Raw genomic sequence first — 107,235 nt, forward strand, 5'->3', positions numbered from 1 at the left:
CCCACTCTGTGCCCTGTATAAACCATGGTTTGTGAATGCTTCTATTAAAATCTCCTGATGATTGAGGGAACCCCTCATGAAACAGGCCTATAGAGATGAAGTAGTCTTGTGATTTTTTTTCCCACACATACATATATATATATATATATATATATATATATATATATATATATATATATATATATATATATATATATATATATATATATATATATCTGAAATACTTGACTTGGTGAATTCTAGCTGTAAATATACTCCTCCCTTCTTAACCACGCCCCCCGCACCGCCCCCCCCACCTCCCGAAATCGGAGGTCTCAAGGATGGCAAGTATGCTTACACCACATACACTTTTGGATCTAGTTCACACTCAATTTCCTTGGTTTGTATTATTATTGTTTTATTAATATACATAGTGACTATATATAATAACTACTTCGAGCTATACTGTCCCCTGGTGTCTGTTGCCGTCATCTCCCCTTTAGTAACCATAACAGGCGTTGAGTCTTTCAAATTCTTTCTGTACAAACGACAACCAAAACCCTTCTTCAAAGTCAGAATTATTAAAAATGATTACTGCGTATTACACTCCTCTCGCTTTGTCCCGCCTCCCAATTTGACTGGAGAGGTCCATACTTTTCTCATAGTCCCATCATTTGGAAATGTATGCAGGCTGACAACCTCGTTTAGTTGTGTTGCTAAAAACCTGCAACAATGCATCTGGCAGGCATATTTGATAATTACTACAATTTCTATGCCAAAATATTGTTACCCGGGATGAAGATGCTACCAAAACACAGTCTTTGAAGGCTTGCCCACATTTTGGAGCTACAATTGGGTGTTCCGTAATATGCTGACACTTGTTGGAAAACAAACCTAAAATCCCAAGTGTGTCTATTTTGGAGGATATTTTACCTTCATTTTAAGGTGCAGAACTATAAAATAAGTGCCAATATTGTTAACATTAGAAGGGCCCTTTAATGTCAATAAATGAAACAGATGAGGCTGAAAAACAGTGTATACAGTGCATACAAGGTGCACTGATAGGTCTGGGATATTCTACATTTTGCTATTACACCTAATAACCCAAAATAAGCATCTTACAAATACATAAAACATTCAGAATTAATTAGGATTCATGCAACCGTGACACCAGCAACACACAAATAAATAAATAGACTACATGAAATCGTCAAAATACAAGCATATGATAATGAAACGAGTGACGTTAACACAAATGCTCTTTCATAGCGGAGCGACAGCTGCCTTATTAGTTAGTACGTGTTGAAGCGTTCGCATCCTCCTTTTTGGAACCGTGAGTCTCATTCTTCAGCCATGTGATGAAGGAGACGGGGTGGGGCGGCTCGCAGGACGCCCTGTGCCACAAAAACCTTTGACTGTTTACACTTCTGGCAGATGGTTCAAGTGGATCGCTTGAAAGAGAAAAAAAAAGTGTCAAATCTCAATCAAGTACAGTGGTACCTCGGTTTTCGTTATGTATCTGTTCCTAACGGTACAAAACCCGAAAACATTTTTCCCATAAGAAATCATGTAAATCCTAAGCCAGACACTCAAAATATTAACACAAAACACATCTTAGAGGGAGTATATAGTTTTACATGATGTCATACATGACTTTATGTAAAGCCTGAATGAAATGGATAAATGAACATTTCCATCCATCCATCCATCTTCTTCCGCTTATCCGAGGTCGGGTCCCGGGGGCAGCAGCCTAAGCAGGGAAGCCCAGACTTTCCTCTCCCCAGCCACTTCGTCCAGCTCTTCCCGGGGGATCCCGAGGCGTTCCCAGGCCAGCCGGGAGACATAGTCTTCCCAACGTGTCCTGGGTCTTCCCCGTGGCCTCCTACCGCTCGGACGTGCCCTAAACACCTCCCTAGGGAGGCGTTCGGGTGGCATCCTGACCAGATGCCCGAACCACCTCATCTGGCTCCTCTCCATATGGAGGAGCAGCGGCTTTACTTTGAGCTCCGCCCGGATGGCAGAGCTTCTCACCCTATCTCTAAGGGAGAGCCCCGCCACCCGGCGGAGGAAACTCATTTCGGCCGCTTGTACCCGTGATCTTGTCCTTTCGGTCATAACCCAAAGCTCATGACCATAGGTGAGGATGGGAACGTAGATCGACCGATAAATTGAGAGCTTTGCCTTCCGGCTCAGCTCCTTCTTCACCACAACGGATCGATACAGCGTCCGCATTACTGAAGATGCCGCACCGATCCGCCTGTCGATCTCACGATCCACTCTTCCCCCACTCGAAATGAACAAATGAATATTTCACATCATGTTATTGAAGACTCTTGTTGGCGAAGGAAAGTGGAGGGCTATGCGGTCGCCACCTTTGTACTATACTTTTCTACTATCGATGTGATCTTTTAAACGGCTCTTTTAGGTGAATATTTTTTAAATTTTGTACACAAATTGCAGAGACTCAGCACGTCCAAGTCCTAGTCCATGGTTCTCGCCCGGAAAAGAGTGGAGTGCCAACTCCGGGATGGGTAGGAGACTCTGCCCCAAGTAGAGGAGTTCAAGTACCTCGGAGTCTTGTTCACAAGTGAGGGAAGAGTGGATGGTGAGATCGACAGGCGGATCGGTGCGGCGTCTTCAGTAATGCGGACGCTGTATCGATCCGTTGTGGTGAAGAAGGAGCTGAGCCGGAAGGCAAAGCTCTCAATTTACCGGTCGATCTACATTCCCATCCTCACCTATGGGCATGAGCTTTGGGTTATGACCGAAAGGACAAGATCACGGGTACAAGCGGCCGAAATGAGTTTCCTCCACCGGGTGGCGGGGCTCTCCCTTAGAGATAGGGTGAGAAGCTCTGTCATCCGGGTGGAGCTCAAAGTAAAGCCGCTGCTCCTCCACATGGAGAGGAGCCACATGAGATGGTTCGGGCATCTGGTCAGGATGCCACCCGAACGCCTCCCTAGGGAGGGGTTTCGGGCACGTCCGACCGGTAGGAGGCCACGGGGAAGACCCAGGACACGTTGGGAAGACTATGTCTCCCGGCTGACCTGGGAACACCTCGGGATCCCCCACGAAATGGCTGGGGAGAGGAAAGTCTGGGCTTCCCCACTTAAACTGCTGCCCCCGCGACCCCGACCTCGGACAAGCGGAAGAAGATGGATGGATGAATGGATGAAATACATCTCAGAGGACCTCACATGGACTGTCAACCACTCAGCACTGGTCAAAAGGCACAGCAGAGACTACACTTTCTTTATGTGCTGCTGAGGAACCAACTTAAGGAGAAACTGCAGGTATATTTGTTATGGGGCCACCATAGAGTCAGTGCTGATGGACAGCATAACTGTGGTATTCCGCCTGCTCTGCTGCAGACCTGAAAGCCAGAAAGAGGGTGACCAGGACAGCGGAGAAGATTATCGGCTGCCCCCTGCCCTCCCTAAAGGACATTGCTTGCGTTCGCTGCCTCGGCAGATCAAAAAAAAATCCCGGCAGACAATTCCCAATCTGGTCAGCACTTGTTCAACCTGCTGCCATCGGGGAAGAGATTTTGATCACGCCAGAGCAGGACAGAGTTAAAAACAGTTTTTACCTGTGGGCCATTAAGATATTGACTCTGTCCCAATAGCTTACACTGTCATACTGGTATTGATGTATTCATTTTAAACATGTTATTTATTGTCTATATTGTATTTCAACTTAAAGAGAGGAAGGTGTGTTCTAACTATCGTGGAATCACACTCCTCAGCCTTCCCGGTAAGGTCTATTCAGGTGTACTGGAGAGGAGGCTACGCCGGATAGTCGAACCTCGGATTCAGGAGGAACAGTGTGGTTTTCGTCCTGGTCGTGGAACTGTGGACCAGCTCTATACTCTCGGCAGGGTCCTTGAGGGTGCATGGGAGTTTGCCCAACCAGTCTACATGTGTTTTGTGGACTTGGAAAAGGCATTCGACCGTGTCCCTCGGGAAGTCCTGTGGGGAGTGCTCAGAGAGTATGGGGTATCGGACTGTCTGATTGTGGCAGTCCGCTCCCTGTATGATCAGTGCCAGAGCTTGGTCCGCATTGCCGGTAGTAAGTCGGACACGTTTCCAGTGAGGGTTGGACTCCGCCAAGGCTGCCCTTTGTCACCGATTCTGTTCATAACTTTTATGGACAGAATTTCTAGGCGCAGTCATGGCGTTGAGGGGATCTTGTTTGGTGGCTGCAGGATTAGGTCTCTGCTTTTTGCAGATGATGTGGTCCTGATGGCTTCATCTGTCCAGGATCTTCAGCTCTCACTGGATCGGTTCGCAGCTGAGTGTGAAGCGACTGGGATGAGAATCAGCACCTCCAAGTCCGAGTCCATGGTTCTCGCCCGGAAAAGGGTGGAGTGCCATCTCCGGGTTGGGGAGGAGATCTTGCCCCAAGTGGAGGAGTTCAAGTACCTCGGAGTCTTGTTCACGAGTGAGGGAAGAGTGGATCGTGAGATCGACAGGCGGATCGGTGCGGCGTCTTCAGTAATGCGGACGCTGTATCGATCCGTTGTGGTGAAGAAGGAGCTGAGCCGGAAGGCAAAGCTCTCAATTTACCGGTCGATCTACGTTCCCATCCTCACCTATGGTCATGAGCTTTGGGTTATGACCGAAAGGACAAGATCACGGGTACAAGCGGCCGAAATGAGTTTCCTCCGCCGGGTGGCGGGGCTCTCCCTTAGAGATAGGGTAAGAAGCTCTGCCATCCGGGAGGAGCTCAAAGTAAAGCCGCTGCTCCTCCACATCGAGAGGAGCCAGATGAGGTGGTTCGGGCATCTGGTCAGGATGCCACCCAAACGCCTCCCTAGGGAGGTGTTTAGGGCACGTCCGACCGGTAGGAGGCCGCGGGGAAGACCCAGGACACGTTGGGAAGACTATGTCTCCCGGCTGGCCTGGGAACGCCTCGGGGTCCCACAGGAAGAGCTGGACGAAGTGGCTGGGGAGAGGGAAGTCTGGGCTTCCCTGCTTAGGCTGCTGCCCCCGCGACCCGACCTCGGATAAGCGGAAGAAGATGGATGGATGGATGGATGGATGGATGTATTTCAACTGCATTTTTAATGACAATAAAGTGTTCAATTATATTCTGCTGTGGATTTGTCAAGTTCAGGTGTACACACACTAGGTAGGATGATACAATTTTGCGTTCACATTATTATCTTGTCCTAATGTGTATTCTAGTTTTATAAATATTTTGTTACACGCATTATTCTTGTTAATTATTACTATTATTATTATTATTATTACTTAATTTGATCTGTACTTTTGAGCCACAAAGTTTATTAGGTGAGGCAAAATGTTACACTGTGATCTCATTGTCAGTATATATTAGTGGCTTGTGTAAATTTGGAATCTTCTGGTCCAAATCTTACCTCACAACTCAAATAAATTACTTCCATAAAAAAAAAAATACAATAATGAGCCCGTCTTTTAAACGGCTCTTAGGAAGGAACACTTTCTTAAGATCTGGCTCCCTTCTAAGAGGGGCTGTTAGTACTTCAGAAAATCAATCTGGATTTGACAAAAATGGGATGTCGGACTTTGGGTTGGGGAGGAGATCTTGCCCCAAGTGGAGGAGTTCAAGTACCTCGGAGTCTTGTTCACGAGTGGGGGAAGAGTGGATCGTGAGATCGACAGGCGGATCGGTGCGGCGTCTTCAGTAATGCGGACGCTGTATCGATCCGTTGTGGTGAAGAAGGAGCTGAGCCGGAAGGCAAAGCTCTCGATTTACCGGTCGATCTACGGTCCCATCCTTACCTATGGTCATGAGCTTTGGGTCATGACCGAAAGGACAAGATCACGGGTACAAGCGGCCGAAATGAGTTTCCTCCGCCGAGTGGCGGGGCTCTCCCTTAGAGATAGGGTGAGAAGCTCTGTCATTCGGGGGGAGCTCAAAGTAAAGCCGCTGCTCCTCCACATCGAGAGGAGCCAGATGAGGTGGTTTGGGCATCTGGTCAGGATGCCACCCGAACGCCTCCCTAGGAAGGTGTTTCGGGCACGTCCGACCGGTAGGAGGCCACGGGGAAGACCCAGGACACGCTGGGAAGACTATCTCTCCCGGCTGGCCTGGGAACGCCTCGGGATCCCCCGGGAGGAGCTGGACGAAGTGGCTGGGGAGAGGGAAGTCTGGGCTTCCCTGCTTAAGCTGCTGCCCCCGCGACCCGACCTCGGATAAGCGGAAGAAGATGGATGGATGGATGGATGGATGGGATGTCGGACTGGCAGTGTGAACAAGGCATAAGAATGTCAATACTTGTGTTCAGGTTGAAATAGTTCCAGTAAGTCTTACCCTCCTGGAGCAAAGAGCGCCTGAGAATCCGCTTCGACACGCACACACGTTGGGTCGCACACAGCGGCCGCCGTGCAAGCACCTTTGTTGACAGTGAGCTGAGTGACGACACACAATAAAGATGGCGTTAGGCCAAGCAGTACAGTCGGGTTCGGTATCAGAGAAACTCAGTTTAGGACCTTTGACTATTGTGGAGAATGCATATATATGTTTAAGAGTTATTTCTTTATTCATAGTCATGTTTAAAACAGCTAGTGTTTTTCCATGTGTACTCTTTCTATTTTTTCATTTTATGTCCGCACGTAAACTGTGTGTGTTACCTTGAAGATTTGGAATGTAGGAGTTGGAGTAGTCCCTTATATCTTATCTGTAGTAGAACAATGAGCCTGTATTCCTTTCTGGAGAGGGTGGGGGCTGTTGTATTGGTCTAGGTCAGGGGTCGGCAACCCGCGGCTCCGGAGCCGCATGCGGCTCTTTGATCACTCTGATGCGGCTCAGCTGCATACTTGCCGACCCTCCCGATTTTCCCGGGAGACTTACGGATTTCGATGCCTCTCACAGAAAACTCCCGGGATTAATATTCTCCAATTTTCACCCTAAACAATAATAATAAGGGCGTGCCATGATGGTACAGCATGTAGCACCTTTTACAATCTGTATAAACAGCGTGCCAGCCCAGCCTTTTGTTGTATGCATCTTCTACTTGCACACGTAAATGACAGCAACGCATACTTGGTCAACAGCCACACAGGTTACACTGACGGTGGTCATATAAAACAACTTTAACACTCTTACTAATAATGCGCCACACTTTGAACCAAAACCAAACAAGAATGACAAACACATTTCGGGAGAACATCTGCACCTTAACACAACATAAACACAACAGAACAAATACCCAGAATCCCATGCAGCCCTGACTCTTCCGGGCTACATTATACACCCCTGCTACCACCAAACCCCGCCCCCAACCCAACCCTGCTCCCCCACACATCAACCTCCCCCCCTCCGTGCGTCGGTTGAGGTGGGCGGGGTTTGGTAGCGGGGGTGTATAATGTAGCCCGGAAGAGTTAGGGCTGCATGGGATTCTGGGTATTTGTTCTGTTGTGTTTATGTTGTGTTACGGTGCAGATGTTCTCCCGAAATATGTTTGTCATTCTTGTTTGGTGTGGGTTCACAGTGTGGCGCATTATTAGTAAGAGTGTTAAAGTTTTTTATACCGCCACCGTCAGTGTAACCTGTGTGGTTGTTGACCAAGTATGCCTTGCTGTCATTTACGTGAGCAAGCAGAAGCCCCATATAACGTGTAGTGATGGGATCGGCAGTTCTTTTGACTGTACTGAATCACTAGAATTAGTTCCTTAAATTGAATCGTTCAAACAATTCGTTCATCGAACGACACAACATTACATCACGGCACGTTCGAGAATATACTTGCCCTGAAATTCGTAGTCTGCCGGAAAATTTGGGAGAGTCGACAAGTATGACGCTGTCAAGCGCCATTTATATATAACCCGCGGGCCGCACTAACATTCAATTTTCATATTAAGGTGTGGGCTGCGTGTCTGAGACCCTTGGTTAATACATAGCACGAAGCAAAAAAACAAACTTTGTATGCAGTGTTATTTCATTTTAAATTTCAAAAGATTTTTGTGGCTCCCGTTGTTTTCTTTAATTTGTGAAACTGATCAAAATGGCTCTTTGACTGGTAAAGGTTGCCGACCCCTGGTCTAGGTGGTTCTCCTAAAGCTTTAGTAAAACTTGATAATATTCCAATTCTGTCTTGATGGTCCTTCTAACTCTGCATATATGTCATCTGAAAGAATTTGGGATTGACCAGTATCTTAGATTCCCTTGGAGGAAGAACTGGTCCGGCGGAACAGTACCAACCACAGTGATATGGTAAGTTACCTAAAGGGTAGAGCTATAGACATCTTATAAGTAGACGCAGCATGGAGCGCTACTGCCTACTGGCGCTGGCGAGACGCGGGGCCGCCATTTTGGAGTGGTGATCCGCTCCACTCAGTGCAATTCATTTGGCAGGAGCAATGAACTGTCAGCGCATTTAATTCATCTTACCTCACTGAATGCCACTGATTTTCACACGTTTTTTTTGTCATACGTGTAGTAGGGATGTCCCGATCCGATATTTGCAAAAAAATGCGTATCAGCAAGGCATGGGAAAATGCCGATCCAGATCCAGTTAAAAAAAAACTCCGCTCCGTGTTTTCCAACGCACTGATTTAAATAATACATTCCACTTTTCTGCTGCTCCCTATAATTTCCGTTCCGCATTTTCCAGCACACCTTCAACACATCCACAGGTCTGTGGATTCTCACGCAGTTGCTTTTAGCTGCTGGCATTACACGACAGGCTCTTCTCACTCTTCCCTGTGTCTCCCTCTCACAGACAGCAAGCGCACCTTCTTACACACGTCACATACTGTCACGTCATACGTCACATACTGTCACGTCATACGTCACATACTGTCACGTCATACGTCACATACTGTCACGTCATACGTCACATACGTATAAGCCCTCCCCGAGCAGAGAGGTAGCAGCATGGCTAACGTTAGCTGTGATGCTCGCGCAGCCGTGTGACCAACGCTCCCTCTAAGGTGCGCGCTTGTGCAATTGCGCACTGTTTAAACGTCCTCTGCGCATAGCAATTATATGCCACGCACAAAATCAAATAAAAAAATAAGCGCATAACAATTTTCGACACACCGACACGACAGAGAAAACAGTTTTCGTCATCATTGTTCAAATATTATAACGTCTGTCGAGACGCTTATCTCCGTTCGGTGCCACACGTCCACACCATCAAAATGCCGAGGCAAAAATTTCCACATCAACACCGTATGAAAAAATTAGTGATTTTTTTTAGTTGTGATTTCCTTCTCTGCATGAAAGTTTAAAAGTAGCATATATTAATGCAGTATGAAGAAGAATGTTTTAATGTAGACATGCAAGCCTTAAAAGAAAATGTTGAAAATCAAGACTACATTTCCTGCAAATGGGTGCATTTCTACCCTATATTTTAACTTTAGATTTATTCTCATATCAAACTCTTTTGGCTGTCTTTTTGACACTTACATCCGGCGCCCCCCTCCACACCCTGGATTATAAATAATGTAAATAATTCAATGTGATTATCTTGTGTGATGACTGTATTATGATGATAGTATATATCTGATAGTATATATCTGTATCATGAATCAATTTAAGTGGACCCCGACTTAAACACGTTGAAAAACTTATTGGGGTGTTATATGTACGGGGTGGAATATGTACTTCACTGTGCAACCTACTAATAAAAGTCTCAATCAATCAGTCAAAACACATAGAATCATCATACTGCTGTGATTATATGCATCAAGTGTTCATTCAAGGCTAAGGCAAAATATCGAGATATATATCGTGTATCGCAATATGGCCTTAAAATATCGCAATATTAAAAAAAGGCCATATCGCCCAGCCCTAGTTCAATGATGCCATTTCTGTTTGTCATGTATAATTTTGTCTATTTTGTGTTTATCCTTGAATAAACAGGTCAGTTTCTTGTTACCAACCATTGTGTATTATTCAAACTCCCCCTAATTCAGCTGGCTAGTTGTTATCAAGAGTACTAAAACCCTTTTCAACATGATTCTGACAACTAAGTAGGCTAAATAACTTTAAACTTTAATACATGCTCGGATAGGCCATTATCGGTCAGTATCGGTATCGGATCGGAAGTGCAAAAACAATATCGGTATCGGATCGGAAGTGCAAAAACCTGGATCGGGACATCCCTAACGTGTAGTTATGATAAAGGACACATGTTTTATTATTCATAGTTTGCTTAACAGTAATAGAATATTCTTATATGCTATAAGTGACCAGACGTCCGAGATCAAAACTGGGAATATAATCCCAGAGAAGTCAGCTATTTTTAAATTGAAGAAACAATACGATTAGGTTATATATACATGTGTATATCCTACATAAACAATGTATGAATACATTAGATATCTATAGATCTTAGGGACCTGTAGACTGTATCTCTGTTGCTGAGAGTTTATTCTGTCTTGACACTTTGTATTGATATTTTGTATTACATTCTTCCCTTAAATGATCATGTTTACAGTGATTGTTTTATATGTATTTTTTATGTATGTCGCTTTGGATAAAAGCGTCTGCCAAATACTTAAACATAAACATATATAAACAACTGAAAGTCTTTATATCAGCTAAAACCACCAATCTGTTTCACTGGATTCAGAATAAAACCCAATTCTGTCTTACAATCTTTATTTTCATCATTTATTTCAACTTTATGTTATTCAAGTAGGACATTTTTATATGTAATTCATTTCATTGACAAGCAATTCTATTATGGTCATACTCTTGTTTGCTAGCGGCTACGATTTCAGTACTATTGAAGATCTTTGCTCCTTCTCAACTCTGTGCTAATACTGAACAGATGCTTATTGGGATACGGTAAACATCTGTTCAGTATTTTAACATAAAAGTGTTTGATTGTGAGGCATTAAAAGCCACAAAATGCAACGGGTCCATCAGACCCACAAACGCTGGCTGAGTAACAACAATATGAACATTACGCAGGGGTTAACATAAAGCATGAGTGTCAAACTTTAACACTGTTAGAAATCCGCGCCACACTGTGAACCCACACCAAACAAGAATGACAAACACATTTCGGGAGAACATTTGCACTGTAACACAACATAAACACAACAAAACAAATACCCAGAATCCCATGCAGCCCTAACTCTTCCGGGCTGCAATATACACCCCCGCTACCACCAAACCCCGCCCCCCCCAACTTCGCCCACCTCAACCGACGCACTTGTGACTGGGCCGGTATGTTGTTAGAATGGTTGAAAAGCAGACTTGACGACAGCTCGTAGAGGACGTTAAAGGCAGTGCCTTTAAGGCTCGCCCCCAAGACTGTGGTACGGTTGGACTACGAGATATAACATACTTGCCAACCCTCCCGAATTTTCCGGGAGACTCCCGAAATTCAGCGCCTCACCCGAAAACCTCCCGGGACAAATATTCTCCCGAAAATCTCCCGATTTTCAGCCGGAGCTGGAGGCCACGCCCCCTACAGCTCCATGAGTCAGGACAGCCTTTTTTTCACGACGGGAGGACAACAGGGTGACAATAACTAAATCATCCAGACTAGAGATAAATTGTATTATTATGTTTATTTTACCTAAAAATAAACATTTTTATTAATTAAAAAAAAAAAAAAAATACATTTTTACTATATTTTGCTAAAAACATCAAAATTAATTGTATTTTTATTTTTTCTGACTCCTTATTACATCCAGCCATAGAATTATACCGGTACATTAAAATAAACATATTTGAAATAATATATTTTAAATTTTCATAATAATTCATTTAAAATGACCATATTTAATTATTAAAATAATTGCTTGTTTATCAACAACTTTAGCATTTTATTCATTACATTTTGAAGCGCTCAGAAGCCAAGTTTTGTTATATTCATGTTATATTTATGCAAGTTTGAAGTATCAATGATCTAAACACAGTTTTGTTTGCATATTTTCAGGATGTATATATATATATATATATATATATATATATATACATTATGTATGAAATACTTGACTTGGTGAATTCTAGCTGTCAATATACTCCTCCCCTCTTAACCACGTCCCTGACCACGCCCCCCCCCACCTCCCGAAATTGGAGGTCTCAAGGTTGGCAAGTATGAGATATAATGACTGATGAACACCTTCGTTCGATAATGAAGGTTGCCTCAGCTCAAAGCCTGAGGCATTAAAGAACTAGCATCCAAGAAAAGATGGCAGGTATCTGGCTTGGGCACATCAGATTAGATCAGTGTGTTGCAAACTGAGCAGTTTAAAGTCCTGAATGGTTGGTTTATTCATTGTTATTTTATTTTCTAATTTATTAGCCTGTGGAAAAAGTTAATGTTGATATTTACCTCAGAAGGCTGCAAATAGAAAAGAGGCATTCAATTTTTATTTAAATTGTATTTGATATGCCATTTGATATTTTTAGGGACCGCAATGTCCCTTTGGGACAGAGGACCCTATTGTAATTGTAAGGTTTTATTATTATTATTCCGCCGCCTCTTTGAGCTGTAATTTGACCCCTTTAACATGCTTCAAAACTCACCATATTTGACACACACACCAGGACTGGCAAAAAGTGCCATCTAATCAAAAAACTAAACCCCAAAATTCAAAATTGCGCTCTAGCACCCCCTAGGAAGAAACACAGACAAAACTGCTTGTAACTTCCGGTAGAAATGTCGTAGAGACATGAAACAAAAACCTCTATGTAGGTGTGCCTTAGAATTAGATTTCATACATTGACATCTTTTAGCAAAAAACAACAGGAAGTTGGCAATTCCCCCCTCAAAACAAAAATTTAGTAAAACTGTCCCTTTTGCCTCTTTGAGCTGTAATTTGACCCCCTTAACATGCTTCAAAACTCACCAAACTAGACACACACATCAGGACTGGCAAAAATTGCGATCTAATAAGAAACCCAACCCCAAAACTCAAAATTGCGCTCTAGCGCCCCCTAGGAAGAGAACACAGACACAAATGCTCCTAGGAAGAAAACTCAGACAAAACTGCCTGTAACTTCCAGTAGGAATGTCTTACATGAAACAAAAACCTCTGTGTAGATCTCACTTAGACCTGCATTTCATATATTGACAACCCCCAGCAAAAATCATCAGGAAGTTTGCAATTCCCCCTTCAAAACAAAAGTTTTGTAAAAAAACGGTCACCTTTTTTCAAACATTATCTCCTCTGAGCACGTTTGTCGTGTCCGCTTCAAACTAGCACAGGAGAGAGATTGAACCCTTCTGATTAAAAGTTGACCAAAGAGTTTTAATTACTGCTCCGGTTTGGATTTTATGTGCCGTCAAAGTCGGTCCCGTCCATCGCTGCTTGCAGCTTTAATTTAATTATTAGGGCCCGCATGGCCCATTGCATAAGGACTCCCACAGGGAGTCCTTATGCAATGGGACATAAGGACCTATTGAATTTGTAAGGTTTTATTCTTTCTTTATTATTATTCTTCCGCCGCCTCTTTGAGCACTAATTTGACCCATGCTTCAAAACTCACCATATTTTACCCACCCATCAGGACCTGCGAAAATTGTCTTTTAATAAAAAAACCAAACCCCAAAACTCAAAATTGCGCTCTAGCGCCCCCTAGGGAAAAAAACAACTAGACTGCCTATATCTCCCACTAGGAATATCGGAGAAACATGAAACAAAAACCTCTATGTAGGTCTGACTTAGACCTAGTTTTCATAATCGTATATCATCGGGCAGAAATCAACAGGAAGTTGGCAATTCCCCCTTCAAGACAAAAAAGTACTAAAAACAGTCACTTTTGCCTCTTTGAGCTGTAATTTGACCCTCTTAACACGCTTCAAAACTCACCAAACTGAACGCACACATCAGGACTGGCAAAAATTGTGATCTCATAAAAAAACTTAACCCCAAATTTAAAAATTGCGCTCTAGAGCAATTTTTGAATAAAACGGAGAAAAAACTGCTCCTCGGGAGAAAAAAAATGACAAAACTGCCTGTAACTCCCACTGGGAAGGTCGGAGAGACATGAAACAAAATCCTCTCCGTAGGTCTCACTTAGACCTACATTTCATAAATTAACAACCCCCAGCAAAAATCTACAAGAAGCTTGCTATTCCCCCTTCAACACAACATTTTTGTAAAAACCGGTCACCTTTCTTCAAACATTATCTCCTCTGAGCGTGTTTGTTGTTTCGGCTTCAAACTAACACAGGAGAGAGATTGATCCCTTTTGATTAAAAGTTATCGAAAGAGTTTTAATACCGGCTCCGGTTTTGATTTTATGACCCTTCAAAGAACCGCTGCGCTGATGCTGATGCACTGCTGTTTTTTTTAATATGGCTGCTTAAAAGCAGGAAGCACCAGCGTGCACACAATGCAGACAAGGTAGGTACACTAAACAAAAGTATTGGGACAATTCGGACTAAAAGTAGACAAAAGTATTGGGACACTTATGACTACCAATGGACAAAAGTATTGGGACACTTAGGATGAAAACTGGACAAAAGTATTGGGACACTTGGGACTACAACTTGACAAAAGTATTGGGACACTTATGACTACCACAGGACAAAAGTATTGGGACACTTAGGACTACAACTTGACAAAAGTATTGGGACACTTGCACTGAACAAATGTATTGGGACACTTAGGACGAACACTGGACAAATGTATTGGGACTCTTTGGACTAAAACTGGACAAAAGTATTGGGACACCTACACTGGACAAAAGTATTGGGACACTTAGGACTACAACTTGACAAAAGTTTTGGGACACTTAGGACTACCACAGGACAAAGGTATTGGGACAACTTCACTGGACTAAAGTATTGGGACACTTAGGACTACAACTTGACATAAGTATTGGGACACTTAGGACAACAACTGGACATAAGCATTGGGACACTTAGGAATAATACTGGACAAAAGTATTGGGACACCTACACTGGACAAAAGTATTGGGACACTTAGGACTACAACTTGACAAAAGTATTGGGACACTAAGAACTACAACTGGACAAAAGTATTGGGACACTTAGGACTACAACTTGACATAAGCATTGGGACACTTAGGAATAATACTGGACAAAAGTATTGGGACACCTACACTGGACAAAAGTATTGGGACACTTAGGACTACAACTTGACAAAAGTATTGGGACACTAAGAACTACAACTGGACAAAAGTATTGGGACACTTAGGACTACAACTTGACATAAGCATTGGGACACTTAGGAATAATACTGGACACAAGTATTGGGACACCTACACTGGACAAAAGTATTGGGACACTTAGGACTACAACTTGACAAAAGTATTGGGACACTAAGAACTACAACTGGACAAAAGTATTGGGACACTTAGGACTACAACTTGACATAAGCATTGGGACACTTAGGAATAATACTGGACAAAAGTATTGGGACACCTACACTGGACAAAAGTATTGGGACACTTAGGACTACAACTTGACAAAAGTATTGGGACACTAAGAACTACAACTGGACAAAAGTATTGGGACACTTAGGACTAGCACCTGCCAAATACGCGGGCCCGACCAACGCTGCTTGCAGCTTTAATTATTATTTGAAACTGGATTTTGCATGTCACTATAAAGTTATACAAGCCTTGCTTGTTCAATATTCAATGCAAAACTTGTTTGGGTCCCTATTAAAAGGTTAATTTGTTCAACCTTGGCCCGCGGCTTTGTTCAGTTTTACATTTTGGCCCACTCTGTATTTGAGTTTGACACCCCTGACATAAAGGGTCCCAATGTACTATATAACCTGTTCTAAACCCGCACCATGACAAACTGAACCAAACTGTATTTGGTGGAAACACGGGCTTGCACCACAACACCGGCACCGATATAATCGCAGGTTTCGGCCATTGTCTCGAGATCGATACTCACGAATGTGACACAGCGGTCCGTGCCAGCCTGGAGCACAGCGGCAGGCGTCGGGTCCGATGCACTCACCGCCGTTCAGACACGTATGCACGCAACTGGCTGCAAGGAAACCAAACATGCGGCCGAGTTCAGCCAAAGGTGAAGAAGTGGGAGTTGGCACACACACAAAAGGCTAACACATGCACGCACAGGCAGGCAGCACGTCTTACGTCGTTCGCATTGCTTTCCTCTCCAACCTGACGGACAGTCGCAAAAGTAGGGACCCACGCAGCGACCGCCGTTCATGCACATGGGCTCACACACGCCTGGACAAAAGGCAGGGCAAAAAAAAAAGCTGATGCACAGATATGGAGTTCTTCTACAATATTAGCACTTCAATAAAAGCACAGTTAGAAAGGGGTTGACCTTGATCGATTGCGTGTGCAAAATAGACATAATAAGTACAGATGTCCGATAATGGCTTTTTTCCGATATTGTCCAACTCTTAATTACCGATTCCGATATCAACCGATATATACAGTCGTGGAATTAACACATTATTATGCTTAATTTTGTTGTGATGCCCCGCTGGATGCATTAAACAATGTAACAAGGTTTTCCAAAAATAAATCAACTCAAGTTATGGAAAAAAGTGCCAACATGGCACTGCCATATTTATTATTGAAGTCACAAAGTGCATTATTTTTTTTAACATGCCTCAAAACAGCAGCTTGGAATTTGGGACATGCTCTCCCTGAGAGAGCATGAGGAGGTTGGGTTGGGGGGTAGCGGTGGGGTGTATATTGTAGCGTCCCGGAAGAGTTAGTGCTGCAAGGGGTTCTGGGTATTTGTTCTGTTGTGTTTATGTTGTGTTACGGTGCGGATGTTCTCCCGAAATGTGTTTGTCATTCTTGTTTGGTGTGGGTTCACAGTGTGGCGCATATTTGTAACAGTGTTAAAGTTGTTCATACGGCCACCCTCAGTGTGACCTGTATGGCTATTGACCATACTTGCCAACCCTCCCGAATTTTCCGGGAGACTCCCGAAATTCAGCGCCTCTCCCGAAAAACCTCCCGGGACAAATATTCTCCCGAAAATCTCCCGATTTTCAGCCGGAGCTGGAAGCCACGCCCCCTCCAGCTCCATGCGGACCTGAGTGAGGACAGCCTTTTTTCATGACGGGAGGACAACAGGGTGACAAGAACTAAATCATTTAGACTAGAGATAAATTGTATTATTATGTTTATCTTACCTAAAAATAAATATATTTATTAATTAAAAAAAACAAAAAACTAAATACATGTTTACTATATTTTGCTAAAAACATCTAAATTAATTGTATTTTTATTTGTATTTTTTCCTGACTCCTTATTACATCCAGCCATAGAATTATACATTAAAATAAACATATTTGAAATAATTGATTTTAAATGATCATAATAATTCATTTAAAATGACCATATTTAATTATTAAAATAATTGCTTGTTTATCAACAACTTTAGCATTTTTATTCATTACATTTTGAAACTCTCAGAAGCCAAATTATGTTATATTCCTTAAGATTTATTTATACAAGTTTGAAGTATCAATTATCTAAACACAGTTTTGTTTGCATATTTTCAGGCTGTAGAGATATATATATATATATATATATATATATATATATATATATATATATATATATATATATATATATATATATATATATATATATATATATATATATGTATGAAGTACTTGACTTGGTGAATTCTAGCTGTCAATATACTCCTCCCATCTTAACCACGCCCCCAACCACGCCCCGCCCCACCCCCGACCACGCCCCCAGCCCCCACCTCCCGAAATCGGAGGTCTCGAGGTTGGCAAGTATGCTATTGACCAAGTATGTTTGCATTCACTTGTGTGTGTGAAAAGCCGTAGATATTATGTGATTGGGTCGGCACGCTAAGGCAGTGCTTTTAAGGTTTATTGGCGCTCTGTACTTCTCCCTACATCCGTGTACACAGCGGCGCTTTAAAAAGTCATAAATGTTACTTTTTGAAACCGATACCGATAATTTCCGATATTACATTTTAAAGCATTTATCGGCCGATGATATCGGCAGTCCGGTATTATCAGACATCCGTATTTAAAATCGTTTTTAATCATATTTATTTTTATATTGGTTTTATATTTATTTATTTTTTGTTTTTATTCAGTCATTGGTGGAGCTAAGGATAGTATTTGAATATTGTTTTTAATATTGTTGTGCAGCACTTTTTCAAACATTTCTGTTGTTTTAAATGTGCTATACAAATAAAGTGGATTGGATCGGAGCTAGGATGTAAAACCACGTGAATTGATTAACGTGCAGGCCCGGCCCTAACCAATCTGGCGCCCTAGGCAAGATTTTAGGTGGCGCCCCCCCACATCGACAGTGAAGTGTATATACTCACAAGAAACCGAATAGCTTTGTCTTTGACCTTTTTTTTTACTTAAAGAAAGCAAATTAACAATCAGAATAGTTAACAAGATAAAAAAAATATGAATAAATAAATGAATGCAAAAAATAAAAAATGAATATATGAAATACAATATTTTTTACATACATATTGCTTAATTAACATTAATGATGTGCACTTTAACAACTAGGCTTACAACTATACCTAATATATAAAGGGGTGGAAAAGTGACTATTACCTGCAGGGCAAACATTAGCTAACCAGAAGGCAATAACAATGTAAACAAAAAACACCTGCTTAAAAGATCTAATACAAATGTCCCTGAGGAATGTAAGGTGGGAGTACTGTAATTAGCTAACGTTACATTATTATTTTCCATAACAATTTAGCCCCCTCCACAATATTAACCCGACGTTAAAACAGAACTAGCTACTTATTGATTAGCAATTGCCGAATCATGTAACATTAGCTTAATGCTAAAAAGCCAGGTTACTATCACATTCTGTAACAGACAAATAATTTCATGTAGGCTAACGTTACCTACCTGCTACCTCTGTCTTTTCTCGTTTCTCATCCTCTTCTTTTCTCTTTTTTCTTCCCTGGGCACCTGACAGTTTTGGCCGTTTTGACATCTTGTGTTGATTTTTTGATGTGGTGACGTCCAAAAAGAGTCATGATACGGGAAGGGAGGGGGCGCACCGTGCGGGGGGAGGGAGGGGGGGGGGGGGGTTGGTAATATTGTAACAAATAATATTTCTATTAAATAGGCTTTACTTTGCATTTTAATTAACGTGGGATTATTTTTTGTATTTAGAAATAATAGTACCAACTTTTTTTTTTTTTTCTCCAACATTTGTGGCACTGGCGTGGCGCCCCCTGATGGACAGCACCCTTAGCATTTGCCTATACGGCCTATGCCACGGGCCGGCCCTGTTAACGTGGACCCCGACTTAAACAAGTTGAAAAACTTATTGGGGTGTTACCATTTAGTGGTCAATTGTACGGAATATGTACTGTACTGTGCAAACTATTAATAAAAGTTTCAATCAATCAATCAACGTAGGAGGTGGCAAAAAAAAAAAACAGAACCAAGATCAACCCCAGATAGAGAAGAGGAAGCGACGTAGAGGAAGACTGACTTCGCTCACAGCGCCCCCCGGTGTATCCTGGCGGGCAGGTACAGACGTTATTCCTCATGCAGAGACCACCGTTCTTGCAGGCGGGCGTGCAGACGGCTGCGTGAAGAGAAGACAATTATGAATTGATTAACGTGGACCCCGACTTAAACAAGTTGAAAAACTTATTGGGGTGTTACCATTTAGTGGTCAATTGTACGGAATATGAATATGTACTGTACTGTGCTGTACTGTACTGTGCAATCTACTAATACAAGTTTCAATCAATCAATCAATCAATCAAACTGCGACATCACAAGTGGCCCACTGTTAAAAAAGGACTGCAAAGACAGCGTTCAGAGGTATCCAAAACTGCGTGTGAGGTCATGCTTAAACGCACAAAACTTTACGATTTGACACTTTGGCAACATCTATGCTCAAAAGACCTAACCTTGATCCTGACCTCATGGTAAACTACCGACCGGTGTCCCACCTTCCCTTTATTTCGAAAATCCTCGAAAAAATTGTCGCACAGCAGCTAAATGAACACTTAGTGTCTAACAATCTCTGTGAACCTTTTCAATCCGGTTTCAGGGCAAATCACTCTACGGAGACAGCCCTCGCAAAAATGACTAATGATCTACTGCTAACGATGGATTCTGATGCGTCATCTATGTTGCTGCTTCTTGATCTTAGCGCTGCTTTCGATACCGTCCATCATAATATTTTATTAGAGCGTATCAAAACACGTATTGGTATGTCAGACTTAGCTTTGTCGTGGTTTAACTCTTATCTTACTGACAGGATGCAGTGCGTCTCCCATAATAATGTGACATCGGACTATGTTAAGGTAACGTGCGGAGTTCCTCAGGGTTCGGTCCTTGGCCCTGCACTCTTTAGTATTTACATGCTGCCGCTAGGCGACATCATACGCAAATACGGTGTTAGCTTTCATTGTTATGCTGATGACAGCCAACTCTACATGCCCCTAAAGCTGACCAACACGCCGGATTGTAGTCAGCTGGAGGCGTGTCTTAATGAAATTAAACAATGGATGTCCGCTAACTTCTTGCAACTCTACGCCAAGAAAACGGAAATGCTGATTATCGGTCCTGCTAAACACCGACATTTATTTAATAATACCAAACAATTGACAACCAAACAATTACACAAGGCGAATCAGTAAAGAATCTGGGTATTATCTTCGACCCAACTCTCTCCTTTGAATCACACATTAAGAGTGTTACTAAAACGGCCTTCTTTCATCTCCGTAATATCGCTAAAATTCGCTCTATTTTATCCACTAGCGACGCTGAGATCATTATTCATGCGTTCGTTACGTCTCGTCTCGACTACTGTAACGTATTATTTTCGGGTCTCCCTATGTCTAGCATTAAAAGACTACAATTGGTACAAAATGCGACTGCTAGACTTTTGACAAGAACAAGAAAGTTTGATCATATTACGCCTATACTGTATATACCTTTATATACATATATACCTATATATATACCTATACTGGCTCACCTGCACTGGCTTCCTGTGCACTTAAGATGTGACTTTAAGGTTTTACTACTTACGTATAAAATACTACACGGTCTAGCTCCGTCCTATCTTGTCGATTGCATTGTACCATATGTCCCGGCAAGAAATCTGCGTTCAAAGAACTCCGGCTTATTAGTGATTCCCAGAACCCAAAAAAAGTCTGCGGGCTATAGAGCGTTTTCTATTGGGGCTCCAGTACTATGGAATGCCCTCCCGGTAACAGTTAGAGATGCTACCTCAGTAGAAGCATTTAAGTTCCATCTTAAAACTCATTTGTATACTCTAGCCTTTAAATAGCCCCCCTGTTAGACCAGTTGATCTGCCGTTTCTTTTCTTTTCTCCTCTGCTCCCCTCTTCCTTGTGGAGGGGGGGAGGGCGGGGGGCACAGGTCCGGTGGCCATGGATGAAGTGCTGGCTGTCCAGAGTCGGGACCCGGGGTGGACCGCTCGCCTGTGCATCGGCTGGGAACATCTCTGCGCTGCTGACCCGTCTCCGCTCGGGATGGTGTCCTGCTGGCCCCACTATGGACTGGACTCTTACTATTATGTTGGATCCACTATGGACTGGACTCTCACAATATTATGTCAGACCCACTCGACATCCATTGCTTTCGGTCTCCCCTAGAGGGGGGTGGTTACCCACATATGCGGTCCTCACCAAGGTTTCTCATAGTCATTCACATCGACGTCCCACTGGGGTGAGTTTTTCCTTGCCCTTATGTGGGCTTTGTACCGAGGATGTCGTTGTGGCTTGTGCAGCCCTTTGAGACACTTGTGATTTAGGGCTATATAAATAAACATTGATTGATTGTTTGACTATGAGTAATTTATGAGTCAGAAAAGGCGATAATCATCACATTTTTCATTTTGACGCTTGTACCGTTTTCACACCGGGCCCCAAAGAAACCAGGAGGACACTTGCAGGTGCCGGGCCGGACGCACGACCCTCCGTTCAGACAGACTGGAGAGCAAAGAGCTGTGGAGCGCAAAGACATCAGGGAGACAAGAACTAGAGGTCATTCACAGTAGGGCTTGAAGGTGAGACGTGGAAACGCATTGCATTGTGGGTATTTTTGCACTCTGTATGGCTTATTTCCATGACTGAATGCAAGACTCTGCAAGTTTGTTTTTTTGTCTTTAACAAGTTCAAAACATGGTGCAAATGTCATTAACTGCCACAATTGTGGTGACGATCGCTTAACCTCTTAAGGCCCAAGCTGTTTGTTTACATGCTTTTTTTTATTTCTCTTTGCTATTTGGGCTTATTGGACCCTAATTAGAATAAAAACTAAGAATCACCTTTTGATATGATGTACTTAGTCCATAAGTACACAAAAGTGTACATGTTTAGTGACATGCTAATTCATATTTTTACACTTTTTTTTTTTCCAAATTCCATTGTATGTTATACTCTTCTGACAGCACCAGGTGGCAGTATAAGTGTCCACATAAGTGGCCATAAGACCCCAATTCAGTAGTGTACACAATTTTGGAAATAAGAGCTAAAAGGTGCTGTCCACGCATGTGGCCACTAAGCCTTTAGAGGTTAAGGAAAAAAGGGACACCATCACCTGGTACATGTTGGTGTGTTTACAGTCATTTCAGAACGGTAAGTTTGGGGGACAAGAACTTCAGGGAGACAAGAACTAGAGGTCATTCACAGTAGGGCTTGAAGGTGTGATGTGGACACGCATTGCATTGTGGGTATTGCTGCACTCTCAATGGCTTATTTCCATGACTGAATGCAATATTCTGCAAGTTTGTTGTTGTTGTCTTTAACAAGTTCAAAACATGGTGCAAATGTCATTAACTGCCACAATTGTGGTGACGATCGCTTAACCTCTTAAGGCCCAAGCTGTTTGTTTACATGCTTTTTTTTATTTCTCTTTGCTATTTGGGCTTATTGGACCCTAATTAGAATATAAACTAGGAATCATATTTTTATATGACGTACTTAGTGCATAAGTACACAAAAGTGTACATGTTTAGTGACATGCTAATTCTTATTTTTACACTTTTTTTTTCAAATTCCATTGTATGTTATACTCTTCTGACACCACCAGATGGCAGTATAAGTGTCCACATAAGTGGCCATAAGACCCCAATTCTGTAGTGTACACAATTTTGGAAATAAGAGCTAAAAGGTGCTGTCCACGCATGTGGCCACTAAGCCTTTAGAGATTAAAGGCCTACTGAAACCCACTACTACCGACCACGCAGTCTGATAGTTTATATATCAATGATGAAATCTTAACATTGCTACACATGCCAATACGGCCGGGTTAGCTTACTAAAGACACCATCACCTGGTACATGTTGGTGTGTTTACGGCCATTTCAGAACGGTAAGTTTGGGAGACAAAAACTTCAGAGAGACAAGAACTAGAGGTCATTCACAGTAGGGCTTGAAGGTGTGACGTGGACACGCATTGCATTGTGGGTATTGCTGCACTCTGAATCATTTATTTCCATGACTGAATGCAAGACTCTGCCAGTTTTTTGTTGTTGTTGTCTTTAACAAGTTCAAAACATGGCGCAAATGTCATTAACTGCCACAATTGTGGTGACGATCGCTTAAGGAAAAAAGGGATTAGGTGCCATTTTTCTCATTTCCAGCATGAAAGCATCTTCTGAAGCTAATGAAGAGACTGCGAAATAGCCTGAATAGCAGCGGTGAGACGAGCAAACTTCACTTTTTTAACACCATCACCCGGTACATGTTGGTGTGTTTACGGCCATTTCAGACTTAAAGCATGTTTTTATTCATTTACACGCATAGCATTGAGTTGGCTGCTAGCATTAGCCAATATAGCAGCGGGCATACTTGCCAACCTCGAGACCTCCAATTTCGGGAGGCGGGGGGAGGGGGTGGGGTGGGCGTGGTCGGGGTGGGGCGGGGGCGTGGCTAAAAGGGGAGGAGTATATTTACAGCTAGAATTCACCAAGTCAAGTATTTCATACATATGTATATATATATATATATATATATATATATATATATATATATATATATATATATATATATATATATATATATATATATATACATATATATATATATATATATATATATATGTATATATGTATATGTATATATATATATATAAGAAATACTTGACGTTCAGTGAATTCTAGCTAGCTATATATATATATATATATATATATATATATATATATATATATATATATATATATATATATATATATATATATTTAATTATATATATATATAAAATAAATACTTGAATTTCAGTGTTCATTTATTTACACATATACACACACATAACACTCATCTACTCATTGTTGAGTTAAGGGTTGAATTGTCCATCCTTGTTCTATTCTCTGTCACTATTTTTCGAACCATGCTGAACACCCTCCCTGATGAGTGCTTTCATCAAATGCACTAGATGGCAGTATTGTCCTGTTTAAGAGTGTCACAACATTGCTGTTTACGGCAGACGAACTGCTTTACGGTATACAAAAACGTGACTGCTGTTGTTGTGTGTTGTTGCCGCGCTGGGAGGACGTTAATGAAACTGCCTAACAATAAACCCACATAAGAAACCAAGAACTCGCCCTCCATCATTCTACAGTTATAACGTGATTGGGCAGGTACGCTTTTTTATATTGTGGAGGACCTGAGTCCGCTTGAATTTCGGGAGATTTTCGGGAGAAAATTTGTCCCGGGAGGTTTTCGGGAGAGGCGCTGAATTTCGGGAGTCTCCCGGAAAATCCGGGAGGGTTGGCAAGTATGGCAGCGGGCGACAAACAATGTACATTATTTTGGAAAAAAAGCATGTTGTCTGTTTCATTTTAGTCACGGCGAATTACTGTTATTTTCGGAGCAATAGCGCAGAGATCAAATAAAATACCACAACAGAGACCCCCGGATTGTTGAACAACTTAAGCTGTACATCAAGCAAGAATGGGAAAGAATTCCACTTCAAAAATGTGTCTCCTCAGTTCCCAAAACTTTACTGAGTGTTGTTAAAAGGAAAGGCCATGTAACACAGTGGTAAAAAAAACTTTTTTTTGCAATGTGTTAATGCCATTAAATTCTAAGTTAATGATTATTTGCCAAAAAAAAAAGTAGTTTCTCAGTGTGAACATGAAATATCTTGCAGTCTATTCAACTGAATATAAGTTGAAAAAGATTTGCAAATCATTGTATTCTGTTTTTAGTTATAATTTACACAACGTGCCAACTTCAGCTGGTTTGGGGTTTTGTACATGTGGTGATCAGTCGCGGACAGACGAAGCCCCAGCAGTGCAGATTTAACAAGGTTTTTTTTGGCAGGAGCCTCCTGAAAAAATGCAATGCCCCCCCTCAAATGTTTTTCCGCGGCCGGGTCCCTCACTCCATCTTGGAGGACAATTCGCCTTAACAGACTTTGTATTCTGATTTTTTTTTTATGAAATATTACAGTATATTATCGTACTTTCCAAATATGTTTTTGGTCTAAATAAAAAGAAATACTTAAATATCTGCTTGACTTATGATTTTACAGCAATCTACCCGTCAAATTAATAAAAAATGACAATACATTTTATAGTGCATATTACTGTAAATTGAAAAAAACTACCTTTTTTTTGCATTAAAATTCTGTTGATTGAGCTGCCATATTTTTTACTGTAAAATCTTGTTTTATAAATGGAAAGACGATACATTTGTTTTTACGGTAGAAAAACTTGCAGCTAAGTTTCCAGAATAAAAAAGGAACTTGTACCGTTTTTCCATGAATAAAATAATGTTGTAAAAAACTATGTACCGTATTTTTCGGACTATAAGTCGCACCGGAGTAAAAGTCGCACCTGCCGAAAATGCATAATAAAGAAGGAAAAAAAAACATATATAAGTCGCAGTTTTTTTCATAGTTTGGCCGGTCTCCAGTGCGACTTATATATGTTTTTTTCCTTCTTTATTTTCGGCAGGTGCGACTTATACTCAGGTGCGACTTATACTCCGAAAAATACGGTAAATTTAATAGTAAAATTCTGGTAATTAAGCTGCCAGCTTTTTCCGTAAAACCCCCCTCCCCCCCAAAAAAAACAGTGGTACTATTTTTCCTTTTACCGTAAAATGTTGTAAAAAATAAAAATAAAAACACTGTATTTTACAGTAAAATTTTGTAAATGTTTTACTATAGAATCGACAGTCTACTTAAAACAATTTATATAATTAATAATGAAATCCAGAGGCAAATTCATACATTACCGTATTTTTTGCGTAGTGCGATTTATACTCTGGAACGACTTATGTGTGAAATTATTAACACATTACCGTAAAATATCAAATAATATTATTTAGAAGCGACACCGAGGAAGAAGATTTCATGGGATTTAGCGATTAGGAGTGACAGATTGTTTGGTAAACGTATAGCATGTTCTATATGTTATAGTTATTTGAATGACTCTTACCATAATATTAAATATTAAATATTAAATATTAAAGGCCTACTGAAATGCGATTTTCTTATTTAAACGGGGATAGCAGGTCCATTTTATGTGTCATACTTGATCATTTCGCGATATTGCCATATTTTTGCTGAAAGGATTTAGTAGAGAACATCGACGATAAAGTTCGCAACTTTTGGTCGCTGATAAAAAAGCCTTGCCTGTACCGGAAGTAGCAGACGAGTAGCGTGACGTCACAGGTTGTGGAGCTCCTCACATCCGCACATTGTTTACAATCATGGCCACCAGCAGCGAGAGCGATTCGGACCGAGAAAGCGACGATTTCCCCATTAATTTGAGCGAGGATGAAAGATTCGTGGATGAGGAAAGTGAGAGTGAAGGACTAGAGGGCAGTGGGAGCGATTCAGATAGGGAAGATGCTGTGAGAGGCGGGTGGGACCTGATATTCAGCTGGGAATGACTAAAACAGTAAATAAACACAAGACATATATATACTCTATTAGCCACAACACAACCAGGCTTATATCTAATATGCCACAAATTAATCCCGCATAACAAACACCTCCCCCCTCCCGTCCATATAACCCGCCAATACAACTCAAACACCTGCACAACACACTCAATCCCACAGCCCAAAGTACCGTTCACCTCCCCAAAGTTCATACAGCACATATATTTCCCCAAAGTCCCCAAAGTTACGTACGTGACATGCACATAGCAGGCACGCACGTACGGGCAAGCGATCAAATGTTTGGAAGCCGCAGCTGCATGCGTACTCACGGTACCGTGTCTGCGTATCCAACTCAAAGTCCTCCTGGTAAGAGTCTCTGTTGTCCCAGTTCTCCACAGGCCAATGGTAAAGCTTGACTGTCATCTTTCGGGAATGTAAACAATGACACACCGGCCGTGTTTGTGTTGCTGCAGCCGCCCGCAATACACCGCTTCCCACCTACAGCTTTCTTCTTTGCCGTCTCCATTGTTCATTGAACAAATTGCAAAAGATTCACCAACACAGATGTCCAGAATACTGTGGAATTTTGCGACGAAAACAGACGACTTAATAGCTGGTCACCATGCTGTCCCAAAATGTCCTCTACAATCCGCGACGTCACGCGCAGACTTCGTCATACCGAGACGTTTTCAGCAGGATATTTCTCGCAAAATTTAAAATGGCACTTTAGTAAGCTAACCCGGCCGTATTGGCATGTGTTGCAATGTTAAGATTTCATCAATGATGTATAAACTATCAGACTGCGTGGTCGGTAGTAGTGGCTTTCAGTAGGCCTTTAACATACCAGGCACCTTCTCAGTTGGTTATTTATGCCTCATATAACGTACACTTATTCAGCCTGTTGTTCACTTTGTCATGTCTGTGTGATCATGTTTTTGTTTTGGTCATGTTCGTTTTGGGTTTTGGACTTTTTGTGCACTTTTGTTTTGTCACCATAGCAACCATTAGTTTTCACCTGTCACGTCACTCACCTGTCACGTCACGCACCTGTTTCATGTTTTGAGTCACGCACCTGCTTTCACTAATCATGTCCATAGTATTTAAGTTCATTCTTTTCAGTTTGTCGTTCTGACGACCTCTCCACATTTATGCTTCTGTACACTCTTCATCCTCTAAGATCCTGCTTCATGTCCCTTGTCATAGTACGTTTTTGTTCCATGTTTATAGTCTTTTTGTTTTTCATAGTTTGTTCTCCGCCACTGTGCGTGCTTTTAATTTGTACTTTTTTGCTATAGTGTTTTGGTTTCATAGTTTATTCTCCGCCTCTGTGCGCGCTTTTTGTTTGATCCTTTTTTTTTGTATTTATAGTCTTTAAATAAAAAATGTACTTACATTCCCGTCTCGCCCGAGCCAACTTTCCGTTGCATCCCGGAAAAGCAAACACCCAAGACCAAGTCATGACACACTTTTCTTTTTTTATTTTAATTGCCTTTCAAATGTCTATTCTTGGTGTTGGCTTTTATCAAATACATTTCCCCCCAAAATGCGACTAATATATGTTTTTTTCCTTCTTTATTGTGCATTTTCGGCCGGTGCGACTTATATTCTGGAGCGACTTATACTCTGAAAAATACGGTATTCACTGTTACAAGCAGCCCTCTGATGGCATCCATACATAAACAGCCATGTGGCCCTCAATGAATACCAGTTTGACGTCCCTGGGCTAGTTTGTCGCTCTCTCTCACATTACCGCGGGTGTAATACAGACCTGTAAACAAAACTTAGGTCCAGCAAAATTGGCTACCCGGCACCCACAATGCATGGCAAAATCACGTGAGCCTTTTTGAGCCCCTACACACTAGAGATGCGCGGTTTGCGGGCACAACCGCGGAGTCCGCGGATTATCCGCGGATCGGGCGGATGAAATTTAAAAAAATTAGATTTTATCCGCGGGTCGGGTCGGGTCGGGTCGGGTCGGGTCGGGTCGGGCGGTGGAAATTAAAAAAAATTAGATTTTAAATAGATTCAGGCGGGTGGCAGTTAAACCAATTCGGAAATATATATACATAGTTACATGTTGTTACCCACATACGAAAAACGAGCAGGCACCTGCTGCATATGCCACAACAGAAGAAAAAAAGAAAAAAGAGATGGACACTTTTACGGAGCGGAGAAGGCCCCCGACGCCTCGCCGGGGTCCGGGACCGAGGCCCCTTCCCCCGAGAGAGCCCCACCGGGAGCCGTAGCTGAGGCGATCCGCGAGAAGGGCCCGACGCACGTCCAGGGTCACCACCGCGCCCACCGCACCGACACCCCGCCTCGTCCGCCTTCGCCGCGGCCGGCGTCACGCGCAGCAGGTAAGCAGCTTTCCTGCCCGCCACCCCCCTGGCCGGGGGCTCGTAACAGGGGTTACTCCGCGCGCTCCGCCCGCGCAGCTTACCTGCCCGCCACCCCTGTTGCCGGGGGCGCGTAACAGGGGTCACTCCGCGCGCAGTGCGCTCACGAAAGGGGTGGGGCTCACCCTGGTTGATATAGACAGCAGCTAGGACGGTGGCCATGGAAGTTGGAACCCGCTAAGGAGTGTGTAACAACCCACCTGCCGAATCAACTAGCCCTGAAAATGGATGGCGCTGGAGCGTCGGGCCCATATACCCGGCCGTCGCCGGCAGCGAGACGCGCTTGGAGGTGCGCTCAGCGCGGCTCCCATATGATTGCGCACTGGTGTGCGTCTGGGTCGTGACAGCGTGGCACGCGAATGTCTGTGCTACATTGCATCAGTCTCCTTTCTTTAACAGGCAAAAGCTTTATAACCTCACTAATGCCTTGCATCGTCTATATTAGATATATAACAACGGGCGGGTGCGGGCGGATGGCGGGCGGATGCGGTTCTGATCAAATGTTAGATCGGGTGGATTGCGGATGGTTGACGACTTTCTGATGCGGTTGCGGATGAAATAATTGCCTATCCGCGCATCTCTACTACACACACACACTCACCGTTTTCACAGGAGGGGCCACTCCAGCCCGGCTGACACTGGCATTCATCTGGTGACACACACCTGCCACCGTTGTGACAGTGGTGGCTGCACACCACTACAATCCACAAAACAAAAACACACGCGGTTAACATTGGGCAATAGATACATTAGCTTTCTCAGCATAGTTCAAAAGCATTGTAAAAACTGCGTCTTATTATTATCGTTATTGTCGTTATTATCGTCATTATTATGTCGTTATTATCGTTATTGTCACGGCATATCATAGCAATCCCCAGATAGTATGATAGAAGCATAGAGCAGTGTTTTTCAACCTTTTCTGAGCCAAGGCACATTTTTTTCATTGAAACAATTCTGAGGCACACCACCAGCAGAAAACATACAAAAATTAAACTCAGCAGCCGATATTGAGAGTAAAAAGTCCCTCACGCAATTGTTGGATATGAATTCAAAGCATAACCAAGCATGCATCGATATAACTCTTGTCTCAAAGTAGGTGTACTGTCACCACCTGTCACATCACACCCTGACTTATTTGGAGTTTTTTTTGCTATTTTCCTGTGTTGTAGTTCTTGTCTTGCGCTCCTATTTTGGTGGCTTTTCCTCCTTTGTTGGTATTTTCCTGTAGCAGTTTCATGTTTTCCTTGAGCGCTGGTAGAATAATTGTTTCTAAATTATCACAATAACTCTGTGTTACATTGAGGGTCTGGTGAGAAGACAAAGGCTGTCTTTGAAACCTACCAAGAGTAAGGCTCGTAAAACTCCACTGTGTAGGGGGGAAGCAAGATGAAGGTGTTTCTGTTTTCTTTCATGTTTGGTAATCAACAGAAAGATATTGTTCTAACCCAAGGACTTCAAAGCGGAGAGATGGCAGGATCTGCCCAATTTCCAGACAAACTCTTTTTGAACTATTTTATGGACCTCTTTTTGAAGTATTTTATGAACTCTTTTTGAACTATTTTACGAACTCTTTTTGAACTGACCTTTTCTGTGAATTGTTTACGATTTTTTCTGTGAACTTTTTGCGACCTTTGTCCTTTGGAAACAGCAGGTGGCCATGTGGTCGGGGAGGGTCCAAAATAAAAGAAGGAGGCGTGCAATCTTTTGGCAGAGCGTGCTGAGATACTCAAGGGTACAGTGTACAGATGACTCTCCTCAATACTGAGTCCAAATTGAATTCTGTCTCTGTTTAATTATTTGCCTCTTGTCTTGTTTAATAGATGTCATCAGTGTTTGAACCTGACAAGTGCTATTCCCCGCACCTGCTTTGTTTTCGCAATCAAGACTATTTAAGTTGTGCGGACGCCATCCTTCTTTGTGGGGACTTTGTTGATTGTCATGTCATGTACAGATGTACTTTGTGGACGACGTCTGCTCCATACGCTGTAAGTCTTTGCTGTCGTCCAGCATTCTGTTTTTGTTTACTTTGCAGCCAGTTCAGTTTTAGTTTCTTTCTGCATAGCCTTCCTTAAAAGGGAACATTATCACCAGACCTATGTAAGCGTCAATATATACCTTGACGTTGCAGAAAAAAGACCATATAGTTTTTTAACCGATTTCCGAACTCTAAATGGGTGAATTTTGGCGAATTAAACGCCTTTCTAATATTCGCTCTCGGAGCGATGACGTCACAACGTGGCGTCACATCGGGAAGCAATCCGGCATTTTCTCAAACACCGAGTCAAATCAGCTCTGTTATTTTCCGTTTTTTCGACTGTTTTCCGTACCTTGGAGACATCATGCCTCGTCGGTGTGTTGTCGGAGGGTGTAACAACACGAACAGGGACGGATTCAAGTTGCACCAGTGGCCCAAAGATGCGAAAGTGGCAAGAAATTGGACGTTTGTTCCGCACACTTTACCGACGAAAGCTATGCTACGACAGAGATGGCAAGAATGTGTGGATATCCTGCGACACTCAAAGCAGATGCATTTCCAACGATAAAGTCAAAGAAATCTGCCGCCAGACCCCAATTGAATCTGCCGGTGTGTGAGCAATTCAGGGACAAAGGTCCTCGGTAGCACCGCAAGCAATGGCGGCAGTTTGTTCCCGCAGACGAGCGAGCTAAACCCCCTGGATGTCTTGGCTCACACCGTCCCTTATGCCACCGAAGATGATCAAGAGAAGAATATCGACCCTAGCTTCCCTGGCCTGCTGACATCAACTCCAAAACTGGACAGATCAGCTTTCAGGAAAAGAGCGCGGATGAGGGTATGTCTACAGAATATATTAATTGATGAAAATTGGGTTGTCTGCACTCTCAAAGTGCATGTTGTTGCCAAATGTATTTCATATGCTGTAAACCTAGTTCATAGTTGTTAGTTTCCTTTAATGCCAAACAAACACATACCAATCGTTGGTTAGAAGGCGATCGCCGAATTCGTCCTCGCTTTCTCCCGTGTCGCTGGCTGTCGTGTCGTTTTCGTCGGTTTCGCTTGCATACGGTTCAAACCGATATGGCTCAATAGCTTCAGTTTCTTCTTCAATTTCGTTTTCGCTACCTGCCTCCACACTACAACCATCCGTTTCAATACATGCGTAATCTGTTGAATCCCTTAAGCCGCGGAAATCCGAGTCTGAATCCGAGCTAATGTCGCTATACCTTGCTGTTCTTTCCACCATGGTTTTTTGTGTTGGCTTCACTATGTGACGTCACAGGAAAATGGACGGGTGTATATAACGATGGTTAAAATCACGCACTTTGAAGCTTTTTTTAGGGATATTGCATGATGGGTAAAATTTTGCAAAAAACGTCGAAAAATATAATAAGCCACTGGGAACTGATTTTTAATGGTTTTAACCATTCTGAAATTGTGATAATGCTCCCCTTTAAGCTCCAATGCCTTTTCTTAGCAGCACTCACCTTTTGTTTATTTTTGGTTTAAGTGTCAGATACATTTTTACCTACACGCTGCCTCCCGCATATTGTGATCACGACAAACCATGTTCCCGACATCTACAAAGCCATTAACTACCTGCTGCCACCTACTGATATGGAAGAGTATTACACGGTTACTCTGCCGAGCTCTAGACAGCACCGACACTCAACAATGGCACATGAATTGCGGATTATAATTACTGGTTTGCAAAAAATATCTGTAACCCATTTCGGTGAAATAACATAATCTCCCACGGCACACCAGACTGTATCTCACGGCACACTAGTGGTTGAAAACCACTGGCATAGGGGATCAATGCAAGCGAGAGTAGGTGCCAGACACAGTTTTCATGTGACGGCAAACCACTTCAGGTCACTTTCTGTCTTTCTTTGCATAAATCCAATAATAAGTACATCTACTAAGTACTAGTATGGCCAAGCCGCACATTTAGGTGTCTGTGTGTAAATATGTCGCTTCATGCAACTATTCAGCACATACTTGCCAACCCTCCCGGATTTTCCGGGAGACTCCCGAAATTCAGCGCCTCTCCCGAAAACCTCCCGGGACAAATTTTCTCCCGAAAATCTCCCGAAATTCAGGCGGACTCAGGTCCTCCACAATATAAAAAAAGCGTACCTGCCCAATCACGTTATAACTATAGAATGATGGAGGGCGAGTTCTTGGTTTCTTATGTGGGTTTATTGTTAGGCAGTTTCATTAACGTCCTCCCAGCGCGGCAACAACACACAACAACAGCAGTCACTTTTTTGTATACCGTAAAGCAGTTCGTCTGCCGTAAACAGCAATGTTGTGACACTCTTAAACAGGACAATACTGCCATCTATTGCATTTGATGGAAGCACTTTTGTGCGTGCCACACAGCAATGCCTCATCAGAGAGGGTGTTCAGCATGGTTCGAAAAATAGTGACAGAGAATAGAACAAGGATGGACAATTCAACCCTTAACTCAACAATGAGTAGATGAGTGTTATGTGTGTGTATACGTGTAAATAAATGAACACTGAAATTCAAGTATTTATTTATATATATATATATATATATATATAAGTATATATATTAGAGATGCGCGGTGTGCGGGCACAACCGCGGAGTCCGCGGATTATCCGCGGATCGGGCGGATGAAATTAAAAAAAATTAGATTTTATCCGCGGGTCGGGTCGGGTCGGGCGGTTGAAATAAAAAAAAATTAGATTTTAAATAGATTCAGGCGGGTGGCAGTTAAACCAATTCGGAAATATATATACATAGTTAAATGTTGTTACCCACATACGAAAAACGAGCAGGCACCTGCAGCATATGCCACAACAGAAGAAAAAGAAAAGAAAAGAGATGGACACTTTTACGGAGCGGAGAAGGGACGCCTCGCCGGGGTCCGGGACCGAGGCCCCTTCCCCCGAGAGGGCCCCACCGGGAGCCGTAGCTGAGGCGATCCGCGAGAAGGGCCCGACGCACGTCCAGGGTCACCACCGCGCCCACCGCACCGACACCCCGCCTCGTCCGCCTACGCCGCGGCCGGCGTCACGCGCAGCAGGTAAGCAGCTTACCTGCCCGCCACCCGCGTGGCCGGGGGCTCGTAACAGGGGTCACTCCGCGCGCTCCGCCCGCGCAGCTTACCTGCCCGCCACCCCCATTGCCGGGGGCGCGTAACAGGGGTCACTCCGCGCGCAGTGCGCTCACGAAAGGGGTGGGGCTCACCCTGGTTGATATAGACAGCAGCTGGACGGTGGCCATGGAAGTCGGAACCCGCTAAGGAGTGTGTAACAACCCACCTGCCGAATCAACTAGCCCTGAAAATGGATGGCGCTGGAGCGTCGGGCCCATACCCGGCCGTCGCCGGCAGCGAGACGCGCTTGGAGATGCGCTCAGCGCGGCTCCCATATGATTGCGCACTGGTGTGCGTCTGGGTCGTGACAGCGTGGCACGCGAATGTCTGTGCTGCATTGGATCAGTCTCCTTTCTTTAACAGGCAAAAGCTTTATAACCTCACTAATGCCTTGCATCGTCTATATTAGATATATAACAACGGGCGGGTGCGGGCGGATGCGGTTCTGATCAAATGTTAGATCGGGTGGATTGCGGATGGTTGACGACTTTCTGATGCGGTTGCGGATGAAATAATTGCCTATCCGCGCATCTCTAATATATACATATATAATAAAATAAATATATATATATATATATATATATATATATATATATATATATATATATATATATATATATATATATATATATATAGCTAGATATCACTGAACGTCAAGTATTTCCTCTATATATATATATATATATATATATATATATATATATATATATGTGAATTCTAGCTGTAAATATACTCCTCCCCTTTTAGCCACGCCACCAACCACGCCCCCGTCCCACCCCGACCACGCCCACCCCCTCCCCCCACCTCCCGAAATCGGAGGTCTCAAGGTTGGCAAGTATGATTCAGCATGATGAAAAATTCACACAAATTCAAATCCAAAAATGGTATTCCTCACTGGTCTCACAATGCGGTCCAACGAAACCGTAAGGACACGAGCATGTCTGCTGTTCCACACAGGTGCCTCCATTTTCACATGGCAACCTGCACAGAGCTGCACACGATGATGTGTATCACTTTCAACAGGCGGGGAAACGTACATATTCTGTATACTAGATGGAATTAAGTTGTACCTTCTTGGCAAATCTCTCCATGAAACGCGACAGGACACTGACAGACCCCCGGAGCAACGCACGCTCCCCCGTTCACACACATCGGCTCACAAATTGCTGAAAAAAACCCATCTAATTAGAAGCAGGCATATTTCATTTTTATGTATACTATTCATCATTTGAAACGTACCTGTTTGACAGTGCGAACCCGTGTAACCTGCCTTGCAGCGACACTTGTTGGGTGCCACGCACTCCATGTTCCGTCCGCACGCTTGCCTGCAAACAGCTTGAGAGAGAGGAGTACGTTTGAAAAGAAAACATCCAACCTACTAAATGATGCTTTACCGTATTTTCTGGACCATAGGGCGCACTGGATTATAAAGCGCACTGTCAATGAGCGGGTCTAGTCAGGTCTATTTTCATACAAAAGGCGCACCGTATTACAGAGCTCATTAAAGGGGTCATATTATAATTATTTTCTAAATGTAAAAGACTTCCTTGTGGTCTACATAACATGTGATGGTGGTTCTTTGGTCAAAATGTTGCATAGATGATGTTTTACACATCATCTTCAAGCCAAGAATGCGCCGTTTTGTTGGCGGTCTTATTTACGTGGCTCACCATTGCCGGCAGTAAGTCGGACACGTTTCCAGTGAGGGTTGGACTCCGCCAAGGCTGCCCTTTGTCACCCATTCTGTTCATAACTTTTATGGACATAATTTCTAGGCGCAGTCAAGGCGTTGAGGGGATCTGGTTTGGTGGCTGCAGGATTAGGTCTCTGCTTTTTGCAGACGATGTGGTCCTGATGGCTTCATCTGGCCAGGATCTTCAGCTCTCACTGGATCGGTTCGCAGCCGAGTGTGAAGCGACTGGGATGAGAATCAGCACCTCCAAGTCCGAGTCCATGGTTCTCGCCCGCAAAAGGGTGGAGTGCCATCTCCGGGTTGGGGAGGAGATCTTGCCCCAAGTGGAGGAGTTCAAGTACCTCGGAGTCTTGTTCACGAGTGAGGGAAGAGTGGATCGTGAGATCGACAGGCGGATCGGTGCGGCGTCTTCAGTAATGCGGACGCTGTATCGATCCGTTGTGGTGAAGAAGGAGCTGAGCCGGAAGGCAAAGCTCTCAATTTACCGGTCGATCTACGTTCCCATCCTCACCTATGGTCATGAGCTTTGGGTTATGACCGAAAGAACAAGATCACGGGTACAAGCGGCCGAAATGAGTTTCCTCTGCCGAGTGGCGGGGCTCTCCCTTAGAGATAGGGTGAGAAGCTCTGCCATCCGGGGGGAGCTCAAAGTAAAGCCGCTGCTCCTCCACATCGAGAGGAGCCAGATGAGGTGGTTCGGGCATCTGGTCAGGATGCCACCCGAACGCCTCCCTAGGGAGGTGTTTAGGGCACGTCCGACTGGTAGGAGGCCGCGGGGAAGACCCAGGACACGTTGGGAAGACTATGTCTCCCGGCTGGCCTGGGAACGCCTCGGGGTCCCACAGGAAGAGCTGGACGAAGTGGCTGGGGAAAGGGAAGTCTGGGCTTCCCTGCTTAGGCTGCTGCCCCCGCGACCCGACCTCGGAGAAGCGAAAAAAGATGGATGAATGGATGGACCTTCGACGGCGTCTTCTCCCCGTCATCTTTGTTGTAGCGGTGTAGCGTGCAAGGACGGGAGTGGAAGAAGTGTCAAAAGGTGGAGCTAACTGTTTTAATGACATTCAGACTTTACTTCAATCAATAACGGAGCAGCATCTCCTCATCCATGACTCACTAGTGCAACAACAACACCGGAAATGTGTCTCGTGAAAAAACGTCCCACCGGAACTCTCTAATAACTAAAGTTCCTTGGGTGAATAATATAAACTCACTACACCGGTATGTTTTAGCGCTTCCATAGCAAGATATAGAACTTTACACTACTTTATATTAGAAATGGCAACAACAGAGGGTGGCTTACTCAGTGGCCTAGTGGTTAGAGTGTCCGCCCTGAGATCGGTAGGTTGTGAGTTCAAACCCCGGCTGAGTCATACCAAAGACTATAAAAATGGGACCCATTACCTCCCTGCTTGGCACTCAGCATCAAGAGTTGGAATTGGGGGTTAAATCAACAAGGCGCGGCACTGCTGCTGCCCACCGCTCCCCTCACCTTCCAGGGGGTGAACAAGGGGATGGGTCAAATGCAGAGGACAAATTTCACCACACCTAGTGTGTGTGTGACAATCATTGGTACTTTAACTTTTACTTTAATGTCCCATAACAAGAAGATAGAGAAAAAGAAGAAGCTTATCGACTACGGCATCGACACGGACCACAGTGGCGGACGTGCGCACATTTTCAGGACTTATGCAGATCCCAAATACACATTAGCAGGTACCAGAAGGTAAGAAAAGTTGCTTTTGCATTATATTGTGAAACAAAACACCGGATAATATGTCTACTATTGGGTGCCATTTTGCGGTCCTTTAACACACACCATAGTAATACTTGTATCTCTGACTACGATAGTCGTAAAGGGCCGAGAATCCATCAAGCGGTGCGGCTTCAAAGTCGGACTAAAACATTTTGACAGATTTTTGAGTGCCGTGTGTAATGTTTTTTATGTTCAATGAAACTTTTAAAGTTTTGGTGTCGTTTACTGGCGTCATATTGCAGTCTACACGTAACTCTTATGGTCACACTTATCATTACACCATGTAACAAATAAAATTGCTTCGAGGTCGGTAAGCACAACCAGAATTATTCCGTACATTAGGCGCACCGGGTTATAAGGTGAATTGTGGATTTTTTGAGAAAATGAAAGGATTTTAAATGCGCCTGATAGTCCGAAAAATACGGTAAGTTTTTTTTTTTAATGCAATTTTACGCCTAAATAAACCTTAGCAAAAGTCAGATAACAATAGAGCCAATAAGGGTCGCTTTATTCTGCCTATAAAACGCTATAGAAAACTTCCAAAAGATAAAACCACATGTAATATTCACGCATTTTGCCCATTTTAAACATATGGCGGCGTACGAACTTCAGACGTATCACAGTGTTCATATATATATATATATATATATATATATATATATATATATATATATATATATATATATATATATATACTATACATCCCACAGTAGTATTGCTAAGTGTTGAACAAGATATACAAACTTCGAACATAATAAATCAATCACTTACTGTACTCTCACTATGAGACCAACTGATGGGGTGTTCATAACTTCACGTTTAGATGAAGAATTAATCACAATCTTCATAAAGGGTAAAAAAAAAAAAAAGTGTTTTTTTGTGTCTTTCTTGTCATCTCATAGTCTTAAGTTCAATGTCCAATGTTGACCAACTTCTCGGTTTATGGCCACGACCTCCTACTCTCCGGGTGAGAGGCATTATTTATCATTTAGAATGAACTTTAACCAGCTCAGAAGCAAAACACCAGCTCACCGGCTCAGTACGTCAATATCAGTATGTCGGCGTTTGCGCTTATAAAAACAATATCGCTAACACTTGGTTATTATTCAGGTCACAGGATGTAAATGGAGTATTGTTGGTGGTGTTTAATGTTCTTTACAGGGCTTTATAGGCACAATAGTGTACTCCCTTTCACTGCATTGTTAGCCACCTGCCGAATTTTACGACTTAAATTGCATTAAAAAACATACTTTGTGTTTTTATCGGGATTGTACGGAGCCCCTAAAGGGACGTGGCGGGAAAGAAGTGTTTTGCGAGATCTCGCGATACTTTTTTTTTGGGGGGGTGGGCGGGGTTGAGGTGGGCAGGGGGTGTATATTGTAGCGTCCCGGAAGAGTTAGTGCTACAAGGGGTTCTGGGTATTTGTTCTGTTGTGTTTATGTTGTGTTACGGTGCGGATGTTCTCCCGAAATGTGTTTGTCATTCTTGTTTGGTGTGGGTTCACAGTGTGGCGCATGTTTGTAACAGTGTTAAAGTTGTTTATACGGCCAGTTGACTGACGCTGTTTGTAAGGAGGAAAAGCGGACGTGACGACAGGTTGTAGAGGACGCTAAAGGCAGTGCCTTTAAGGCACGCCTCCAATATTGTTGTCCGGGTGGAAATCGGGAGAAATACGGGTGAATGGTTGCCCCGGGAGATTTTCGGGAGGGGCTCTGAAATTCGGGAGTCTCCCGGGAAAATCGGGAAGGTTGGCAAGTATGAGTGTGCCTTATAGTCAGAAAAATACGTTAAGTTTAGAAACTCACCTCGACACATCCGGCCATCTCCAGTGAAGCCAACGGGACAACGGCCACAGCGAAACCCGCTGTCCAATGTTGCATTGCATTGGACGCCAGGAAAACATGGCCGGTCGCCACATGTCACCACACGTTTCTTATCAGTCACATGATCAGTGACCCGCGGTTGGGTGTACGACACTCTCTTGAGAAGGAAGGTGTGGTTTGTTGTCATAGGGATCAATGCTACTTTGTCTTTGTCTGTAGAGAATTTGGACTCTGGCAGGGTATAAGGCACACCTCTGAGCGCTGCTGTAAGAGGACGTACAGGTCTCAGAGAGGTCCACAGTTTAGCAGGGCGGAATGACACGTAATTGAACAGGTGGGTGGTCGCTCTAGGCTTTGTCACTTGGCCAGACTGTGTTATGAGACGAGGTGCGGGTGGAGTTACTTTAGAAGACATGACTTGTTCAAACGGCTTAAATACAAACACAAAAAGAAGCAGTTAAGTTCAGTCTGACTCACGGTGGAACGCTCATCCGATATGAGACTCACCTTTGGGACAGTCTCACCGGAAACTACAAACGCTCTGGAGGATGTGACATGGCCTCTGTGGGTGGCAGTGGCAGGAAGCGCACTGATTGTTGTTCTCCCAATATCACCGGAGACAGCCTCCCTCCGACCGGTACCTCCTCCCCTCCCAAAAGCTGAATGCTGATGCAGTGCGGAATCTCTATTGACAGGCAGGCGTTTCATGCCGTGTTTGGAAGGCAGGACCGGTAAATGGAGGCTGGACACCTTACTGCTGCTGCTGTGCAGGGATCGGCTCTTATGGCCTGCTGGCTGTTGAGGCGAAACATAATTGGATGCTAAAAAAAACACTGGTAATATTCAGATTTAGTTTTCTTAAACATAACTGGGCTCCCACTGGGATGAACCCACGTACCTGCCTTAGCTTTTTTTACGCAGGTGCGACCATTGCCGTGAAGGCCGGGTGGGCACCGACCACAAACGTAGCCAACATGCGGCAGGCGTCGGTTGATGCATTGAACGCCAGGGAAACAAGGCCTGCTGGCACAGGTTGCTGTAAAATTGGCAAAAGTAGAAGGATTAGATGTTCCATCCATCCATCCATCTTCAACCGCTTATCCGGAATCGGGTCGCGGGGACAACACCTCCAGCGGAGACCCCCAGACTTCCCTCTCCAGAGCAACATTAGCAACCTCCTCCTGGGGAATCCTGAAGCGTTCCCAGGCCAGAGAGGAGATGTAATCCCCCCATCTGGTCCTTGTCCCAGTGGGACGTTCAACGAGGACCTCCCTAGGGAAACGCTCGTGAGGCATCCGCACGAGATGCCCGAACCACCTAAGCTGGCTCCTTTCCAAGCGAAGGAGCAGCGGCTCTACTCCGAGTCTCTCTCGGGTGACTGAACTTCTCACCCTATCTCTAAGGGAGATGCCAGCCAACCTTCAACTCATTTCAGCCGCTTGTATCCGCGATCTTATTCTTTCGGTCATGACCCACACTTCATGACCATAGGTGAGAGTATGAATGTAGATAGCTCGGTAGACTGAGAGCTGAGCCAGAAGGCAAAGCTCTCAGTCTACCGAGCTATGTTTGGTCACAACAGTGCGGCAGAGAGACTGCAATACTGCCCCAGCTGCTCCGATTCTCCGTCTGATTTCTTTCTCCATCTTTCCCTCACTCGTGAACAAGACCCCGAGATACTTAAACTCCTCCACCTGGGACCGAGTCTTGTTCTCTACCTACTAGATTAGATGTTCACCTTCTATAAAGGTCCTAGTTAATTTGAACCACTGTTGTACATATCTACTTTTAAGCTGTAAAGTCTCACATTCGCACCTGCAACAGGTTTTGCTGTGGGTTTCAGTACACTGGTGTTCTTCTCAGTTGTGGCGCTAAGTAGAGATAGACCAACTTTGATAGGGTTTGGTCTAATATCTGGCATGCTCTTGGTAGAGTGGAGTCTTGAGTTAAGAGTAGTTGGAGTCTGCAGTAGAACTGGAATTGTGCGAATAGTGGCTTTTGCAGCCAATGAGGTAGTGATGGTGGCAGGCATCTCGTCCACTGCAATAAAAGGATAATTTATGTTTTGATCACTTAATCAGTCCAAAGTTACGTGTCTTACCTGTGCACGATGTACCATTCCCTTGCATTCCTTTAGGGCAGGGGCCACAGGTATAGGAGCCATAACTATTGAGGCATTGTACTCCTGCGAAACAGGGTGTGCGCTCACACTCGTCAACATCTTCCTGGCATGTTGCACCTGCAGAGACATGAAGGTTGATCATGCGCATTAAATGAACCCCAGAACCCCAGAACCAGAAGGAAATTAGTACCTGACAACCCTGCGGGACACTCGCATCTGAATCCCCCAGCTGTGTTAATGCATGTTGCATTTGGACACGGTGCCAACAAGCATTTGTCCACGTTATCATTACACAGGTCCCCATGTTTCCCTTGAGGACATACACACAGGTACTTCCCACTGCCAGCAGGGAAGTTGACATCTGTCACGCATGTTCCTCCATTCTGACATCCACATGGCAACACATGGACCTATGCGGGAGCAAACATGACCGTAACATACTGTTCATCCAACAATCATAATCATATGCAGCTACCTGAACCGTGAAGGTGTTATGAGCATTGCACTCATCCGACAGCATTAGGTGAATGGTTGACTGATGCTCCTCCTGTTCGAGAGATGATGGGACCTCCCAGATGAGGAGCCCAGCCGGTGAGAGCGTGGCACCCTTGGGGCCAGTCTCCAGTTGAAAGAGCAGGGCTGAGCCTTCTGGATCTGATGCTGCAAACTGGAAGACAAAGTTCTCTCCGGCGAATGTTCGCAGGTCGTTCTGAGGTCGATGGAAGGTTGGCGGCTCGTTGACTAGAAAAGATTGTTGATCATCTTTAAAAAGGGACCCATTATGCAAAACCAACTTTTCTTACTGACTGGTAACTGCTGTTGTGTATTTAGGATCTGCATCAGTCCCGAAAATGCATTACCAAAGACTATAAAAATGGGACCCGTTACCTCCATGGCACTCAGCATAAAGGGTTGGAATTGGGGGTTAAATCACCAAAAATGATTCCCGGGTGCGGCACCGCTGCTCCCCACTGCTCCCCTCACCTCCCAGTGGGTGATCAAGGTCAAATGCAGAGGACAAATTTCACCACACCTAGTGTGTGTGTGACAATCATTGGTACTTTAACTTAACTTTAACTTTAACAGTAGATTTGCTATGAAAGCGCTGAAAACTACAACAAAGTGGGCGGGAAGAAGACACAGTCAAAGTGGAGGCATGTAAATAAGACCCGCCCACAAAACGGTGCATCCTGAAGAGGCGGTCAGAAAACAGGTCGAAAACGGTCTGTAAAACATAATCTATGCAACATTTTGACCAAAGAACCACCACTACATCTTATGTAGACCAAAAGTAAGTGTTTAAATGCAAAAAAAAAAATCATGATATGACTTCTTGAAAGTCTATATAGTTTTTATCACTCAATGTCAAGTGTTAGTGAGTGACGGCTCCAGGATTTTTTCTCTCCCAGGGCTAAGGGGGGCGCTTGACCGATTTTTGAGGAGGCCAAGAAAGTAATACATTTTAATGACTTTAGTTGTAATTTTTTCAATAAAATCAGTTATGATACACAGCGCAAGCATGTTCGATTTAAAAGTAGTTTTAACTGAATTTGACCAAAGAAAATTCAACAAAATAGATACGCCTAACACAAGCAACGATGTACAAAGGTGACAAATACAGCAACGAACAGCGCTCATGTGCCTGCTAATAACCAGACAATACATCTAAAATGCGACAATCCATCCATCAATTTTCTACCGCTTGTCCCTTTTGGGGTTGCGGGGGGTGCTGGAGCCTATCTCAGCTGCATTCGGGCGGAAGGCGAGGTACACCCTGGACAAGTCGCCACCTCATCACATCGTCCCAAAATGCGACAACAAGTGTCTTTATCCTTGTTGGAATAATTGTTTGTAAGTTATCACAAAAGAAACGTTGTGTTACATTATGTTCCTGATAAGAAGATGAAGGCTGTCTTTCAAGGCCTGCCAAGAGGAAGAAGGCTCGTGAAACTCCACTGTGATTTCAACACGGACAGATGGCAGGATCTGCTCAACTTCCAGAGGAACTCTCTTTGAAGTATTTAACAAACTCTCTTTGAAGTATTTCACAAACTCTCTTCCAACTATTTGGTAACCGAGGTCAACGCTATTTACGACCCGCTGCCCTCTTGAAGCAGCTGTGGTCAGGAGACGGGAGGGGTTATCCATTGTCCTCCAACACCTACCCCAGCTGGATCTAGGAAGAGCCCAAGCCCGAGACATCCTCTTCTTGGTCTTCAATGTGACTGAAAACAATGACTGTTTTACATACTTCCCATTCCTGCTGAGACATGTGTTGGTGCGTGAACATTGAACATTTAAATAAAAGAGGAGACGAAAACCTTTTTCGGCAGAGCGTGGTGCAGGACTGTACAGAGAGTGCAGTGGCCATGTTTCTCCTCAATATTGAGTCCAAATTGAATTCTGTCTCTGTTTGATTCCTTGCCTTTTGTCTTGTTTAATAGATGTCCTCAGTGTTTGAACGTGACAATCCTTATGCATAATTATTGAAAACAGACATTGGCAATATTGTTTCCGATCACAACATAATAACTAATAAGACATTTTTAGTAGTGAAAATAATATTTGGCAATGAGATGTGCAAACAAGTTCGCCTGGTGTTAGGTTTAGGAAAGACCGGCTTGGCCCCTGTGCGCTTAGGGGCGGGACAAAAAAGATCATATGACTGCTATGATTGGGCAGCCAAAAGAAGGAGCTGGGCTTTTGATAGGCATTTGGAAAAACAGACAGGGTTGTGTGATTGGCCACAGGAAGATACACTCAGCCCGATAATAGGCTTAGCAAAGATGGACGTGCAAGAGATTTCAAATTTTCGGGACTTAAGCAGATCGCAAATACACAACTGCTGTTACCAATAGGTAAGAAAAGATGGTTTTGCATAATAGGGCCCTAAAATGCTGGGGGGGCTCAACTGCAGCTAAACAGATTTCTGACAGGGCAATAGCCCCCTCAACATGTTCTTTACTTCCTCTGGGGGTTAAGGAACAGGTGCGTATTGGGAAACCCAAATCTCAGCTGCTTTCATCTGTTCATTCAGGCAGACAGTTCCCCGGTGAGTTGGCCAAACAGTAAATCAGCAGCATAAGAAAGGTACAAGGCATTGAACAAAAAAGATTGCTGAGTCTGATTTATAACTCCAGTCACGTTACTGGGTTTGTGGTAATTGTCCGCATTCCTGCAGTCTGCGACTGATCCCTACACAAATGACAAAACTGACAGCACCAATTAGATGGCGTTACATTGTACCTTGGCTGAGTGACCATGTGAATTTTGAAGTGTTTGGGTCACAGAGCAGGCACGGGCTTCCTGGATTTACATCTCCCTCGGCAAAGCACATCCCGTCAATGTTACATATCCGGTCCTGCCAGAAACACAAAGGAAATATTTAAACAGCAGGAACATCAAGAACTACATTGTCTGTAGCTTTTGGTTACCTCGGGCAAGCTTCTTTCTGCTACCTTGTATGTGTACACACTTGTTAAACCAATAATAACAGGAACCCCCCATGGTCCCCATTTTATGGACCCTAGTTGAACACAACCAGCTGCTGTGTTTTGGGAGCTGGCAAACACATCTGTTTTTGTCATTAGTGGACCCCCGCTGAGCAACACTTTCTAGTCTACATAGCTGTGCCATCAACTTAGCAAGATGAGATAAAAAGATGCGTGTCGTTGCTTGAGTTACCTTTAACTTACAAAGTCCTGAGCCGGAAGCAGTGCACACCTGACAAAGGCCATCGTAGATCGTGAGCACCTTGGTTTGACTGTACTGGGAGCCATCGTTAGTCACCTGAGAACAAGAGCAGCCACACACAAACTTAAAGGGGAACATTATCACCAGACCTATGTAAGCGTCAATATATACCTTGATGTTGCAGAAAAAAGACCATATATTTTTTTAACCGATTTCCGAACTCTAAATGGGTGAATTTTGGCGATTTAAACGCCTTTCTAATATTCGCTCTCGGAGTTGTGACGTCACATCGGGAAGCAATCCGCCATTTTCTCAAACACCGAGTCAAATCAGCTCTGTTATTTTCCGTTTTTTCGACTGTTTTCCGTACCTTGGAGACATCATGCCTTGTCGGTGTGTTGTCGGAGGGTGTAACAACACGAACAGGGACGGATTCAAGTTGCACCAGTGGCCCAAAGATGCCAAAGTGGCAAGAAATTGGACGTTTGTTCCGCACACTTTACCGACGAAAGCTATGCTACGACAGAGATGGCAAGAATGTGTGGATATCCTGCGACACTCAAAGCAGATGCATTTCCAACGATAAAGTCAAAGAAATCTGCCGCCAGACCCCCATTGAATCTGCCGGAGTGTGTGAGCCATTCAGGGACAAAGGACCTCGGTAGCACGGCAAGCAATGGCGGCAGTTTGTTCCCGCAGACGAGCGAGCTAAACCCCCTATCGACCCTAGCTTCCCTGCCCTGCTGACATCAACTCCAAAACTGGACAGATCAGCTTTCAGGAAAAGAGCGCGGATGAGGGTATGTCTACAGAATATATTAATTGATGAAAATTGGGCTGTCTGCACTCTCAAAGTGCATGTTGTTGCCAAATGTATTTCATATGCTGTAAACCTAGTTCATAGTTGTTAGTTTCCTTTAATGCCAAACAAACACATACCAATCGTTGGTTAGAAGGCGATCGCCGAATTCGTCCTCGCTTTCTCCCGTGTCGCTGGCTGTCGTGTCGTTTTCGTCGGTTTCGCTTGCATACGGTTCAAACCGACATGGCTCAATAGCTTCAGTTTCTTCTTCAATTTCGTTTTCGCTACCTGCCTCCACACTACAACCATCCGTTTCAATACATGCGTAATCTGTTGATTCGCTTAATCCGCTGAAATCCGAGTCTGAATCCGAGCTAATGTCGCTATAGCTTGCTGTTCTTTCCGCCATGTTTGTTTGTGTTGGCTTCACTATGTGACGTCACAGGAAAATGGACGGGTGTATATAACGATGGTTAAAATCAGGCACTTTGAAGCTTTTTTTAGGGATATTGCGTGATGGGTAAAATTTTGAAAAAAACTTCGAAAAATATAATAAGCCACTGGGAACTGATTTTTAATGGTTTTAACCATTCTGAAATTGTGATAATGTTCCCCTTTAAGCATTTATTATATCAATAAAGCAACCATATGGTTACCTTGATCTTCCACCTTGCATACGGTCTGTCGTCCATCCAGAAGTCTTCTGTGTTGACGGTTGCACTGCTCAGTGAGGGCACAACACAGTCCAAAGCCCTGGAGCTGAGGAATGTGGCTCTTGTTCTGTGTTTTTCCCCTAGAAGCCAAACGCCGTTGACATACTGTAGAAGTTCATGTCCACATTTGGAGAGAAGAAAAGGATTCTTAGGAAGCTGCTAATTTTCACCAAGTTGTACAGTTCAGCTGCTTGTGGCTGCTGTGAGCATGTGAATAGGCAGATGAATATGCCGCATTAATATGATGATGATGAACATCGCCAGTCTCTATCTCAAAATGGTCTACTCTACATGTTCCTTCTGCTCTCTGTTGAGATGACACCATGGAACATCTCAGTGTGGAGTTGGCATGTTGCATGTGTTCATTGTGTGTTGTTATTGCTAGTTCTAAAGCAAAAGCGGAGTATTATAATAATATAGTGTTGCTGTTTCCAGTTTCCCAGCATGCATTGGTTGTAATTTGTTGACGCGGCAGCCCGTAATAGCTAAATGTATGTACATGTTGTTAACATAACATTTAGTTTTGGCTTTAGCTTGCTCTATGACAGAACATTTTCTTATCCAGCAATGCTGAAGTGACTTGCCACGATAACGTAAACGGCATACATACGGAGATGGCGTATTTCTACCTTGAAGGGTTAGGGTTAGGGTTAGGGTTAGGGTTAGGGTTAAGGTAGAAAAGCGCTATACAATTATAACCCATTTACCATTCATTGTGAGCACTTCTCAGAAAGTAACGGTAACAGTGTTGTAATGTAATGAACTAGCAATTAACTAGAACACCTTTTTACCAGAAACTATTTTTCCAAACACTGCTAATTAAAGTATATCTTATATTCATGTAAACGTGTATGAAGGACATTTACATTTGGGCAAAAAAAGGAAGAAACACATGAAAAAAAGTTTAATTGACCAAAAATGTCGACCCTTCTCTGTTGTAGACTTTAGCGTAAGAATCAAAAAAATACCTATCAATTTAACCGATTCAAACTATACCTTGTGTTCTTTTCATTAGGGTTAGGGTTAGGGTTGGGGTTGGGGTTAGGGTTGAGGTTGGGGTTAGGGTTAGGGTTAGGGTTAGGATTAGGGTTAGGGTTAGGGTTAGGCATAAAGAAAAAGAGTTGGTTAGGGTTAGGGCTAGGGTTGGGGGTGGGGTTAGGGTTAGGGTTAGGTTTGGGGTTAGGGTTTAGGTTTAGGGTTAGGGTTAGGGTTAGGGTTGGGGTTGGGGTTTGGGTTGGGGTTAGGGTTAGGGTTATGGTTAGGATTAGGATTAGAGTTAGGGTTAGGGTTAGGCATAAAGAAAAAGCGTTGGTTAGGGTTAGGGCTAGGGTTGGGGGTGGGGTTAGGATTAGGGTTAGGGTTAGGGTTAGGGTTAGGGTTAGGGTTAGGCATAAAGAAAGAGAGTTGGTTAGGGTTAGGGCCAGGGTTAGGGGTGGGGTTGGGGTTTGGGTTGGGGTTAGGGTTAGGGTTAGGATTAGGATTAGGGTTAGGCATAAAGAAAGATAGTTGGTTAGGGTTAGGGCTAGGGTTAGGGGTGGGGTTAGGGTTGGGGTTGGGGTTAGGGTTAGGGTTAGGGTCAAAATTAGGGTTAGGGTTGGGCATAAAGAAAAATAGTTGGTTATGGTTAGGGCTAGGGCTAGGGTTGGGGTTGGGGTTAGGGTTAGGGTTAGGGTTAGAGTTGGGGTTGGGGTTAGGGTTAGGATTAGGGTTAGGGTTAGGCATAAAGAAAAAGAGTTGGTTAGAGTTAGGGCTAGGGTTGGGGGTGGGGTTAGGGTTAGGTTTAGGGTTAGGGGTTAGGGGTTAGGGTTAGGCATTAAGAAAAAGAGTTGGTTAGGGTTAGGGCTAGGGTTGGGGTTGAGGTTAGGGTTGAGGTTGGGGTTAGGGTTAGGGTTAGGGTTAAGTTTGGGGTTAGGGTTTAGGGTTAGGGTTAGGGTTTGGGTTGGGGTTTGGGTTGGGGTTGGGGTTAGGGTTAGGGTTAGGATTAGGATTAGGGTTAGGGTTAGGCATAAAGAAAGAGTGTTGGTTAGGGTTAGGGGTGGGGTTAGGGTTGGGGTTGGGGTTGGGGTTAGGGTTAGGGTTAGGGTTAAGATTAGGGTTAGGGTTGGGCATAAAGAAAAATAGTTGGTTAGGGTTAGAGCTAGGGTTGGGGTTGGGGTTAGGGTTAGGGTTGGAGTTAGGGTTGGGGTTAGGATTAGGGTTGGGGTTAGGCATAAGGAAAAAGAGTTGGTTAGGGTTAGGGCTAGGGTTGGGGGTGGGGTTAGGGTTAGGGTTAGGCATAAAGAAAAAGTGTTGGTTAGGGTTAGGGCTAGGGTTGGGGTTGGGGTTAGGGTTAGGGTTAGTGTTGTGGATGTGGTTGTGGTTGGGGTTGGGGTTAGGGTTAGGATTAGGGTTAGGGTTAGGCATAAAGAAAAATAGTTGGTTAGAGTTAGGGCTAGGGTTGGGGGTGTGGTTAGGGTTAGGTTTAGGGTTAGGGTTAGAGTTGGAGTTTGGGTTGGGGTTGGGTTAGGGTTAGGATTAGGGTTAAGATTAGGATTAGGGTTAGGGTTAGGCATAAAGAAAAAGCGTTGGTTAGGGTTAGGGCTAGGGTTGGGGGTGGGGTTAGGATTAGGGTTAGGGTTAGGGTTAGGGTTAGGGTTAGGGTTAGGCATAAAGAAAGAGAGTTGGTTAGGGTTAGGGCCAGGGTTAGGGGTGGGGTTGGGGTTTGGGTTGGGGTTAGGGTTAGGGTTAGGATTAGGATTAGGGTTAGGCATAAAGAAAGAGAGTTGGTTAGGGTTAGGGCCAGGGTTAGGGGTGGCGTTAGGGTTGGGGTTGGGGTTGGGGTTGGGGTTGGGGTTAGGGTTAGGGTTAGGATTAGGGTTAGGGTTAAGATTAGGGTTAGGGTTAGGCATAAAGAAAAAGGGTTGGTTATGGTTAGGGCTAGGGTTTGGGTTAGGGTTAGGGTTAGAGTTCAGGGTTAGGGTTAGGGTTAGGGTTAACCCTAACCCTAACCCCAACCTTAACCCTTTTTTGAAACTGAAAATTGTGGCAACCGAATTTACAGACTTGTGTGACGATATCCACTCTTTACCGTGACACTGGTAATGGTAACCTAGTGTTAGGAATTCTAAAAAGAAGTTTGTGCATGTCAGTTATTTTGGCATTCTTCCAACTTTGATCATTAAAAAATATGTCCTACCACACCAAACTTAACCTGGCTGTTCAATGGAATCAAGTCTTCCACCAAGAACCACTAGATGTTGCTCACCTTCAATCTAGTGACATGGCAGCTCAGGTTGGGAGAGTCAACGAAGCCCAGGCCAAAGACCCAAATGTTCCTGCAGTTGAATATTCTGATATCACAGAGGCCGCCATTTTCCAGGTCACTTAGCTCAACTGGCTGGGCTGTTTTAACCGGAAGACCAACAGAAAGTTTCAGTAATGAGCGTTCAAATAAAAGTAATGTGAACAGATTGATGACACTCACCAATAGCAACGCTGCAGTCATATGAGCTGAAGTTTTGGTGACACTGACAACCAGAATCTGTGCACTCTCCATTGCCATTGCAAAAATTAGGGCAGCGCAGCGCTGTCACCACATCCCCAGGCACTCCCGGCTGACCAAGTGTCTCCATGGCCTTCTGGGCCCGGTTCTCTAGCAGTCTCCTCTCACACTCGTTCTCTAGGTAGGGCAGCAGTGCCTCATCCCAGCCCAAGTCGTCTTTCAGCTGAAGGTCCAAGATGCACAGGTCCACTGCTTCGTAAAGACGTCGCCCCAGCAACCCTTGGCAAACTGCACCAACTGTTGAATTGGACAAAGCTATGTGGCACACTTCCAGAGCTTTGCCAGAAGTCAGACCGCTTGGTGTGGGCCATTGAGCTTGAACCTCTGGTCGCGGTTTTACGAGGTGATCCTCGGGGAAAAAGTAGGCAAGGCGCTCCAATTCAGCTTGCTTGAGGCTTTGAGAGTCAAAAACTGGCTGGAACTCAAACATTGTCTGTCTTCTTAGTCTCTCAGCTGACATTAGGAGGTCATCTCTGAACACTTGTTCATTGTGGGAATTGAAATGAGGGCGCAACCCCTCCCAGGGATGATGGGAGGACACGTTCAGGATGCTTGCCTCTATTTCAGGATACTTGATGTACTCCAGTGTGGTGTCCAGTGAGGGGAATACAGATATGTAATCCACATTGTCCTGCGCAATGCAATCAGAGTGACCAGATCGACCAGGCGTGTGTCCCGCTCCTCTACCAGCAGGATGCAAAGAACTGTATCTGTTCTGGCACAAACAAAAAGGTCTCCTGTCTTCTTGTCTTGAGCCAGGAGGGTTTTTGTCAAATAAACTCTCACCAGGAGCTATCCTAACACAAACAAGAGCACACATGAGTCAGAGCCTAACAGAATAGAGGTTGTACAAGATTACATAACCCACCTCCAGTTCTCTATGAAACCATGCAAGTCATCATGGCTACCTCTGTAGCCGTGGATGTCATTGTTGCTATTGTGATCAAAGGTGCCGCAGAGGCCTTGCGTGTTGCGGTAGTCCACACTTGGCGCCCGGACGGAGAGGCTCATTCCCCAGTCGCCAACGTCAGCTCGGACAAAGGCGCCGGAGGGAAAGATCATCTTCAAGAGGAGTGAAAACAGCTAGATTATCTTCTCACATTGCACAAATAAGCGTTTTTACAGGTTTGCACACTGTAATGACAAGGTTGGATACCTACGGTGACTTTCTTTCCCTGGTGAGATTCCAGCACACGGACATGACCACGATCCTCACCGAGGACCTTCACAGTGAGCTGGGGTCTTGTTTCCTGCGGTTGGCCATTGCACATGTCAAATATGACTACATCATTACCCTCTTGAGCAGCAACACCACAGCTGCAAGACACAGCGTAATGACGACTGCCACAGTCCCATTGGCGAGAGTGGACCTCAAAGTCCCTGGCGAGGCTCCGGTACAGAACAAAGGTGCCAGTTTGGTGGTTGTCGTAGCGCCTGCAAAGAAAGGTGTTGAATATGTTCTCTATCACAGGTGAAGATGTGTGTTCGTGCTAGTACCTGCCATCCAGTGTGATGACATGTGGGTCCGTCAGTGAGTAGCATATGGATGTGGGAACATCCTGAACTGTGACCTGCAGGCAGGGAAAAGAGAACAGAGATAAGTGGGAGGTATGTCCAAAGATTTTCTGACCCCAGTCTTTGATGTTATTACTAAACACAGATGGGGGAATGTATCATCAGAGCCATCCAGTCTTTGGGGACAACACTTAATGACCATGTGGAATTAGAACAAGGATCCCTCTCAGACAATCTATTTCTATGTAAACAGATGTCCTGTACTTTAGTCATCTTGTAGTTACATAATTGCACAATAAACTGGATCACCTTTATTCAAATCTAGACCTTCAGTGATCCCACAACAACAACAAAGCATTCAAAAAAGAAGTCAACAAAGACTGTCAGCCATCCGGAAACTTAAAGGACTATACGTTGCACCTCACCTCCTGTTATTACTTTACCAAAGCATTGTTCAAGCCATCCTTATGTACTGTTACACATGTTTTTTCACTATGCTTTCTGTAACCAACCGGACCAAACTCACACGCATTACAAACATAGCAGTTAAAATCATCGGCCTACCCACACTAGAGATGCGCGGTTTGCGGGCACAACCGCGGAGTCCGCGGATTATCCGCGGATCGGGCGGATGAAATTAAAAAAAATTAGATTTTATCCGCGGGTCGGGTCGGGTCGGGTGGTTGAAATTAAAAAAAATTAGATTTTAAATAGATTCAGGCGGGTGGCAGTTAAACCAATTCGGAAAAATATATACATAGTTAAATGTTGTTACCCACATACGAAAAACGAGCAGGCACCTGCAGCATATGCCACAACAGAAGAAAAAAAAAAGAAGAGATGGACACTTTTACGGAGCGGAGAAGGGACGCCTCGCCGGGGTCCGGGACCGAGGCCCCTTCCCCCGAGAGGGCCCCACCGGGAGCCGTAGCTGAGGCGATCCGCGAGAAGGGCCCGACGCACGTCCAGGGTCACCACCGCGCCCACCGCACCGACACCCCGCCTCGTCCGCCTTCGCCGCGGCCGGCGTCACGCGCAGCAGGTAAGCAGCTTACCTGCCCGCCACCCCCGTGGCCGGGGGCTCGTAACAGGGGTCACTCCGCGCGCTCCGCCCGCGCAGCTTACCTGCCCGCCACCCCTGTTGCCGGGGGCGCGTAACAGGGGTCACTCCGCGCGCAGTGCGCTCACGAAAGGGGTGGGGCTCACCCTGGTTGATACAGACAGCAGCTAGGACGGTGGCCATGGAAGTTGGAACCCGCTAAGGAGTGTGTAACAACCCACCTGCCGAATCAACTAGCCCTGAAAATGGATGGCGCTGGAGCGTCGGGCCCATATACCCGGCCGTCGCCGGCAGCGAGACGCGCTTGGAGGTGCGCTCAGCGCGGCTCCCATATGATTGCGCACTGGTGTGCGTCTGGGTCGTGACAGCGTGGCACGCAAATGTCTGTGCTGCATTGGATCAGTCTCCTTTCTTTAACAGGCAAAAGCTTTATAACCTCACTAATGCCTTGCATCGTCTATATTAGATATATAACAACGGGCAGGTGCGGGCGGATGCGGTTCTGATCAAATGTTAGATCGGGTGGATTGCGGATGGTTGACGACTTTCTGATGCGGTTGCGGATGAAATAATTGCCTATCCGCGCATCTCTAACCCACACCCAACATTTCAGATTTAAATCACAGGTCCATCATTCGACTGGCAAACACGATAGTCCAGGATATCACTCACCCACTACACCAATACATCACCCCACTACCATCAGGGCGCAGGTACAGAACCATCAAATTCCGGAAGGCCCGCCTCGGGAAAAGCCCTATCCCTGACAAGCCTGTAAAGGTGTTGGTCATGTATGATGTATTTTTGTTATTTTTGTTCGTGATATGTAATGTCTATTGTTTAAATTTACGGCAGTGAAAATGAATTTCCCCAACGGGGACCAATAAATATAAATATAAATCTAAAAATTTAGAGGATTTAGAGGCTACTCCTGCAACACAACTGCCAACATCCCTTTAAGTCCACAAGAAGTGACCACACAGCGCCCTTAAACCTTTCAGGATTTCCTAAAACTATACCACTAAAACCTGTAAAACCCTCAAACCTCCATGGAATGTTCTCATCAACTATGAAAAAGAAGCTGAGGACTCACTTTCAGCGACGTTGGAATGTAGTTCTTCCAAAGCCGAGGTGCACCTGCATCGGGAACGGCGCTGACCAAACTGATGCGGTTCCCATCCCGTGTGAAGTCGGTGACGGCGGTGACGAAAAACGTCGTCCAGGCGCAGATTCCATCATTGCAAGCAGTCGGGCGGAGCTCAACATGGCAAGTGGACAGTGCCAGGTTGGAGACCTCCAGTCCGAGGCGGTCTGTGGACGTCAGGGAGTAGAGGAGCAGTAGTGGGTGGGTGTCAATAGATCACACACAGTTGGGATTTATTGAGTTTATTCTATACTGATGTGGTGCGATGAAGTGTAAACTTTGGTATTGAAACTTTAAACAAACAAATAAAACTCTTTTTGGTCAACTTCACTTTTTGTTTGCGTTAAAACAAAGTCTTACTCTATTTAGAAATTTTACAAAAAAAAAGTTATTTTTCTAACCCTAACCCTAACCCTAACTCTAACCCCAACCCTAACCCTTCTTTTTGTCATTTTTTTTCAATGTCACAAACAAGAGTTAAATGGAAGCGGGGTTAAAAGCAATCCAATTATAATGTGTTTGTGAGCGAGCTGAGCTTTTTTAATGAACACTGTTAAAATATTAGAAATATTGGCAACAATTGGGCATTATAATGGAAAGGTTCATGCATGTTCATCTTTTATATAATGCACATTTTAATTGAATTTGGGATAAACTCTCCCCTTAATAGCCCAGTTGTTTGAGTTCAACAATGTTTTATACGTTTTTAAACCTCGACGAAGGTCTTCTATTCCCACGATGAGGAAAAAATATTTTTTTCCCTATGCCTTGAACCCTGCGGCTTACAAAATGGTGCGACTAATTTATGGATATTTTTTTTATCGCTAATGGCCATAATGTTTTCTATTCAACAAATAGTTTTCAACACTTGTTGGATCCACTATGGACTGGACTCTCACAATATTATGTCAGATCCACTCGACATCCATTGCATTTGGTCTCCCCGAGAGGGCGGGGGGGTTACGCACATATGCGGTCCTCTCCAAGGTGTCTCATAGTCATTCGCATCGACGTCCCACTGGGGTGAGTTTTTCCTTGCCCTTATGTGGGCTCTGTACTGAGGATGTCGTTGTGGCTTGTGCAGCCCTTTGAGACACTTGTGATTTAGGGCTATATAAATAAACATTGATTGATTGATTGATTGATTGAACACCAGCAGAGACACTAAAAAAGGTGTGTTGTAGTTTGTGTTATGGTGCCATCTTTTGGACAGGTTTGCTCACTGCAGGTGCTCCGGTATTGAATATGTGTTTCATTTCTTGAACCGGAAATATATCCCGTTTTGTCTACTATTCGTTTATTGCGATTCTTATTTCATCACTCCAAGCAACGTCTGTAAGTTTTACAATACAACTAAAACAATTAATATTTACTAAACCGTCCCATGTGTGACGTTGTAGGAGTGTTTTCATGTATATTTGTACGTACTATCATAATGTAATAAGGCTAGCGTTGTTAGCAGTAGCGGATATGCTAACATGTTTACAAGTGTCTTTGTTAGTGTTATTAACTTACAATGCCATTTTTTTTTGTATTGTTTCAGTTTTGTGGAGAGTTAGCTTCCACAGCCAGTGGGTCCATGACTTCTGTTTTGTTTGATCAGCCGGTTTACTGCCATGTTACAGACATCGTTTGGAAACAATTAACCCTTGTGTGGTGTTCGGGTCTGTGGGACCCGTTTTCGATGTTTATTAAAAGAAAAATTATACAATTAATACATTTTTCAAACTGAGACTCAGTGGCTTTGGCTCATTTTCTGTGAAGAACATATATCAGAATACATATTTAATGACCACACACCATACACCCCCCCCTACACATTTATATTACATATAAGATGTTCGGGTCCCCTGGACCCGGGGCTAATAGAAGTGTGAAAATTGATGTTCTGTGTACCACACACACACACTAGACAGGAGGAGGACAGAGTGTAGGTACACAGAACATCAGAGGGTCAAATGTGCGAGAAAATGAGAGCAGACAGTGTTGACAAACAATGTTGCAACCTTGTGTGGGAACCACAGGTGCAGAAACACAAAAGAAGAATCCCTGTGGGATGCAGAAACTGGCAGAGAAATTTCCATGCAACGTTCATATTGTTGTTACTCAGCCAGCGTTTGTGGGTCTGATGGACCCGTTGCATTTTGTGGCTTCTAATGCCTCACAATCAAACACTTTTATGTTCAAATACTGAACAGATGTTTACCTTATGCCAATAAACATCTGTTCAGTATTTTAACAAAAAAGTGTTTGATTGTGAGGCATTAAAAGCCACAAAATGCAACGGGTCCATCAGACCCACAAACGCTGGCTGAGTAACAACAACATGAACATTACACAAGGGTTAAGGTATGTAAATAAATATTCACAAAAATTTTTGTACCGGTATATATCTGTGCAGCTTATATACATAAAATATAGATTTCTTCTCAAATTTGGTAGGTGCAGGTTAAATACTGGTGTGCTCTATATCATACTTGCCAACCTTGAGACCTCCAAATTTGGGAGATTTGGGGGGGTGGTGGTTTTTGAGGTGGGCAGGGTCGGGGGCGGGGCCAAGGGGGCGGGGTTAAAGGGGGAGGAGTATATTTAAAGCTAGAAATTCAAGTATTTCTTATTGATTGATTGGTTGAAACTTTTATTGGTAGATTGCACAGTACAGTACATATTCTGTACAATTAACCACTAAATGGTAACACCCCAATAAGTTTTTCAACTTGTTTAAGTCGGGGTCCACGTAAATCAATTCATGGTATATATATATATATATATATATATATATATATATATATATATATATATATATATATATATATATATACATATATATATATATATATATATATATATATATATATATATATATATATATATATATATATATATATATATGTATGTGTGGGAAAAAAATCACAAGACTACTTCATCTCTACAGGCCTGTTTCATGAGGGGTTCCCTCAATCATCAGGAGATTTTAAAATCTCCTGATGATTGAGGGAACCCCTCATGAAACAGGCCTGTAGAGATGAAGTAGTCTTGTGATTTTTTCCCACACATACATATATTGCGCTCTACCACAGTATCGAGCACTATTTTTTGGATAATCTTATTAAGACATATATATATATATATATATATATATATATATATATATATATATATATATATATATATATATATATATATATATATATATATATATATATATATATATATATATTTATATATATATAAATACTTGACTTTCAGTGAATTCTAGCTATATATATATATATATATATATATATATATATATATATATATATATATATATATATATATATATGTATGTATCGAGCACTATTTTTTGGATAATCTTATTAAGACATATATATAAATACTTGACTTTCAGTGAACTCTAGCTATATATATATATATATACAATATATATATATATATATATATATATATATATATATATATATATATATATATATATATATTTTGTCGGAGGCAGATATTTACATATATCCGAATTTAAGTGTTACTTCTTTTATTTCATAGTCATATTTGAAAACAGCTCGTGTTTTCCCATTTGTTCTCTTTCTGTTTGTCTGCAAGTAAACTGTGTGTGTTAACCTTGAAGCTTTGGAATGTGTTTTGACTAAAGAGATAATGTGCATGTGTTTTGACTAGAGAGATTGAAGAGGGGAGAGGGTTTTGGTCGGGAGGACAGACCATCTTAGCGGGGCGATCCGAATGTTCTATGCTGTCTCTGTCAATGTATATATGCAAAGCTTTGCAAATATATTACAAAATACCTATTCTGTCTCTGGTGGTTTTTCAACTCAGCTTTAAGTGTCGTAAAGAGCTTGGGAGCGACTTGTGACTTGAATTCCCTGGGAGGAACAACTGGTCCAAAACGCAACAATATATACAGTATATATATATATATATATATATATATATATATATATATGTATTTTATTATAAATATATACATATAAATAAAATAAAAACTTGAATTACAGTGTTCATTTATTTACACATATACACATTGTTGTATTTGAAAGTGCAATGCTTTGCAGCCAGTAGCACAGCTTTTGAAGGAGCATAGGTATGGGCAGTGTAATATTCTGGGTTGGAGTCAATAACCAGGCGAGGTGACGAAGTTACGTCTCTTTACTTCATACTTCAGAACCGACTCCCACATTGCCGTCAGGGTGCGCAATACAATGTAAACTGTTGGCCAACCAAAAAGTAACCACAGAACACTGTAGTGTTCTGTGGTTACTTTTTGGTTGGCCAAGCGGACGTGACGACAGGCTGTCCTCACTCAGGTCCGCACGGGCTTGGAGGGGGCGTGCCTTAAGTCCGGCTGGAAATCGGGAGAAATTCGGGAGAATGGTTGTGAGTCTCCCGGAAAATTCGGGAGGGTTGGCAAGTATGCTCTATATCCCAGAAAGTACGGAATATTTTGTCAGAATATCATCATCCACTAGTAAGAAGCAGCTGGTTTTACCTGGTTCCTGCACACTCAACACCAGGGGGAGCCCACAGCGATGGTGGTTGTAGCAGGAGACGGGCACCGTGCTGCGGACGCTGACCTCGTGCTCTTCGCCATTCTCCGCTATATGTAACGACTCCACTGAAAACTGGACAGGAAGCAGCAGAAGGATGTTTACATTTGTGGTTTTTTGTTTTTTTTTGCAGTGCAGCAGTGTGCCTGCTCACCTTCAACCCAGCGAAGAAAGCCTCACTCTCTCTGTGAGAAGACTGGCTGCGGGTGACATTGACTTGGAACGTGGACACGCTGCATGAGAACTGCAGGACAGACATCAACAATCCTTGACGTCTCACGTCTCACAAGCAGGAGTTTTCCCAGGACTAGACAAGGTGTTTGCCATCCATCAAAACACGTCCACAGAACACATCAACAACATTTAAACTGACCTTTAAACCCGCTCCTCGATAAACTTGTCTGTAGGGACGGGGCCCACTGAAGACTAAGCCGACCCCAAAGCCCAAATATGGGAGCGCAGCAGTTAACAGCTGCACGACAAGAGTATGACCTCACTTCACTATCTCTTCTTCATATTTCCCAGCGACTGATAATTGCTCCAGGAAATTAAATGATCTACACATTCTTATGTTACCCATAGCTGGCGTCATGCGAAGAGACGTTTCCTGCGCCATGTGGGAGATAATGGTGTGTGAAGCGGGTCGCTGCTTGTTCCTTCAACTGACGAGAAGATTAGAACCCTGCACATGTAAGTGTCGTATTATTAAACCCTTTAAAGTACAGGCCTCAAACCAGGGTTCCAGGTTTGATTCTTGCTTCCGCCATCTTAGTCACCGCCATTGCTCCCCTCTCCTTCGTGGAGATTAGGTGACTACAGATGAAGCGCTAGCTGTTCAAAGTCGGGACCCGGGATGGACCAGTCATCTGTGCATCAGTTTAGTACGTCTCTGTGCTGCTGACTTGTCTCCACCCAAGATGATCTACGGCTGGCCCCACTATGGACTGGACTCTCACACTATTAACTAGATCCACTATGGAATGGACTCTCACACTATTAACTAGATCCACTATGGACTGGACTCTCACTATTATGTTAGATCCACTATGGACTGCACTCTCACACTATTATGTTAGATCCACTATGGACTGGACTCTCACACTATTATGTTAGATCCACTATGGACTGGACTCTCACACTATTATGTTAGATCCACTATGGACTGGACTCTCACTATTATGTTAGATCCACTATGGACTGGACTCTCACACTATTAACTAGATCCACTATGGAATGGACTCTCACACTATTAACTAGATCCACTATGGACTGGACTCTCACTATTATGTTAGATCCACTATGGACTGCACTCTCACACTATTATGTTAGATCCACTATGGACTGGACTCTCACACTATTATGTTAGATCCACTATGGACTGGACTCTCACACTATTATGTTAGATCCACTATGGACTGGACTCTCACTATTATGTTAGATCCACTATGGACTGGACTCTCACACTAATATGTTAGATCCACTATGGACTGGACTCTCACACTATTATGTTAGATCCACTATGGACTGGACTCTCACTATTATGTTAGATCCACTATGGGCTGCACTCTCACACTATTATATTAGATCCACTATGGACTGGACTCTCACACTATTATGTTAGATCCACTATGGACTGGACTCTCACTATTATGTTAGATCCACTATGGACTGGACTCTCACACTATTATGTTAGATCCACTATGGACTGGACTCTCACACTATTATGTTAGATCCACTATGGACTGGACTCTCACTATTATGTTAGATCCACTATGGACTGCACTCTCACACTATTATGTTAGATCCACTATGGACTGGACTCTCACTATTATGTTAGATCCACTATGGACTGCACTCTCACACTATTATGTTAAATCCACTATGGACTGGACTCTCACACTATTATGTTAGATCCACTATGGACTGGACTCTCACTATTATGTTAGATCCACTATGGACTGGACTCTCACACTATTAACTAGATCCACTATGGACTGGACTCACACTATTATGTTAGATCCACTATGTACTGGACTCTCACACTATTATGTTAGATCCACTATGGACTGGACTCTCACTATTATGTTAGATCCACTATGGACTGGACTCTCACTATTATGTTGGATCCACTATGGACTGGACTCTCACACTATTATGTTAGATCCGCTATGGACTGGACTCTCACACTATTATGTTAGATCCACTATGGACTGGACTCTCACACTATTATGTTAGATCCACTATGGACTGGACTCTCACTATTATGTTAGATCCACTATGGACTGGACTCTCACACTATTATGTTAGATCCACTATGGACTGGACTCTCACACTATTAACTAGAGCCACTATGGACTGGACTCTCACACTATTAACTAGATCCACTATGGACTGGACTCTCACACTATTATGTTAGGTCCACTATGGACTGGACTCTCACACTATTATGTTAGATCCACTATGGACTGGACTCTCACACTATTAACTAGATCCACTATGGACTGGACTCTCACACTATTAACTAGATCCACTATGGACTGGACTCACACTATTATGTTAGATCCACTATGTACTGGACTCTCACACTATTAACTAGATCCACTATGGACTGGACTCTCACTATTATGTTAGATCCACTATGGACTGGACTCTCACACTATTATGTTAGATCCACTATGGACTGGACTCTCACACTATTAACTAGAGCCACTATGGACTGGACTCTCACATTATTAACTAGATCCACTATGGACTGGACTCTCACACTATTAACTAGATCCACTATGGACTGGACTCTCACACTATTAACTAGATCCACTATGGACTGGACTCTCACTATTATGTTAGATCCACTATGGACTGGACTCTCACACTATTAACTAGATCCACTATGGACTGGACTCTCACTATTATGTTAGATCCACTATGGACTGGACTCTCACACTATTATGTTAGATCCACTATGGACTGGACTCTCACACTATTAACTAGAGCCACTATGGACTGGACTCTCACACTATTAACTAGATCCACTATGGACTGGACTCTCACACTATTATGTTAGGTCCACTATGGACTGGACTCTCACACTATTATGTTAGATCCACTATGGACTGGACTCTCACACTATTAACTAGATCCACTATGGACTGGACTCTCACACTATTAACTAGATCCACTATGGACTGGACTCACACTATTATGTTAGATCCACTATGTACTGGACTCTCACACTATTAACTAGATCCACTATGGACTGGACTCTCACTATTATGTTAGATCCACTATGGACTGGACTCTCACACTATTATGTTAGATCCACTATGGACTGGACTCTCACACTATTAACTAGAGCCACTATGGACTGGACTCTCACACTATTAACTAGATCCACTATGGACTGGACTCACACTATTATGTTAGATCCACTATGGACTGGACTCTCACACTATAAACTAGAGCCACTATGGACTGGACTCTCACACTATTATGTTAGATCCACTATGGACTGGACTCTCACACTATTATGTTAGATCCACTATGGACTGGACTCTCACACTATTATGTTATATCCACTATGGTCTGGACTCTCACACTATTATGTTAGATCCACTATGAACTGGACTCTCACTATTATGTTAGATCCACTATGGACTGGACTCTCACACTATTATGTTAGATCCACTATGGACTGGACTCTCACTATTATGTTAGATCCACTATGGACTGCACTCTCACACTATTATGTTAGATCCACTATGGACTGGACTCTCACACTATTATGTTAGATCCACTATGGACTGGACTCTCACTATTATGTTAGATCCACTATGGACTGCACTCTCACACTATTATGTTAGATCCACTATGAACTGGACTCTCACACTATTATGTTAGATCCACTATGGACTGGACTCTCACACTATTATGTTAGATCCACTATGGACTGGACTCTCACACTATTATGTTAGATCCACTATGGACTGGACTCTCACTATTATGTTAGATCCACTATGGACTGCACTCTCACACTATTATGTTAGATCCACTATGGACTGGACTCTCACTATTATGTTAGATCCACTATGGACTGCACTCTCACACTATTATGTTAGATCCACTATGGACTGGACTCTCACTATTATGTTAGATCCACTATGGACTGGACTCTCACACTATTATCCCACATTTACGGTACCCTCCAAGGTTTCTCATTGTCATCCCATTGGGTTGAGTTTTTCCTTGCCCTGATGTGGGATCTGAGCCGAGGATGTCGTTGGAGCTTGTGCAGCCCTTTGAGACACTCGTGATTTAGGGCTATATAAATAAACTTTTAAACTGTTTGACTTTTGAACGCCGATGGTTACTTGCCATGAGGAGGCGACTTGTCCAGAGTGTACCCCGCCTACCGCCCGCATGCAGCTGACATAGGCTTCAGCAACCCCCGCTACCCCAAACTGGGACAAGCGGTAGAACATGGATGGATGGATGGATGGGTTATCTGTAGCAATAAATACCAATTTCAACCGCATGTGGCCCACAATGAAAATGTAACACTGCTTTAAATCCAAAGCAGTGGCCTACTGCTCTGGATGAATTATGGTCTTGATTAACCTACAGTCCTGAAGGATCTTCCCTCACTGGTTTACCCTAACAGGGAAAGGATTCAACCAAAACAACGGTAGTTGTTACCGTCTCGCCAAGCCTGAAGTGAATGGCATCCATCTCCACCAGTGAGAACGGCTTGACTATGGACTCTTGGCGGATCTCAACCTTCATGCTGTGGCTGATGTGCCGCGCCCACACCACATGAAAGCCCAGTGGTTGACTCCATGGCGGTGGGACGAAGGAACACCTCAAATGGACGCTGTGGCCGATTAGCTCTGGTGAGATAACAGGCCGCGACTGCAAGGACGGCAGAGCATCTGTGGACGAGAGGCAGTCCAACAATAAGAGTAGATCATGGCAGACAAGATTATCATTCTGGTCGAGTTAACTCACCCTTGCATCGGCCGTTCACCTCCGCCTCACCTGGCAGGCAGATCCTAGGTGCCACGGCTGGAGAGACTGAGCGGCAGAAAGAGATGACTTGCACATGTACAAACCCCAAAACCAGTGAAGTTGGCACGTTGTGTAAATGGTAAATAAAAACAGAATACAATGATTTGCAAATCCTTTTTCAACTTATATTCAATTGAATAGACTGCAAAGACAAGATACTTAACGTTCGAACTGGAAAACTGCAAATATTAGCTCAATTGGAATTTGATGCCTGCAACTTGTTTCAAAAAAGCTGGCACGTCATAATGGACGCCCCTGCTTATTTCAGCAAGACAATGTCTAGCCAAGTGTTACAACAGCGTGGCTTTATAGTAAAATAACTATTATGTTAGATCCACTACGGACTGGACTCTCACACTATTAACTAGATCCACTATGGACTGGACTCTCACTATTATTTTAGATCCACTATGGACTGGACTCTCACACTATTATGTTAGATCCACTATGGACTGGACTCTCACACTATTATGTTAGATCCACTATGGACTGGACTCTCACACTATTAACTAGATCCACTATGGACTGGACTCTCACTATTATTTTAGATCCACTATGGACTGGACTCTCACACTATTATGTTAGATCCACTATGGACTGGACTCTCACACTATTATGTTAGATCCTCTATGGACTGGACTCTCACACTATTATGTTAGATCCACAATGGACTGGACTCTCACTATTATGTTAGATCCACTATGGACTGGACTCTCACACTATTATGTTAGATGCACTATGGACTGGCCTCTCACACTATTATGTTAGATCCACTATGAAATGGACTCTCACACTATTATGTTAGATCCACTATGGACTGGACTCTCTCACTATTATGTTAGATCCACTATGAAATGGACTCTCACACTATTATGTTAGATCCACTATGGACTGGACTCTCACACTATTATGTTAGATCCACTATGGACTGGACTCTCACTATTATGTTAGATCCACTATGGACTGGACTCTCACACTATTATGTTAGATCCACTATGGACTGGACTCTCACACTATTATGTTAGATCCACTATGGACTGGACTCTCACACTATTATGTTAGATCCACTATGAACTGGACTCTAACACTATTATGTTAGATCCACTATGAACTGGACTCTCACACTATTATGTTAGATCCACTATGGACTGGACTCTCACTATTATGTTAGATCCACTATGGACTGGACTCTCACACTATAATGTTAGATCCACTGTGGACTGGACTCTCACACTATTATGTTAGATCCACTATGGACTGGACTCTCACACTATTAACTAGATCCACTATGGACTGGACTCTCACTATTATTTTAGATCCACTATGGACTGGACTCTCACACTATTATGTTAGATCCACTATGGACTGGACTCTCACACTATTAACTAGATCCACTATGGACTGGACTCTCACACTATTATGTTAGATCCACTATGGACTGGACTCTCACACTATTATGTTCGATCCACTATGGACTGGACTCTCACACTATTATGTTAGATCCACTATGGACTGGACTCTCACACTATTATGTTCGATCCACTATGGACTGGACTCTCACACTATTATGTTCGATCCACTATGGACTGGACTCTCACACTATTATGTTAGATCCACTATGGACTGGACTCTCACACTATTATGCTCGATCCACTCGACGTCCATTGCACCGGTCGCCCAGGGGCCGGGGTCCCCACATCTGTGGTCCCCTCCAAGGTTTCTCATTGTCATCCCATTGGGTTGAGTTTTTCCTTGCCCTGATGTGGGATCCGAGCCGAGGATGTCCTTGTGGCTTGTGCAGCCCTTTGAGACACTTGTGATTTAGGGCTATATAAGTAAACATTGATTGATAAAAGAGTGCGCGTACTAGACTGGCCTGCCTGTAGTCCAGACCTGTCTCCCGTTGAAAATGTGTGGTGCAATATGAAACCTAAAATACCACAACGGAGACCCCGGACTGTTGAACAACTTAAGCTGTACATCAAGCAAGAATGGGAAAGAATTCCACTTCAAAAATGTGTCTACTCAGTTCTCAAAATTTACTGAGTGTTGTTAAAAGGAAAAGCCATGTAGCACAGACACATCATGTCTTTGCAGTCTATTCAATTGAATATAAGTTGAAAAGGATTTGCAAATCATTGTATTCTGTTTTTATTTAGCAACTACACAACGTGCCAACTTCACTGGTTTTGGGTTTTGTATGAACATTCCCAACTGGACTATGGAAAGACGACACTCACCTTTGGCACAGTATCCCATGCATCCTTGTGTGGGCTGCAGGTAGTAGAGCAAGAAGTCGCCACAGTTGCGAACCTTGATGGGGATGCGGAAGAGGCAACAGTCTTTGGTGCTGCCTCGGAAGAACTGCCAGGTGGCACAGGCGGACAACTGGCGGATCTCCCCGGGACGCGGTAGGGGTGTGTCCTTCAGTGAGAGCCACACGGGTGCCTGCGTCCCACAACGATTCATCTAGGGTGAGAGGCGGCATGAACAGTCGTTAGGGTGCTGTGACACATCAACCATCATCGCTACAGGAGGCGGAGAAACTCGGACATGCCTCGACGCAGGTGGTCGGCATCTCAGCCGGCTTGTTGTCGATCTTGAACCGGTACCAGCCCGGTGCCAGCGAGTGGTCACAGACCAGGTCTTGGATGGCCGTACTTTGCAACTCAGTGGAGTCAAAGTCAACACTGCGGTAAGGGTTCTGCAGAGTGCGATGACCTCCAGGGAAGCACTCGGGTGCTGAAGGGACCGAGAGGAGGTTCTGTTAGTTTGTCATCGGCTGGACAGCTAGAACAAAACCAAAGGTGACGTAATAACGGACACACCTATTTGAGAAAACGATTTCAGTTGTTTATGTGAGAGCATTTTAGTAGTGTGTATAAGAGTGTTTCAGTAGTGTGTATGAGAGTGTTTCAGTAGCTTATTAGTGATTCCCAGAGCCCAAAAAAAGTCTGCGGGTTATAGAGCGTTTTCTATTCGGGCTCCAGTACTATGGAATGCCCTCCCGGTAACAATTAGAGATGCTACCTCAGTAGAAGCATTTAAGTCCCATCTTAAAACTCATTTGTATACTCTAGCCTTTAAATAGCCCCCCTGTTAGACCAGTTGATCTGCCGTTTCTTTTCTTCTCTCCTCTGCTCCCCTCTATCCCTTGTGGAGGAAGGGTGGGCACAGGTCCGGTGGCCATGCATGAAGTGCTGGCTGTCCAGAGTCGGGACCCGGGGTGGACCGCTCGCCTGTGCATCGGCTGGGAACATCTCTGCGCTGCTGACCCGTCTCCGCTCGGGATGGTGTCCTGCTGGCCCCACTATGGACTGGACTCTTACTATTATGTTGGATCCACTATGGACTGGACTCTCACAATATTATGTCAGACTCACTCGACATCCATTGCTTTCGGTCTCCCCTAGAGGGGGGGGGGGGGTTACTCATATATGCGGTCCTCTCCAAGGTTTCTCATAGTCATTCACATCGACGTCCCACTGGGGTGAGTTTTTCCTTGCCCTTATGTGGGCTTTGTACCGAGGATGTCGTTGTGGCTTGTGCAGCCCTTTGAGACACTTGTGATTTAGGGCTATATAAATAAACATTGATTGATTGCTTGATAGTGTGTATGAGAGTGTTTCAGTAGTGTGTGTGAGAGAAAAACATTTCAGTTGTTTATGTGAGAGCATTTCAGTAGTGTATGTAAGAGGTAATTCTGAATAACGTCCCTAACGGCTCCTCATACACCTAACTCCACACATTCAGAAAATTATTTGGAATGCAATGTTTCCCAACATACTAATAAGCCAGTGATTCTCAAACTGATTCACTTGATTAAACTGCAGTGTTTTATTTTCCTATTTTCAAACACAGTGTTACTGTTCAAACTGTGTGTAATGTTACAGCGGCCAAATATATTACGTTAAAGTACCAATGTTTGTCACACACACACTAGGTGTGGCGAAATTATTCTCTGCATTTGACCCATCACACTTGATCACCCCCTGGGAGGTGAGGGGAGCAGTGGGCAGCAGCGGTGGCCGCGCCCGGGAATCATTTTGGTGATTTAACCCCCAATTCCAACCCTTGATGCTGAGTGCCAAGCAGGGAGGTAATGGGTCCCATTTTTATAGTCTTTGGTATGACTCGGTCGGGGTTTTAACTCACGACCTACCGATCTCAGGGCGGACACTCTAACCACTAGGCCACTGAGTTAAATGTAAAAACCCCCAAAACCAGTGAATTTGGCACGTTGTGTAAATGCTAAACAATGATTTGCAAATCCTTTTCAACCTATATTCAGTTGAATAGACTGCAAAGACAAGATACTTAACGTTCGAACTGGAAAACTCTTGTTATTTTTTGCAAAAATTCGCTCATTTGGAATTTGATGCCTGCAACATGTTTCAAAAAAGCTGGCACAAGTGGCAATAAAGACTGAGAAAGTTGAGGAATGCTCGTCAAACACTTATCTGGAACATCCCACGGGTGAACAGGCTAATTGGGAACAGGTGGGTGCCATGATTGGGTATAAAAAGCAGCTTCCATGAAATGCTCAGTCATTCACAAGAAAGGATGGGGCGAGGGTCACCACTTTGTCAACAAATGCGTCAGCAAATTGTCGAACAGTTTAAGGACAACATTTCTCAACGAGCTATTGCAAGGAATTTAGGGATTTCACCATCTACGGTCCGTAATATCATCAAAAGGTTCAGAGAATCTGGAGAAATCACTGCAAAGCCAATAACCAACATGGTATGCCCGTGACCTTGGATCCCTCAGGCGGTACTGCAGTCTATTCAATTGAATATAAGTTGAAAAGTATTTGCAAACCATTGTTTTCTGTTTTTATTTACCATTTACACAACGTGACAACTTCACTAGGTTTTGGGTTTCGTACTTGTTAAATGCAACCTCTTGTTAGAATAATTATGTATAAGTTATCACACAACTCTTATGCTTAAAGGCTGTTGCTATAGTTTTTATCAAATGTGCTGAAGTTGTACTTTTCTATCCGTGCAAAGGCACACAACTTGTAATCTTCCATTGCGAGTTGTCTCGCATTGGCAGTTTGTTTCCAGACCCTGTCTGATGACAGCCAAGGACGGACATGGAGTACCTCAACACAGACAAAACAGAGACAGGGCGAAACCACGAGTGTCAGCACATTTCCTTTCTGAATAATCACGTATTGTATCTACTGGGGCTGCTTGCATTACCCCTCCCTTCAGAAGCAGCCTCAGTGATGTTAACTAGGGAACTCCCGAATAAATAGAGGAGAACGTGGGGCTGTACCTTAGAGCGCAGGGTGAAACTGTAACTGAGTGTGCAGCTCCAAACGTTTCTCCTCATGAGCAAAATTGAACTCTGTCTCTGCCTGATTCCTTCTTCTTGTCTTGTGTAATAGATAGTTCGGTGTTTGAACCTGATACCTCTGTGTTGTTTTTAATGAATACTTTAGCCTACTACAGTACTGTATTTTAACGTTGGTCATTATGGTGGTATTATGTTTTTTTTACCGAGGTGGCACTTGGTGGAAAAAGGTTTGAGAACCACTGTTCTAAGCCAGTGTTTTTCAACCTTTTTTGAGCCAAGGCACATTTTTTGCGTTGAAAAAATGCGGAGGCACACCACCAGCAGACATCATTAAAACGAAACTCAGTTGACAGTAAAAAGTCGTTGTTGCAACTGTTGGGTATGACTTTAAACCATAACGAAGCATGCATCAATATAGCTCTTGTCTCAAAGTAGGTGTACTGTCACCACCTGTCACATCACACTTATTTGGACTTTTTTGCTGTTTTCCTGTGTGAAGTGTTTTAGTTCTTGTCTTGCGCACCTATTTTAATGGCTTTTTCTCTCTTTTTTTTTGTATTTTTCTGTAGCAGTTTCATATTTTTCTTTGAGCGATATTTCCCGCATCTACTTTGTTTTAACAATCAAGAAGATTTTAGTTGTTTTTATCCTTCTTTGTGGGGACATTGTCGATGTACTTTGTGGACGCTGTCTATGCTCTCGTCTTTGCTGTCGTCCAGCATTCTGTTTTTGTTTACTTTGTAGCCACTTCAGTTTTAGTTTGGTTCTGCATAGCCTTCCCTAAGCTTCAATGCCTTTTCTTAGAGGCACTCACCTTTTGTTTATTTTTGGTTTAAGCATTAGACACCTTTTTACCTGCACGCTGCCTCCCGCTGTTTCCGACATCTACAAAGCAATTAGCTACCTGCTGCCACCTACTGATATGGAAGAGTATTACACGGTTACTAGAGATGCGCGGATAGGCAATTTATTTCATCCCCAACCGCGTCAGAAAGTCGTCAACCATCCGCCATCCACCCGATGTAACGTTTGATCAGAACTGCACCCGCCCGCCATCCGCCCGTTGTTATATATCTAATATTAATTAAAAAAAAAAAAAAGGGTGAAAACTACGCGAATTGCACCTTGTGCAGACAAGATTTTTCGATCGGACACGGAGGAATTAGCGATGTAAAAGACCACGTTGGGACAAAAAAACACAAGTCTAATGCCGTTGCTAGCGATACAAGTGGAAAACTTTCAACGTTTTTCGTCGCCCAAACAGATTCTTTGGATGTGATAAATGCCGAAGTTTTATTTACGGAGGCAATAATTGAGCATGGACTTCCAATCGCACTGGCTGATCACATGGGACAGTTAATAATGTAATGCAACCTTTAAAAATCATTACGCGGTGATCGCGATCCCAAAAATAAACTTTTCTTGCATGATAATGTCCAGAAAAATTCGCTTTATATTACTATAGAGTCCTTTTAACGAATGAGTTTGATGGTTTATCACAAACCTTAAATGAAAGAAGTCCTTTGTTCTCCTGCACCATGGCCTTGCTTCGTGTTTGGTGCGCAATCCTGTCGGCTGTATTTCACAGCACGACATACTGTTAAAAGTGTTTATACTATTTATACTTTCAATTAACAAATTGAAGTCTTGTGAAAGGTTGACAGGATAACTGGCATTAACTGTCAAAATAATTTCAAACTATTGAAGTTAGCTTACAGAATAAACATGTCAATCAACCCATATGATTTTTGCTGTAATATTTTTGTTTTGAAAAGTCACTGTGACTGATAGAAAAGTGATGGTTTTAGCAACATTTTAACCTGTCTGAATGCTAATAATCATTTTGCGTCGGGGGGCGAAGCCCTGAACCCTCCACCAGGACTTTGTCCTGGACCTACCGGGGCCTGCGGCCCTTGGACCCTGGCTACTAGGTTTTTCTGATTTAAAAGTTGGCAGGTATGGTGAGGTTATAAAGCTTTTGCCTGTTAAAGAAAGGAGACTGATCCAATGCAGCACAGACTTACGCGTGCCACGCTGTCACGACCCAGACGCACACCAGTGCGCAATCATATGGGAGCCGCGCTGAGCGCACCTCCAAGCGCGTCTCGCTGCCGACGACGGCCAGGTATGGGCCCGCGCTCCAGCGCCATCCATTTTCAGGGCTAGTTGATTCGGCAGGTGGGTTGTTACACACTCCTTAGCAGGTTCCGACTTCCATGGCCACCGTCCTGCTCTCTATATCAACCAGGGTGAGCCCCACCCCTTTCGTGAGCGCACTGCGCGCGGAGTGACCCCTGTTACGCGCCCCCGGCAACAGGGGTGGCGGGCAGGTAAGCTGCGCGGGCGGAGCGCGCGGAGTGACCCCTGTTACGAGCCCCCGGCCACGGGGGTGGCGGGCAGGTAAGCTGCTTACCTGCTGCGCGTGACGCCGGCCGCGGCGAAAGCGGACGAGGCGGGGTGTCGGTGCGGTGGGCGCGGTAGTGACCCTGGACGTGCGTCGGGCCCTTCTCGCGGATCGCCTCAGCTACGGCTCCCGGTGGGGCCCTCTCGGGGGAAGGGGCCTCGGTCCCGGACCCCGGCGAGGCGTCCCTTCTCCGCTCCGTAAAAGTGTCCATCTCTTTTCTTTTTTTTTCTTCTGTTGTGGCATATGCAGCAGGTGCCTGCTCGTTTTTCGTATGTGGGTAACAACATTTAACTATGTATATATATTTCCGAATTGGTTTAACTGCCACCCGCAAAAAAAATAAAAATAAAAATAAAATAAAAAAAATTCTAATTAATCCGCCCGACCCGACCCACGCGCGGATAAAATCTTATTTTTTTTTATTTCATCCGCCCGATCCGCGGATAATCCGCGGACTCCGCGGTTGTGTCCGCAAACCGCGCATCTCTAACGGTTACTCTGCCGAGCTCTAGACAGCACCGACACTCAACAACAACACATCATTTGCAGACTATAATTACTGGTTTGCAATAAATATTTTTAACCCAAATAGTTTGCAAAAAACATTTTTAGCCCAAATAGGTGAAATTAGATAATCTCCCACGGCACACCAGACTGTATCTCACGGCACAGTGGTTGAAAAACACTGTTCTAAGCTATCTGAACAAATGTCTGTATATGAGACAAAGCTAATCGGTGTAATGATATATGTAACTAATAATGAGAATATTTTATTTTTAGAATATGCCGAGAGTCAGTAAAAAAAAAAACAGCTGCAGGCAAAATTTTGCTACGGGCTTCACTTTGGACACCCTTGCCCTGACCCGAGGTTTAAGGCACTCTTGACTTTACGACAACCTGCGTTGAAGTTTACGACCGCGAGCTTTGAAGTGCCTTGGGAGAGAAGGATGTCAACAAGATGGCGGTGATGAGTCATCTTGAGGTCAGGGCTTTGTGAGCAAAACAAACAAAAAAAAAAGGAGCCAAAAACAAGAAGAGACAAGAATTGTGCAGATTCTTGTTCTTCTAAAGTGCTTTTATTTTATTTTTAAATGATTGTTCCCTGTGATGACGGAGAAGAAACATGGATGCAATTAACATGTGGACACATTTTGTCCATAAAAGTGTCTGGCATGCAGATTATTTGTGGGAGATACAGCACATATTTGGATCGATTCGATACCAAACGTGGCATTGGTTTGCCCATTTGAATTACTTTTGACTCCAATATTTTTAACATCCTGCTTATAATCAAAACATGCGTGTTCATGGTTATTATTGACTTAGAACAGTGTTTTTCAACCTTTTTTGAGCCAAGGCTCAAAAAATGTGGAGGCACACCACCAGCAGAAATCATTAAAAACAAAACTAAAGTTGACAGTAAAAAGTCACAATTGTTGGATATGACTTTAAAGCATAACCAAGCATGCATCAATATAGCTCTTGTCTCAAAGTAGGTGTACTGTCACCACCTGTCACATCACACCCTGACTTATTTGGACTTTTTTTTAGTGTTTTCCTGTGTGTAGTGTTTTAGTTCTTGTCTTGCGCTCCTATTTTAATGGCTTTTTCTCTTTTTTCTGTATTTTCCGGTAGCAGTTTCATGTCTTCCTTTGAGCGATATTTCCCCGCATCTACTTTGTTTTTGCAGTCAAGAATATTTCACTTGTTTTTATCCTTCTTTGTGGGCACATTGTTGATTGTCAGGTCGTGTTCGGTTGTACATTGTGGACCCGTCTTTGCTCCGCAGTAAGTCTTTGCTGTCGTCCAGCATTCCGTTTTTGTTTACTTTACAGCCAGTTCAGTTTTAGTTTCGTTCTGCATAGCCTTCCCTAAGCTTCAATGCCTTTTCTTAGGGGCACTCACCTTTTGTTTATTTTTGGTTTAAGCATTAGACACCTTTTTACCTGCACGCTGCCTCCCGCTGTTTCCGACATCTACAAAGCAATTAGCACCGGCTGCCACCTACTGATATGCAGAGGTGGGTAGTAACGCGCTACATTTACTCCGTTACATCTACTTGAGTAACTTTTGGGATAAATTGTACTTTTAAGAGTAGTTTTAATGCAACATACTTTTACTTTTACTTGAGTATATTTATAGAGAAGAAACGCTACTTTTACTCCGCTACTTTTATCTACATTCAGCTCGCTACTCGCTACTAATTTTTATCGATCTGTTAATGCACGCTTTGTTTGTTTTGGTCTGTCATAGTGCCTGCGTTTCAACAAATACAGTCACTGGTGACGTTCACTCCGTTCCACCAATCAGATGCAGTCACTGGTGACGTTGGACCAATCAAACAGAGCCAGGCGGTCACATGACCTGACTTAAACAAGTTGAAAAACTTATTGGGGTGTTACCATTTAGTGGTCAATTGTACGGAATATATACTGTACTGTGCAATCTACTAATAAAAGTTTCAATCAATCAATCAAAAGTGTGAAGGAAAAAAGACCCTTTTTTATTTCAACCGTACATCCCGTCAAAAGCCTAAAGACTGACTGCACAGTTCCCGTCTTCACAATAAAAGTGCCGCTCCATCGCGCCTGCGCTTTCAAAACAAGAGTCTCCGAAAGCCAGCGCAAACAAGCTAGCAAGCTACGGAGTTTGCCGCCAATGTATTTCTTGTAAAGTGTATAAAAACGAATATGGAAGCTGGACAAATAAGATGCCAAAAACCAACCACTTTCATGTGGTATTAGACAGAAAGGAGGAACTTTTTTTCTCCTCCATTTGAAAACGTGGACGCTATCAGCACTACTGTCTGATTACAATCAATGCAAGTCATCAGAATCAGGTAATACACCAACTTATATTCTTGTCTTCATGAAAGAAAGGAATCTATATGTTAAACATGCATGTATATTCATTAAAATACCTTTAACATGTAAACAAAAATGGCAAAATAAATAAATATAAATTATATACTGTATATATATATATATATGTGTATGTATATATATATATATATATATATATATATATATATATATGTATATATATGTATGTATATATATATATAAATGTGTGTATATATATATATATTTATATATATATGTGTGTATGTATATATATATATATATATATATATATATATATATATATATATATATTATATATATATAAATATATATATGTATGATATGTGTGTGTATGTTACTCATCAGTTACTCAGTACTTGAGTAGTTTTTTCACAACATACTTTTTACTTTTACTCAAGTAAATATTTGGGTGACTACTCCTTACTTTTACTTGAGTAATAAATCTCTAAAGTAACAGTACTCTTACTTGAGTACAATATCTGGCTACTCTACCCACCTCTGCAGTGATATGGAAGAGTATTACACGGTTACTCTGCCGAGCTCTAGACAGCACCGACACTCAACAACAACACATCATTTGCAGACTATAATTACTGGTTTGCAAAAAAATATTTTTAACCCAAATAGGTGAAATCAGACAATCTCCCACGGCACACCAGACTGCACCTCACGGCCGCGACACAGTGGTTGAAAAATACTGATTTAGAAGACAATAATTCAAATTGCGATCCACTTACCGAGCTGCGCAAAGGACGTGGATTGCGCCACAAGTAGCGCCAGCAGCAGCAGCGCAATGCGTGGAAAATAAGCGTGTTCCAAATGGCGCGCACACGGAGCAGACGCACACGTCCTCATGGCTGCGTGTGAAACGCAAACAAGCGGCGGTTCCACCAGGTGCTGCAAAAAAGTTGCAAAAAAAAAAAAAAAAAGTCCCTGGTGTTGTGCGGCTTTCTTTTTTTTTTTCTTTTTTTTTTGCGCAGAGCTCGAATGCGCTGCGATGATGGGGCAGAGGAGCGTGTCTGTGGAGGAGGAACTTCTGCCATTATCTTCACCTCTCCTGTGGGAGGGCGTGTGAGAGGGCTTGGAGGTTAAAATCACAGCAACAACATTTGTTATGTCCCCCCCCCCCAACATCAATCCATTTTCCTACCGCTTGTCCCTTATGGGGTCACAGGGGGTGCTGGAGCCTAATTAATGTCAAGAATGTTTGCTGTAAATGAACTATTCCTTACTTGAAAATAACTCAATTTGACACTTTCTGTGTTTATTTTTTTTTTTTTTTATGAAAAAAATAACGCACAGTATTAATCTCACTATTATGTTAGATCCACTATGGACTGGACTCTCACACTATTATGTTAGATCCACTATGGACTGGACTCTCACACTATTATGTTAGATCCACTATGGACTGGACTCTCACACTATTATGTTAGATCCACTATGGACTGGACTCTCACTATTATGTCAGATCCACTATGGACTGAACTCTCACACTATTATGTTAGATCCACTATGGACTGGACTCTCACACTATTATGTTAGATCCACTATGGACTGGACTCTCACACTATTATGTTAGATCCACTATGGACTGGACTCTCACTATTATGTTAGATCCACTATGGACTGGACTCTCACTATTATGTTAGATCCACTATGGACTGGACTCTTACAATATTATGCTAGATCCACTATGGACTGGACACTCACTATTATGTTAGATCCACTATGGACTGGACTCTCACAATATTTTGTTAGATCCACTATGGACTGGACTCTCACAATATTATGTTAGATCCACTATGGACTGGACTCTCACTATTATGTTAGATCCACTATGGACTGGACTCTTACAATATTATGCTAGATCCACTATGGACTGGACTCTCACTATTATGTTAGATCCACTATGGACTGGACTCTCACTATTATGTTAGATCCACTATGGACTGGACTCTCACTATTATGTTAGGTCCGCTATGGACTGGACTCTCACTATTATGTTAGATCCACTATGGACTGGACTCTCACTATTATGTTAGATCCACTATGGACTGGACTCTCACTATTATGTTAGGTCCACTATGGACTGGACTCTCACTATTATGTTAGATCCACTATGGATGACACACACATATATATAAAACACATACATTGAGGTTCATACATAGTGCATCTATTATTGTTAATGTGCTCTTGAGCAATACAGTCCACCCTCACATCAATAAGGACTTTGGGGTATGTTGAGTGAAAGGCTGTGATTTTGCATGAGAAAAAACAAGTCTTACTTGGCTGCAGATGCTGCCGGGAGTTAAACATCAGGTGTATTGCTCCAAATCAAAGAGCTGAGCAGAAAAGCAGGTGTATGCACCGAGCTTCTTGTTCACTATGGAAACTGTGAGAAAGTCTCACGGCACGACTTTCCACACCTTTGTCACCTTTTTCGGCACCGCCTTGTCACAGAAACTTCATCCGTCATGCCCAGCTGGACTTGTTGCAGAAAGACTTGGTGAGTACAAAAACTCAATGCTTGTTTTTTTAGGAAACAGCTACAAACTTGAAATGGGGACTCGTCAGACCACAGAACACTTTCCCACTTTGCATCAGTCCATCTTAGGTGAGCTCGGGCCCAGTTTCTGGGTGTTGTTGATAAATGGCTTTCGCTTTGCATAGTAGAGTTTCAAATCAAATCAAATTTTCAATTGTGCACGTACAAATGTAGCGACAAACTGTAGTTACTGACAGTGGTTTTCTGAAGTGTTCCTGAGCCCATGTGGTGATATCCTTTACACACCGATGTCGCTTTTTGATGCAGTACACCCTGAGGGATCGAAGGTCCGCAATATCATCGCTTACGTGCAGTGATTTCTCCAGATTCTCTGAACCTTTTGATGATATAAGATCAGCCGATCAGCTGCTGTTGACGGTCCCTGACACAAGGCTGAAGCTTAGAGGTGACAGAGCTTTCGCCGTTGCTGCTCCCAAGCTCTGGAATGACCTACCCCTGAGTGTTAGACAAGCCTCCTCTCTTCCTGTTTTTAAATCTCTCTTAAAAACATACTTTTATTCCATGGCTTTTAACACTGAGTGATATCCATCCTGCAATGGCGCCCCATAATACACCTGCCGTGAACCTGTTTTTATGTTTTTATTTATTCTATTTTATTTATTTATTTTTTATCGTGTTCTGTTGTGTTTGCCCGGTACTCGTTTTATCTTTTAACCTGTCCATTGTACAGCACTTTGGCTACCCCTGTGGTAAATTTTAAATGTGCTTTATAAATAAAGTTGATTTGATTTGATTTGATTTGATATTACAGAGCGTTACACAGTTACAGTTTCACCCTACGCTCTAAGGTACAGCCCCACGTGCTCCTCTATTTATTCGGGAGTTCCCTACTTAACATCACTGAGGCTGCTTCTGAAGGGAGCAGCCCCAGTAGACACAATACGTGATTATTCAGAATGGAAATGTGCTGACACTCGTGACTTCGCCCTGTCTCTGTTTTGTCTGCGTTGAGTAGTGATGGGTCCGGCAACACCGATGCATCGGCGCATGCGTCGAGCTCATAGAGCAAAACCCTGTGTCGGTGCGCGTACCGCTTTTAGAAAGTCACGTGACCGATCATGAGCTGTTTTGGTCACGTGACCGATACGCGAACTGTGTCGCACTGACGCCTCCTCTGTGCCCTGTGAGCGTGTCTTTTCTACAGCCGGAGAAATAATAACTAAGAAGAGAAATCGTCTAAAATGTAATACGTCGGAAAAACTTTTTATTTTTTTTTTATTTTTATAAAAATGTGTAAAAAATAAAATAAAAAAAATTCCCAGTCCACAATCATCCACAACACGTTCTCTTAGATTTCCATGTTATGATACATGTTCACATTATTTATTGACTGTATCTAAAAAAGATACAAATATATTTTTATTTAAATGAAGATATGAAATAATCCTAAATGAAATACAATGACTTGGTTTATATTATTGTATATACTAGGGCAGGGGTCACCAACGCGGTGCCCGCGGTCACCAGGTAGCCCGTAAGGACCAGATCAGTCGCCCGCTGGCCTGTTCTAAAAATAGCTCAAAGAGCAGCACTTACCAGTGAGCTGCCTCTATTTTTTAAATTTTATTTATTTACTAGAAAGCTGGTCTCGCTTTGCTCGACATTTTTAATTCTAAAAGAGACAAAACTCAAATAGAATTTAAAAATCCAAGAAAATATTTTAAAGAATTGGTCTTCACTTGGAATAAGCGGTAGAAAATGGATGGATGGATGGGTCTTCACTTGTTTAAATAAATTCATTTATTTTTTACTTTGCTTCTTATTACTTTTAGAAATACAATTTTAGAGAAAAAATACAACCTTAAAAATGATTTTAGGATTTTTAAACAAATATACCTTTTTACCTTTTAAATTTCTTCCTCTTCTTTCCTGACAATTTAAATCAATGTTCAAGTAAATTTATTTATTTTTTATTGTAAAGAATAATACATATTTTTTTTCCGACAAAGAATATTTGTGAAATATTTCTTCAAACTTACTATGATTAAAATTCAAAAAAATTATTCTGGCAAATCTAGAAAATCTGTAGAATCAAATTTAAATCTTATTTCAAAGTATTTAGAATTTATTTTAAAAATTTTGTTCAGGAAAATCTAGAAGAAATACTGATTTGTCTTTGTTAGAAATATAGCTTGGTCCAATTTGTTAAATATTCTAACAAAGTGCAGATTGGATTTTAACCAATTTAAAACATGTCATCAAAATTCTAAAATTGATCTTAATCAGGAAAAATTACTAATGATGTTCCATAAATTATTTTTTTAATTTTTTCAAAAAGATTCAAATTAGCTAGTTTTTCTCTTCTTTTTGTCGGTTGAATTTTGAATTATAAAGAGTCGAAATTGAAGATAAACTATGTTTCAAATTTTTATTTTAAATTTTTTCTTGTTTTCTCCTCTTTTAAACCGTTCAATTAAGTGTTTTTTTCATCATTTATTCTCTACAAAAAACCTTCCGTAAAAGGGAAAAAAAATGTACGACGGAATGACAGACAGAAATACCCATTTTTTTATATATATAAATGTATTTATTTAGCTATTCTTGTTTAAATCACACTTACGTGTAACTTACAAATGACAATATATTTATTTATTTAAGTGTGTATCAAACTGGTAGCCCTTCGCATTAATCAGTACCCAAGAAGTAGTTTTTGGTTTCAAAAAGGTTGGTGACCCCTGTACTAGAGCATAAAATCAGTGTCAGTTGAGTCGGTCCATAGGTTGCCTGTAGGGATTTTTAATGTCCAGCAGATGTCAGTATTTAGTGACACAGTATCGACACAGTATCAATACAGTTTTGCAATGTGTCGAAACGCTTCATGACGCCTCATCCACCCATCACTAGTGTTGAGGTACTCCATGTCCGTCCTTGGCTGTCAGCAGGCAGGGTCTGGAAACAAACTGCTGATGCGAGACAACTCGCAATGGAAGATTACAAGTTGTGTGCCTTTGCACGGATAGAAAAGTACAACTTCAGCACAATTGATAGTAACTATAGCAACAACCTTTAAGCATAAGAGTTGTGTGATAACTTATACATAATTATTCTAACAAGAGGTTTCATTCGAAACCCAAAACCAGTGAAGTTGGCACGTTGTGTGATTCGTAAATAAAAACAGAATACAATGGTTTGCAAATACTTTTCAACTTCTATTCAATTGAATAGACTGGTATGTTTGCGGGGGATACTGATGCATCAAGTTCGTCTAAAATAACTTTAAATAAATAAATAATAAATATATAAACATTTCTAATCTGCTTCTTAAAGTATACTATGAGATTGGTTGAGAATCAGTGTAACAGACAAATAAAAGCTGAAATATAGCTGACTAAAATGCAAGTTTGCAGCTGTTTTGTAAAAAAAACAATAGGGCTGCAAATCTTTGGGTGTCCCATGATTCGATTCAATATCAATTCTTGGGGTCACGATTCGATTCCACATCGATTTTTTTTTCCGATTCAACGCGATTCTCGATACAAAAACGATATTTTCCCGATTCAAAAGGATTCTCTATTCATTCAATACATAGGATTTCAGCAGGATCTACCCCAGTCTGCTGACATGCAAGCAGAGTAGTAAATTTTTGTTAAAAAAACTTTTATAATTGTAAAGGACAATGTTTTATCAACTGATTGCAATAATGTACATTTGTTTGAACTATTAAATGAACCAAAAATATGGCTTATTTTATCTTTGTGAAAATATTGGACACAGTGTGTTGTAGAGATGCGCGGTTTGCGGACACAACCGCGGAGTCCGCGGATTATCCGCGGGTCGGGCGGTTGAAATAAAAAAAAAAAAGATTTTATCCGCGGGTCGGGTCGGGCGGTTGAAATAAAAAAAAAATTAGATTTTAAATAGATTCAGGCGGGTGGCAGTTAAACCAATTCGGAAATATATATACATAGTTAAATGTTGTTACCCACATACAAAAAACGAACAGGCACCTGCAGCATGCCACAACAGAAGAAGAAGAAAAAAAAGAGATGGCAACGCCGGCAGCAAACGTGGTACGCGACAAACTAAAAAAGGGAATACTAAAGACCAGGGGAAAAAAAGGCCAGAAAAGTTCAGCGTGGACTCGTTTTTATGAGGTTGTAAATCAGGATGATAGTAATGCTGGCTACGTGATTTGCAAGAGATGTGACGCTGTTTATGTCTACGACAGTCACAAAACCGGGACATCTAACATATGGTGCATCACATTTGTGCAAAACCCCGTATCTCCACAAACACCCTGAGCATGAGCAGTTTCGTCCGCCGTGATCCCAGAAGAGTGCCACAGGATGTTAAAACAAGATAGAACGCAGCTGCCTGCAGCAGTTTGAGTGGCGCGAGCGCGCTTGGAGGTGCGCTCAGCGCGGCTCCCAGATGATGCGTCTGGGCCGTGACAGCGGGGCACGCATCGAATGTCTCTGCTGCATTGGAGCAGTCTCCTTTCTTTAACAGGCAAAAGCTTTATAACCTCACTAATGCCTTGCATCGTCTATATTAGATATATAACAACGTGCGGGTGGCGGATGGCGGGCGGGTGCGGTTTTGATTAAATGTTAGTTCGGGTGGATGGCGGATGGTTGACGACTTTTGTGATGCGGTTGCGGATGAAATAATTGCCTATCCGCGCATCTCTAGTGTGTTGTCTGTAACGACCTGGTCGCATCGTGATGCGGGTGTGGTTCTCCCAGGGATGCAGACGGCTTTGGACACAGCTTGCAGGTAGGAAAATAATTTATTGAAAATATAAATCGTACGGGGAACAAACAAAAGACGTGCAAATAGCAAAAGGCAAAAACAAAAGGACTAGCGTGGGAGCTAGCAGGCAAAATGGCATAGCGTGAAAAGCTAGCGGGAATCTAAGTTGTCGTTATCAGTTGTATGGGAACAAACTAGGAAGCCAGACCGAGTGAGGCCAGGGCAAAGACTAAATAGCCCTCTGATTAGCGCCCGGGCAACAGGTGCGCGTCCCGGACACTAACCAGAGGCAAATTGCAATTTGCCGTCATGGCAACAGAAACAAACGAAACTCAAGAGGTGCTGAAAACACAAGTGACTAGAAAACATAAACAAACTATGATCCGGGCAGCGGATCGTAACATTGTCAAGCTTATGAGATGTGATGCAAGTGTTAGCCACTGTGACACTATTGTTCTTTTTTTTATAAATGTCTAATGATAATGTCAATGAGGGATTTTTAATCACTGCTATGTTGAAATTGTAACTAATATTGATACTGTTGTTGATTATATTCAGTTTTGTTTCCCTACTTTTGGTTTGTTCTGTGTCGTGTTTGTGTCTCCTCTCAATTGCTCTGTTTATTGCAGTTCTGAGTGTTTCTGGGTCGGGTTTGGTTTTGGAATCGGATTGCACTGTTATGGTATTGCTGTGTATTGTTTTGTTGAATTGATTGATTAAAAAAAAAAAAAATGAAAAAAAAAAAAATAGATTTTTTAAAAATGAGATTCGATTCTGAATCGCACAACGTGAGAATCGCGATTTGCATTCCCACACCCCTAAAAAAACAAGCAGTGAGTTTTTGTGCTGGTAATTTGGAAAAAATCTAAAAATATCAACAAAAACAATCCAATTGAACCTGTCTTTGTTAAAAACAACAACAAAGAAAACAATAATTACACTGCCAAAACATTGAATAACATGGATGCAAGTCTTGACGAATAAAATTGCAAAATTGAACATCTTAAAATAAAGATTGAAATGGGCCCACACATGAATTATTGTTTCGGCCCACAAAAGTCGGCACCGCAGCAAAGTGGTTCTGGTTCACCCAAGTTCAGCTCTCTCACTACTTCAAATCTCACCAAGTCTTTCTTCAACAAGTCCAGCTGGGCATGACAGATGAAGTTTCTGTGACAATTCAATGCCGAAAAAGGTGACAAAAGTGTGGAAAGTCGTGCCGTGAGACTTTATTTATTACACATAGCTTTTCTGCCATCTTGTGGACATTTTTGAGAATTGCACACAATTGAAGGGAGGCTCCGTTAAATCCGGTGAATCCCTGAAATATTTTATGTCCCCACGGCAGCACTTGCGTGTTATTAGCAATGTCCATCCATCCATCCATTTACTACCGCTTGTCCCTTCAATTATGTTTTTCTACACCAAAATGCATCTATTTATTATTCAACTTCTTATTATTCTTCTTCTCCAGATTTTGGCACGCTCTACCTTCCACATTTTTCACCCGATTCAAACCGTTCCAACTTCAAACTGTTCAACCTATTCGGGGGAATCGCGGGCTTTTCCTTGACAAATTCCAAAAATTCCCAGATTTCCCAAAATTCCAGGTTTCCGCGGCATTTTTCCCCATTCAAAATGAATTGGCCATTTTTCAAACTTCCACAATTTCCACAGTTTTCAACCTATTCAAACCATTCCACCTTCAACACATTCCACTTTCCAGAAAATTCAAACTACCCTTTTTCCAAGTTAACAAAAAAGTCCAGGACTTTCCAGAATTCCTGGTTTTCCAAAGCCCTATTTCCACCCTTTTTCTGGTGACTAGTCCTCCCACATTTTTCAACCGGTTCGCCGTCGAGTTATTCCTCTTAACCAGGACAAAAAAACAAAGTTGTTCTTCGAACTGGAAAAATTCTCGGTTTTCCCGAAATTCCAGGAATTCCGTAACACCATTTTTCGATTAAAACTGTCATTACTTCAACATTTCTCGACCAATTTGAAAAATTCCAACAGCAACCATTTTAGCATTTTCAAAAACATTCCCACTTTTTCCGAATTTCCCTAATACCATTTTTTACCACTTCAACATTTCGTGACCAATTTAAACAATTCCAACACCACCTAATCATTTTCAAAAAATCTTGCTTTTCCCAAAATTCCCAAATTTCCAGGAAGTTCCCATTGAAATTAATGGGACAGTTGTACAATTCCCACATTTTTTAACCTATTCAAACCATTCCAACTTCAAACTGTTCAGCCTATTCGGGGGAATCGCGGGCTTTCCCTTGGCAAATACCAAAAATTCCCAGATTTCCCAGAATTCCAGGTTTTCCTGGACATTTTTCCCATTCAAAATGAATTGGCCATTTTTCAAACTTCCACCATTTCCACAATTTTCAACCTATTCAATCCATTCCACCTTCCAGAAAATTCAAACTACCCTTTTTCCAAGTAAAAAAAAAATTCCAGGACTTTCCAGAATTCCTGGTTTTCCAAAACCCTATTTCCACCCTTTTTCTGGCGACTAGTCCTCCCACATTTTTCAACCTACTTCAACCGTTCCGCCGTCGAATTATTCCTCTTAACCAGGACAAAAAAACAAAGTTGTTTTTCGAACTGGAAAAATTCTCGGTTTTCCCGAAATTCCAGGAATTCCGTAACACCATTTTTCGATTAAAACTGTCATTACTTCAACATTTCTCAACCAATTTGAAAAATTCCAACAGCAACCATTTTAGCATTTTCAAAAAAATTCCCACTTTTTCCGAATTTCCCTAATACCATTTTTTACTACTTCAACATTTCTTGACCGATTCAAACAATTCCAACACCAACCAATTCAGCTTGCTTAAGACATCATGCTCCTAATCATTTTCAAAAAATCTTGCTTTTCCCAAAATTCCCAAATTTCCAGGAAGTTCCCATTGAAATTAATGGGACGGTTGTACAATTCCCACATTTTTCAACCTATTCAAACCATTCCAACTTCAAACTGTTCAGCCTATTCGGGGGAATCGCGGGCTTTCCCTTGGCAAATACCAAAAATTCCCAGATTTCCCAGAATTCCAGGTTTTCCTGGACATTTTTCCCATTCAAAATGAATTGGCCATTTTTCAAACTTCCACCATTTCCACAATTTTCAACCTATTCAATCCATTCCACCTTCCAGAAAATTCAAACTACCCTTTTTCCAAGTAAAAAAAAATTCCAGGACTTTCCAGAATTCCTGGTTTTCCAAAACCCTATTTCCACCCTTTTTCTGGCGACTAGTCCTCCCACATTTTTCAACCTACTTCAACCGTTCCGCCGTCGAATTATTCCTCTTAACCAGGACAAAAAAACAAAGTTGTTTTTCGAACTGGAAAAATTCTCGGTTTTCCCGAAATTCCAGGAATTCCGTAACACCATTTTTCGATTAAAACTGTCATTACTTCAACATTTCTCGACCAATTTGAAAAATTCCAACAGCAACCATTTTAGCATTTTCAAAAAAATTCCCAATTTTTCCGAATTTCCCTAATACCATTTTTTACTACTTCAACATTTCTTGACCGATTTAAACAATTCCAACACCAACCAAATCAGCTTGCTTAAGACATCATGCTCCTAATCATTTTCAAAAAATCTTGCTTTTCCCAAAATTCCCAAATTTCCAGGAAGTTCCCATTGAAATGAATGGGACAGTTGTACAATTCCCACATTTTTCAACCTATTCAAACCATTCCAACTTCAAACTGTTCAGCCTATTCGGGGGAATCGCGGGCTTTCCCTTGGCAAATACCAAAAATTCCCAGATTTCCCAGAATTCCAGGTTTTCCTGGACATTTTTCCCATTCAAAATGAATTGGCCATTTTTCAAACTTCCACCATTTCCATAATTTTCAACCTATTCAAACCATTCCACCTTCCAGAAAATTCAAACTACCCTTTTTCCAAGTTAACAAAAAAGTCCAGGACTTTCCAGAATTCCTGGTTTTCCAAAGCCCTATTTCCACCCTTTTTCTGGCGACTAGTCCTCCCACATTTTTCAACCTACTTCAATCGTTCCGCCGTCGAATTATTCCTCTTAACCAGGACAAAAAAAACAAAGTTGTTTTTCGAACTGGAAAAATTCTCGGTTTTCCCGAAATTCCAGGAATTCCATAACACCATTTTTCAATTAAAACTGTCATTACTTCAACATTTCTCGACCAATTTGAAAAATTCCAACAGCAACCATTTGAGCATTTTCAAAAAAATTCCCACTTTTCCGAATTTCCCTAATACCATTTTTTACCACTTCAACATTTCGTGACCAATTTAAACAATTCCAACACCACCTAATCATTATAAAAAAATCTTGCTTTTCCCAAAATTCCCAAATTTCCAGGAAGTTCCCATTGAAATGAATGGGACAGTTGTACAATTCCCACATTTTCAACCTATTCAAACCATTCCAACTTCAAACTGTTCAGCCTATTCGGGGGAATCGCGGGCTTTCCCTTGGCAAATACCAAAAATCCCCAGATTTCCCAGAATTCCAGGTTTTCCTGGACATTTTTCCCATTCAAAATGAATTGGCCATTTTTCAAACTTCCACCATTTCCACAATTTTCAACCTATTCAAACCATTCCACCTTCCAGAAAATTCAAACTACCCTTTTTTCAAGTAAAAAAAAATTCCAGGACTTTCTAGAATTCCTGGTTTTCCAAAGCCCTATTTCCACCCTTTTTCTGGCGACTAGTCCTCCCACATTTTTCAACCTACTTCAACCGTTCCGCCGTCGAATTATTCCTCTTAACCAGGACAAAAAAACAAAGTTGTTTTTCGAACTGGAAAAATTCTCGGTTTTCCTGAAATTCCAGGAATTCCGTAACACCATTTTTCGATTAAAACTGTCATTACTTCAACATTTCTCGACCAATTTGAAAAATTCCGACAGCAACCATTTGAGCATTTTCAAAAAATTCCCACTTTTTCCGAATTTCCCTAATACCATTTTTTACCACTTCAACATTTCGTGACCAATTTAAACAATTCCAACACCACCTAATCATTTTCAAAAAATCTTGCTTTTCCCAAAATTCCCAAATTTCCAGGAAGTTCCCATTGAAATTAATGGGACAGTTGTACAATTCCCACATTTTTTAACCTATTCAAACCATTCCAACTTCAAACTGTTCAGCCTATTCGGGGGAATCGCGGGCTTTCCCTTGACAAATACCAAAAATTCCCAGATTTCCCAGAATTCCAGGTTTTCCTGGACATTTTTCCCATTCAAAATGAATTGGCCATTTTTCAAACTTCCACCATTTCCACAATTTTCAACCTATTCAATCCATTCCACCTTCCAGAAAATTCAAACTACCCTTTTTCCAAGTAAAAAAAAAATTCCAGGACTTTCCAGAATTCCTGGTTTTCCAAAACCCTATTTCCACCCTTTTTCTGGCGACTAGTCCTCCCACATTTTTCAACCTACTTCAACCGTTCCGCCGTCGAATTATTCCTCTTAACCAGGACAAAAAAACAAAGTTGTTTTTCGAACTGCAAAAATTCTCGGTTTTCCCGAAATTCCAGGAATTCCGTAACACCATTTTTCGATTAAAACTGTCATTACTTCAACATTTCTCGACCAATTTGAAAAATTCCAACAGCAACCATTTTAGCATTTTCAAAAAAATTCCCACTTTTTCCGAATTTCCCTAATACCATTTTTTACTACTTCAACATTTCTTGACCGATTCAAACAATTCCAACACCAACCAATTCAGCTTGCTTAAGACATCATGCTCCTAATCATTTTCAAAAAATCTTGCTTTTCCCAAAATTCCCAAATTTCCAGGAAGTTCCCATTGAAATTAATGGGACAGTTGTACAATTCCCACATTTTTCAACCTATTCAAACCATTCCAACTTCAAACTGTTCAGCCTATTCGGGGGAATCGCGGGCTTTCCCTTGGCAAATACCAAAAATTCCCAGATTTCCCAGAATTCCAGGTTTTCCTGGACATTTTTCCCATTCAAAATGAATTGGCCATTTTTCAAACTTCCACCATTTCCACAATTTTCAACCTATTCAATCCATTCCACCTTCCAGAAAATTCAAACTACCCTTTTTCCAAGTAAAAAAAAATTCCAGGACTTTCCAGAATTCCTGGTTTTCCAAAACCCTATTTCCACCCTTTTTCTGGCGACTAGTCCTCCCACATTTTTCAACCTACTTCAACCGTTCCGCCGTCGAATTATTCCTCTTAACCAGGACAAAAAAACAAAGTTGTTTTTCGAACTGGAAAAATTCTCGGTTTTCCCGAAATTCCAGGAATTCCGTAACACCATTTTTCGATTAAAACTGTCATTACTTCAACATTTCTTGACCAATTTGAAAAATTCCAACAGCAACCATTTTAGCATTTTCAAAAAAATTCCCACTTTTTCCGAATTTCCCTAATACCATTTTTTACTACTTCAACATTTCTTGACCGATTCAAACAATTCCAACACCTACCAATTCAGCTTGCTTAAGACATCATGCTCCTAATCATTTTCAAAAAATCTTGCTTTTCCCAAAATTCCCAAATTTCCAGGAAGTTCCCATTGAAATTAATGGGACAGTTGTACAATTCCCACATTTTTCAACCTATTCAAACCATTCCAACTTCAAACTGTTCAGCCTATTCGGGGGAATCGCAGGCTTTCCCTTGGCAAATACCAAAAATTCCCAGATTTCCCAGAATTCCAGGTTTTCCTGGACATTTTTCCCATTCAAAATGAATTGGCCATTTTTCAAACTTCCACCATTTCCACAATTTTCAACCTATTCAATCCATTCCACCTTCCAGAAAATTCAAACTACCCTTTTTCCAAGTAAAAAAAAATTCCAGGAGTTTCCAGAATTCCTGGTTTTCCAAAACCCTATTTCCACCCTTTTTCTGGCGACTAGTCCTCCCACATTTTTCAACCTACTTCAACCGTTCCGCCGTCGAATTATTCCTCTTAACCAGGACAAAAAAACAAAGTTGTTTTTCGAACTGGAAAAATTCTCGGTTTTCCCGAAATTCCAGGAATTCCGCAACACCATTTTTCGATTAAAACTGTCATTACTTCAACATTTCTCGACCAATTTGAAAAATTCCAACAGCAACCATTTTAGCATTTTCAAAAAAATTTCCACTTTTTCCGAATTTCCCTAATACCATTTTTTACTACTTCAACATTTCTTGACCGATTTAAACAATTCCAACACCAACCAATTCAGCTTGCTTAAGACATCATGCTCCTAATCATTTTCAAAAAATCTTGCTTTTCCCAAAATTCCCAAATTTCCAGGAAGTTCCCATTGAATTGAATGGGACAGTTGTACAATTCCCACATTTTTCAACCTATTCAAACCATTCCAACTTCAAACTGTTCAGCCTATTCGGGGGAATCGCGGGCTTTCCCTTGGCAAATACCAAAAATTCCCAGATTTCCCAGAATTCCTGGTTTTCCTGGACATTTTTCCCATTCAAAATGAATTGGCCATTTTTCAAACTTCCACCATTTCCACAATTTTCAACCTATTCAAACCATTCCACCTTCCAGAAAATTCAAACTACCCTTTTTCCAAGTAAAAAAAAATTCCAGGACTTTCCAGAATTCCTGGTTTTCCAAAGCCCCTATTTCCACCCTTTTTTCTGGCGACTACTCCTCCCACATTTTTCAACCCACTTCAACCATTCTACCGTTGAATTATTCCTCTTAATCAGGACAAAAAAACAAAGTTGTTTTTCGAACTGGAAAAATTCTCGGCTTTCCCGAAATTCCAGGAATTCCGTAACACCATTTTTCGATTAAAACTGTCATTACTTCAACATTTCTCGACCAATTTGAAAAATTCCAACAGCAACCATTTTAGCATTTTCAAAAAAATGCCCACTTTTTCCGAATTTCCCTAATACCATTTTTTACCACTTCAACATTTCGTGACCAATTTAAACAATTCCAACACCACCTAATCATTTTCAAAAAATCTTGCTATTCCCAAAATTCCCAAATTTCCAGGAAGTTCCCATTGAATTGAATGGGACAGTTGTACAATTCCCACATTTTTCAACCTATTCAAACCATTCCAACTTCAAACTGTTCAGCCTATTCGGGGGAATCGCGGGCTTTCCCTTGGCAAATACCAAAAATTCCCAGATTTCCCAGAATTCCAGGTTTTCCTGGACATTTTTCCCATTCAAAATGAATTGGCCATTTTTCAAACTTCCACCATTTCCACAATTTTCAACCTATTCAAACCATTCCACCTTCCAGAAAATTCAAACTACCCTTTTTCCAAGTAAAAAAAAATTCCAGGACTTTCCAGAATTCCTAGTTTTCCAAAGCCCCTATTTCCACCCTTTTTTCTGGCGACTACTCCTCCCACATTTTTCAACCCACTTCAACCATTCTACCGTTGAATTATTCCTCTTAATCAGGACAAAAAAACAAAGTTGTTTTTCGAACTGGAAAAATTCTCGGTTTTCCTGAAATTCCAGGAATTCCGTAACACCATTTTTCGATTAAAACTGTCATTACTTCAACATTTCTCGACCAATTTGAAAAATTCCAACAGCAACCATTTTAGCATTTTCAAAAAAATTCCCACTTTTTCCGAATTTCCCTAATACCATTTTTTACTACTTCAACATTTCTTGACCGATTTAAACAATTCCAACACCAACCAATTCAGCTTGCTTAAGACATCATGCTCCTAATCTTTTTCAAAAAATCTTGCTTTTCCCAAAATTCCCAAATTTCCAGGAAGTTCCCATTGAAATTAATGGGACAGTTGTACAATTCCCACATTTTTCAACCTATTCAAACCATTCCAACTTCAAACTGTTCAGCCTATTCGGGGGAATCGCAGGCTTTCCCTTGGCGAATACCAAAAATTCCCAGATTTCCCAGAATTCCAGGCTTTCCTGGACATTTTTCCCATTCAAAATGAATTGGCCATTTTTCAAACTTCCACCATTTCCACAATTTTCAACCTATTCAAACCATTCCACGTTCCAGAAAATTCAAACTACCCTTTTTCCAAGTAAAAAAAAATTCCAGGACTTTCCAGAATTCCTGGTTTTCCAAAGCCCTATTTCCACCCTTTTTCTGGCGACTAGTCCTCCCACATTTTTCAACCTACTTCAACTGTTCCGCCGTCGAATTATTCCTCTTAACCAGGACAAAAAAACAAAGTTGTTTTTCGAACTGGAAAAATTCTCGGTTTTCCTGAAATTCCAGGAATTCCGTAACACCATTTTTCGATTAAAACTGTCATTACTTCAACATTTCTCGACCAATTTGAAAAATTCCAACAGCAACCATTTTAGCATTTTCAAAAAAATTCCCACTTTTTCCGAATTTCCCTAATCCAATTTTTTACTACTTCAACATTTCTTGACCGATTTAAACAATTCCAACACCAACCAATTCAGCTTGCTTAAGACATCATGCTCCTAATCATTTTCAAAAAATCTTGCTTTTCCCAAAATTCCCAAATTTCCAGGAAGTTCCCATTGAAATTAATGGGACAGTTGTACAATTCCCACATTTTCAACCTATTCAAACCATTCCAATTTCAAACTGTTCAGCCTATTCGGGGGAATCGCGGGCTTTCCCTTGGCAAATACCAATAATTCCCAGATTTCCCAGAATTCCAGGTTTTCCTGGACATTTTTCCCATTCAAAATGAATTGGCCCATTTTTCAAACTTCCACCATTTCCACAATTTTCAACCTATTCAAACCATTCCACCTTCCAGAAAATTCAAACTACCCTTTTTTCAAGTAAAAAAAAAATTCCAGGACTTTCCAGAATTCCTGGTTTTCCAAAGCCCCTATTTCCACCCTTTTTTCTGGCGACTACTCCTCCCACATTTTTCAACCCACTTCAACCATTCTACCGTTGAATTATTCCTCTTAATCAGGACAAAAAAACAAAGTTGTTTTTGGAACAGGAAAAATTCTCGGTTTTTCCTGAAATTCCAGGAATTCCGTGATACCATTTCTCAATTAAAAATGTTATTACTTCAACATTACTCGACCGATTTGAAAAATTCCAACACCAACCATTTTACCATTTTCAAAAGAAATTCCTGTTTTTTCCCGAAATTCGCTAATACCATTTTTTTCTACTTCAACATTTCTTGACCGATTTAAACAATTCCAATACCAACCAAGTCAGCTCGCTTAGGACATTCATGCTCCTAATCATTTTCAAAAAATCTTGCTTTTCCCAAAATTCCCACATTTCCAGGAAGTTCCCATTGAAATGAATGGGACATTTTTCAAAGTTGCGCAATTCCTACATTTTTCAACCTATTCAAACCATTCCAACATCAACACATTCCTCTTATCCTGGGCATTCAAACAAACACTTTCCCAAGTTCCAAACCAAATTTTGGTTTTCCTGGGAATTCAAACTCTTTAACATTCACACCATTCCACCTTCAGCACATTCCATCCATCCATCCATCCATCCATCTTCTTCCGCTTATCCGAGGTCGGGTCGCGGGGGCAGCAGCCTAAGCAGGGAAGCCCAGACTTCCCTCTCCCCAGCCACTTCGTCCAGCTCCTCCCGGGGGATCCCGAGGCGTTCCCAGGCCAGCCGGGAGACATAGTCTTCCCAACGTGTCCTGGGTCTTCCCCGTGGCCTCCAACGGGTCGGACGTGCCCTAAACACCTCCCGAGGGGGGCGATCGGGTGGCATCCTGACCAGATGCCCGAACCACCTCATCTTGCTCCTCTCGATGTGGAGGAGCAGCGGCTTTACTTTGAGCTCCCCCCGGATGACAGAGCTTCTCACCCTATCTCTAAGGGAGAGCCCTGCCACCCGGCGGAGGAAACTCATTTCGGCCGCTTGTACCCGTGATCTTGTCCTTTCGGTCATAACCCAAAGCTCATGACCATAGGTGAGGATGGGAACGTAGATCGACCGGTAAATTGAGAGCTTTGCCTTCCGGCTCAGCTCCTTCTTCACCACAACAAATCGATACAGCGTCCGCATTACTGAAGATGCCGCACCGATCCGCCTGTCGATCTCACGATCCACTCTTCCCTCACTCATGAACAAGACTTCGAGGTACTTGAACTCCTCCACTTGGGGCAGGGTCTCCTCCCCAACCCAGGTGTACCCCTGTGCTACCTGCCGCATTCGGGCAGATGGGGCTCGTAAACCTGGTAAGGCAGCCCATCTAGGAGAAGGAAATCTCCAATCTCAAAACCACCGCTGCCTTGCGGTCAACCCACTTGAGGGTCAGGCTAAGGGAGTAAACCCCGACAGAAAATCAGGAACCGGAGTCCTGAAGGCGGTTTGATGTTGTAGCGTCATTCCGGCAACTCATGCGGCGTCGCTGGTGCCAAGTTGTATCGACACTCGTCGCTCCCTTGGATCCACCAGCCATGCTCAGAGGGGGGCTTGCTACCTGGACAACAGCTTGCCTTCCATAGTTCCATGCCCAGGCCATGTAGATCCACTGGAGAGGTCCACTGGACAGGTCACTCCAGAAGATACCGGTTCTAAGCCCATCCGATTAGCGAAGGAAACAGGTGCCAGGGGCCATCTTCGTCCGTGGGAGGGACCATCCCAGTGAGACCCCCCCCCCCACCCCCCCCTTTTTGGATCCACCCCATCGTCTCCCGAGACGGAAGGATGCCGACAAAGTGTGCAAATGCGTACTCGGCAACGACTTCACATAGGATGTGTAAGTGTAAGATGTGCAAATATAGTCAGGTCGGGCTTATACCGCCACGGGTAAGATGTACCCCCGTGCTACCTGCCGCATTCGGGCAGATGGGGCTCGTAAACCTGGTAAGGCAGCCCATCTAGGAGAAGGAAATCTGCAATCTCAAAACCACCGCTGCCTTGCGGTCAACCCACTTGAGGGTCAGGCTAAGGGAGTAAACCCCGACAGAAAATCAGGAGCCGGAGTCCTGAAGGCAGTTTGATGTTGTAGCGTCATTCCGGCAACTCAACTTGGCTGGTGCCAAGTTGTATCGACACTCGTCGCTCCCTTGGATCCACCAGCCATGCGGAGAGGGGGGGGCTTGCTGTCTGGACAACAGCTTGCCCTCCATAGTTCCATGCCCAGGCCATGTAGATCCACTGGAGAGGTCCACTGGACAGGTCACTCCGTTAGATACCGGTTCTAAGCCCATCCGATTAGCGAAGGAAACAGGTGCCAGGGGCCATCTCTGTCCGTGGGAGGGACCATCCCAGTGAGACCCACCCCTTTTTGGATCTACCCCATAGTCTCCCGAGACGGAAGGATGCCGACGAAGTGTGCAAATGCGTACTCGGCAACGACTTCACATAGTATGTGTAAGTGTAAGTGTGCAAATGCCGATTCGGAACCGTGCCGGAAGGTTTGTGTCCCCTAAGTAAGTGTCCTAGAAGAAGCCGTTAAGCACACTCAGTAATTTATGCCGCCCTATTCATTTCAAATGAGCCACTAATGAGATCTAACCAGGCTGCAGTGTTCTCCCTCAAGGGTTAAACATGTTCGGGGCCATAACAAACAATCATTAACTGGAAGGAAAGCCTGAGAGGTGAAAGAGCAACCCTGACCACACTCCTGCAACCTAACTGTAAGTACAAACTTTACTTTGTTCCACTTTTATATCCTCTTAGCGTCTCTGTGGCTCCTGCTTTTCTAGTTTTTCTAGTTGAGTGAATGAATGAATTTAATCAAGTTAAACACATTCAACCGACTACTTATCCTCAATTTAGGGGCGAGTTAACTTTCGCAATAATTTTCTATTACATGTTCATACTGTGTATCTTTATTAAATGTGATGGCCACTGTCAATGGATGATTGTAAGCAGCCTCTGAAATGTTAGCATCCCGTCAAATCCTGGAATGATAATAATAATAATTATTAATAAGTAAAGACGTCGCGGAAGGAGATGTTTGCTTGTCCACCATGGTTTTTTACTCAAGGATTTCATGCATAGTTTCATGTAAAAATGAACACTCATTCTAAAAATAAACCTTATTAAGTGACTATTATTGCGTTTTTAAACAAGGGCGACATCTGCTGACCATTGTGCGTATTACATGAGATCATGTGCATGCTTTTTGTGGCCCCAAATAGCATTTTGTTAATGGCCCCATTTCCGTTGTTATTATTACTTGTGTAGTAACACGTTACAGATGTCAAACTCCAGGCCTCATTTTCCTGGAAATAATATGTGTTAATAAAATACCTTATTTTCTTATTAAATGTACAGTATTCATTCTTATCATTTTGACAGAGAAAAAAATACGGTACCTTACCTTGTTTATTATTTCTTCGGTCAGCGGTCTACAAAATAAACAAACAGTTTTACATAAACAAGCAGTTGTACATTCATACATTGAAAATGTTGCCGACCGAAAGGGCTGGAGTTGAACACTTATTGCGCCTAACCCTTTAAACAATGTCAAATTCAAGATGAGCTTCCAAAAATTATGAAATTTCCTTTGCACAACATATTATAAATCATAGTATTAACTACTGTGTTGATTCAAGAGTGATATATTCATACTTGCCAACCTTGAGACCTCCGATTTCGGGAGGTGGGGGGTGGGGGGTGGGGGGCGTGGTCGGGGGTGGGGAAGGGGGCGTGGTTGGGGCGGGGGGACGTGGGGCGTGGTTGGGGGCGTGGTTAAGATATATATATATATATATAAGAAATACTTGACTTTCAGTGAATTCTAGCTATATATATATATATATATATATGTGTATACATATATATATAAATAAATAAAAGAAATACTTGAATTTCAGTGTTCATTTATTTACACATTTACACACACATAACACTCATCTACTCATTGTTGAGTTAAGGGTTGAATTGTCCATCCTAGTTCTATTCTCTGTCACTATTTCAGAACACACACATTATACAAATATACATTATAAAATCAATAAGAAAACGGGAGCTCTAATTTGGGAGTCTGAATTAGGATCAGAAGTTCCTATATAAACATTGCGCACTCACGTCGCCTTTTTGTATTGATTAATGCAGCTGTGCACTGGATTCATTCACAAATACAAACTACAACTCACAAACACTTTAGAGTTAGGCTCCACCATCAGAATGTGTACTTAAACTTATAAAGATCACATGGATATTATTCAGTGAGTTGATTCACCAAAACTAACCTGTTATACAGGAGGAAAAAGCACACAGGACGTTTCAATTGTTCACAGACTGGTCGCGCTCATCAGAATGACAAGACACTTCCGGTCTGCAGGTGATAGCATTCAATTGGGAAGAAACGCCCTACTGCCCCCTACTGACCAATGTGAATACTGATAAATGTGTAATGACAGCTCCAAAAACGAATTCAAACCACAAAATAAAATAAATAAATCAACACAAAAACGTGACACATTATGGGTGGGTCACATATGCATGTACAGTAGATGGCAGTATTGTCCTGTTTAAAAGTGTCACAACATTGCTGTTTACGGCAGACGAACTGCTTTACGGGGGACGAAAACTTGACTGCTGTTGTTGTGTGTTGTTACCGCGCTGGGAGGACGTTAATGAAACTGCCTAACAATAAACCCACATAAGAAACCAAGAACTCGCCCTCGATCATTAGCTGTTTATATGGTTGGAAAGCGGACGTGAGAACAGGCTGTCAACACGTCACTCAGGTTTGCATGGAGCTGGAGGGGGCGTGGCCTCCAGCTCCGCCTGAATTTCGGGAGATTTTCGGGAGAAAATTTGTCCCGGGAGGTTTTCGGGAGAGGCGCTGAATTTCGGGAGTCTCCCGGAAAATCCGGGAGGGTTGGCAAGTATGGATATATTTTTCCAAGACGTTGGTCTTAAAGTGTTTTTTAAATGTGTGAATGGAACTGGAACATTTTAAGGAATCATCCAAGCTGTTCCACAGATGCCATTGCATGTCTTTTAAAGGCCTACTGAAACCCAATACTACCGACCACGCAGTCTGATAGTTTATATATCAATGATGAAATCTTAACATTGCAACACATGCCAATACGGCCGGGTTAGCTTACTAAAGTGCAATTTTAAATTTCGTGCCAAAATATCCTGCTGAAAACGTCTCGGCATGATGACGTCAGCGCGTGACGTCACGGATTGTAGAGGACACTTTGGGACAGCATGGTGGCCAGCTATTAAGTCGTCTGTTTTCATCGCAAAATTCCACAGTATTCTGGACATCTGTGTTGGTGAATCTTTTGCAATTTGTTCAATGAACAATGGAGACAGCAAAGAAGAAAGCTGTAGGTGGGAAGCGGTGTATTGCGGCAGGTGTTGTGCTGGATAACGCACCCCTGCCGTAGAATGCACCCCCTGACTGTTTTACCGGATAACACAGCCGGTGTTTCATTGTTTACATTCCCGGAAGATGACAGTCAAGCTTTACCATTGGCCTGTGGAGAACTGGGACAACAGAGACTCTTACCAGCAGGACTTTGAGTTGGATGCGCAGACACGGTACCGTGAGTACGCATGCAGCTGCGGCTTCCAAACATTTGATCGCTTGCCCGTACGTGCGTGCCGCTATGTGCATGTCACGTACGTAACTTTGGGGACTTTGGGGAAATATATGTGCTGTATGAACTTTGGGGAGGTGAACGGTACTTTGGGCTGTGGGATTGAGTGTGTTGTGCAGGTGTTTGAGTTGTATTGGCGGGTTATATGGACGGGAGGAGGGAGGTGTTTGTTATGCGGGATTAATTTGTGGCATATTAAATATAAGCCTGGTTGTGTTGTGGCTAATAGAGTATATATATGTCTTGTGTTTATTTACTGTTTTAGTCATTTCCAGCTGAATATCAGGTCCCAACCCGCCTCTCACAGCATCTTCCCTATCTGAATCGCTCCCACTGCCCTCTAGTCCTTCACTCTCACTTTCCTCATCCACAAATCCCCCCCCGTCAGATGCACTTTTGTGCATGATGTCACACAATATATTTCAATTACTGTCAAATAAAAATGAGCTGCATAATAGGAAATCAAATAGTGTATTTCCTTCGCTATGTGGTAGGTTCCTGCGGACGTTATCTCCTTCTGTTGTTGACTAGTTTATTCATACGGTGTTGATGTGGAAATGGTTGCCTCGGCATTTTGTGGGTGTGGCACCGAACGGAGATGTTGACATGCGGAGTTTCAAGCACTCTTCCTTCTCTAGCGGGTGACTTTTCAAATGATGCTACACATTAAAGTTAAAGTAGCAATGATTGTCACACACACACTAGGTGTGGTGAAATTTGTCCTCTGCATTTGACCCATCCCCTTGTTCACCCCCCTGGGAGGTGAGGGGAGCAGTGGGCAGCAGCGGTGGCCGCGCCCGGGAATAATTTTTGGTGATTTAACCCCCAATTCCAACCCTTTAACATTAGCAGTAATGCTACTTTTTGTAGCAACGCTATGGCCCTACACTTAACATATTACAGTTGTCTGTTCAACATCTTCCCGCTTGAAGCCAAACCACCGCCAGACGATGGACCCCGGGCTGTTTTTCTTGGGAATTAATTCTTCCTTCATTTGTTACCAGATTTGCACCTTCTTTCTCTCGTATTACCACTCGCACCACAGCTAACATTACCCATGCCGCTACCTCTCTGCTCCGCGAGGGCGTATACGTATGTGACGTATGTAAGAAGGTGCGCTTGTTTTACGTCTCTGTGAGCAGGAGAGACAAGAAAGAGTGAGAAACGCCTGTAGTGCATACTTGCCAACCCTCCCGATTTTCCCGGGAGACTCCCGAATTTCAGTGCCCCTCCCGAAAATCTCCCGGGGCAACCATTCTCCCAAATTTCTCCTGATTTCCACCCGGACAACAATATTGGGGGCGTGCCTCAAAGGCACTGCCTTTAGCGTTCTCTACAACCTGTTGTTACGTCCACTTTTCTTCCAGTCAAACAGCGTGCCGGTCCAGTCACATAATATATGCGGCTTTAACACACACAAAAGTGAATGCAAGGCATACTTGATCAACAGCCATACAGGTCACACTGAGGGTGGCCATATAAACAACTTTAACACTGTTACTAAAATGTGCCACACTGTGAACCCACACCAAACAAGAATGACAAACACATTTCGGGAGAACATCCGCACCGTAAAACAACATAAACACAACAGAACAAATACCCAGAACCCCTTGCAGAACTAACTCTTCCGGGACACTACAATATACACCCCTGCTACCATCCAACCACGCCCCCCAACCCCGCCCAACCTCAACCACGCCCCCCCATCGCCTGAATTCGGAGTTCTCAAGGTTGGCTAGTATGCTGTAGTGCATGGGTGCTCACACTTTTTCTGCAGGCGAGCTACTTTTCAATTGATCAAGTTGTGGGGATCTACCTCATTCATATATATAATTTATATTTACTTATTTATGAAACATATGTTTTTGTTAACAAGTTAAAGGTGTTTAATGATAATACAAGCATGTTTAACACATATAGTTAATATTGTTAATACATTAAAGGTGTTTATTGAAAATACAAGTATGTTTAACACATAGAGTTAATATTGTTAATAAGTTAAAGGTGTTTAAAGATAATACAAGCATGTTTAACACATATAGTTAATATTGTTAACAAGTTAAAGGTGTTTAATGATAATACAAGCATGTTTAACACATATAGTTAATATTGTTAATAAGTTAAAGGTGTTTAAAGATAATGCAAACATGTTTAACACATATAGTTAATATTGTTAACAAGTTAAAGATGTTTAGTGATAATGCAAGCATGTTTAACACATATAGTTAATATTGTTAATAAATTAAAGGTGTTTAATGATAATACAAACATGTTTAACACATATAGTTAATATTGTTAATAAGTCAAAGGTGTTTAAAGATAATACAAGCATAATTAACACATATAGATTCCTTTCTTTCATGAAGACAAGAATATAAGTTGGTGTATTACCTGATTCTGATGACTTGCATTGATTGTAATCAGACAGTGGTGCTGATAAGGTCCACATTTTCGAATGGAGGAGAAAAAAAGTCCTCCTTTCTGTCCAATACCACATGAAAGTGGTTGGTTTGTGGCATCTTATTTATCCAGCTTCCGTACTCCTTTGTATACACTTTACAAGAAATACATTGTTGGCAAACTCCGTAGCTTGCTAGCTTGTGCACGCCAGCTTTCTGAGACTCTTATTTTGGTAGTGCAGGCAGGATGAAGCAGCAGTCTTTGGAGTTTTGACGACAGGTACGGCGCCAGAGTCTGTTGAAATAAACTGTTTCTCGCCTTCCAGTCGGTAATTTTAATGAGCTGGCAGCAGCCAGCGTCATCTCAGAAGACCCTCGGGTGCCGTGAATGTCAATCAAGTGACGAAAGTGACGTCATAGTGAAGATTTATGATCGCTCATTTTTAGGACTATTTTTTTAATGGCTGGCTGGTGATCGACTGACACACCCTCCGAGATCGACCGGTAGCTCGCGATCGACGTAATGAGCACCCCTGCTGTAGTGTAATGCCCACAGCTAAAAGCAACTGCGTGAGAACTTATACTTGAATATCACGATATAGTCATTTTCTATATCGCACAGAGACAAACCCGCGATATATCGAGTATATCGATATATCGCCCAGCCCTAGTTCACTACTGAGGAGGCCACGTTCAAATTGTTGTGAGAGTGTACCAGCTCAAAGAACAGACCATGTAACTTGCAAAGTACTTCCAGAAGCAGCAATGGACCACTTGGCTGACTTGACCGCGAGAGAAACCGTGGAGCGGATCGCTACTTTGCTGGGCTGTGGTCCGACATCTGAGAAGGTGGCCGCTTTCCTGGACGAGCATGACGAGCTGCGACACCTCAGGGAGAAGTTTCTGCTGCCTAAAATATCCGATTTACCTCCCTGTGAGTGGATCGTCTCAGAGCACTTTGTCATCTTTTAAAGTCTTTTCATGATGTTGTTGGCGTCACCCACAGCTGATTTGGCACTGGTGGATGGTAGCCAAGACAGCATCTACCTGGTGGGCAACTCTCTAGGCCTGCAGCCCAAAACCACTAAGAAATACTTGGAGGAGGAGCTGGACAAGTGGGCCAAAATGTACCACAACTCATTCTTGTTCTCATATGAAGGAAAAGATTAGGTCTGATAGACGTCTAATGGAAGTGTGTGTTTGTCAGAGGGGCGCACGGCCATACGGAGGGGTCACGGCCTTGGGCCTGGGCGGAGAACAACTTGGAGGCGCTCATGGCAAAAGTTGTCGGTAACCAAAACTGTTTTTTTTTAACAACAATCAGGAATCCCAGACGGCCGATATTCTGCGGAATTTTGCCATTTTTCTGCACAACACAGTTTTCGTCCGAGGAACACATTACTATCAAAAACCAAAGTTTGACTGTACATGAAGTATATCCAGGAAAGTTCTGTCGCATTGTCTCGTGGTGCACCTTGATGGTATCATTTGTTTCAGGGGCGCTCCCAGAAGAGACAGCATTGATGAATGGGCTCACGGTGAACTTACACCTGCTTCTGGTGAGATCATCCAACATTCGGGACAATGTTGTCAAAAATAGCCAAAGAAACTCAGTAACCTTTCTTTGCCAGCTTTCCTTCTATCAGCCCACAGCGGCACGGCACAAGATACTTCTGGAACACAAGGCCTTCCCTTCGGATCACGTGAGGGACTTGGATTTGAATGCGTCTGTTGTTGACGTGCGCAAGCGCCACGCTATGAACCGAAATTTGCATATTCTGCTGTCTCATCAGTTCGCAGCCGAGTCCCAAATCCGACTGAGAGGATTTGACCCCGACCAGAGCATGTTGCTGCTGGCACCCAGACCGGTATGTCCTGTAGAGGAGAATATATTCTTAGACAATTACTTTGTTTCTAACACTTTTCTGTAAATTTTATTTTATAGACACAATGTCAGGTTCAAAACCCCGATGACATCTATTAAACAGACAAGAAGCAAGGAATTAAACAGAGACAGGATTCAATTTAGCTCAATGAAGAGAAATGCCTGGGCTGTACTCTTTGTACAGTCTTCCACCACGCTCTGACAAGAGAATTATACGCCTCCTCTCATACTTGCCAACCTTAAGACCTCCGATTTCAGGAGGTGGGGGGTGGGGGGCGTGGTTAAGATATATATATATATATATATATATATATATATATATATATAAGAAATACTTGACTTTCAGTGAATTCTAGCTATATATATATATATATATATATATATATATATATATATATACATATATATATATATATATATATATATATATATATATATATATATATATATATATATATATATATAAATAAAAGAAATACTTGAATTTCAGTGTTCATTTATTTACACATATACACACACATAACACTCCTCTACTCATTGTTAAGTTAAGGGTTGAATTGTCCATCCTTGTTCTATTCTCTGTCACTATTTCAGAACACACACATTATACAAATATACAATATAAAATCAATAAGAAACGGGAGCTCTAATTTGGGAGTCTGAATTAGGATCAGAAGTTCCTATATAAACATTGCGTACTCACGTCGCCATTTTGTATTGATTACTGCAGCTGTGCACTGGATTCATTCACAAATACAAACTGCAACTCACAAACACTTTAGAGTTAGGCTCCACCATCAGAATGTGTACTTAAACTTATAAAGATCACATGGATATTATTCAGTGAGTTGATTCACCAAAACTAACCTGTTATACAGGAGGAAAAAGCACACAGGACGTTTCAATTGTTCACAGACTGGTCGCGCTCATCAGAATGACAAGACACTTCCGGTCTGCAGGTGATAGCATTCAATTGGGAAGAAACGCCATACTGCCCCCTACTGACCAATGTGAATACTGATAAATGTGTAATGACAGCTCCAAAAACGAATTCAAACCACAAAATAAACTAAATAAATCAACACAAAAATGTGACACATTATGGGTGGGTCACATATGCATGTACAACAGGCTGTCAACACGTCACTCAGGTCCGCATGGAACTGGAGGGGGCGTGGCCTCCAGCTCTGCCTGAATTTCGGGAGATTTTCGGGAGAAAATTTGTCCCGGGAGGTTTTCGGGAGAGGCGCTGAATTTCGGGAGTCTCCCGGGAAATCCGGGAGGGTTGGCAAGTATGCCTCCTCTTTTATTTAGACTTTCCCTGATTACACGGCATCAGCTGTTTCTAAAGGGAGGGGGGTCGTAAACAGCTGTTGCACTCGGTCATAGACAGTTCAAAGAAAAGGTGCCTGGAGGGGGGGTCAGGTCCTGCTTCCTCTACGCTTTGTAGATCTCGGGTGAAGACAAGATCTTCCTGTGGATCACAATAGCTCAAAGAAACCGACACCTTCATGTCGCTTCCCATCGTACACAGTGGAGTTTTACAAGTTTTTTGCTTGGTAAGATCAAAGACAGCTTTTGTCTGCTCGCCAGGAACTCATGGAAACACAAAGTTTTGTGATAACTTAGATACAATTATTCTGACACACAATGTTTTGAGCTGGTTATTGGCAATAGAAAATGGTAGAAACATGGTAAACATGGTAGAAAATATGGTCGAATTAAAGGGGAACTGCAATTTTTTTTATTGAATTCTGCCTGTCATTTACAATCCTACAGAGCCCTTAAAGGGACATGGATGTTTTGCGAGATCTGCCAAATCTCGCAATACCTTTTGCCATATCTCGCAATATCTTTTACCAAATCTCGCAATACTTTTTTCCAGATCTCGCAATACTTTTTGCCAGATCTGGCAATACCTTTTGCCAGATCTCGCAAAAACAGCAATGGAGGAGCGGGAGCATGCGGGAGCCTACCCATCATCTGTGCTCTGTTGTGGGACCATAATACAATTTGATGTGTTTATATGTTAGGCCAATACTAAAATAGAAATCAATAAACTTCTCCCACGGATGATGGGTAGGCTCCTCCATGGCTGTGTCTGTTTTACTTCCGGTTCACTGACATAGGAAAAAACCTTTTTGCGAGACCTCGCAAAAAGTATCGAGAGATCTCGCAAAAAGTATCGTGAGATCTGGCAAAAAATGTTTTCCCCTCCATGTCCATTTAGGGCATGGGTGTCAAACTCTGGCCCGCAGGCCAAATTTGTAACGTGTAATTTCACTTGGCTCTTGAGGCGATATCAAATTAACACTAAAGCTGGCCCGCCGACTACATATTGCGGCGGTGCCGCGGTAACACCATGTTCACCGCTAATTCTAATACTTGCCAACCCTCCTGGGAGTCTTCCAAACTTCTGCACGCACACACAATTGAATGCAACGCATACTTCATCAACAGCGATACAGGTTACACTGAGGGTAACCGAATAAAAAACTTTAACACTGTTTGAAATATACGCCACACTGTGAACCCACACCAAACAAGAATGACTAACACATTTCGGGAGAACATCCGCACCGTAACACAACATAAACACAACAGAACAAATACCCAGAACCCTTTGCAGCACTAACTCTTGCGGGACGCAACAAGGTGTGTGTGTGTGTGTGTGTGTGGGGGGGGGGTTGGTTGTAAAGGGGGTGCATTTTGTAGCGTCTCGGAAGAGTTAGTGCTGCAAAGGATTCTGGGTATTTGTTCTGTTGTGTTTGTTCTGTGTGTTTGTCATTCTTGTTTGGTGTGGGTTCACAGTGTGGCGCATATTTGTAACAGTGTTAAAGTTTTTTATACTGGCACCCTCAGTGTAACCTGTATCGCTGTTGATGAAGTATGCATGGCATTCACTCGTGTGTGCGTACAGAAGCCGCACATATCTTGTGACTGGGTCTGAACGATGTTAGAATGGATGAAAAGCGGACGTGACGACATCCCGTAGAGTCCGTTAAAGGCAGTGCCTTTAAGACACGCCCCCAAGACTGTGGTCCGGGTGGACGACTTATAATGACTGATGAACACCTTCGTTGGATAATGAAGGTTGCCTCAGCTCAAAGCCTGAGCCCCGACATTAATGAACTAGCATCCAAGAAAAGATGGCAGGTATCTGGCTTGGGCACATCAGATTAGATCAGTGTGTTGCAAACTGAGCAGTTTAAAGTCCTGAATGGTTGTTTTATTCATTGTTATTTTATTTTCAAATTTATTAGCCTGTGGAAAAAGTTAATGTTGATATTTACCTCAGAAGGCTGCAACTAGAAAAGAGGCATTCTATTTTTATTTGAATTGTATTTGATATGCCATTTGAAACTCGATTTTGCATGTCACTTTAAAGTTATATAAGCCTTGCTTGTTCAATATTCAATGCAAAACTTGTTTGGGTCCCTATTAAAAGGTTAATTTGTTCAACGTTGGACCGCGGCTTTGTTCAGTTTTAAATTTTGGCCCAATCTGTATTTGAGTTTGACACCCCTGCTTTAGGGGCTCCGTACAATCCCTATGAGAACACAGAGTATGTTTTTTTTAATGCATTTTAAGTGGTAAAATTGGGCAGGTGACTAACAATGCATTGAACGGGAGTACACTATCGTGCCTATCAGGCCCGGTCCTAACCAATCTGGCGCCCTAGGCAAGATTTTAGGTGGCGCCCCCCCCCACATCGGCAGTGAAGTGTATATACTCACAAGAAACTGAATAGCTTTGTCTTTGACCTTTTTTTTTACTTACAACTATACCTAATATATAAAGGGGTGGAAAAGTGACTATTACCTGCAGGGCAAACATTTGCTAACCAGAAGGCAATAACAATGTAAACAAAAAACACCTGCTTAAAAGATCTAATACAAATGTCCCTGAGGAATGTAAGGTGGGAGTACTGTAATTACCTAACGTTACATTATTATTTTCCATAACAATTTAGCCCCCTCCACAATATTAACCCGACGTTAAAACAGAACTAGCTATTTATTGATTAGCAATTGCCGAATCATGTAGCATTAGCTTAATGCTAAAAAGCCAGGTTACTATCACATTCTGTAACAGACAAATAATTTCATGTAGGCTAACGTTACCTACCTGCTACCTCTGTCTTTTCTCGTTTCTCCTCCTCTTCTTTTCTCTTTTTTCTTCCCTTGGCATCTGACAGTTTTGACCGTTTTGTCATCTTGTGTTGATTTTTTGATGTGGTGACGTCCAAAAAGAGTCATGATACGGGAAGGGAGGGGCGCACCGTGCGGGGGGGGGGGGGCGTAATGTTGTAACAAATAATATTTCTATTAAATAGGCTTTACTTTGCATTTTAATTAATGTGGGATTATTTTTTGTATTTAGAAATAATAGTACCAACTTTTTTTTTTTTTTTCTCCAACATTTGGCACTGGCGTGGCGCCCCCTGATGGACGGCGCCCTTAGCATTTGCCTATACGGCCTATGCCATGGTCCGGCCCTGGTGCCTATAAAGCCCTGTAAAAAACATTAAACACCACCAACAATACTCCATTTACATCTTGTGACCTGAATAATAACCAAGTGTTAGCCATATTATTATTATAAGCACTAACGCCGACATACTGATATTGACGTACTGAGCTGGTGTTTTGCTTCTGAACTGGTTAAAGCATACTTGCCAACCCTCCCAAATTTTCCGGGAGACTCCTGAAATTCAGCGCCTCTCCCGAAAAACTCCCGGGACAAATATTCTCCCGAAAATCTCCCGAATTTCAGCCGGAGCTGGAAGCCACGCCCCCTCCAGCTCCATGCGGACCTGAGTGAGGACAGCCTTTTTTCATGATGGGAGGACAACAGGGTGACAAGAACTAAATCATCCAGACTAGAGATAAATTGTATTATTATGTTTATTTTACCTACAAATAAATATATTTATTAATTAAAAAAAATAAATAAATAAATACATTTTTACTATATTTTGCTAAAAACATCAAAATTAATTGTATTTTTATTTGTATTTTTTCGTGACTCCTTATTACAACCAGCCATAGAATTATACATTAAAATAAACATATTTGAAATAATTGATTTTAAATTATCATAATAATTCATTTAAAATGACCATATTTAATTATTAAAATAACTGCTTGTTTATCAACAACTTTAGCATTTTATTCATTACATTTTGAAACTCTCAGAAGCCAAGTTATGTTATATTAAGATTTATTTATGCAAGTTTGAAGTATCAATTATCTAAACACAGTTTTGTTTGCATATTTTCAGGATGTAGATATCTATCTATCTATATATATATATATATATATATATATATATATATATAGATATAGATATATAGATATCTATACATGTATATGTATATGTATATGTATATATATATATATATATATATATATATATATATATATATATATATATATATATGTATATGTATGAAATACTTGACTTGGTGAATTCTAGCTGTCAATATACTCCTCCCCTCTTAACCACGCCCCCAACCACGGCCCGCCCCACCCCCCACCCACCCCCCACCTCCCGAAATCGGAGGTCTCAAGGTTGGCAAGTATGGGTTAAAGTTCATTCTAAATGATAAATAATGCCTCTCACCCGGAGAGTAGGAGGTCGTGGCCATAGGGTCGAGGATCGAGGAAGGCAGTCCAAAGTCCACAGGGGAAAACAACGGAAGAATCACCAAGGGCAAAACTCGGGAGGGCAAACAAGGACGTCAGGCACGGAGGGAAAACGCAGATAGAAAACAGAGAGAGCATCAAGCTAGAGTAGGCTTACGGTCCACCATTGAGAACTAAGTTCCCGCTAGGATCCTTGGGTCCACTGGTCCTTTAGTCAGCTCCCT

The 107,235-nt window shown here is 42.5% G+C and overlaps 2 protein-coding genes across 2 annotated transcripts in view; one reads left to right on the top strand and one right to left on the bottom strand.

The window, feature by feature from the left end:
• Positions 1-854: 854 nt before the first annotated feature.
• LOC133578110 (von Willebrand factor D and EGF domain-containing protein) lies at positions 855-75,168 on the bottom strand. Its single transcript, XM_072912654.1, has 33 exons — positions 75,031-75,168; positions 66,279-66,463; positions 65,962-66,190; positions 63,662-63,727; positions 63,353-63,585; positions 58,815-58,904; positions 58,603-58,735; positions 54,051-54,268; positions 51,880-51,953; positions 51,543-51,816; positions 51,251-51,444; positions 50,305-51,179; positions 50,086-50,222; positions 46,785-46,946; positions 45,318-45,422; positions 44,880-44,994; positions 42,109-42,374; positions 41,824-42,043; positions 41,613-41,750; positions 41,327-41,551; positions 40,410-40,547; positions 40,019-40,332; positions 39,494-39,941; positions 35,482-35,577; positions 35,313-35,408; positions 35,138-35,233; positions 29,742-29,837; positions 21,760-21,855; positions 19,360-19,455; positions 16,009-16,104; positions 15,803-15,898; positions 6,274-6,371; positions 855-1,430 (listed from the first exon to the last, which is right to left on the bottom strand). Exons 1-33 carry the CDS (start codon positions 75,146-75,148, stop codon positions 1,419-1,421), a joined length of 5,835 nt encoding a protein of 1,944 aa, XP_072768755.1. The 5' UTR covers positions 75,149-75,168; the 3' UTR covers positions 855-1,418.
• Positions 75,169-94,058: 18,890 nt separating this feature from the next.
• kynu (kynureninase) overlaps positions 94,059-107,235 on the top strand; it is a 24,483-nt gene continuing 11,306 nt past the window's right edge. Inside the window, exons 1-7 of the mRNA XM_061932330.1 lie at positions 94,059-94,145; positions 100,236-100,412; positions 100,485-100,605; positions 100,686-100,768; positions 100,976-101,037; positions 101,110-101,181; positions 101,272-101,346. Coding sequence (XP_061788314.1) covers positions 100,244-100,412; positions 100,485-100,605; positions 100,686-100,768; positions 100,976-101,037; positions 101,110-101,181; positions 101,272-101,346 — 582 coding nt within the window. The 5' untranslated portion in view covers positions 94,059-94,145; positions 100,236-100,243. The remainder of the gene's footprint in view (positions 94,146-100,235; positions 100,413-100,484; positions 100,606-100,685; positions 100,769-100,975; positions 101,038-101,109; positions 101,182-101,271; positions 101,347-107,235) is intronic.

The sequence above is a fragment of the Nerophis lumbriciformis genome, linkage group LG38 (assembly GCF_033978685.3).
Source record: "Nerophis lumbriciformis linkage group LG38, RoL_Nlum_v2.1, whole genome shotgun sequence".
In the NCBI taxonomy this organism is placed as follows: Eukaryota; Metazoa; Chordata; class Actinopteri; order Syngnathiformes; family Syngnathidae; genus Nerophis; species Nerophis lumbriciformis.

Excerpts from the sequence above, each read along its gene's own strand:
- LOC133578110 (XM_072912654.1), bottom strand. The coding sequence starts at position 75,148 with ATGAGGACGTGTGCGTCTGCTCCGTGTGCGCGCCATTTGGAACACGCT. Across the intron at positions 42,044-42,108 it reads ATAACACCTTCACGGTTCAG|GTCCATGTGTTGCCATGTGG; the intron begins GTAGCTGCATAT and ends GCTCCCGCATAG. Across the intron at positions 19,456-21,759 it reads TGGGGCCCGGTGTGAAAACG|CCGTCTGCACGCCCGCCTGC; the intron begins GTACAAGCGTCA and ends CTCTTCACGCAG.